Raw genomic sequence first — 144179 nt, 5'->3', positions numbered from 1 at the left:
CAGATCCTTCAGAAATGGGCTTGTGGTTTCATCCCATGAACAAAAATAAAAATAAATATTTTTATGCTGGAACAATGGTAGATGTTTTCACACACATTATCCCCTTTGGTTCTCACAACAAAACTGTGGGGTAGGTTGTGCATGTGCTTATAATGCCCGTTTCTTTACCTTCTTGTGATTTAACCCAGTTCTAACTAAACAGCCTGAAGTGGACCCTGGGGACACCCAATGTGTCATGAGGAAGAAGAATGCTTCACTTCAGTCGTGTCCAACTCTTTGACCCTGTGGACCGTAGCCCGCCAGTCTCCTCTGTCCATGGGATTCTCCAGGCAATAATACTGGAGTGGGTTGCTACTTCTTAATCAAGGGGATCTTCCCAACCCAGGGACTGAACCCACGTCACTCGCATCTCCTGCATTGGCAGGCAGGTTCTTTTCCACCAGCACCACCTGGTTACCTGCTAAATCCCTAGTAGTAGCCACAGTCCCTTGCACCACAATGAGTAATAAAGAGAGAGCTGGTGGATGAACAGATTGTGAATGAGGTTTTGTTTAATCAAGGAACTTTGACTGACATATTTAAAAGATACCAGAAGTCATTAGGACAGTAAAATTTGGCTGAAACCTGGAAGCCCCGGTGGCTCAGAGGTAAAAAATCCACCTGCCAATGCAGGAGGTACAGTTTGATCCCTGGGTCGTAAAGATCCCCTGAAGGAGGAAATGGCAACCCACTCCAGTATTCTTGCCTGGAGAATCCTACGGACAGAGGAGCCTGGCGGGCTACAGTCCATGGGGTCACAAAGAGTCGGACATGGCTTAGCGACTAAAACAACAACAGCAAGCAAACAACATACCCAGCCAATGAATGTGTATCAGTTAGGACTGCTTAATTTGCAGGTGACAGTCCTAGCTCATACTAAGTTAAAAACTAAAGCACAACGTTTTTCTTTTGCTCAACAGGGAAGCTAGTAAGGCAGCCAACTTAAGTCTTGCCTGGATTCAGGGACTCAAATAATACCATTCATGGTTCCATTCCTGTCATCTCTCTACTCTGCTGGTCTCTGCTTCTGAGTTTCTCAGTATAGCAGCCTCCTGTACCCCAGCCTTGCACCTTCTCAGCTTGGTCGCCAATGGGAGGAAAAAAATCATATTTCTAGTGCTATGGAACAAAACACCACAAAAATTGGTGACCTAAAGGAACAGCCATTCTTCTGCTCACGGTTGTGTGGGTCAGCAGGTCAGGTGGGGATCAGCTGGGTAGTTCTTTGAATCCATGTGGCATCTTCTGGAGCTGACCAGGCATTTGTAGTCAGAGGGTGTCAGCAGGAGGCTGGTTGGTCTCAGATGGGCTGATTCACGTGTCAGGGGCCTCAGCTGAGATAGCCAGAATATCTGGGATGTCTGGGCTTCTCTCTCCATCATCTCTGTCTGCATCAAGTGTTTTAATCTCAAAGCAGCTGCAGCCTGGCTTGCTCACCAGGCAACAGGATTCCAAGATTGAGAACAGAATCTGCAAAGCCTCTAGAGGCTGAGGTTCAGAACTCAAAAAGCATCTCTTTGACTGAGCAAAGCAACTCGTGGGACCAGCCCAAACTCAAGAGGAGGGGAACTAGACTCCACCTCTTCATGGGAGGTGGCTAAAGTCACATTGCAAAGGGGCAAAGGGGCACAGGGGATGGGAGGGGTTATTGTGGCCAGCTTTGCAAATAGTCTGCCGTTCCCCAGTGTCCAGATAGCAAACAAAAAGATTTTGATTGCGCTACTCAGCTACTCAGCTCACATTCATGTCCCTAGTCAACCACTATGGCCACGGATGATGAGTCGCTCAGATGCTCAACTCAGAAGTAGCAGGCAGCGAGTAGCGCAATCTAATTGACAACTTTCTCAGAGCTGTTTAGAATCGAGGAGGGAGACCCCAGCAAACCAGAAGATGGAAAAGTTTAAAAGATAAAACTAAAACTCGCAGAGTCCAAGGCAAGCTCTGTCTCTCATAAGGTGATGATGATCAGCTGTGAAAGCCTGAAAACAAAACTTGAATCATCACAGGGCAGAGACCATCAGTCTCCTCAAAGATAAGAATGCCCTGACTTATAGACCAGCCTGTCCAGTCCTCCTGATTTTGGAAATGAATACATAATTCTCAAAGCCAGATGCCAGAAATGACAAATATTTAGACCAATTGACTCATGCCCCCTTTTCTCATTCCATAATGCCCTGACAGGCTTCACATTATAATTTGACTTCCAGCAAAATGCTGAAACCAATTTGAACTCTGATTTTTCTCAGTAATTCTGTTTTTCATAACACAAATTAGTAAATCGCCATTCCTGGCTTATATATCAGTCTCTTGTGAGAATAGTAGGAATGAGTTATTCCTGGTCCAACTAAATCTCAGGTATAAGAAGATTTCATCTTTAAGGCTGAAAGTCAGACCATGGTGAGTCTTCAAAAACCTTACCCTTCAAGGCATCTCCTTGAGGCCTCCTTGGAGATGCCTGAAGTCAAGCTGGATCTCCAGGTATTATTGTCCTGACTTTAACCCAGAAGAAGCTAAGACTCAGACCATAGCAACTTGCCCAAGGTCACGAAACTGGCCACCATTGCCTATAAGATAGTGCCTCACCACTTTTAATACACAGGGCACTTACTCTGTCCTGCAGTGTCCCAGGTGCTGGGGATAATGAGGGTGCAGAAAACAATTTCCAACTATAATGAAACTGACATTCAAGTGGAAGGAGATATATGCCACAAAAACAAATCCAGGGGTGATACGTGTAGTGCAAACTCTTGGAACGTGAAGCCATGCCGGGAAGTGTTTGGGATGTGACTTTCAATCAGTGGCCAGAGAATGATAACATAAAAATAGCATCAGTATACTAACACATATATATGGAATTTAGAAAAATGGTAATGATAACCTTACATGCGAGACAGCAAAAGGGACACAGATGTACAGAACAGTCTTTTGGACTCTGGGAGAAGGCGAGGGTGGGGTGATTTGAGAGACTAGCATTGAAACATGTATATTATCATATGTGAAACAGATCACCAGTCCAGGTTCGATGCATGAGGCAGGGTGCTCAGGGCTGGTGCACTGGGATGACCCAGAGGGATGGGATGGGGAGGGAGGTGGGAGGGGGTTCGGGATGGGGAACACATGTAAACCCATGGCTGGTTCATGTCAATGTATGACAAAAACCACTATAATATTGTAAAGTAATAAGCCTTCAATTAAATAAATTTTAAAAAATAAAATAATTTTTAAAATAAAATAAATTAAAAAAAGAATAACATCAAACTGTTACTCATGGATCTGAAATGCCCACCTGTAGAATAGGTCAACTGGACCCAATTCCCTCTAGAGTACCATCATGCACAAATCTAGAAGGGGGAGAACTGGTTTAGCAACTCATCACATGGATAAAGGGCTTTGGAGGGTGGATAGAGTAGAATTGTATAGGTCAGAAGTGGTTAAAGCAATTAATACTAATAGAATATCTATAATTTATTGAGCCGTGCTGAATGACTAAGATGAATTCTTCTCTAACTCTCATGTCAACTCTGCCAGGGCAGGTATTTGTCTCATCATTTAGCCACTGGGTTCCCCAAGGTTGAATAACTGATCCCAAAAGAGGCTGGGAGAGGGCAGGATGTGGTGAGCCATGCAGGCCGTGCGGGATTGTTTGGGATCCGTCCCACACTGCTGCCTCTCTCCAGCCTTTCCCTGTGTTTCCTCTTCTGCCTTAACCTCTCTGCTGTCTTCTCTCTACCACAAAATGCCCAAGAGACCCTCCCTGAACCATCTCCCCCGTGGTGGTCAGCAGAGTGATTTATACTAGCATGGAGAAGTCATCTGACTACCCGCACCAACCCCCGCCCTCCAACCCCCACTAACCAGATGCTCCACAGCCTCTGAGCCCAACATCAGTGCCCCCAGGGACCTCAGCATCTGAGTCTGAGGCCGGACTGGGGACATGACCCCCAAGGACTTCTGACCCATTCACCCTGCCCCACCGCCTCATACCATTTGTATATGGTAAAAAAAAAAAAAATTAATCTGAAGGCTGGGGACCTGCCTAAGATATCCTAGATAATAAGTTATGAAGTTTATATTTGAGCCTAAATACTCTAAATCCTAGCCCAATGTTGATTTTACCATGCCACATCTTGTCACAAGATAAACTTATTGTTGTTTTCAGTCACTAAGTCATGTTCCAACTCCTTGCGACCCCATGGACTGCAGCACACCAGGCTTCCCTGTCTGTCACCACTTCCCAGAGCTTGCTCAAACTCATGTCCATTGAGTCAGTGAAGCTATCTAACTGTCTCATCCTCTGTCGCCCTCTTCTCCTATTGCCTTCAATCTCTCCCAGCATCAGGATCTTTTTCAATGAAAATGGATTTTTCCAAATTAGGGCAAATTATAATCATCTCCAAAACAAGGCATGTTGATCCTACCTCTTTCTACTCAGTTGCATCACAGGCCTCCCAAGGAAGGCCAGTTGACCAAAATGCAAATGTTTCCCACTTCCAGGGCTGCAGTGAAAGCCCAGTGTCTGAAACAAAGCCCAGTGTCTGATGCCTTCCAGGGAGGGTCCAAGCCAGGGCCATCCTGTTGCCCCTTCCTTTTCATGAATGGCGTCCCCCAGGGTTATGCAGGACAGCTCTGAGCACAAGACCAAATAAGACAGAGGGGAAAGATTCCTAGGCCAGAAGACAGTGTTCCTTCCAGGACTCACAGTGCTGCTCACCTTGCAAATGGGATGTAAAAGGGAGGACCAGCCTTTCTCAGAGACTGGGTTTATGAGGCTTCACCCCGTGTGTGGACAGTCTTCATCTGTGTATGCGAAGCACTGGCGGCAGCATGCCAAAATTTCTTTTTAAATTATAATCAAGTATGAAACTACACTTATCATCTTAGGAAGTGTGAGAGTTATGAGAAAATGTCTTTTCCACTGGACAGGTCTCTAGAATGTAAGGAAAGGCTGGTAGATTGGTAACAGTGGGCCAAAGAATATTGGCCCTGAAGACATTTTATACAACAATCTCTGTCTCTGCCTCTCTCCATCTTTCCATGAGCTCAAAACCATGATTAGAGGCTCTCAGTATATGGCCAACCCCAGGAATAAAGCAATGAATCCAGCCCAACCATGCCATCGAAGAGAGCAAAGTCCGATGAGAAAGGCAGCAGGTGCACGATTTCAGCACCACAGAAAGTGCTGCTATGGAGGGAGGCAAGCAAGGTGTATTACAGAATTAAGGCAAGGCACCTAACCCAACTGAGAGAATCAGAGAAGACTTCCTGGAGGAGGTGGGCTGTCACTGAAGGGAGCCCCAGGTAAGAGAAAGGGCCTTGCCCACAAAAGGGAAAAAGCTACTACTCAGAGATCCAACAACACATGCTGATATAGCACATGGGGAACACGCTAGTGGCTTGTGTGGCCAGAGCACAGGGGGTTCTAGGAGGGCCAGAAGATGTAGTGAGACTCTAGACTCAAGAAGCAAGCAAGAGACTTCCCTGGTGGTCCAATGGTTAAGAATCCACCTGCTAATGCAGAGGACACAGTTTCAAACCCTGGTCCGAAAAGATCCCACATGCTGCAAAGTATCTAAGCCCATGCACCACGACTACTGAGCCTGTGTGCTGCTGTTAGTGAAGCCCATGAGCCTAGAGCCTGTGCTCTGCAACACGGGAACCACCTCAGTGAGAAGCCTGCGACCACAGTGAAGAGTAGCCCGCACCCTCTGCAACTAGAGAAAGCCCGCGTGCAGCAACGAAGACCCAGCACGTCCAAAAATAAATTAATTTTTTTAACAAAAGAAGTAAACAGGACCTTGCATGCCATTTTGAGGAATAAGGACTCTGTGTTGAAGGCAAACAGTTCCAAAAGAGTGCTTTGTGAAATTCCAGACTCCAGGGGCCCCCAGGAAAGAGGGGTTCTGTGGTCACTGGGGTTTGGGAAATCCCTTCTACAATCCCCTTTCGAGGACGGTCACAGAGTGCACTGAAAGTTCTGAGAAGTCTGGAAGTACAGAAACCCGGTTAACTCTGTCTAACCCACTCTTTCCAAACATAGTTAACCAGGAGGGATGAAACAGCTATAACCATCGCCGGAACCCTCGGAGGGAAACCGGATAGAGCCTCTGGGGGCTTTGAACGTTTTTTGAAGCACAAGAATGACCTGGTGAGGTGGCTGTATTGGAAAGATACCCAGAGCCAAGGAATTGTTCCTTCATTAGCCTGCTTCTGGGTTTTGCCCAGAATGTCACCGATTAGTGTCATATGTTACCTCTCAGTGTGTCCTTAACTTCTTTGTCCTCCCCAGATCCCTCCTTCCTCACTAGCTGCAGTTACTTTTCAAGGCTCAAGTTCAGGGATCTCCTCCAGAACACTTCTGCTGACCCACCTGGGGAGAAGTGCTACAGGTTAGTGACCTGTAGCACACTGAATCCTTCGACAAGGGGTCACCTGGGCCGCCCTCTTCTCTGAGCATTCCCGCTCAGCTTTCCTTGCTGACTCACGCTCTTTCTATTGCTGAGGAACCACCTTCAGCCTTCATCCCATCTCACATTTAAATGCCATCCCTGGGCAGTATCTCTCACTTCTGTGGTTTCAACAACCCGTCCAGCTGAAGACTGCCAGATACCACCTCCTGCCAGAACCCCCTTCCCAGCAGCAGACCTGGTTCCAGTACCAGCTGGACAGCACCCTCTGGATGCTGTCGGGGGTGCTGCAAATCAGCGTGTCCACCCCTTCTGTGCCACACCCCTTGCTTCTTCCATTGCCCTGACTCAGGGAACAGCAGCATCCCTCACCTGCCCGAGGGCCACCAGCCTCTGCCTTCCTCTCCCCCCACACACAGTCAGCATCCAAGCCTTGATGATGCTAAAGGTGTGTTTCCCTTTCCTCTCCACCCTCCCCCTGTCCTGCCATCCAGAGCTTCATCATCACCCATCTGCATCGTTGCAATGGCTCCAGAACTGCTGTCCCTCACACCACTGTCCCTAGAGCAACAGACGGGTCATTCTAAAGCACAGATGTGTCATGTTACGTCCTTTTTAAAATTCTGCGACTCCGTATTACAGCCCCTTTGCACCACCCACAGGGCCCTTCACGCTGCAATCTGGATCTCCCCACCGTCTCCATGTACCTCCTTAAATCCTCTTCTCTGGTCCCATTTGCCATCCCTGCCTGAGCTTCATTCCTTTACCACTCTAAGATTTTGCATGTGCTGTTCCCTCTGCCTTGAATGCCTTTCCATCTCTTTTACCCTGGAAAACTCCTACCTATCCTCCAAGTCTCATCTCAAGGGCCACCTGTCCTTGGCTGGCCCCCCCAAGGAAGCTGTTTCTATCCAGTTCTTTAGCCCCATTGAGCCAGTTTCCTCCTGTGGAAAACCACAGTCCTTGCAACAACCAACTCATCATCTGGCTTAGGGGTAAAAGCATTATTCAGCTCCATTCCCCAGAGTACTACCATGACCCCCCCACACCTGAGACTGACCACACCCAGTCCCTCAGCAGGGTACCACTCACCACCCCAAAGGTTGACCAGCCCCTACTGTGTCTGATACAGGCAGAGCATCAGCAGAAGCCCCAAACCTGTGCTTTAAAGTTTCAATGTAAAAATAAATAAATAAATAAAAATAAAGTTTCAATGTGATCAAAGGCTCCTGAAAGATAGGTGTGTAATATGCCAACTTCCAAGGACACCAGGGTGGACCGATGCTGGCCCAGGGTGCCCAGAACCTCATCAAAATAGAAATAGGCTGTCTGAGAAAAGTCTGGCCTGCGATAAAGGGAAGCTGTGCACAGCTGCTACAAAGGAGTGAACACAAGCCTGAAAGTCCAGCCCAGGCACCGTGGCAGGCAGCTTCCACCTGGTCAAAGACAGAGCCGTGGAGTCAGGGCACCTCATTGGAAAGAGTGAACTTGATCCCTGGTTCCATCCTGCCTTTGAGTTGACCCAGCTGCCAGATGGCAGGGTGTGGTGGGACTGAAGACCTGAACAAAGCCTGGAGCAGACTAATGCAGGGGCTCACAGAGGCCCACAGCATTCAAACTTGCTCGAAAGGTAAGGATGCTCTGTTATGATTTCAGCCCAGAGCCTAGAGAGTAATAAGAAGCACACAGGTGACCAGCGTTTCTGCAGATGTTGGAGAACTGGCCCTGGCTGCTGGCACTGGCCAAGGATTTGGGTGACTGATCTTGGATTCTAGCCAAATCCTCCATCAAGACTAAGGCTGATTTGGGGCACCCTGGCCCTTATACCCCAGCAAGGTTGATATGATTCTTGAGATCAATGCTGGTTATTTGAGTTTATAGAGTCTTTGAACAATCAATCATTCCGTTGATAAGTATCCATCATGCAAAAATGCTGCACACTGGGAGTGAGCAGTGAATGAGGGAGCAGAATGAATGGTGCCTGCTTTTGAAGAGCTCAGTTCAGTGGGAAGAAGTCTGTGGCAAATGTCAAGAAGGGCTATGGATTCTAAGGAGAGCCAGCTGACCCACTCTTAGCAGGGAAGGTGATGGCAAGCAGGGATGGCTTCCTGGAGTAGAAGACACTTCAGTTCAACCTTGAAGGAGTGTAGGAATGCATAACACAGAAGGGAGAAAGAGCATTCTTGAAGAAATAGAATCAGTGGAAACATGGGAACGTGAAACAGCCTGGTGTGTTCCAGGGACGCAGCACTTGCATATGGTAGCAGCCCCGAGCCAGAGGAGGAGATGACGGGTGACCGAGGCCAGAGAGGACACAGGCAAGAGGGAGAGGACCTCACCTGAACTGTCCCTCATGAAGGAGCCACCTCCTCTATTCAAGAGTCATGACAGTTCTCCTCTGTCCACACGCCAAGAGGATGGATGCAACTTGGAGTTGGGGTTATTCTGTGAAACAGGGTTAATCTTTCTGTACTCAGACCCCAGCACTGAAGCCCGAACTGCACATAAACACCTGCCCACTCCAGGCAAGTCAAAGCATGGACTGAGAACGCAGCTCAGAAAAAAAAATCGGTGGATTTGGTCTCTTCCAGTCTTTAAGAGTCCTAAAAGCCCATCAGGTGCTTCTCTGGACAGTACCAGCGTCTCCCCAAAAGCTACTTTAAGTCAAGTACATCCTCTTCAGCGCCTCTCATCCGCCCTGAGCAGAGTGCTATTTCCCAAGCTTTTAAGAGAAGGACCATGTAGGGGTGAGAAAGCCCATTTTCCCAGATCACTGTGAAGCTAGACCAACTACATTATAACTTCCTCCAAGCTTTATCCCAATACGGAAGCAATCTACATTGGTGACTATTGTATCCAGAGGCTCTAATACATTCACTAGCACACAGGAGGTGTTTAATAAGTATACCATTCATTCATTGATCCAACAAATATTTATTGAGAGTCTACTATGTGTCAGCCGAGTTCTCAGTGCCAAGGACACCACAGTTAAAGAACACTGTCCTCCCACAATTTACCTTCCACGAGCCAGACAGATCATAGACATATAACTTAATATCAAATAATAATAAGTGTTACTAAGAATATTTGATCAGAATAAGGGTTCAGAGAGAGATGGAAAGTGTCTCTGTAAAGCAGGAAGTCAAAGATTTCCCCTGGTCTTTCTTGATGGACAGTGAATTACTCTTAGTGGTAATGAGATTTCAGGTGGGGATTGAACCCTGACTTTGCTGTTTACTGGCTTTGGGGTCTTGGGAAAGTAGCAAAAATTTCTTGAATTTTAGTTTTCTCATCTGTAAAATAGGAAGAATATTGCCTATTTTAATTGTTGTTTGAAAATTAAAACTAATAATGTAATGTGTAATGTAATAATGTAATGTGTAATGTAATAATGTAATGTTAATCCTAAAGGAAATTGACCTTAAATATTCATTGGAAGGACTGATACTGAAGCTCCCATACTTGGCCACTTGATGTGAAGAGCTGACTCATTGGAAAAGGCCCTGATGATGGGACAGATTGTGGGCAGGAGGAGAAGGGGGCAGCAGAGAATGAGATGATTGGCTGGCATTACTGACTCGATGGACATGAGTTTAAGCAGACTCTGGGAGACAGTGAAGGACAGGGAATCCTGGTGTGCTGCAGTTCATGGGGTCAAAAAGAGTTGATCATGACTTAGTGACTGAACAACAAAATGTGTAGAAAGAACTTAGTGTAGTTCATGGTAGAGACACAATCAATAAATGACAATATCACTAGGTGATGCAGTAAAATCATAAAAGCCCAGCTCATCATCATTATCATGTCATCATCACAGTAACAGCCTACAGGACATAGTATATGCCAGGCTGCTCAAAGCATTTTTCCATGAATTTATATTCAATCTTCAAACAACCCAGCTATTAGTAACCCTACCTTACAGATAAGAAAAACAGAAAGAGCTGGACATATTGAAACCTACAGAAGATAGGTAGTTTGTTCAGATCTAACAGCAAGGTAGTGCCAAGCCAGGTGCCAGCCCTTCTGATTCCCTCACCAGACCTCCTCCCATGATACACACTGAGCAAGTCTCACTCCCCCTGGGACCACCTACCTGTGAAGGAAGTGGGTTAATGACATGTTCACGAAGTCTGGTACCAACGGGTATTCCTGGAGAAGTTATTTGAGATCTGCCCCCAAAATGTTCATGTGATCAACTTCCTTTAGGAGCTCTGAGGGAGGCAAGATAATGAGGTGGATGAAACTGGAGCCTATTATACAGAGTGAAGTAAGCCAGAAGGAAAAACACCAATACAGTATACTAACGCATATATATGGAATTTAGAAAGATGGTAACGATAACCCTGTATACGAGATAGCAAAAGAGACACTGATGTATAGAACAGGCTTATGGACTCTGTGGGAGAGGGAGAGGGTGGGAAGATTTGGGAGAATGGCATTGAAACATGTGAAATGTCATGTATGAAACGAGACGCCAGTCCAGGTTCAATGCACGATGCTGGATGCTTGGGGCTGGTGCACTGGGACGACCCAGAGGGATGGTATGGGGAGGGAGGAGGGAGGAGGGTTCAGGATGGGGAACACATGAGAAATAAAGGTTTTAATAAATTAAAAAAAAAAAAAAGTAAAATAAAAAACAAAAAAAAGAAAAAGAAAAAAAAAAAAAAAGATTAGGGAGCCTGACTTCCTGCCCATCCTCTGGGGGAGATGAATTGCTAAAGAGAATATTCTGTCCCATCCTCCACATGCGTGCAGAGCCCATCTCTCCCATGGTGCTGACTGTCTCCTGAACACATCGGGGAAGTGTTGCCTGGGGAAGTGAAATGCCCATGCCCAGCATTTCATTTTTCACTCTCTATCAATATCCATGGATTGCCACTTCCTTGAAATTCATTTCTTTTCAAATTCTGGCTTTTAAAAAAAAAAAAGCACGTGTAGGAAACATTTCTCCCCAAACCGTTCATCTGTGAATCCCCCATCTCTAGTCAAACATACACACATGTTCCTCTTCCTTCACTGGAATGGCCATTGAACAGACTTAGTCCCTGAGTAAAGAAGCTTGGCTGCTGCTGCTGCTGCTAAGTCGCTTCAGTCGTGTCTGACTCTGTGAGACCCCATAGACGGCAGCCCACCAGGCTCCCCCGTCCCTGGGATTCTCCAGGCAAGAACACTGGAGTGGGTTGCCATTTCCTTCTCCAATGCATGAAAGTGAAAAGTGAAAGTGAAGTCACTCAGTCATGTCCATCTCTTAGCGACCCCATGGACTGCAGCCTACCAGGCTCTTCCATCCATGGGATTTTCCAGGCAAGAGTACTGGAGTGGGGTGCCATTGCCTTCTCCAAAGCTTGGCTAACAGGCACTTATTTTGTGCTCATAATCCCTGTCGTTACAGAAGCAGGAACATGGCCACACTTAGCAAAGCAGACAGCCTCCTCCAGTGAGCCGTTTGCATGGAATGGAGAAGAATTCTCCAGGTCTGCAGCCCCAGCACAGATTCCCCCACCAGGCTCCTGGGGGCCTGTGTCTACTCCCCCTTTGCTTGAAATGTTTATGGTCAAAGGTATCCCCCCACATATTAAGAATAACCATTGCAATTCATATATTCGGCAGTTTACAGAGCACTCTCAAACCCCTTCTCTGAAGGAAGTCTCCCTCCTTCCCTGGTTCCCTCCTTCCCCTCCTTCCCTCCTTCCCATCCATCCCTGAGACGCCCCATCTGTGGTAGATGGCATTAGCACTCACCCCACATCTTCTGGGCCCACCTCTGACTTCTGTGAAGTGTGAAGATGGACAGTTCCCGAGCACCCAGAAGGCTTTGCATCGCAAGGCTGTCTGATCTCCCAATTCTTCTACCTCAAGGCTTTCTCTGAAGCTATGGAAGCTGGCTCAGTCCCGTAGCTGGGAAGTTCAGGAGAGTTAATGCCCATGGGAACAGCTCTTTACATTCAGGAATGAAAACTGCTGAGTAAAAACCTCACTTCTTGTCCCTCGAGTTGTAATGTTGACCTTCAGTCTACACAGCTTCCTGCAGTGTCTCTGGTGGGGGGCGTTGAACCCACGGTGGACCACACCCTCAACTGTTTTTTGTTTTTCTTTTTTAGGTTATAGGTACTCTCAATTAGCTATAGCCACAGCTGTAGGAAATCTTGCCAGAAATGTGTTTAGCTCATGAGTGTCTGGGTCAGTGGGAGGGCCTTCTGGGTTGATCTTGGCTGGGTTTGCTCTTGCATCTGTGGTCAGATGGTGGATCAGCCAAGAAAGGTGGATAAAGGATGGCCTCTTTCATGTGCCAGGAGGTTGGCTGGCTATCAGCTGGAGCAGTAGGGGTGACTGAGCCATGCGTCCAACACACATGGCAGAAGAAAGGTCTGCAAAGGCAGCAAAAGAAGGCAGACCCCGATTGGCAAGTGACTTCCAAGCCTCTGACTGGCTCACGTCTGAGGAAGAACTCCCAGTGGCGCCCAATCCAGACACACTGACTGGTGTTCAGTAAGGTCCCGCTGTCCCCTAGTTCTGTCACTGATGTTGTTAGCTCCTCCTGTGTGGGTGTTTGTGTCACATCCAGAGGAGGAGCTGTGTTCTTTGTAAATGAAGGTAGGGGAAAGTTGTTGCTGTTAATGTAGCACCATGAGAATGAGCCTCGCTCATTCTCCAGCCACAGGGAGTGCAGCTGACCCCATTAGTTTTCTAGATGGGTGATGACAAAACACAGCAGACTGGGCAGCTTAAACAACAGAAGTTTGTCATCTCAGTTCTGGAGGCTGGAGGTCCAAGATCAAGGTGTCAGCCGGGTCGGTTTCTTCTTGAGTCCTCTCTCCTTGGCTTGTGGATGGCTATCTTTTGAGAGTTCACCAGAGCTGCTATTTAGAGGAACTGAGGAGACAGAGACCTCTGTGGGAGGGAGTCCTAAAATGCTCCTTTGCAGAGCAATTCACCAAACACTGAGAACACACCAAGGGACCGGGTTCTTGAAGATCATGGAGCAAGTCTAGCTTTCCTTCAGTCCCATGCTGAGCCCTCCTGCTGGTATTTACTGTCCATCTAGAGGAATAAGAACTTCCATGTGCTGCATGCTAAGGCGCTCAGCCATGTCTGACTCTTTGTGACCCTATAGACCATAGCCCACCAGGCTCCTCTGTCCATGGGATTCTCCAGGCAAGAATACTGGGGTGAGTAGCCATTCCCTCCTCCAGGGAATCTTCTCGACCAGGGATAGAACCCAGATCTCTTCTGTCTCTCCTGCATTGGCAGGTGAGTTCTTTACCACTAAAGCCACCCTGGGAAACCCCAAGAACTCTCATGGATCCTGCTTATTCTGTTTCCATGAAAAATCAAAATGAGTCACATTGAGAAGGCAGGGAACACAGAAGTCTGTTGTTCTGCAGCATGAAGCTGGTGGAAGCCATGTGCAGTGATGGGAAGAGAACAGTAATTCCAATACTAACTCTCTTCCTTTAGCATCACTGGAGCAACTCCCATAAGCCACCTACTTAGACATTCATCTCTAATCATCACAGAATAGATATTCCTCTCCCCAGCTGCCAGTAAAGAAAACTCAGAAACACTGAGTAACCAGCACTAAATCATTCATATTATGAATGATGAAACCTGAATTAGAACTGAAGATTCATATTTCCAAGTACCCACCCATTTCCTAACTCTCTAATTTAACTTCTTTGATCCTCCAGTTTTTCCGTCTGTGGCATGGGATAGCTAGACCAGAAAACCTCTACTTAATCTCTGGGGTTCTTTGTTTCTTAAAGATAAGGCTCCTTTGCCCTTAGCACTCTCCAATTCACAAGCCAATTCATTAAGTCTTATCACTGCAGCCCAGAAGCCTTACCTGAAATGGAGAGATTGACAGCCTTGGGGGAGGCGAGGAAAGCAGCTCTCTTTCCATAATGATCCCTGCTGTGATTTGGTTATAAATAACCCACAAAGAAAATCAGGCTTCTCTGGCAGGTTCTGATTAGAATGGACGTGGGGGTGCAGGTCTGTGACCACACAAATGCTCTAGACTGATGGAGGAGGTACCATTGCTGATTCGTCTGGACTATCTGCTTTTCATCAGGGGAGTATTTGGGTTAAGGGTTAATGTCAGCTTATGGAGCACCATGGACATCGAGGTTACTTCTCAGAAGATAAAAGACGAAGGCATCCCATGCCAATTTTATTGAGATGCCCAAGGGAGAGTCAATTCTTTGCTTCTGTGCCTGTGTCCCTGGGGGTCTCTGGTGTTCCCATGCTCCAGATCCATTCTGGTTATAATGCCTCCAGAGATTTGCGAGAGGACATAACAAAAAGAAATCTCACCTGCTCTCCTTCCAGGGGACTCAGCAGCCTCTAGTGATACAGGCATTCCTTCACTCACTCTACACTCTTTTTTTAAAAAATAATTTTATATTTATTTATTTTGTTTTGGGCTGCACTGGGTCTTCATTGCTGCTCCAGCTTTTCTCTAGTTGCGGAAAGTAGGGGCTACCCTCTGGTTACAATGAGAAGCTCGGGCTTCTCATTGCAGCGGCTTCTCTTGTTGCAGAGCGCAGGCTCTAGGGCGCAGGGACTTCAGTAGCTGCAGCCTAGGCTTTGGAGCACAGGCTCAGTAGTTGTGGCGCATGGGCTTGGCTGCTCCACAGCAAGTGGGATCTTCCCAGATCAGGGATGGAACCCGTGTCTCCTGCATTGGCAAGCAGATTCTTTACACTAAGCCCCCACGGAAGCCCTCCACACACTCTTATTCAGCCCCTGCTTGATGCCAGGCACTGGCTAGAGCTCTGGGAACTCTATCAATGAAAATGAAGAATATGGGCTTTCTGTAAGCAGTGATCAGCTAGGATAATACTTAAATAGGGAAGGTGCCCAGCACTGGGGACAAAGGAGGTGAAAACTCTAGGCAACCAGGAACACCAGGAAGGCACATTGGGATTGGGCTTGGGGACTTTGCATTGCAGGGCCGTGCAGAAAGCATCTTCTGGACAGTGCACTGGTTGGCAGTTGTTGAGTCTGCCCTTCGGATGGTTGAAGCCACTAGCCCAGCTGTAAAGATCTAGGCTTGCAGACGTCTCTGCCAGAGCTCGTGTTTATGGAGACCGAGGACCAGCCTCCTGCCAGGGTTGGGAGTCTTCATCAGTTCTCATCATGGCCCTCCTGACCTTGACTTGACACTTGAATCCGGCACAATGACTGGAGCCTTGGGACAATCAGGCCAGACTCTGGGTCCAGGCTCAGTTATTTCCTGGCTGTGGGACCAAAAGAAAGTGACTTAACCTCTCTGAGTCTCGGTCTCCTCATACGTAAAATGGAGATGTGATACCTGAAGTATGGAGCTTGTGAGAATTAAAATCATTCTCGCTGGACCCCTGGAGGGGTGAAGTTCTCCGGGGGGGGGGGGGGGGGGGTGCCCCCAGCTACTGCAGGGATCACATGGTGCTGAGAGTACCCTTGAGGGCTGAGTCACTGTCTGATTCTCCTCTGGATCCCTGTGCTCGGAACATTTCCTGGTAGCTATTAAGCACTCAAGAAACACTTGATAATGCTGTGGGAGGTTGTGTTATTATATATTTATTGTTCAGAAAACATTTGCTTCCCCTCCCTTCATGACCACCCCACCGATAGCAAGCCTGGCTATGCGACCTACTTTGGCCAATGGAATGTAAACAAACTTAGAGATGCCTCCATCCAGGAGAGGCATTAAGTGAGACATGCCTCAGAGAGCTGGGGCTCCTTTCCTGGACCCCCTAGGAAGAGCCAAATGAAGCAGACATGAACCCACCTCACAGCCTAGCCCTGGGACCATCTGAACCATAGAGTCCTGCAGAGCCATACCTTACCTATGAACATGAAAGGTAAATGTTTCTTGTTAGCACTGAGATGTTTGGGATTGTTTGTTAAGCAGCATTATCACAATAGAGCCTGACTATTCTATTATATGCGGCTTCCCAGGTGACACAGTGGTAAACAATCTACCTCCCAATGCAACAGACATGGGTTCCATCCCTGGGACAGGAAGATCCCCTGGAAGAGGAAATGGCAACCCACTCCAGTGTTCTTGCTGGCAAAATCCCATGGCCAGAGGAGCCCCGCAGGCTACAGTGCATGGGGTCATAAAGAGTCAAACATGGCTGAGCACACACACATTGCACTATATAAAGCTAATTCAGTACTAACGATGTGCCAGGCATTGTTCTAAGTGCTTTATATAAAGTATCCCTTCTAATACTACAGCATCCCCATTCAATAGGTTGGGAAACTGAGGCATAAGTTATCCCCAAGGCCATATAGCCAGTAGGTGCGACAGCTGGGATTCTAAACTAGCAACCTAACTCCTGAGCCTAAGTGTCATAAACCCTGCCATACTGCCTCTTGTAATGAGTCAGTCCAGGAATGAATAAATTAACCTATTTAGAGATCAGCCTGGACCTTAGCTATGCAATTGCAACTATACTACCCTTCCCAGACTATGCTGGTTAGACATCTCTTTCTCATGGGCCCCTTGCCCCAGTCCAGTGCCAAAGTTTTTGCCATATGAGAACAAAGTTCAGGGCCCTCACTAGACCCCCAAAAATAGATTCTGCTGCCTAGATTCTCAGACAATTTAGTGGTAAACCCTATTGCCAACTGCTGCATTGATGGCCACCAACCTTACCCCTCAGACTTCCAGAATTAGTCACTGAAATTGCTTGGTTTCCAAGGCCTCAGGTCCACTTAACAGCAAGTGAGAGACTGTAATAGTCAGGATTCACCAGATGGTAAAGAATCTGCCTACAATGCAGGAGACCTGGGTTTGATCCCTGGGTCGAGAAGATCCCCTGGAGGAGGCAATGGCAACCCACTCCAGTATTCTTGCCTGGAGAACCCCTGGACAGAGGAGTCTGGTGGGCTAGAGTTCACGGGGTCGCAAAGAGTCAGACACTACTGAGCAGCTAACACTTTCACTTTCTCCAGAAAAACAGAGCCAATAAGAGAAAGACAGAAAGAAAGAGGAGAAGGAGGAAGAGAAGGAGAAGAAGAGGAAGACAAGGAGAAGGAGGAAGGAGAGGGAGAAGGAGAGGGGGAAGGGAGGAGAAGACTCAACATGTCTGTAGTGCTTACGTGTAAGTGCTCTGAAGTTAGTTCACTAATTCCTGAAAACAAGACCCCAAACTATGGGACATGTACCTGGTGCCAAGAGCTGTGCTCAGCATCCCATGAGATAGGTATCATTGCTATTTTTCAGACCTAGAAGCAAATGCTCAGAGAGCAAAGACACTTGCCCAGGGTAACACAGGTAGTGAGCACTGAGCCAAAATTCCAACCCTACTCTTCTCCTACATCTAGCCACTATATTACACCAACTGCCTGCAATATAAGGGCTCTTAGCAATGACCTAAACTAATTCGTGAAGCTACAACAAGAAACCCTGGAGTGTTTGGTTCAGGCGTGCTATTAAGACCCAAGCATCCACCTGCCCACTGGTGACGAGTGTCATCAAGGATCACGGATCCCTGTACAAAGCACTGTGCTTTGCTCTTTGCAGTCTCTTGGGCTGAAATAAGGACTCACATCCTTTTACCCGGCCATCTTGACCCTATTCTTTCTCTCTGCTCTACAGTATAAACAATGAGCTACAATATTCAACCTAATGGGCAGTATCTAAAAAAATCAAATTAGTGGGATAATTTGTCAGTCCAAGACAAAACACCAGTCCTAGGACAACTGAGAAGATTTGCTCACAAATTTCTCATGGGTCAGCTAAATGATAAATCCAAATTATTAGTTTTTAATCTAATTCACAATGAATATTGCTGATGTAAATCATCAATAAAAAAATCAACCTGGCAGTGGCAAAATTAAATGATAACTTGCCTAAAGTAACTCCCTTCCCCCGCAAACAGAAGACACAATGGCAGAAGATATGCATGAAATTTGATGTGGGGAGAAAAGAAACTGATGAATCAAAATGTCACTGTGAGGTTTTCCAAGAAAGTAATTGATTCAATCAAAATAAATTTAGTAAGATTTGAAAAAAGAAAATGGAAAGTGATATTGTAAATCACTTAATTGCACCAAAGAGAAAAGGGATCAATGCATTTAATTTGTTCAGTGCATTTTATACTGGAAAACACTTGCTTGGGGAAGATTTGTCAGTGTTGATATACTTATGGTTAAAATGTTTGTTTTCAGAGCCAAAACATCTTCAGTTTCAGTTGGGAGGGATGAGACATCTGTTCACCTTCATTTGTTTGCTCATCCTGATCCTTCTTCCTGTATTGCTTTCTCCCATCCCTTTTCATCTGTTCTCATGTTACAAACCTTTTAAGGATCCATTTTAATGCTCTCTTAACTATAGAACGTTTCCTAATATTCCCTTCAGATAAGAAAGAGACTCAGGTTCAATCCCTGGGTGGAGAAAATCCCCTGGAGAAGGGCATGGCAGCCCGCTCCAGTATTCTTGCCTGGAGAATCCCATGGACAGAGGAGCCTGGTGGGCTACAGTCCATAGGGTCACAAAAACATGACTTAAGCATAATTAGCAACTTAATGGAAAAGGCAATGGCACCCTACTCCAGTACTCTTGCCTGGAGAATCCCATGGCCAGAGGAGCCTGGAAGGCTGCAGTCCATGGGGTCTCGAAGAGTCGGACATGACTGAGCGACTTCACTTTCACTTTTCATTCATGCATTGGATAAGGAAATGGCAACCCACTCCAGTGTTCTTGCCTGGAGAATCCCAGGGATGAGGGAGCCTGGTGGGCTGCCATCTATGGAGTCACACAGAGTCGGACATGACTGAAGTGACTTAGCAGCAGCAGCAGCAGCAACTTAATACATATAAGCATAATTTTATGCTTTACAACTTAGCATATATAAGCAACTTAGCATGCGTACACATCCTCTTTGAATTCCCTCTCTACATGTTCTTGCCTCTCTTGAGGCACCAAGGCCTTTCAACCCTGTTACAGTTCCTGGAATCAGTCAATCCTCCTTCCCCTGGGCCCACAGTCTCTATCCTGCTGCCTCTGCAACCCAGGGCCCAGTTCAGAACCCCAGCACATAGGAGCTGGTAAAAAAAAAAAAAATCCAGAAGAATGAGCAGGGTTGGACTTCCCTGGTGACACAGTGGGTAAGAATCTGCCTACCAACGCAGGGGACATGGGTTTGATCCCTAATCTGGGAAGATCCCACATGCTGCAGAACAACTAAACCCATGAGCCATAACCATTGAGCCTGTGCTTTTGATCCTGTGAGCCTCAACTACTGAAGGCCCATGTGCCTTCTCTGGCATAAGAGAAGCCACCGCAATGAGAAGCCCATGCACTGCAACCAGAGAAAGCCCACACAGAGCAACAAGGACCCAGCACAGTCAAAAATACATAAATCAAATTAAAAACCACAGTCCTTTGTTATTAAAAAAAAGAAAGAATGAGCAGGTGGATGAATGTGCTGGTGTTGATCAGTCGTGCACCACTGTGTGGGCTGGAGGCCGTGTGCCCTTTTCCTAGAGATCTGCTTCCACATGTGGAATGAAATCACTGATCCCCTGTCAGAGGATTCAAGCACGCTGAGAACAGAGGGGGCAGATGTCACTGGGGACTGAGTTCCACCTCAGGATGGAGCCCTCACCTCCAACGTGGCACACATTCCACTGAGACCGGGACTCCTGTTCACTTCCTGCCTTCAAGTGAACCCCTTAGGTTCATCAGAAACACAGGTCAAGTTCATTGGAGAAAGGATGGCTGTGGGAGTTGGGAATGGTCTGGGAACAGCTACACATGATCTTGTGAAGGTCAGAAAAACATCCTTAACAACCTCAAGGGGCTGTTGACAAGGGGCTGCTCGAGAAAACACCGGGATCCATCAGTGAAAAAATGTTGTTGCCATAGCAGAAAACAAAGGATGTTGCACCATCAGGCCCTCGCATTACAGCCTCCTCAACAGTGCACCCTGGGGGACTCAGGATGAGAAAGCACAGGACACCGGCCCGAGAGAGTTGCTGTTGTTGTTCAGTTGCTCAGTTGTGTCTGACTCTTTGCTCTGCTAGAAATCCTTGGGCACAAATTAAGCAGTCATCCATGTTGGCTATTATATCTGGCGGAAGTGATCCCAGACCCAAACCTCTACCCTGGTCCAAATCTCATCCACCCACATGGATGCCCATAGGCACCTTAAACACAAATCCAAAGCTAAATTCAAAAGCATCATCCCTCCTCCCCAAAACCACCAGACTCCTCTTCCTCCCCAGCCTCTGAGGGCTCCACAGAGCAGGATATCAGGTGCATGGAAGCAGAGCACATAATGTTAATCCATTTTAAATTCTGGGTTCCTAGCACAGGGATGAGGATGGACAAAATGGGCAATCACTATGTCTTTAGAGCTTGTGGGTTTTGTTTTGTTTTGCGATTTGTTATCATCACATTCTTACCATGTGTGACAGCAGCAAGTCAGACAGCAATGCATTGGAATCCCTAACTTATCACTTCTTAGCTGTGTGACCTGGGGCAAGGAGCGTGACCTCTCTGAACCTCAGCATCTTTTCCTACACAAGAGGAATGCCCGTGCGTGTGTGTTAAGTCACAACAGTCATGTTCAACTCTTTGCAACCCTATGGACTGGAGCCCTCCATGCTCCTCTGTCCATGGGATTGTCAGGCAAGAATACTGGAGTGGGTTGCCATGCCCTCCTCCAGGGAATCTTCCTGACCCAGGGATTGAACCTGCGTCTCTCATACCTCCCGCATTGGCAGGCAGGTTCTTGACCACTAGCACCACCTGGGAAGTTCACAAGAGGAATGCCCAGACCTACTCAAAGGGCTGCTGTGAAGGGTCAATGAAATCACCCTGCCCAAGTTCTAACAGGGCATCTGGTATGAAGGACATTCTAGCAAATGGGCATTTTGTACATTAATAATGAGCCTGTGATATAAACATGAAGATTTTCATTATCAGAGCTGAGGAGATCCAATTCAGAGAAGAGGCATCATTTACTTAAAATGACACAATTGGGACTTGAACCCAAATCTCTCGCTTCCAGGTCTGATGCTCATTCTTTGTTGCCTGATATCCAAATAATTTTACCAAATTAAGGGAGGAAGAAAGGGGATGAAAAGTTGTTTAAATTCTTTATTTCTCACCCAACAGGAGGAACTTATAATGAAGGTCCAGTGCCTTTGAATTTGTTTTCAATTCATTTTTAAAATCCTCTTTCCCCACTGAGCTCCTTGAAAACAGCTTCCTGACACTTTGCACAGAAAGGCCTGCTCTCTTTCATGAAATACCAAAAACAAACAAAAAACTGGCCTTTGAAATGCTGGTTTGTCCCCCTAAGTGCTAACATTTGTCATTTGTAAATGATCACTCTCCACACTTCTTTTGCTCAGAATTAATCAGGTCCTAAAAAATCCCTGGGCATCTGTTTTTAATCCACAAACAGGTGAACAATGTTCCTTCTTAACAGGAGATATTGTAGGGAAAGAATAAACGTCAACTTCTCTTACACACAAAGAACAATTGACTCTGAACAATTTTGCACATATAATCTCCTTTGGAAATGGATTTCCAAGGTCAAGGAGTGCCATCCACACCCCCACCAACCTTGCCATCTCCCCCATTCCCCATCCCCCCACCCATCAACCCCCCCATCTCCCCCAACCCCCAGCCTCTGGGACAGGTGCATATTGCCAGGGAAAGAACAGTGATCTGAGGTCAGAAGACCTGGACTCTAGTTGCTACAACCTTGCTGGGCTTCTTAGACAAGTCCCTCAAGTTCTCTGAGCCTCAGTTTCTGCACGTGCATGGTGAAGGGGGTGGACAAAATGATTTCCGAAGTCTCCAGTCAGATTTCAGATTTGCTTAAAGTATGTGGGATATTGCTAAAGAAAAAAATGGCAGTGGCCTTTTCTGCTCAGGCATGAAAACCATGTTGAATGTTTATTTAGGAAAGGACTATCGTAAAGTCTTAGAAGATGAAGGTGGAGATGGTGGATGTGAGGGCACATGTGCATGCCAGTTCACGCCTATGTGTACATACGTGAGCTAACATGCTTATAAATGTAGCTTGGGCACATGTGTATAACAGGGGCCTGAGCGTGCATGTGAGATGTGTGTGCCTAAGTGTCCTGGTGTGTGTTCAATGGGAGACACTCAGAGGGTCAGCAACAGCAGGTAGCTGAGTGTACAGACACTAGTAACGGCTCATTGTATGCACACCGTTCAGCACCAGCATTAGTCATTCTATTGATACCGCTGACTTTAGAAACAGGGAAAATGTGTCCGCGGTAGCATCCTGGACTTGAGAAATGAGCACAGGTTTTAGAATCAAAAGGATCTGACTTCACATCCTACCTCCAGCATTTGCCCAGCATCTTCTGCATCCAGGTTGACACAAGGAAGAAATGAGAAAAGGTCGATGATACCTGAGGATAGTGACCAGACAAACGTCCAGTCAAGCTATGGTTTTTCCAGTGGCTGGGTGTGGATATGAGAGCTGGACCATAAAGGAAGCTGAGCGCCGAAGAACTGATGCTTTTGAACTATGGTGTTGGAGAAGACTCTTGAGAGTCCCTTGGACTGCAAGGAGATCCAACCAGTCTATCCTAAAGGAAATCAGTCCTGAATATTCATTGGAAGGACTGATGCTGAAGCTGAAACTCCAGTACTTTGGCCACCTGATGCGAAGAGCTGACTTATTGGAAAAGACCCTGATGCTGGGAAAGATTGAGGGTGGGAGGAGAAGGGGACAACAGAGGATGAGATGGCTGGATGGCATCACCAACTCAATGAACATGAGGTTGAGTAAACTCCGGCAGTTGGTGATAGACAGGGAGGCCTGGCGTGCTGCAGTCCATGGGGTCGCAAAGGGCTGGACATGACTGAGCAACTGAACTGAACAACTGAGGATAGTAAAGGGCTTGGCAGATGCTATTCCCTCCCTGTTCTTCTTCTTGAGTTATCTCAGTTCAGTTCATTCGCTCAGTTGTGTCCAACTCTGCGATCCCATGAACCACAGCATACCAGGCCCCCCTGTCCATCACCAACTCCCAGAGTTCACTCAAACTCATGTCCATTGAGTGATGCCATCCAGCCATCTCATCCTCTGTCGTCCCCTTCTACTCCTGCCCCCAATCCCTCCCGGCATCAGGGTCTAAACATTAACTCAAAACTCAGCAGCTTCAAACAACAAGAATTCATTACCTTATTGTTTCCATGGGCGCAGAGCCCAGGCAGTGCTTTGCTGGGTCTTCTGGTTCAAGCCTCACAGGCTGCAATGGAGATGTAAGCCAGGGCTGAAGTCTCATGAGAGGGCTTAATTTAGGGAGTCTCCACTTCCCAGTCAGGCGGCTGCTGGCCGGCCTCAGGTCCCTGCTGGCTGTTAGCCAGTGGCCCCCACCAGTTTCTTGCCGTGGTCCTCCCTATAGGGTGCTCATGATATTGCAGCTGGCTTCCAGTAGAACAAGAGCGAGCGAGTGAGATGGAAGCGGCAATCTATTGTCATCTAATCTCAGAGGTGACATCCATCAGTTTTTTTTCCAGACTCTGTTCATTAGAAGCCAGTCATTAGGTTCAGTCCACACTCAAGGGGAGGGGATTTCACAGGATAAAATACAAGGATTGGGGGATCCTTGGAGGCTTTCTGAGAAGCTGCTACCTGTCTGTCCTCTAGCTTCCCTCAATGATTCACATTCTTCCCACAAGAAAAAATACATCTGCTCCCTTCCCAAGATTCCTGAAAGCCTCCTCCCACTTTGCATCCACTCAAATTTCAGAACCTCATCAAATCAGGCCCAGGGATTGCAGGAAGCTCCTTGGGACTAATTCCTTACACACAGCGCCTAGAATAGAATTCCCCAGAATCTATAGGCCTGTGAAGCGAAAGACATCCACTGTCTCTGGTATAAGAGGCTAAGCATACGTGGTGATGTCTTTCTCCTTGTTTTCAAGATTTTTAACAAATATTCTCATTTTGTGCTCCACTAATTCATTTAATCAGGCTTCCCTGGTGGCTCAGAGGTTAAAGCATCTGCCTGCAACGTGGGAGACCTGGGTTCAATCCCTGGGTCAGGAAGATCCCCTGGAGAAGGAAATGGCAACCCACTCCAGTATTCTTGCCTGGAGAATCCCATGGACAGAGGAGCCTGGTGGGCTACAGTCCATCAGCAAATATTTATTAGGCACTTACTAAATACTTCTCTTTTTCTTCATCCCATTTTACCAGTGAGGAGTCTGAGAATTAGAGGCAAAATATTACCTCTTGGCCCACTGGATTATTTTCCTTCAGTGAAAGGACCCCTAGGGTTCGCCTTCAATGAGAATGGTCTAACAACACCTGCAGTGAGGTTCGAGTTGGTTTAACTATTCAGATTATCTTCCACAAAGACTAGCCATTGAGATTGTGTGTGTGTGTGTGTGTGTGGCAGAAAATCTAAGACTGATGCAAGAGAATAAGAGACCTAGAGTACTGTCAGAAGTAGTCACTGCTAATAAGAACCAATCAAATATTGTAGTAAAAGTACAACTCGAGGAATTCAAGTCAGGATCAAGGCAGATAAATTTGAAACCTGCCTAATGGATCATACCAATCAGTGCTGTTTGTTAATTGTGTCTACACATTCAAACACAGTCAATTTTTTCATAATACCAGATCACAGTCCCTATTCCTCAGAAATTCAGATTCAACTGGTTTGGAGTGAGCGTCAGACACTAATATCGTAATCCTCAAGTGATTCTATGGGGCAGACAGGATTGAGAACCACTGGTAGAACCAGAATGTTGGAGAAGACTCTTGAAAGTCCCTCAAGAGGGATGGCAAGTGCTTACACTTAGCACATGTCCCCCATCTCCTAAGCCCCAGACAGACATCCTTAGTCACTCAGGCACCTCTTTTCCATTGAGTGGGATGAAGACTTCCAATCTTTCTCATCACAGGACTTCCGGCAGCCACTACCAAGGAACTGAAATTGACACGTGAGCTGGGCCATATTTACAGTTTCTGACAAGCAATATTAGACCTGCTTTCCCAATTCTTGAAATTATCAGGGGTGTGGAAAGCTAGAACCCTCTCGTTCTTAACAGACCAAATCTGATATAGACAACTGAGGCTTAATTGTCTGCCATTAAAGGGCATTGAAAGAGCATAGATGAGCGGCCAACATGCAGAGGAGAGGGACAACCACGTCTGGTGAGGATTGGTTTCAGAACCCAAGATGTTCAGCTCAGAGAAGACCCTGGAGTAATATGCATGAAGGAGTGACCCTCTTCTGAGTGTGTGAGGCCCAAAAGGAGGGCTCCAGGAGGAAGACTACGGTTCCATCTATGGAGAACTCTCTTCATGAGCTTCCTCTCTTCCCATCACACCTCTGACACTCACTAGTGTGAACTTACACAAATGACTAAATAGCTCTGAGCTTTCTTTTCCTCGTCTTCCAAATGATGATAATGGCACTTATTTTACAAGAATATTGCATGAAGAGAGGAAGATAGAGCACCTGGCCCAGAGTGTGCGGCCAGCAAATGCTAAGTGTCACCACTCTGGCACTCTCGGTGGAGTGCAGGCTCCCCAGAGATGGTCTCAGAATAGAAAACAATGCTTCTAAGTGCTTCCCCTGGGCCCAGCAATTTGTTAACATGCTATACATGGGACACATGCACCCCCGGGCCCCAAACTGGGAACGCCAAAACCGCACCTCTTTAACCGTGTCAAAGCAGAAGTCTGCTGGCTCTGCCCACTGGTGAAAAGGGGTAGGCGTGTTCCCTCTAAGTCCTTCCCCAAAGTGACCTGGAGCTCCAGGGGTTCCATATGAGCTCAAGAACACTCTCCTCTCAGATCTCCCCTGCCTCCTTATCAAGATCGACATCTTGTCCTGTTCCTCCTGTTCCAGGAATGGCCAAGTCTGGTGTGCTGTTCCATCCTATCCCTCTCCTAGATCGTGGCCCTGAGCTCTTGTTCCCCACACTACCCCTGGAATGGAGCACAGAGCTATGACCTGGACACGGAGGTCCTGCCCAGTGTTCTCAGGTGCTATAAACACAATCACAGAGCTGATGGTTCTCTAACTCTCCCTGTGTGTGTGGCTTTACACATTCCACCTGCACCACATCACACACCCCTGCTAATAAAGGCGAGTCCAGATAAAATCCTCAATTTAATAATAAAAAAAAACTTGGTGAGTAACAATCTTAGACTTCCAGGTCTATTTCTAAGGCATTAGAAAGTCAGGATTTGAAATCAGGGTGATGATAGTAAAATCCACAAATAATGGAATGAAACTATTGGACTTAATATATGTACATAGCTAGGTATAGAAATATATGAATCCTCATGGAAATGTGCATAAGTACACATGAATATGTATGTGTGTATATATATATATATATATATATATATATATTTATACCTGTATCTATTTCCCAGCTCTGTCCTTTGAGAGAAACTAGGAGCAGTATCCAGAGAAGGCAATAGCACTCCACTCCAGTACTCTTGCCTGGAAAATCCCATGGGCGGAGGAGCCTGGTAGGCTGTAGTCCATGGTGTCACTAGAGTCGGACACGACTGAGCAACTTCACTTTCACTTTTCACTTTCATGCATTGGAGAAGGAAATGGCAACCCACTCCAATGTTCTTGCCTAAAGAATCCCAGGGATAGGGGAGCCTGGTGGGCTGCCGTCTATGGGGTCTCACAGAGTCGGACACGACTGACGCGACTTAGCAGCAGCAGAAGCAGTATCAGGCTTCCCCGATGGCTCATCAGGTAAAGAATCTGCCTGCAATGCTGGAGACCCAAGCTTGATCTCTGGGTCAGGAAGATCCGCTGGAGGAGGGCATGGCAACTCACTCCAGTGTTCTTGCCTGGAAAATCCCATGGTTGGAGGAGCCTGGTGGGCTACAGTCCATGGGGTGGCACTACTGAGCGACTGGGGACACACACAGAGAACCAGCTACACAGATCTTGGCTTGTTTCATTATGAAAAAACATTATCATGAAATGAAATCTGATAAGGCATGTAGGTTAGATAAGAAAATTCCTTGTTTTTAGCAAATAAGCACAGAAAGGCTAAGTTGCTTCAGTCGTGTCTGACTCTTTGCAACCCACGTGGACTGTACCCCTCCAGGCTCCTCTGTCCATGGAATTCTCCAGGCAAGACTACTGGAGTGGGTTGCCATGCCCTCCTCCAGGGGATCTTCCCAACACCAGGAATCGGGCCCGTGTCTCCTATGGCTCCTGCACTGGCAGGCAGATTCTTTACCACTGAGCCACGGAGAAGCCCCAGGTTGAGGGGAGTGAAGATGCAAAGTTTAAGGACGTGCTCACCATGCACCTGTTGTCACGTGCTGCTTCCATGCAGTGCGGTGCAGAGGATGCCAGAATTAAGGCCACCTTTAAATTCAGCGTGGGTGCCTCTGGCTGGGTGACTGAGGGTGAGGCTCTGAACACCTCCCCAGGTCAACTGCCTCACCTCTTTCCCGGGCAGTCTGGAAGGACCTCACCGGAGGATTGGGAGGGTAACACTCTGCAGGCGCTTCACTAGTTATAAAGGGCATCCAGGTGTGCTGCACCATGATAACACTTCCCTGCAGGCCTTTGATAAGCCCCAGATGTGAGGGCCGCCACCTCCACAGACAACACAGCCTCAGACTCTCTGTGTAAACCCCTAGTTACTCACTCAGGGACATCACCTGAGCCTGGCCACTACTCCATGGCTTCCAGTGGTAAAGGATAGAGGAACCTGGCGGACTACAGCCTGTGGGGTCACAAAGAGTCAGACACAATGGAGCAGGCACCACCGCAGGACTCCAGGCCCAACATTGGTCTAAGCTGAGAAGGAGAACAAGCCTTTCGGGAACAAGATAAGACAAGTCTCAGCTCTTGGGACTGTTGACTTCCAGGATGATGTAGTTCTACCCAAGCCAGGAACCTCCAAGTCTTCTTAAAAGGTATCAAATCATAGAGTTCTTTAAAAGAGAGAAAAGAAGAGAAAAAAGAAAGACACCAAAATAACCTCAGTGTTACACAGACTCATTTAATCCTTGCCCAGACTTTTGGGGTTAAGGTACCCATATCTTAGACGGAAACTGAAGCTAGAAGACATGCCCAAATTCAGACAAGGGGAGCTAAATGTTGAACGTGGGGTTGTGGTACTTCAAAGCCTGGGCAGTGTGGCTTTTGGGCAGGTATCTGGCACCTGGACTCAGGAGCCATTCAGGGCCGAATAATTTGTTGTGGGAGGTCATCCTGTACACATAGGTTTAGCAGCATCTCTGGCCTCTACCCATTAGATGGCACCTCACACCCGATTGTGACAACCAAAACATGCTCCAGACACATGTCCCCTGAGATGAAAAGTGTCCCCACTGAGAACCACAGGCCTGAGTAAAATCCTGTCTCTACCACTGACTAGTCATATGACCTTGGACAACCAACTTAAGCTCTCTGTGCCTCAGAGTTCTCATCTGTAAAATGGAAAGATAATAGTATGTAAGGTTAGTGTGAGAATCAGCTAGGGATTAAGAAAGCACTTGGTCAAAATGCAGGCTCGTTTTTCCAGTGCTGCCTACCCTCCAAACACAAAATAGCACCCAGGGTATGGGTACAATATAACACAGGGGCCCAGCCTGGCACTCCATGACCACCTAGAGGGCTGGGATGGGAGTGGGGAGGGAGGCTTCAGAGGGAAGGGACATATATATGATTATAACTGATTCACGTTGCTATATGGCAGAAACCAAGACCACACTGTAAAACAATTATCCTCTAATTAAAAAAAATAAAAGGTGAAAATTAGTTTTAGAAATAAAAAGAAAATCAGCTTTACATGTGGATATAGGAGTGTTCAGTCAGTAAAGAATCTGCCTGCAGCGCAGGAGACCCAGGTTCAATCCCTAGGTCGGAAAGATCCCCTGGAGAAGGAAATGGCAAGCCACTCCAGTATTTCTGCCTGGAAAATACCGTAGACAGAGGAGCCTGGCGAGCTATAGTCCATGGGATTCCAAGACGCAGACTCGACTTAGCAACTAAACCACCACAGTGTTTCATAGGGGTGCATCCGTAAACCAGGTAATGAACAAATGAACGAGGAGTGTCCTGATCCAGGCATCAGTGCATGTGCTGAAGGAGATGCTTTGGCAGCTCCTCTCACCTCTGCAGGGCAGTTCAGGAAGACTCCACAGCCAGGCTCTCCAGTCCAACTCGGCCACTCATGAGCTGTGTGACCCAGGGCTAGTTCCTGAGCTTCCTAATGCCTTCATTTCCTCATCTGTAAAATGGGGGTAACAAAAGTGCCTCCCTTGTGGGGTTGCGAGGATTGAATGAATCTGCACATGTGCAGCCCGGGGACAGAATGAGCCTCTATTGTGCCTGCTGCTGCTGTGAGCGTAACTCTCTCCAGCCCTGCAGCCACCTGGGTGTGCTTCTCTCCCCTGATGGTGCCCCTCAGGACTGGCCACACACCCCCCATCCCCAGCACAGAGCACTCCTCCCCTGGACCTCATTGTCACCCTGAGCCTTCCTTCTCCATCCTCCCTTCATGCCTCCCTCTTGACCGCCCTAAACTAAACAGCAGCCACATCACTCGACTCATTCTGGTTTATTTCACATCTCTCAGTATCACTGCCTGACGTGACAGTTCAGAGTCTGGATGGCAGAACCCTGCGGTACAGTACAGTATTTTTTGTAGTAGTATCATCTGGAGAAGTGTTGTCTGCTGTCTCTCTCTCCCACTGAAATATGTTTCCTGACACCAGAGGAGTTACTTGGTGACTATATTTCTAGAAGAGTACCTAGCACATAGTAGGTATAAATGATTATAATGAATAATGAGTGGTATTTTGCAGAAGGCATTCCCAAAGTTCCCACATAATGCATCTCCTAATATAGAAATTATTTGAACTGGGGCCTAGAAAGATGTTTGGCAGCAATTAAAAATTTTTTCTTGTCACAACGGGTCCTTTAGAAGAGCTGCGTTTTTGAGATTTTCAGATCAATTAGAGTTTCTCAACCTGTGTTCCCTGCAACTGTGACCTCCAGCAAGAGAGCAAGAAGGAATTGCACCAAACAAGGATTCACAAGGCCAAAGATATTAGAAAACAATGCAGAATTCTCTCCTGCCTAGGGATTCACTGTCATTGACAGGTAAAGCTCTAAGAAGCCCCGTAGGAAACAAATATTGGACCTGGGTTTGCTGAATTTATTTCACCCTAGACTTTAGCTACTGATTTTTGCAGCATGGAACATGATTTGGAAAACTGTGCCTTAGTATAAGTCTTTCAATTTACCTAGGCAGACAGAACGTTAGGCCCAGAGAGGTTAGTTGACCCATTCCAGGTCACACAGCTATCTCCTGAATCTCCAAGCAGGATGCTTTTCCCTGTCCTTGATTTCCCTAATGGTCCCCTTAGCAATCAGCTCACGAGAGGTAACAAATGGAACACTAGACCTCAGATTCCCATATCAATTTGACTCAGTCATAAATGAAAAGTAATGTATCAAATAGGATTCACTTTCAGTCTCCTCATTCCAGAGAGAGTGTGTTATTCATTCAACAACTGTCTATTAAGCATTGCGTGCCAGGCACTGCACATTTTGCGGTGAGCAAGACCTGGTTGTTCAGGAGACTGACAATAAAATTATCCCTAAAGAGACCAAAGTTGATTGAACTGTCCTTGAAAAACCTGCTTCAATATAGAGACTTGTATGAAATTACATATTCACATTTCACTTGCTTCCATTAACAACGCTCACATTTAGATCTAAGGGTAATAATACGCTCTGGTCTGGGATGGCTCTGGAACTAAACAGTGCAGGTGGCAGAGAGGAAAAACTGAAAAACCAGAATTCACTGGGCTTTTTTGGTGAGCACCTCGACAGATTTCCCAATTTCAAGTTCACTCAAATACTATCTCTGGCTCCTACATTAATTAAAATGCATTCCCTCACTTCCTATTGTCCACAAATGAAAATGTCTATTTAAAAATTGGATTTGTTTTTTAAAGCATATCAACTCAAACATTTCAAAACTCCTTCAGAAAACACAGTAGATCAAAAGCCAGCTAACTTTAAAACGCTATAGATTTGAGTTTGAGAAAGACCTAGCGATTATTCTATATGATCTTTTCAGTGAACCGATAGCATCTGTCTAGGGATCAGGAGAAATGTTTTATGTTATGTAGTTTTGAAAAGAAGATTCCAACTAAGAAAAAAAAAAATTGGGATATCAGGTTTGAGAAGTACATATTTGATGCTGTGGCATGGAGCCAGATTTCAGCATAGACTTGAAATGTGTGTATCTAATTTTTTAAAAGTTGGAGATATCAGAAACTCTTGCCCCAGTGTGTAACTTTAAAGCCAAAGTGTCAGTAAAGAAGATAAATGCATGCTTCCAGACCCAGCCAAAATCCTCCCTGCTTTTAAGGATGCTATTGTAGCTTCTCCAGGAGCCATCCTGAAAACCAATCTGGCAAAGCAACAGTAATCACCCCATAGAACACATAATTTGTGTTTATTAGACATCAGAACAGATCAGGAAGAATTCCTCAGCTGGAGCAAAGACACACGGAAAGCAGAAACTACAGAAACACAGGCCACAGGAAGCAAGATACAGGAAAGACATACACGCACTCCCATCAGGCTACACACACATTGAACCTATTGCTTAAAAATGAACCCAAACACAAAGAAGTCACTTGTTCACAATGAACAATCTATTCACTTATAAGGGGAGGGGAGAGTATATTTTTTACAGACTAAGTACCACTTTTTTTGGGGGGGGATCTAATTACCATCTTATTTTCTCTAGCAGAACCGTGGGTCCATCTCTGCTAGGCTAGGATACATTTGACGGAGCTTTTTCCAACTGCTTTCTCCAAATATTTCCACAACAAATCAGTCCGCTGAGGTTTCTGAGCACATGGACTACTACACCGACACTGAAGGCCCGATAAACTTAGCAGCAGTGGAAATGTATTTGTGTGCATCCCGTGTGTATTCTGCATGCTTGTTAATGCCTGTGCAGTTATGTTGATCCGCGAAGAAGGGTGCTTAGGCAGTTTAATGGAATCCATTTGGGGTGAAAGGTGTGATTTTGCCCAGTGAAATTCCCCCCTCACAGTCCAGCTCCCAGACCGACTGGCCAGCAGGGTCACCCTCCGGGGACGTCTGAGAGATCCGGGACATTTGATCAAAAGGGCTTGCCTCCTCCTCCTCCTCCTTGTCCACCTCTGCGTCCCCCGGGGTCACCGCGTTGGGGATCCGATGGATGTAGGCAGCTGCGATCTCCCGGTGGAAGGCAGTGTCCTGGTTGTAGGAGATGAGCTCGTTGCTGATGTTCACCGTCTCCACCTGGGTGCGGGAGCACAGGTGACTGCACCCCAGCAGTTGGGCGAATACCTTGCGGAAGTCAGCGTTGAAGGCATAGATGATGGGGTTGAGCGAGGAGTTGGCCCAGCCAAACCAGACGAAGACATCAAAGGTGGTCTCGCTGACGCAGAAGAAGCTCTCGGGATGTCCACTGCAGAAGGGGACCATGCAGTTAAGGATGAAGAAGGGCAGCCAGCAGCACACAAAGACCCCCATGATCACCGATAGAGTTTTGAGGACCTTGGTCTCCTTCTTGATGGATGCCCGCAGGCCCGAGTCGGGCGCGCAGGCCTCGCGGCTGGGGCAGCTCTGCGCATGCTCCGCAGCCCTCTCCAGTGAGGAGATCCTACGGATCTGCACCTGGGCGATGCGGTAGATACGCGTGTAGGTCACGATCATGATGGCCACCGGGATGTAGAAGCTGATGAGTGAGGACGAGATGGCGTAAGTGCGGTTCAGGCTGGAGTCGCAGTTCTCTGCACTCCTATCTGACTCCCCGGCTTCCTCCCAAGGCGTCCCGTTGGCCAGGTTGGATGGAGGGTCCAGCCCATCCCTGGAGCCCACCTTGTCCCTGTGCCAATGGAGCTGGACTGGGATGAAGGAGATGAGGATGGACAAGGTCCACGCCAGGCCAACCATGACCAAGGCCACACGCTGGGTCATCTTGCGCTCGTAGCAGAAGGGCCTGGAAATGGCCCAGTAGCGGTCCACGCTGATGATGCATAGGTTCAGGATGGAGGCGGTGGAACACATGATGTCGAAGGCCACCCAGATGTCGCAGAAGGCCCCAAAAGGCCAGTAACCCGCCACCTCGGCCACCGCCTTCCAGGGCATGACCAGCAGCGCCACGAAGAGGTCGGACACCGCGAGGGATACGATGAACACGTTGGTGGTCATCTTGGCGCGCAGGTGGCGGCTGCGCACGACGGCTGCGCACACCAGCACGTTGCCCAGCAGGGTCCAGACGATGAGCAGGGTCAGGAGGCCGGCGGTGACCACCTGCGCGGGCCCCAGCAGCGTCGCCCCCTCCGAGTCCCCCACGGCGCCCCCCTGCGCCAGCTGCTGCTGCCCCGACCGCGCCCGGTGCGAGGTGCCGTTGCGCCCAGGGGGCAACATATCGGGTTCGGCTGCAAAGGCGGGCTGCGCGCGGTCCCGGCTTCTACCCTGCGCCCCCCGGGCGGCCCCATCAGGTACCCGGGGGGTGGCACCCCGGGACCCGCAGCTTAAGGGATCACCGAGCCCCGGGGGGCGCTCACCGTGTGCTGCGCTGGGGGGTCCCCGGAGCGTGCCGGGACCCCTCTAGCATCCTCGAGTGCCACCGGCTTGGTGACCGCGTTGCGCCCCTCTGGTGCCGGGAAGCGGCGGGTGCTCGCGGGGCTGTTCCCGGCCGCCGGCAGCGCACCAGCCGGTGGCGGCAGCGGCGGCGGCTGTGTCTGGTTCGGAGCCGGAGAAGCAGAGAGCGAGCCGCCACCGAGGGGGCGGGGGCGCCGGGCGAGCGCTGCCTGCTCCGTCCCCCGCAGCTCCCGGGGCCCGCTCTCCCGCCCCAGCGCCTCGGCGCTCCAATCTCCGGCGCGCCCGCCCCACCTATGCCTTGGCGCCCTTACTCTGCACGCTGCGCCCGCCGGAGTCTGGCGACCAAACCCGCAGGTTTGGGAAGCGCCCTAGTACCAAATCCTGGCCCTGGGAAGACCCAGACCCGCGTCCCCAGGAAACTGGAGAGGTGCCAGCCCAGCCCTGGTGCCCTGGCCCTGACCACGTTTGGAATCACTGGCTTCTAGACCAGAAAAGAGTGTTTCAAGAGGAGGGCTTGGGATTTCTCATAGACCGAAGCCCTACTTAGGACTCTTTTCCTCACTGTGTGACCATAAAGTCTTCTTTAACTTCCCTGGGCCTTGGTTTCCTCATCCACAAAATGGAAGGGGTGGAGGGCGCGGGGGGAGGGGTGCGATTCCTTCCCCATCTGGTGGTGTAGGGTTCAATGAAGCCAGGAGGCAGTTTGTCCAGGGAACATCTCCTCTCAACTTCCCCCAGCATCCATCCTAAGACTGACCTCTTGGGAAAGCCCTTTCCCCTCCCCCACCCCCAATCCTTACATGGCTTTCCCTTTGGGGAATAATTCGGATGAACCCAGCAGGCAAGGAGGAGGGAGGGACCTCCAGCCAGTCTGGGGTTTCCCCCTGCAGGGCACTTTCAGTCCTTCCTTTGGAGGGATGGATTGGTTCCTGTCTCATTTTTAACAGAAGAGGAACCTGAGACTTGAATAAGTGGCCCAAAGCCCAGACTCTTAAAACAAATGGTGAGGAAACACTGGAGAGGGTGGGCGGTGTGCCTGGATCTCACCGCCCTCCCAGTTGATCAGCTCCAGTTGTGAGTTGTCAGGTCTGGTGTAAAGCTCAGCTGGAAGCAGCTGCAGAGAGAAATGGAGGAGGCAGCAGGGTTCTGCCCAGTCTCGTCTGAGACCCGCTGATCCACACACCTATACTGCACTGAGGCTAGAAACAGGGGCTGAACTCTCTCATCCCTTCCCTAGTCTCTCTCCACCCTGACCCACCTGCCCCATTCACACTGGCCCCCACCTGCACCCTGGTCCAATAGCCAGACTGCTCGTCCTTACACAGCCTCTCCCCGCTCGAAGCATCTCCCGTCTTCAGTGCTTTCTGCTCCCATAAATGACAAGACAATCTGTCCAGGGGTCTATGCCTAACACTAGAGACGCACACTTACTACTTCCCCTCCCCATCTCCTAGGTGCTGGACCACCCCTGTCTCTACTGACGTCCCTGCCTGGGACGTTCCTCCTCCAAGCTGTTTTATGATGACATGATCCTAGCCTCCGGTTCTGTCCACTCTCCACTAGATGCCAGGCAGAATGATCTTTCTCAAATATAACTATGAGCCTCTCCCCTGATGAAAAACCCTCTGTAGCTCCCTGTGATCCTTGATCCTTTGAAGTCTTGTAAGCATTGTGTCCTTGCCCAGTGCCCCAACTTCTGCCCCTCCTCCACACACAGGCTGAATTCAAGCCACTACCAACACACACACACACACACACACACACACACACACACACACACCCCACAAACTGTAATTTCTCCAATGAGTTGTACTGTAATTCCGTACCCTGAAATGACCTCCATCCCATCTTGTCCTCCTGGGCAGCACCAACATGTGATTTTAGAAAAGAACTTGGACTTTAGAGAAACGGGGTTGAATTTCAGTTCTTTATTCACTTATCCAACAAATATTTATTGAGCACCTATTATGTCCCAGATGCTGTTTTATTTGCTGAGAATACAAAGGTAGACCTATGTCAAAGTGTTAGTCACTCAGTTGTGTCAGACTCTTTGCAACTGCATGGACTGTAGCCAGCTAGGCTTCTCTGTCCATGGGATTTCCCAGACATGAATACTAGAGTGGGTTGCCATTCCCTCCTCCAGGCTTCCCTGGTGGCTCAGATGGTAAAGCATCTGTCTGCAATGCAGGAGACCTGGGTTCGATCCCTGGGTTGGGAAGATGCCCTGGAGAAGAAAATGGCAGCCCACTCCAGTACGCTTGCCTGGAAAATCCCATGGATGGAGGAACCTGGTAGGCTACAGTCCATGGGGTCGCAAAGAGTCAGACACGACTGAGAGACTTCACTTCACTTCCTCCAGGGGATCTTCCCAACTCAGGGATCGAACCCAGGTCTCTCACATGGCAGGCAGATTCTTTACCTCCTGAGCCACCAGGAAGGCCAATATATATGCATTGCCCTTTCCCTCCACAAGATTATGTCTAGTAGTGGGTATAGGCTTTAACCGGAGTCATCCAGAGAAATGTACAATTACAACTGTTGCAAGTGCTACACAGAAAGAGCACATGGCCTTATGAAAGTGTATAATAGGTGGAATTGACCAAGACAAAATGTTTAGGGAAGGCTTCCCCGAGGAAGTCTCGCTTTGTGTTGAAATCTCATTGAAGAAGGCAAAAGGGAAAAGAGAGAACAGCAGGGCAGGCCAGAACAGGTATTAACTAACTGTGGGATTTGGGTAAGCTTACTTGATTTCTCTGAGCCTCAGTTTCCTCATCAAAACTCATCAAAACAAGTTGATCATAGTAGTTTAAGAGATAAATGTGATGATGCCAGAATCATTCCAGCATGAGTGATGAACTGCCCATCTGGGCAGGCAGCCGAGGGAAGGGCAACATGGAAGAGAAGATGTTCAAGCTGGAGCATGAAACAGAGTTCACCAGCATTCTGGGGTTGGAAGGGCATTCTTAGCTGTTCCCTCTTTGCATGTGCAAAGGCATGAAGCTTCGTGTGTGAAAGGACAGACTTCAGAACTCCAGGACTTTTCCCTCTGTTATCCCAAGGACCAGGTATCTCATTATTTTGGGAAATTGAGATTTTCCTCTCTATCCTCAAGACTCTAATGCAAGCAAAGTAAATTAATATGCTGCCAGAGAGGTTCAGCTCATGTATCTCCCATCCTTACCAGGAGCAGTTTGCCTGCCGGGGATGATGGTTTTGTGTAAGCAGTGTCTGCCCTCACTCATCCAAGCTCTACATTTTTTCAAAAGAACTGGGCATACAAAGTACCCAGGGAGTCTGGGCAAGGAGTCTCCTGGTCAGCCTCAGAACTCAGCCTCATCGGCACAGATTCTAAACAACAAGGCAGCTAAATAAACTCCTTCTCTTATTTTATCCAAGCCAGAGCCCTGCGCTCAGAGGATGACAGTGACCAAATGATCCTCTCACAAGTTTGGCTCCTGCAAAATTGTACTAAGAGGATTTTTCTTAGAATATTTTAGGACAAAGGGAGTTTTCCTAATCCGGCCAGCTAATAGTCTTCCATTTCAACTCACCGGTCCTTCTTATTCTGAAGATATATTTTAAATTGGATTTGCTTCTCTGAGACATCCAGCTAAATCAATAGGCCAACAGCCAGGATTTTGCTACTGCTACTGCCATTGCTGGTATCAAGAGTCAACTCTCTTTTATACCAGGGCAGGCTTAGTTTCTTGCCTATGGGATACACACAGGCTGGCAACACACTCAGCTTGGCTCAGCAGAGCCCGGGCAGGTAGGTAGAGGTGAAATATCAGCCTCCATCTTGGAGGCTGGAGAAACCCTCTCAAGCACACATCCACTGATGATGACCTGGGGGTCTCTTCAAATCCAAGGGCTGGTCCCGTGGCCCCCATTCCTTCCCAACTCAGAAACACAGAAAGCTGAAAGTGGCTATTTCTGGCAGGTAAAAATAGCGATCCCAGAAGCTAGCATATTCATGTAGCTATCCCAGAAGATAGCATATTCACGTAGGATGGGAGAGGGCTTTGCAAGTCAGACAGTCCTAGGTTCAAATCCCTCTTCTCTGATGTACTAGCACTGGAACCTTGAGCGAGTTACTTAATCTCTCTGAGCCTCAGTTTCCTTGTCCTTAAAATGGTAACACACATACTTGGAGCCTGGGGTAAGATGGAGCATGCGGTCACTCATGCACCCTTGACCAAAGCCAAGTCACATGGGCAAGTGAGAACTATGCCCTGTCGACTGAGAAGTCACAGCAAGATGGGGAGGCCAGGAGCAATTGTGAGCGAATAAAATCAGCCACATCGTCTGCAGTAAATGAAGCCATTATGGCTTCATTGTTCCCCAATGGCTCCAACAGCCAACTCCTTCTCTCTGTCCCCTCTGCCACCCCCAATTCAGGTCCTCATCACCTGCTGCCCGTATGGTAACCAGAGCCTCCCAACAGGTCCCTGTGTCTTGGTGTCTTCTCTCCTCTCCATCTGATGCTCAACCGTCAAGAAGATCCTCCTAACACACAGATGGGATGCCCTTCATCAGCTTAAACACATTTTCACTATGCCTTATGACCCACATTATTAATTATTCACCCAACTAACAAAAATTTGTTAATCCCAAACGCCTTAGCACAGTCTGGTCACCACCTATGTACTTGTTTATCCACCTGTTATCAGCCTCCTCCCTCGCCTTCCAAGTCTTCCCCAGTAGACCCCATCTCCCACCCACCCCAAATGCCTCCCTTGTCTCCCAGCCCGCCTAGTTCTTCCAGGTCTTCTGTCCTTGCCCTAGATCTCTCCTGCACCTGAGATGTTCCAACCTCTCTTCTGAGTGGGGGTTAACTCCCATTCACCTTTCAAACCTAATGCAAGTGGACCGCCCTGATGGGTCTTCCTCAAGACTCCAGGGAGGTGACCATTCAGTGTTGCTGCAGCACACGGCACCGACCTCTGTTACAGCTCACAAGCCTGCTGTCATGGCTGTTCACTTACTGTTTACCTATCTTTCTGCCCAGAGCTTCCCAGGTGGCTCTGCTGCTGCTGCTGCTGCTAAGTCGCTTCAGTCATGTCCGACTCTGTGCGACCCCATAGACGGCAGCCCACTAGGCTCCTCTGTCCCTGGGATTCTCCAGGCAAGAATACTGGAGTGGGTTGCCATTTGCTTCTCCAATGCATGAAAGTGAAAAGTGAATGTGAAGTTGCTCAGTCGTGTCAGACTCTTAGCGACCCCATGGACTGCAGCCTACCAGGCTCCTCCAACCATGGGATTTTCCAAGCAAGACTACTGGAGTGGGTTGCCATTGCCTTCTCAGCAGGTGGAGCTAGTGCTAAAGAATTCTCCTGCCAATGAAGAAGACATAAGTGAAAGTGAAAGTTGCTCAGTCGTGTATGATTCTTTGCAACTCCATGGACTATACAGTCCATGGAATCTTCAGGCCAGAATACTGGAGTGAGTAACTTTTCCCTTCTCCAGGGGATCCTCCCAACCAAGAGATCGAACCCAGGTCTCCCACATTGCAGGTGGATTCCTTACCTGCTGAGCCACCAGGGAAGCCCAAGAATACTGGAACTGGGGTCTCCTGCCTTACAGGCGGATTCTTTACCAACTGAGCTATCAGGGAAGCCCCAGAAGACAGAAGAAACATGGATTTGATCCCTCAGTTGGGAAGATCCCCTAGAGTAGGAAACAGCAACCCACTCCAGTATTCTAGTCTGGAAAAATCCATGGACAGAGGAGCCTGGCAGACTACAGTCCATGGGGTAGCAAAGGGTCAGACTTGACTTACTGTTCACTTACCTTTCTCCCAGGGGCTTCCCAGATGGCGCTAGTGGTACTCTCCTGCCAATGCGGAAGACGTCAGTGAAAAGTGAAAGTGAAAGTCGCTCAGTTGTGTTCGACTCTTTGCAACCCCACGTGTGCACGCACACGCACGCACACAGACACCTTTCTCCCCTGCTGTAAACCACCTGAGATGAAGTTGTCTCAGCCTCTTGGAGTCAGCTTGGCTACAAGGAACAGAGCTGGTATTTGTTGAATGAATAAAAGCATTGTGGCAGAAAGGGGGGAGTGCACCAACTACCCATTTGTTCTCTGTGCCGCCCAGACTACCTTGTGCTTCTGGCAACTGAAAACACGAGCAAAAAGGATGGTCCTTGTCGGAAGCACCTTGAGAACTGTCTTGACTCCTTGGCCATCTCTTCAGCAATGACCTTGTGCAGGGATATGATGGCTGCAAAGATGGAATCTCCCAGGATCCACTGGCCTGCATCAGACTCTCCATGAGGGAGACATCTGCTTCTTTCTCGAGGTCACTTTGGTTAGCATGACTAATACACCGATGAGTAAGCATTGTTCCATTTCTGATAGCTTCAAAAGCAATGTTGCTCAGTATCCACAGGGCACTGAGATCTTGGTTTATAAATACCAGCCATCACCAAGAGGACTCAGAGTGTCTCAGAGAAATGACTGAGGCCAGAGCTGGGTGGAGACGGTACCACACAAGTGTGGGACATCTCGTGCTGCCAGAAGACAAGAAAGTGCTCAAAGAATGATAGAAACATGTCAAAAGGACATGACAACCAAGTCAAAGGGGCTCCCACTTGCCACATCTGGGATAATGTGAGCATCAGAACTAATCATCATAATAATGGATTATAATCTACTGAATAAAATGAAACTCCATGAATTCCTTGTGAAAAAAGAAAAATAAAAAAACAAGGAAGGGAGGGAGGAAGGAAAGAAGGGAGGGAAAGAAAGTAGAGGAGGGATAAATTTGAGAATTGGGGGTTAACATACACAGTATTACATATAAAGTAGAATAAAAACAAGGACCTATTGTGTAGCACAGGAAACTATACTCAATATCTTGTAATAACCTACAATAGAAAAGAGTCTGAAAAAGAATATATATGTATGCTTATATATGTATGGTCATGGTGGAGAGGTCTGACAGAATGTGGTCCACTGGAGAAGGGAATGGCAAACCAATTCAGTATTCTTCCCTTGAGATCCCCATGAACAGTATGAAAAGCGAAAAAAAATAGGACACTGAAAGATGAACTCCCCAGGTCAGTAGGTGCCCAATATGCTACTGGCGATCAGTGGAGAAATAAATTCATAAAGAATGAAGAGATAGAGCCAAAGCAAAAACAACACCCAGTTGTAGATGTGACTGGTGATGGAAGCAAGGTCCGATGCTATAAAGAGCAATATTGCATAGGAACCTGGAATGTTAGGTCCATGAATCAAGGCAAATTGGAGATGGCAAGAGTGAATGTCAACATTTTAGGAATCAGCAAACTAAAATGACTGGAATGGGTGAATTTAACTTAGATGACCATTATGTCTACTACTGTGGGCAAGAATCCCTGAGAAGAAATGGAATAGCCATCATAGTCAACAGAAGAGTCCAAAATGCCGTACTTGGATGCAATCTCAAAAACGACAGAATGATCTCTGTTTGTTTCCAAGGCAAACCATTCAATATCACAGTAATGCAAGTCTATGCCCCAACCAGTAACGCTGAAGAAGCTGAAGTTGAACGGTTCTATGAAGACCTACAAGACCTTCTAGAACTAACACCCAAAAAACATATCCTTGCACTATAGGGAACTGGAATTCAAAAGTAGGAAGTCAATAAACACCTGGAGTAACAGGCAAATTCAGCCTTGGAGTACAGAATGAAGCAGGGCAAAGGCTAATAGAGTTTTGTCAAGAGAACGCACTGGTCATAGCAAACACCCTCTTCCAAAAACATAAGAGAAGACTCTACACATGGACATCATCAGATGGTCAACACCGAAATCAGATTGATTATATTCTTTGCAGCCAAAGATGGAGAAACTCTATATAGTCAGCAAAAGCAAGACCAGGAGCTGACTGTGGCTCAGATCATGAACTCCTTATTGCCAAACTCAGACTTAAATGAAGAAAGTAGGGAAAACCACTAGACCATTCAGGTATGGCCTAAATCAAATCCTTTATGACCATACAGTGGAAATTACAAATAGATTCAAGGGACTAGATCTGATAGACAGAGTGCCTGATGAACTATGGACAGAGGTTCATGACATTGTACAGGAGGCAAGGATCAAGACCATCCCCAAGAAAAAGAAATGCAAAAATGCAAAATGGCTGTCTGAGGAGGCCTCACACATAGCTGTGAAAAGAAGAGAAGCCAAAAGCAAAGGAAAAAAGGAAAGATATACCCATCTGAATGCAGAGTTCCAAAGAACAGCAAGGAGAGATAAGAAAGCCTTCCTCAGTGATCAGTACAAAAAAATAGAGGAAAACAAGAGAATGGAAAAGACTAGAGATCTCTTCAAGAAAATTAGAGATACCAAGGGAACATTTCATGCAAAGACGGGCTTGATAAAGGACAGAAATGGTATGGACCTAACAGAAGCAGAAAATATTAAGAAGAGGTGGCAAGAATACACAGAAGAACTGTACAAAAAAAGATCTTCATGACCCAGATAATCACGATGGTGTGATCACTGACCTAGAGCCAGACATCCTGGAATGTGAAGTCAAGTGGGCCTTAGGAAGCATCACTATGAACAAAGCTAGTGGAGGTGATGGAATTCCAGGTGAGCTATTTCAAACCCTAAAGATGTTGCTGTGAATGTGCTGCACTCAATATGCCAGCAAATTTGGAAAACTCAGCAGTGGCCACAGGACTGGAAAAGGTCAGCTTTCATTCCAATCCCAAAAAAAGGCAATGCCAAAGAATACTCAAACTACTGCACAATTGCACTCATCTGACATGCTGGTAAAGTAATGCTCAAAATTCTCCAAGGCAGGCTTCAGCAATACGTGAACCGTGAACTTCCAGATGTTCAAGCTGGTTTTTGAAAAGGCAGAGGAACCAAAGATCAAAATGCAAACACCTGCTGGATCATCAAAAGAGCAACAGAGTTCCAGAAAAACATCTATATCTGCTTTATTGACTACGCCAAAGCCTTTGACTAGACTATGTGGATCACAATAAACTGTGGAAATTCTGAAAGAGATGGGAATACCAGACCACCTGACCTGCCTCTTGAGAAACTTATATGCAGGTCAGGAAGCAACAGTTAGAACTGGACAACAGACTGGTTCCGAATAGGAAAAGGAGTATGTCAAGGCTGTATATTGTCACCCTGCTTATATAACTTCTATGCAGAGTACATCATGAGAAACCCTGGGCTGGAGGAAGCACAAGCTGGAATCAAGATTGCCGGGAGAAATATCAATAACCTCAGATATGCAGATGACACCACCCTTATGGCAGAAAGTGAAGAACTAAAGAGCCTCTTGATGAAAGTGAAAGAGGAGAGTGAAAAAGTTAGCTTAAAGCTCAACATTCAGAAAACCAAGATCATGGCATCCGGTCCCATCACTTCATGGGAAATAGATGGGGAAACAGTGGAAACAGTGAGAGACTTTATTTTTCTGGGCTCCAAAATCACTGCAGATGGTGACTGCAGCCATGAAATTAAAAGTCGCTTGCTTATTGGAAGGAAAGTTATGACCAACCTAGATAGCATATTGAAAAGCAGAGACATTACTTTGCCAACAAAGGTCCGTCTAGTCAAGGCTATGACTTTTCCAGTAGTCATGTACGGATGAAAGAGTTGGACTATAAAGAAAGCTGAGCACTAAAGAATTGATGCTTTTGAACTGTGATGTTGGAGAAGACTCTTGAGAGTCCCTTGGACTGCAAGGAGATCCCACCAGAACATCCTAAAGGATATCAGTCCTGGGTTTCATTGGAAGGACTGATGTTGAAGCTGAAACTCCAATATTTTGGCCACCTGATGTGAAGAGATGATTCATTTGAAAAGACCCTGATGCTGGGAAAGATTGAAGGCAGGAAGAGAAGGGGACGACAGAGAATGAGATGGTTGGATGGCATCACCGACTCAATGGACATGGGTTTGGGTGAACTCTGGGAGTTGGTGATGGACAGGGATGCCTGGTATGCTGTGGTCCATGGGGTCACAAAGAGTCGAGCACGACTGAGCAACTGAACTGAACTGAACTGATTTATGTATAATTGAATCACTTGGCTGTACACCTGAAACATTGTAAATCAACTTCAATTCAAAACATTAAAAAATTAATTTTTTAAAGAAACTTTAAATAAATATACTGATTAAGAGTGCTTTCAGCTGTACATAATGGAAAGCCTGACCATTCATGGTTTAAGCACTGAAGATATACGTACTGGAAAAGAATCTGCCTGCCAATGCAGGGGACATAAGAGATGTGGGTTCAGTCCCTGGGTCAGCATTATCCCCTGGAGAAGGAAATGGCAACCCCATCCAGTATTCTTGCCTGGAGAATCCCATGAACAGAGGTTCCTGATGGACTATAGTTCATAGGGTCGCAAAGAGTCAGACACGTCTAAAGCGACTGAGCCCAGCACAACAGGAAATTCAGAGGGAGCCAGCAAGGGCTGGTGCAGAAGCTCACGGATCCAACTATGGACCCAGATTCTTTCCATCTTTTCATTCAGATGCTTCACCTTCTCAACACAGTGCCCTTGTGTCCTTGGAGCCTCAGGGTCACAGCATGACTGTTATGGCTTCTGGCATCATGACCAAGTTCAAACTCCAGGTGCAAAATGGGGGCAGGCTGTGTCAGGGGGACTTTTCTTGATGTGTCTCTCACTTGCCACCAGTGAAGAAAATCTTATTAGAAAGACCTTCTGTCTCATTCAGTTCAGTTCAGTTCAGTCGCTCAGTCGTGTCCGACTCTTTGCAACCCCATGAATCGCAGCACGCCAGGCCTCCCTGTCCATCACCAACTCCCGGAGTTCACTCAGACTCACGTCCATCGAGTCGGCGATGCCATCCAGCCATCTCATCCTCTGTCGTCCCCTTCTCCTCCTGCCCCCAATCCCTCCCAGCATCAGAGTCTTTTCCAATGAGTCAACTCTTCATATGAGGTGGCCAAAGTACTGGAGTTTCAGCTTTAGCATCATTCCTTCCAAAGAAATCCCAGGGCTGATCTCCTTCAGAATGGACTGGTTGGATCTCCTTGCAGTCCAAGGGATTCTCAAGAGTCTTCTCCAACACCACAGTTCAAAAGCATCAATTCTTCTGCATTCAGCTTTCTTCACAGTCCAACTCTCACATCCACACATGACCACTGGAAAAATCATAGCCTTGACTAGACGGACCTTTTTTGGCAAAGTAATATCTCTGCTTTTCAATATGCTATCTAGGTTGGTCATAACTTTCCTTCCAAGGAGTAAGCGTCTTTTAATTTCATGGCTGCAGTCACCATCTGCAGTGATTTTGGAGCCCAGAAAAATAAAGTCTGACACTGTTTCCACTGTTTCCCCATCTATTTCCCATGAAGTGATGGGACCAGATGCCATGATCTTAGTTTTCTGAATGTTGAGTTTTAAGCCAACTTTTCCACTCTCCTCTTTCACCTTCATCAAGAGGCTTTTTAGTTCCTCTTCACTTTCTGGTATAAGGGTGGTTAGCCAGAGGGAACTAACTTAACTACCAGAACAAGCCTCAAGAAGGAGAAACAGTGTTTCCAGCCACTCTTGACCCGCACCCCCTCCGCCCTCCGCCAACTGTGTTCCCAACTGGGAGAGGAGGAACTCTGATGAATGAACAAATAAATGAATGAATGCTTAAAGATCTTTTAAGACAAAAATGGGCAACTAGAAGATAGTGTCAATACTATGGAAAGCTCAGTAAGAAAGTGTGCACTTATTTGATATTTGGCTATGAAGTTTAAAAAGTTATGGCAGGGGGAATGAGTTGGGAAGTTGGGATTGACATATATACACTTATTGATGCTTTGTATAAGATAGATAACTAATGAGAAAATATTGTATAGCTCAGGGAACCCTACTCCATGCTCTGTGGTGACTTAAACAGGCAGAAAATCCAGAAAAGAGGGGCTGTATGTATATGCATAGCTGATACACTCTGTTGCGTAGCAGAAACTAACACAACATTGCAAAGCAACTATATTCCGATAAGGCCTTCCCCGATGGCTCAGTGGTGAAGAATGTGCCTACATTGCAGCAGACACAGGAGTCATGGGTCTTCCCTGGGTCGGGAAGATCCCTTGGAGGAGGAAATGGCAACCAACTCCAGTAGTCTTTCTGGAAAATTTCACAGAGGAGCCTGATGGGCTTATCCATAGGGTCGCAAAGAGTCAGACATCGCTGAGCACACATGCATGTACTCTAACAAAAGTTAATGTAAATGTTGTTTATTTGCTATTGGAGAAACTCAGATAAACTTGGTGAGGTCACCACTTCCTGATTAAGCTGTGTAGGGGCCTCCATGCTCCAGATGGAGAGGTGTGATGGAGCCTCTTAACTATCAGTAGCTAAAGAAAAGGACCACCATTAAAACAATCTGATACCTAAATGTAGGATTAAAAGATACAATAGACATAGGAAGGAAAGCTAAATGTTGTGAAAGTTCATAATAGGGACACCAGACCCGGTCCAGGGCTAGTGGAGACTTCCCTGAGAAACCACAGTTTGGATGGAGATCTAAAAGACGAGGAGGAATTAAGTAACTGAAAGGAAGAGAAAATAGCAGGTGCAAAGGTCCTGGGGCAGGAGGAAACATAGCACCTTCAAAAACCCAAAGAAGCTGGTCAGTGTGATGGAGCACAGAGGAAAAGGGAAGCAGAAGCACAATGCAAGCAATATGAGATCAGGCTAAAGAGCAGGGCAAGACAGACCATGCCGGACTCAGGGCCATATTAAGGTTCTCTGTCTCAATATCAAGGAGAGGTCATGGGAGCATGTTGGGCAGGGGAGGGATAGGAGCATGTTGGCCTTTTTCAAATTCCACTCCAGCCTCAGCATGAAGGACAGACCAACAGAGGCGACGATGAACTGGGGAAATAAGTGAGGAAGCTACTTCAGAAGACCGAAATGGAGATGATGGTGGCTTGCAGTAGGTAGTGGTGTTGGAAGTGGGAAGGATGGATGGAACCGAAGTATTTGGGGTTAGGAGTGACAGGTGTGGCCATGGGTTAGAAATGAGGCATACAGGTAGTGTAAAGGCAGCTCTTGTATGTCTGACTTGGTAAGAGACAGGCTGGTACAATCCATAGGGATGGAAAATATGAAGGGACACCTGGCCAGAGGAGGAAATCTTGAGCTTGGTATTGGATGCAATCAGTCTAAAGTGCCTTTGAAACATCCAAATAGGCTGCTGGAGATAACCAGCCTGCAGTTCAGAGGTCAGGCTGACAATGCAAATTTCAGAGCCAATAGTATCTAAAAAGTAGCTAAGCCCTTGGCCATGAACTAAACCACCAAGGAGAGCAGTGAGAAGCCAAGTGGATCCTGTATAGCTCCCTGCCAGAAATTCCAACACCAAATAGCCAAGAAGAGGGCCATGAGCCTGCCAACAGCCCCGAGAAGGAAGCAACTCAGAGGGAGGGTGTCATCGAAGCCAAGACCCAATTCATGCTGCTCACCTGCTCCATCTGCACTCAGGGAAACCGAAACAGAGACAGCTTGGTATTGCCCTGGACCACCCAGCTTTTTCTAGGGTAAAGGGAAAAAGCATTTCCTATGGATGCTGTAACAAACTGCCACGAACTTGGTGGCTTAAAACAACACAGATTTATTATGCTACCATTCTGGACATCAGAAGTCCAAAATGAGTCTTATTGGACTGAAATGAAGGTATTGGAAGAGCCATCAGTGGAGACCCTGGAGGAGAATCCCATTCCTGCCTCTTTCAGCTTCTGGCATTCCTTGGCTTGTGGCCACATCACTTTGGTCTCTGCCTCTGTAATCACACTGCCTCCTCCTCACACATGTCAAATCTTCCTTGTGATTGAGGCCCCATCCAGATATTCCAGGAGAACCTCCCACCTTACAATCCTTGACTTGGGACTTCCCTGATGGTCCAGTGATTGGAACTTCACTTTCCAGTACAGAGGGATGCAGATTCCATCTCTCGTTGGGGAACTAAGATCCCACATACCGCCTAAACATAAAACAGAAGCAATATTGTAACACATTCAATAAAGTCTTTAAAAAAAAGATGCTTGACTTAACAGCATTTGCAAAGTCCCTTTTGCTTCTGAGTGACCTATTCACAGGTTCCAGGGATTGGAAAATGTGGACATCTTTAGGGAGCACTGTTTGCCCTCTCATGGGCTCTCTGGGCCCTGTAAAGCACCAGTGATCTGAGAATTTTTGGTGCCGCTCTTCTGGGCAAAGAGAGACGTCTGGTCCACACCCAACAGCACCCCTGGAGGCAGAGACCTGAAATGGTCCATGTAGCCTTGATAAGCGCTTGCTGCCTGCCAGGTGCTGTGGCTCCAACTTTACACGCAGCATCTCAGTTCATGCTTTCAGTGACTCCTTAAGGTCCCCACTATCTTACAGAGGAGAAAACCAAGGCGCAGGGAGAGGAAGGCAACTTGCAGTGGAGGAGACCTGAACCTGGACTCAAAGCCTGTCCGTCTCCCCAAACCACACTTCTGCCAGGGAAGCGCCAATCCTCAGGGACCTGTTACAGGGCAGCTCCAGCTCTGCATGCACCTGGGCTGGTAGACTCGGTGCCCCTTCCCAGAAGGCTCCACCTCTAGACACTCACTGAGATCTTGACCTTTCTTCAGGGTCCAGCGTAGTACCCAAGGAACACCCAGATTCTAGCATCAGGGACAGAGCCCTCACCTGCTTCTGCAGTTCACCCACAGCCACGGTGACGGCCATGGTCTTAAACACCACAGTGTCATCATGCCTGTGCATGCTAAGTTGCTTCAGTCGTGTCTGACTCTGTGTGACCCCATGGACTGTAGCCCATGGGGCTCCTCTATCCCTGGGATTCTCCAGGCAAGAACACTGAAAGGGGTTGCCAGGCCCACCTTTAAACTGTGGGAGAAATTGCACTTTGGGGGAAGTGCTCTGTGCAGGAAGGTGACCTGCCCTGTTCCCCCTCTGGCCACTCTCTGGTTTTGTGACCCGACGGACACAGCTGGGAGGCTCAGTTCTGCCCAGTGAGCAGGCCACATCATCCCTGTCCAGGTTGGGTGGGTAAAGGGCTGACTGCAGCCAGACTGGAGCATTGAGGGGAAGAAGAAACGCCTGCCATTCCCTAGATCGCATTCCTGGAAAAGGTGAAACCATTTTTGTCAAGTCAGGTGCTCACGAGACAGTTGTTAGGCCTGTAAGAAGATATTGGAGGAAGCGGTGGGCAGCATGCTATGGACACAGAGGAAAGGATGTGTCAGTGGGTGGGTTCTATGTGCTAATTCCCCACCACCAACCAGTGCTGCAGATCCCACCCACTCTCAGGCTTATCCTTCCATGCTAGAGCTGAGGCCAACTTCAGGGAGTGCTAGTCAGGATGCAAGTAACAAAGTACCCGATGCACAGAAAGCTCCCAAGGCCAGATCCAGCACGCTCCCTATTGGATCAATAAAGTTTTATTGGCACATCCGCATGCCTCAGGGGCAAAGGTGAGTAGTTGCAACAGAGAACTAAAATATGTTCTACTTGACCCTCTACAGAAAATGTTTGCCCACTCTTTGCTTACATAACAATAATGTTTATCTCCCATAAGCAGTCCAGATAGCCACTGAGAGGGAACTCTACCCAATACTCTGTAATTGTCTATATGGGGGAAAAAAATCTTAAAAAGAGTGAGTCTAGGTATCTGTATAACTGATTCACTTTGCTGTACATCTGAAACTAACACAACATTGTGAATCAGCTATATTTCAATAAATATTTTCCATTGTCAAAAAAAGTTCAAATTTCCTATCAAAACAAGGAGTCCAGAGGAAGACAGCTCCAGGATCAGACAGGAGTACAGCAAGGACCCAACCTCCTTCCATCTCCTTCTTCTGTACCTTGGCCTCTCTTTCTTGGGCTTGTTGCTTCATGGTCACAAACTGGCTGCCATAGCTCCAGGCTTGATGACTTCCTCCTACAGTCACATTTAGGCAGGAAGAGGGGCAGACTTTCTCCTCATCTCTTTCTTATTAGGGAAATAAATCCTTCCAGGGCTATCCAGCAGAGGCCTCTTACCTCTCATGGTTAAGACCAGGGGTCAGCAAACATTTTCTGTAAAGATCCAGATAGTAAATATGGCAGGTTTTATGGATCATGTATGGTCTCTGCATCAAATTCATTTTTTAAACTGTTTTTTAAAAAATCTTTAAAAAATGTGAAAACCATTCTAGCTCACAGGTGTAGGTTACCCACACATGGTCTAGAGCTATTCACATGCCCACTTCCATACTGATGCCCAGCAAAGGGGCAGGGGGTTCACTATATTTTGACCAACCACCCAAAAGTGAGTGTTCTAGAAACATCGCCAAGACAGGTAGGCAGCCCTGGTGGCTGTCAGGGAGACAGTGGGATCAATTCCTGTCCTAGGGTGAAGAAGCGATTGGCTGCTGGTTTTTCCCTACGGAGGGGGAGAGCAGACCCCACCTGGAGACCTCCTTCGAGCTGGGTCCCCTGCTTGGCTCCTGATCCAGACGAGGCAGAGTGCGGCACATCCTAATGGACAGTCTCCTGCACTCTGTATTAACAACCAGGCTTAAAGCGCCCTCTTGTGCCTTAAACGTGAACGACGGCCCGGAGGTGTAGACTAGAAGCGCGCAGAGCAGCTCTACCAATTGTACAGCTCACACCAATTGTACAGTTCCCAGCGCCTGCTGTAAGAACTGACTCACTGGAAAAGACCCTGATGCTGGGAAAGATTGAAGGCAGGAGGAGAAGGGGACGACAGAGGATGAAATGGTTGGATGGCATTACCGACTGGATGGACATGAGTTTGAGTGAGTTCCGGGAGTTGATGAGGAACAGGGAAGCCTGGCGAGCTGCAGTCCATAGGGTTGCAAAGAACTGGACACGACTGAGCGACTGAACTGAACTGAACTGAGCGCCTGCTCACGTTCTGCAATAGTCTGGAGTCCAGAGGGCAGCACACCTGGTCATGCAACCCGTGTGGTGAGGCCCTGGGGCAGAAAGAGGCAGAGCCCCGCCCTCCCAAGAGAGACCGCTAGCAACTAGTGGCAAAGGGCGCCAAGGTGAAGCGTCACAGCGAGTCTACTTAGACTGATGTCAGTGGAAAGGGAAGAGACAGCGAAAGAAGGAAGGAGGGAGGGGAGGGGAAGGGAGGGGAGGGAAGCAGAGAGAAATAAAGTGCAGGTAGGGGTGCCTGGGGGAGAGGGAGGCACCAGCACAAGAGGCTGGAGCCGCAGAGGCCAGATCCTGAAGACCCCAACAGACCACCGTTAGGAGTTTGTGAAAAGTGAAAGTTACCCAATCATGTCCGACTCTCTGCAGCCCTGTGGACTGTAGCCCGCCAGGTTCCTCTGTCCATGGGATTCTCTAGGCAAGAATACTGGAGTGGGCTGCCATTCCCTTCTCCAGGGGATCTTCCCGATCCAGGGATCGAACCCAGGTCTCCTGCAGTACTTTCTTTTAAAAGCAACCGGAAGCCACCGAAGGGTTTTAGCGGGTGACTTAATTTGATCTACTTTTTTTTTAGACAACTAAAGTGCCTATTCCCCGTGGTGCTTCATATGTTATTAGGGCAGAGGAAACAGCACACCAGAAGTACCACCCCTTTGAGCATCAACACACTACATTCACGCTTCTCCTGCCCTTCCCCAGCGTTCGCTTGGGGTCTGCTCACTAGACCACAAGAGCACCCTCCCCACCAGCTGCCCTGACAGGTCCCACCCCAGCCTCATGCTGGGGACTCTCCTCTTGTGGGAATCCGCAGCAAAACACCCTGATCCTCCAGACCTCTCGATGGATCAAGGATGCCCCACCCCCGCCCCGAGGAGTGAGAGGTGGTGGGGGCACATGGGGGAAGCATCCTTCTTAAAACTAAATAACTCTCTCAGCTTCCCTCAAACTCAAAATCTTCCCGGTCCTCCCCTGGGACGCTGACAGCCACCTCTGACACATCGCGGGAACCCAGAGCCGTGGACAGAGTCCAATCAGGGCACCTGTTACCCTAGAGGCTGGTCCCACCCCCTCACTTTGGCTTCAAAGTGCAAGTGAACTCAGAACAAAAGGCACCAGCGCCCCCTGCTGGCCGTGCTCTTCTATGGCAACGTCCACAATCCCACTGAAGAACCAGCTGTTTCCAGCAGCGTCCCCTTCACCGCTTCACCGTTTGAACTTGTGACCAAACTAGACAACATATTAAAAAGCAGAGACATTACTTTGCCAACAAAGGTCAGTCTCGTCAAAGCTATGGTTTTTCCAGTAGTCATGTGATGTGAGAGGTGGACTATAAAGAAAGCTGAGCGCCCAAGAATGGATGCTTTTGAACTGTGGTGTTGGAGAAGACTCTTGAGAGTTCCTTGGACTGCAAGGAGATCAACCAGTCCATCCTAAAGGAAATCAGTCCTGAATGTTCATTGGAAGGACTGATGCTGAAGCTGAAACTCCAATACTTTGGCCACCTGATTCGAAGAACTGACTCATTGGAAAAGACCCTGATGCTGGGAAAGATAAAAGGCAGGAGGAGAAGGGGACAACGGAGGATGAGATGGTTGGATGGCATCACCAACTCAATGGACATAAGTTTGATTAAACCCCAGGAGTTGGTGATGGACAGGGAGGCCTGGCGTGCTGCAGTCCATGCGGTCGCAGAGTCAGACATGACTGAGCGACTGAACTGAACTGTAGCAATTTACAACTGGGCGAAAAGGGAGACATTCTTCCGTGAATGTAGCAGTCTGTACACACATCCCCAAGCAATTGTTTCATGGTTATATTCACTGAATTGCATTTCTTCGTGAGATGATATGTCTAATAGAGAGGGAAATGCAACAGGGTTTTTTAAAAAGGTTTATTGGTCCTGATGCTACAACTTCCTCATGATGCAGCTGTGATCAAAGTTTCCCTCCTTTCTAATAGAGTAGGAATTCTTATCCAGCGAGGTTAGGGAGCTTCTGAGACTTCGTAGGCAGACCCTGGAGGTGTTTGGTAAACTTGAAGGGTTATACAGTTAGGGACGTTCGAGTAGTAATTATTCCAGCTGGACTTCATGATGATATTCACCCTGGGGAGATATAAGAGGCTAATGTGACCTCCAGATACAGACGTATAGACAGATGCTGGTGGAAGCGATGTCTTTTGTAAGGCACACCCACGTGCCACAGGGCTAGTTGTGATCCTGGGAGTCCAACTCCAAAGTTTTTGCTCTCCCACTTGGCCTTACCAACAGCTGTGATACCCAAAAATCACACGTTCAAATCGTCACTTGATGGATGAGCTCAAGCTGCCAAATGCACAGGCTCCTCCCCAGTCTGGTTGCAACAAGTGAGAACAGGTGAGTAAGAGGTTTTTCTGGTAACTTGACTGCCCAAGACATCAGTCCTCACAGTAAAGAACCACGTGGGAAAACAAACCCATCTCAGGTTTCTGATGGACATGGAATCATCCCTGGGGAGCGAGCTGGGTGATGTTTACAAGCTGATGGCATTGAGCTACCCCACGTCTGGGATCTACCTGCTGCCAAGGAGAGCACACAGTGGTGACCTTGACAAGGTTGATACACATTCTGGCTCATTCATTTTTCACTCCTGTATAATATTCCATTGCTGGATTAATCCATAATTTATTTATTCATACTCCTAACCGATGGCCACTTAGGCTGTTTTCAGTTTTTCCCAATGACAAGGGCTATTGCTGTGGACATTTCTGAACACATCTCCTATGTGTGACGAATACATGTGAGTGAGGGTACCTCTGGGGTACATACCCACAGAGGAGTGGTATTGCTAGATCTCAAGGAATGTGCACCTTCAGCCCTAATCAACATTACCAATTGTTCTTCAGTCTGGTGTTACCAATTTGCTCTCCTACCACCCATGTCCGTGAGTTCCCTTTCTTTCACCTCTTGCTGACAACCTTTGCCAATCTGATGAATGGGAAATGCTATCTCGTTATTATTTTAATTTGTATTGTTCTCATTCTAGCCCTGAGATTTGGACATTTGTTAACTGCACACTCTGCTTCCTATTCTGGAAATTGCATTAATATCAAGATAATGAATTTTCCTTGGTGCCTAAGCTGGTTGAGTCAGGATGCTTGACTACTCATGGGTTGAAGCTGCCTGGCTAGAATAGCCACCCCTGATGCTGTGGGCTCTTCCTGTTTAGGGGAAAGAGATGACCCATTTTTTAAGAACACTCCCAAATGCCCTGAGACCCAGAAGACTGTGCTGACTTTTCTGAGCTCTAATGGTGCTCAGAAGAGGTGCTTTGAAGGAGGTCACCTTTATCTTCATCACCTCCACCATAGTTTGGCCCCAGGTAAATAACAGGACAGGTACACAGCTCCACCCATCAACAGAAAATTGGATTAAAGATTTACTGAGCATGGCCCTGCCCATCAGAACAAGACCCAGTTTCCCCCTCAGTCAGTCTCTCCCATCAGGAAGCTTCCATAAGCCTCTTATCCTTCTCCATCAGAGGACATACAGACTGAAAACCACAATCATAGAAGACTAACCCATCTAATCAATGGGCCACAGTCTTGTCTAACTCAAGGAAACTATGGGCCATGCCATGTAGGGCCACCCAAGACAGACGGGTCATGGTGGAGAGATCTGACAAAATGTGGTCCTCTAGAGAAGAGAATGGCAAACCACTTCAGTATTCTTGCCTTGAGAACCCCATGAACAGTATGAAAAGGCAAAAAGATAGAACACTGAAAGATGAACTCTCCAGGTCAATAGGTGCCCAATATGCTACTGGAGATCAGTGGAGAAATAACTCCAGAAAAAAATGAAGAGATGGAGCCAAAGCAAAAAAAAAAAAAAAACACCCAGTTGTGGATGTGACTGGTGATGGAAGCAAGGTCCGATGCTGTAAAGAGCAATATTGCATAGGAACCTGGAATGTTAGGTCCATGAATCAAAGCAAATTGGAAGTGGTCAAACAGGAGATGGCAAGAGTGAACATCAATATTTTAGGAATCAGCGAACTAATCTGGACTGGAATGGGTGAATTTAATTCAGATGACCGTTATATCTGCTACTGTGGGCAAGAATCCCTTAGAAGAAATGGAGTAGCCATCATAGTCAACAGAAGAGTCCAAAATGCAGTACTTGGATGCAATCTCAAAAATGACAGAATAAACTCTGTTCATTTCAAAGGCAAACCACTCAGTATCACAGTAATCCAAGACTATGCCCCAACCAGTAATGCTGAAGAAGCTGAAGTTGAACGGTTCTACGAAGACCTACAAGACCTTCTAGAACTAACACCCAAAAAAGATATCCTTTTCACTATAGGGAACTGGAATGCAAAAGTAGGAAGTCAGGAAACACCTGGAGTAACAGGCAAATTTGGCCTTGGAGTACAGAATGAAGCAGGGCAAAGGCTAATAGAGTTTTGTCAAGAGAACACACTGGTCATAGCAAACACCCTCTTCCAACAACATAAGAGAAGACCCTACACATGGACATCATCAGATGGTCAACACCAAAATCAGTTTGATTATATTCTTTTCAGCCAAAGATGGAGAAGCTCTATACAGTGAGCAAAAACAAGACTGGGGGCTGACTGTGGCTCAGATCATGAACTCCTTATTGCCAAATTCAGACTTAAATTGAAGAAAGTAGGGAAAGCCACTAGACCATTCAGGTATGACCTAAACCAAATCCCTTACGATTATACAGTGGAAGTGACATAGATTCAAGGGATTAGATCTGATAGACAGAGTGCCTGAAGAACTATGGACTGAGGTTCATGATATTGTACAGGAGGCAGGGATCAAGACCAAGATCAAGATCCAAGAATAAGAAATGCAAAAAGGCAAAATGGCTGTCTGAGGATGCCTTACAAATAGCTGTGAATAGAAGAGAAGCAAAAGGCAAAGGACAAAAGGAAAGATATACTCATCTGAATGCAGAGTTCCAAAGAACAGCAAAGAGATAAGAAAGCCTTCCTCAGTGATCAGTGCAAAGAAATAGAGGAAAACAATAGAATGGGAAAGACTAGAGATCTCTTCAAGAAAATTAGAGATACCAAGGGAATATTTCATTCAAAGATGGGCTCAATAAAGGACAGATTATATGGACCTAACAGAAGCAAAAGACATTAAGAAGAGGTGGCAAGCATACACAGAAGAATTTTACAAAAAAATCATCATTACCCAGATAATCACAATGGTGTGATCACTCACCTAGAGCCAGACATTCTGGAATGTGAAGTCAAGTGGGCCTTAGGAAGCATCACTAGGTACAAAGCTAGTGGAGGGGATGGAATTCCAGTTGAGCTATTTCAAATCCTGAAAGATGACGCTGTGAAAGTGCTGCACTCAATGTGTCAGCAAATTTGGAAAACTCAGCAGTGGCCTCAGGACTGAAAAAGGTCAGTTTTCATTCCAATCCCAAAGAAAGGCAATGCCAAAGAATGCTCAAACTACCACACAATTGCACTCATCTCACACACTAGTAAAGTAATGCTCAAAATTCTCCAAGTCAGTGTTCAACAGTACATTGCTGGGAGCGAGCTCCGCCTGTGGCAAAGGTCATGAGGAAGGAGGCTTGGCATATGCAAAGGCGGGATCGAGCCTCAGGAGTCTCCCTGGAAATTCTCGAGCATCTACCCCCAAAACCAGAGTCTGCCTACTTTCTGCTTTGTGCTTTCACCTACACCTCTGACTTTAGACTTTACGGGGGGCTGTCCCCCACTACCTCTCTCTGAAAAAAGAGTTAGCTTACAGCTCCAGTTAATAATTCCTGGGTGTGACAGTGTTTCAACCTACAAACTTCTTTGGAAATCCTCTAGCCTGCCTAAATAGGTTTTTCCAGCCACGTGTGATTGTTCGGAGCCTCCCAACTGTGAGAGGCAGGAGATGTTCTAAACTGTCTAAACACAGATTCCTTTGAGTAGTTAAAAGATTGATTAGAAATTGTATTGGTGAAAGGTTTTTCACTTGTTGGGCCAATGTTTGCTGCTAAGTCTCCATATCCCTTACCTACTGTGTCCTTGGCAGTGTATTGATTGATATAATGGGTGTATAGAAATGTAAGTAGTAGCCTCAATGTTTGTAACCTTGGACCCTTAATTCTTTTCTTGATTGAGCCCACCTCACCTTTGCCCTATAGGAATGCAACTTTATCCAATGCTTTTTGGAGGCTGGCGCCTGACTTTAGAATAATCACCTTTAGAGAAAAATAAGTTTCTTAAAATGTTAACAGGCCTCCTGGCCAGAAGATGATGTAAATCACCTAAACTTTTGCATATGATAAGTTTGAAAGCCTGGCTTCGATTAGGATCAGGAACTGCTCTCCTTACATGACTCTACCCCTTCCCCCATTATCCTCTATGCACAACTTACGGCATAAAAACTACTTTGGAAAATAAAGTGCGGGCCTTGTTCACCGAAACTTGGTCTCCCCATGTCATTCTTTCTTTCTCCTTCTGGCTGAATTTTTCCTCTGAGGCGGGGAAGCTCATCAAGCCTACTAATTTTGCCTGGGCTTCTAAGATCTGACCGGGGAGGCCTTAGCGTCTCCTCTCCTTTGGGAGAACGGCAGGACGCCTGCGGCCTTCATAGATGACGTTAATTCCCTGCTTTGGAATTTTATTCAGCCTCTTTTCTTCACTGAATTTCTTCGCTGAGCTATCCTTATTTCACCACTCTTTATATCCTTAATTAAAGTTTAATTAAGCAGTTGTTTCCTGATCCCTGCCGACGCCGTCTCTCCTTCGAATACCCTGGATCAGCCGGGGCTGGACCCCAGCAGTACATGAACTGTGAACTTCCAGATGTTTGAGCTGGATTTACAAAAGGCAGGGGAACCAGAGATCAAATTGCCAACATCCGTTGGATCGTCGAAAAAGCAAGAGCGTTCCAGAAAAACATCTACTTCTGCTTTATTAACTATGCTAAAGACTTCGACTGTGTGGATTACAACAAACTGTGGAAAATTTTGAAAGAGACGGGAATACCAGACCACTTGACCTGCCTCTTGAGAAATCTGTATGCAGATCAGGAAGCAGCGGTTAGAACTGGACACGGAGCAACAGACTGGTTCCAAATCGGGAGAGGAGTATGTCAAGGCTGTATATTGTCACCCTGCTTATTTAACTTCTATGCAGAGTACATCATGAGAAACGTTGGACTGGAAGAAACACAAGCTGGAATCAAGACTGCCGAGAGAAATATCAATAACCTCAGATATGCAGATGACAGCAGTCTTATGGCAGAAAGTGAAGAGGAACTAAAGAGCATCTTGATGAAGGTGAAAGAGGAGGGTGAAAAAGCTGGCTTTTCAGAAAACTAAAATCATGGTATCGAATCCCATCACTTTATGGCAAATAGATGGGGAAACAATGGAAACAGTGACAGACTTTATTTTCTTGGCTCCAAAATCTTTGCCGATGGTGACTGCAGCCATAAAATTAAAAGATGCTTGCTCCTTGGAAGGAAAGTTATGACCAACCTAGACAGCGTATTAAAATCAGAGACGTTACTTTGCCAACAAGGTCTGTGTTGTCAAAGCTATGGTTTTTCCAGTAGTCATGTATGGATGTGAGAGATGGACCATAAAGAAAGCTGAGTGCTGAAGAACTGATACTTTTGAACTGTGGTGTTGGAAAAGACTCTTGAGAGTCCCTTGGACAGCAAGGAGATCCAACCACTCCATCCTAAAGGAAATCAGTCCTGAATATTCATTTGAAGGACTGATGCTGAAGCTGAAACTCCAATACTTTAGCCACCTGATGCGAAGAATTGACTCATTGGAAAAGACCCTGATGCTGGGAAAGATTGAAGGCGGGAGGAGAAGGGGATGACAGAGGATGAGATGGCTGGATGGCATCACCGACTCAATGGACATGAGTTTGAGTAAACTCCGGAAGTTGGTGATGGACAGTGAGGCCTGGTGTGCTACAATCCATGGGGTCGCAAACAGTCGGACACGACTGAGCAACTGAACTGAACTGAGCTGAACTAATAGTATTCTGTGTCTACCTCAAAACCACCAAGCCTGGACCAGTTGTTCCCAGCACTACTGTGATTCCCTGTATCTCTTGGCAGGGCTTAAAACCCACAGGCTGGGGCCCTAGGGCTGTACTGGTGGATACTGATAGAACAGGGAGAAATCAATGTCAACCGAAATGGGATCCCTTGGAGAAACCAGCATTCACATAGGGTCATCTCACATAGGATCATTTACCAATATGCCCAGAGACTCAGGAGAAGATGCTTGCCAAGGTGTCATTTATAAAAGCAAAGAAACAAGCAAGCAAACCACATAAATGTCTCTAAGTGTCCAACATCAGGGTTTGACTAAATCAGCTATGGCACAGCCCTCCAAGGAATGTACTTTGAAGCTGTCTAAAGTTATGTTACAGAAGAGAACACAGTGTCTAGGAATGCCCTTCAGGAGTGTCTATGTGAGGTCCATGGGCTCCTAAGATGCTTCTGGAAAATGATCGGCATCACCTGAGATGTTTATTTAAGCATCCAGGACCGAACCCCAGCCCAGTGGAAGCTGACCTTTCACTGAGGAGGCAGGATTCCTAATAGACGCCCTAAATGACTCTAATGCACTCAACCGTGTGAGAATATGTGCCATGGGAACCCTGAAATACCCTGGTGTCTTAAGATTTAAAAAGCAAGTCACATGCAAATACAACACGTATAAAAACAGTACTGTTTGCACTTGTGTGAGTGCATATGTGAGTCTATGTGCAATAATGGGTACCCAGGTACCAAAAATTAACAGCAATTACCTCTAGATCGCAAATTCTCAACCCAGGGACTATTAACAATTGGAGCCAGACAATTCTTTGTGATGGAGGCAGTCGGGTGCGAACCTCTTTCCCGGCCTCTACCCATGAGTTGCCAGTAACGCCCCCTGTTGCTGAATGCAAAAGCAAGTGCAGAACGAGAAGTACCGTTTATGCTGTGGCTCTTTGTTCACAAGTTTGTCTCCCGCACCAGTCTCTTGAGATTGAAATAGAATATCTAGACATTTCTCTGCTTGAGTCGGTTTTATAATTTCTGTAGCACTAGAAATTTACCACTCAAGACGTCCCCTAGTCACTTATGCTGTTTATCTGACTTTGTTGTTGCTCAGTTGCTAAATCGTGTCTGGCTCCTTTGCGACGCCATGGACTGTATCCCACCAGGCTCCTCTGTCCATGCGATTTCCTAGACAAGAATACTGGAGTGGGTTGAAGAATACTGGAGCTCTCCTCCAGGGGATCTGCCCAACCCAGGGATTGAACCCAAGTTGCTTACATCTCTTGCATTGGCAGGTGGGTTCTTTACCACTGAGCCACCTGGGACATGCCAGGGTACACACCAGTATACTAAAGAGGAAGACATAACGCCCCCTAGTGGTTAACAAAAATGTCTCTAGACGTTGCCCAAATTGCCTTGGAAGGCAAGATCATCCACAGTTGAGAATCACCACTGTAGATGGAAATTATAACAGATAATGTTTTACTTTGTTTTTTAGTATCTCTGCCCATTACTTCGTTTTTTCTAAAATTAATATAAAGTATTTCAGTCATGTAAAAATTTGAGTGTTTCTTAATGTCCCACACTCTGTGCTGTCAAAAAAGAAAAAAACACTCAGATGAAAAGATGTTCACATTAGTATTTACAGTAAGTAGACTGATTTTATTATGATTTTAAAAGACTTAAGAAAAAGCATATACAAATCCATCCCAAATGTCACTATTCCTTCAGAGGCTTTAAACTATTTATAACCTTTAGATAAGCATCTCCATTTTAAGAATATATCTTAAAGAAGCAATCCTAAATATAAAAACTGTTTTATATACATGGTTGATTTTTGCAGAGTCACTTATAAAAACAAAAAGTTATAAACACTCTAAAACCAATAGTAAGGAAAATGAAATTAATTACAGTGCTTGATAGACTAAAACATGAAAATGATATTTACAAAGAGTTTATAACAATGAGGGGAGAAGGTTAAAGCCATATTGTTAAGTGAGGGGAAACGCATACAAAATTGAATATGTTGCATATCACTAGCAAGTATAACAAAACAGCAATAAAAAGAATCCTTTGCTTTCAAACAACTAAAAGAAACACATCAATCAAGTTGTTAGAAAAACGACTGTCAAGATCTTTGTCTTTAATTTTCTATCTACATGAGATGGCAGGTGTTCACTAAACTTATTGTGATAAGCATTTTATAGTGTATGTAAGTCAAATAATTAATGTATACCTTAATACAGTACTGTATGTCAATCACATCTCAATAAAACTGGGGAAAATGTCTATTAAACATTTAAAATGATTGTCAATTTTAAAAATTATTATTAATTAAACATCCTAGGTGATTTTTCTCTCTCTATTCTTCTGAAATATCCACATTTTCTAAAATAGGCCTATATATCTTTATAGTGAGAGGAAGACAGTAAAGATGTATTTTTTTAAAAACTTCAGAACAATTACAATGAAAATGTGCCAAACTTTCAGGTGAGAAATATGTCTTTATATTGATTTATACACAGTTTTCCATCCAGATGATAAAATAACTTTGTTCAAAAAATTAGACATAAAATATTTAAAAATTAAAAATCTTCAAAAGTACAATATAAAATAAGTGGAATTGTAGCTGCATTCACAGTTCTGAGAAGGGTAAAATTTAAGGGTGATTAGACTATCCAGATGGTCAGAAAAAGACTGTATATTGTAACACGATAACAGAAAGCAATTTTAATGAAAAACAAACTGGATATATATTTTTTCAACCTGCAACCACATTCTTTGGAAACAAAGGATCTCATTTTGAAGGAGATCAAATTTGGGTTTGATTAGAATTAACTAACCAAGGGCAGATTTCAGCCACCTCATCGATTTTGATCTAACTCGTTTACACTCATCCAGGGTGACGGGCAATTCCAGCTCACGGGAAAAGCAATTATCACAGACAAAAGGGGCCCTTCTCTCATCTGTAAGGCAATATTTGCCCGACCTTGCCATTCCCAGGTGGCTCCACCGAATTCTCTTGTTAGCGCTCCCCTCCGTCTCTGATGTGGACACAGATTATATCTTACAATAGACCTCGAAAAGGGAGGCAGCTGCGTGCATTCGGTAGAAAATAGAAAAGGGCATGGCCAGGTTGACCACAATTATCCAGGGTTCAAAGCCAAAGACAATTTCCTCCAATCCATTGTCATACTCAGGGCGGCAGCCAAAGGCGGGAGGGATCCAGAGCTGCAAAAGAAGAGGAGACGGTCCCAGAGGCTGCCAGGGGTCCCACACGAACCCTGGTGCTGACCTGGACTCAGGGAAACCAAATCACACACGACAGAGCCAAACAGCCCCCACCCATTGTCTCCCATCTCCATGCAGCCTGCCAGTGCATTGAGCCCCAATTCTGCATGAACACTCTTCAAACTCACCTGCTTCTCTCCATCCTCATAGCCCTCACCTTGGTCTAGTCCCTGGTCCTTGGTCTCCCCACCTGGACTGCTGCAAAGCCTCCCAAGACCCCCCACTCCAGGGGGCACCTTCAATCCATCTCCCTGCGACCCCCACAATGTGTCTGCAGGGATGATCTTTATAAAGCACACATCTGACCTTGTCACTCCTCTGCGGGTCACTCACCAAGGCTCCGTATGCCTTCAGGAGAAAGTCCAAATCTCCTCAATAACTAGACACCTGTCCACGTCTTCATGTCCTTTATCACTCATTTCATTCTGCCCCACCAGACTGTGCACAGCCCCCAAATATGCCTTTTTTTCCCCAGTCTTCAGGGCTTTGCTCCTGCCTCTTCCTCTATCAGGGACTCCTTCTTCTGCTAAGTCCTACCTTCTTCCAAGTCTGGAGACACCTCCCCTTGCAGGAAGCCCTCCTCGATCTAACCTGTCAGGCAGGAACTTCCTCTGTCTCCCCACAGCCCCACCGTGTTTTCCCACAGTGGTGCTCCCTATTTTTCCACACCCATCTGTACATATCACCATTGGTGCTTGCAGATCCTGGGCCCACAGGTCTGGGCTGATGGTCTTTTTTTCTGGCTTGTCCTTGGCTTAGAAAGACAGCCTAGGCCCTGCCCACATCCTCCTGACCAGGGGGAGAAGCACTGCCTTGGAGCCAGCCATGGGTTTCTGCCACATACAGACTATGATTTAACCTCTCCAAGCCTTGGTTTCCTCATCTGTAAAATGGGTATACTAACACCTGTATCAGGGGGCTCAGATGAGAATAAGATGGCACCTAAATCTGCAAAACATAGAGCAATAACCTGTTATATTTGTTGCTCATGGAACCTATACCTTGGTTCCCCCTTCTCAGCCTTCCTGTTCCAGCTTCTCCTCCACCTCCCCTTAAATTCTCAGGCTCCTAGACCTGCTTCTCTCTCACACCGACACTTCTGCAACTTCCTCCATCCCCACACTGTGGCAGGCAGCCTCTCAGGTGACCCCCTGCAAAGGTCCCACCTCCTGGGATTCATGTTCCGTGGAGCCCCCTCCAAAGCTGTGAGTTGGACTCATCCAAAAGAATATGACACCAGTCATGGGATGTCACTACTGAGGTTAGGTTACAAAAGGACTCTGGAGTCCATCTTGCTCACCCCCTCCCACAAGAATGGAAGCCAGCTGCCACGTGAGCCACCAGAGGAAACTGGCTGCCATGTGAGCCACAAGAGGAAGCCAGATTCCACGTGAGCCACCCTATGGAGAGGCCACGTAGCCAGGAACTGTGGGCAGGTGAGTCTCAGGCTCGCAGCCAGCAAGGATCTCAAACCCTCAGCCCAACAACTCACCAGGAACTGAGTCCACATATATGAGCCACATAAACTCACAGCTGCATACATGAATTTAGAAACAGACCCCTTTCTCCCAAAAAACCAAGCCAGGAAATGACTGCAGCCCCAGCAGACAGTTTGACTACAGCCTGTGAGGGACCCAGAGTAGAGTCACCCAGCTAAGCCACGCTCAGCTTCCTGACCCAGAACAGCTGTGCAATGATAAACGTCTGTTGTGTTAAGTTGCTGAGTTGGGGGTCATTTCTTACCCAGCAGTGGGTAACTGATACAAGTGACTTTCATTCACATCTCCACACAGAAACCTCTCAGGCTTCTATCTCTAGCCCTGGGTTCTGGGTTCTGGGTCCTTAGAAGTATTCCTCCCACGCTAGCTGGTTCTTCTCGCCTCCTTGGCTGGCTCCTCTTCCTTTGCTGTCTCTCAGTGTTGGCTGGTCCCAGGGCTCATTCATTCCCGGGTCCTCTCTTCGCTATACCCGTGACCCCAGTGATCTCACCCAGTCCAGGTTGTAAACACCAGCTGTTGGCCCACAACTTCCCAATCCAAATCACCAGCCTGGTCCACCCTCGGAATTCCAGGCTCATATATCTCACAGGCTACTCAGCTGTCTACAACATATCTCAAACTCAACATTACAGTCCCATTTCTCCCCATCTCCTCGGCAACACCTTCTTCCCAAGGGCTCAACAAAACTCCAGTGTCATCCTGGTATTCTGATTCGCTCTCATAACCACCCGCCTACCATCTGATCCATCAGTAAATCTTGACGACTCTGCCTCCAAAACAGCACCCTCAATCCACTGCCGGGAGCCAGCGTGAGGAACTCTGCCCGTGGCAAAGGTCATGAGGAAGGAGGCTCGGCATACGCAAAGGCGGGATCGAGCCTCAGGAGTCTCCCTGGAAATTCTCAAGCATCTACCCCCAAAACCAGAGTCTGCCTACTTTCTGCTTTGTGCTCTCACCTACACCTCTGACTTTACGGGGGCTGTCCCCCACTACCTCTCTCTGAAAAAAGAGTTAACTTACAGCTCCAGTTAATAATTCCTGGGTGTGATAGTGTTTCAACCTACAAACTCCTTTGGAAGTCCTCTAGCCTGCCTGAAAAGGTTTTTCCGGCCACATGTGATTGTTCAGAGCCTCCCAACTATGAGAGGCATGAGATGTTCTAAAATGTCTAAATACAGATTCCTTTGAGCAGTTAAAAGATTGATTAGAAATTGTATTGGTGAAGGGTTTTTCACTTGTTGGGCCAATGTTTGCTGCTAAGTCTCCATATCCCTTACCTGCTGTGTCCCTGGCAGTGTACTGATTAATATAATTGGTGTATAGGAATGTAAGTAGTAGCTTTAATGTTTGTAACCTTGGACCCTTGAGTTAATTCTTTTTCTTGTTATAGCCCACCACACCTTTGCCCTGTAGGAATGCAACTTTATCTAGTGCTTCTGGAGGGTGGCGCCTGACTAATCATCTTTAGAGAAAAATAAGTTTTCTGAAGAAAGAGTCTTAAAATGTTAACAGGCCTCCGGGCCAGAAGATGATGTAAATCACCTAAACTTTGGCATATGACGGCAATGCCAAAGAATGCTCAAACTACCACACAATTGCACTCACCTCATACGCTAGTAAAGTAATGCTCAAAATTCTCCAAGCCAGGCTTCAGCAATACGTGAACTGTGAACTTCCAGGTGTTCAAGCTGGTTTTAGAAAAGGCAGAGGAACCAGAGACCAAATTGCCACCATCCGCTGGATCATGGAAAAAGCAAGAGAGTTCCAGAAAAACATCTATTTCTGCTTTATTGACTATGCCAAAGCCTTTGACTGTGTGGATCACAATAAACTGTGGGAAATTCTGAAAGAGATGGGACTACCAGACCACCTGACCTGCCACTTGAGAAACCTGTATGAAGGTCAGGAAGCAACAGTTAGAACTGGACATGGAACAACAGACTGGTTCCAAATAGGAAAAGGAGTTCGTCAAGGCTGTATATTGTCACCCTGCTTATTTAACTTCTATGCAGAGTACATCATGAGAAATGCTGGGCTGGAAGAAGCCCAAGCTGGAATCAAGATTGCCGGGAGAAATATCAATAACCTCAGATATGCAGATGACACCACCCTTATGGCAGAAAGTGAAGAGGAACTCAAAAGCCTCTTGATGAAAGTGAAAGTGGAGAGTGAAAAAGTAGGCTTAAAGGTCAACATTCAGAAAACGAAGATCATGGCATCCGGTCCCACCACTTCATGGGAAATAGATGGGGAAACAGTGGAAACAGTGTCAGACTTTATTTTTCTGGGCTCCAAAATCACTGCAGATGGTGACTACAGCCATGAAATTAAAAGACGCTTACTCCTTGGAAGGAAAGTTATGACCAACCTAGATAGCATATTCAAAAGCAGAGACATTACTTTGCCAACAAAGGTTCGTCTAGTCAAGGCTATGGTTTTTCCTGTGGTCATGTATGGATGTGAGAGTTGGGCTGTGAAGAAGGCTGAGAGCCGAAGAATTGATGCTTTTGAAGTGTGATGTTGGAGAAGACTCTTGAGAGTCCCTTGGACTGCAAGGAGATCCAACCAGTCCATCCTGAAGGAGATCAGCCCTGGGATTTCTTTGGAAGGAATGATGCTAAAGCTGAAACTCCAGTACTTTGGCCACCTCATGCGAAGAGCTGACTCATTGGAAAAGACTCTGATGCTGGGAGGGATTGGGGGCAGGAGGAGAAGGGGACGACAGAGGATGAGATGGCTGGATGGCATCACCGACTCGACGTGAGTCTCAGTGAACTCCGGGAGTTGGTGATGGACAGGGAGGCCTGGCGTGCTGCGATTCATGGGGTTGCAAAGAGTTGGACACGACTGAGCGACTGATCTGATGTGATCTGATCTGAAGTTTGCAGGAAGAAAGCCTGGCTCACTGCTGACTCTACCCCTTCTCCCATTATCCCCTATGCACAACTTAAGGTATAAAAACTACTTTGGAAAATAAAGTGTGGGCCTTGTTCACTGAAACTTGGTCTCCCCATGTCATTCTTTCTCTCAACCTCTGGCTGAGTTTTCATCTAGAGCGCGGAGGTCCTCTGAGACCACATATTTGCATGGGCCTCTAAGACCCACTCAAGAAGGTGCCTAAGGTGGGGCACCTTCTGCTATTCGAGAGGGCGTCTGCAGCTTCCGTGGTCAGAGCTAACCTGATGTCACAGGTTATATTGATTTTCTGCATAAACCAAGCTACTCGGCCTCTTTTCTCCACTGAATTTCCTCACTGAGCTATCCTTATTTAACCACTCTTTATATATTTAATTAACATTTAAATAAGCTGTTGTTTCCTGATCGCCGAAGCCGTCTCCCCTTCGAAACCCCTGACTCCACCGGGGCTGGACCCCGGCAATCTACCCACCTTTCTCCACTCCACCCGCCAGGCCGCCACCCCCACCTCTCACCTGGACCATCAGTGGCCCCCCGCCCCGCTTATGCTCCCAGCCCACAGTCTGTTCACCACTCCGCACCAGATTATTTATGTAAGATGGTGTCCCTTTCCTGGTTAAACTCCCAAAGGCTTCACAGCATATTTTTTAAAAATAATCTACCCTTAAACAGAATGGCAGAGCCCTCTGTTAGATGATTCTTTACCAGCCCCCAACCCTGCTGCCCAACTTGCCCCCAGCCACCCACATGGTCACATGCACTTCCTCCTCTTCTGGAAGGAGGCAAGCTCTCCCACCCAGGATTTTGCTTGGCTCTCTCCTCTACCTGGAGTGCCCATGGCTCCTTCTCTGTTCAGCCCTGGGCTCTAATCCCATCTCCTGAGAGAGCCTTTCCCACCAGCCCGGCCTTCTGATCAACCTCAGGCATCCAAGCACCACCGCACACACCCTCCCTTGTAGTTCTCTGCAGGGTATGCGTCACTATGGGCGTTTTTCCTAATTGACTCTTGTTGCTAGTCCTGCCATCTTGTTTGTAAGCCCCATAGGAGGAAGACAAACATGCTGGGGCACGTGGTACCCTTGTGACTCACAGTAGTGCTGGCCCTCAGTAGGCAACCACAGCTCTGTTTTCAGGAAGGGAGGAAGAAAAGGAAGGAGGGTGGGAAGGAAAATGAGAAGAAGAGATTATAAGCCTCTTTCCTGAAATCCAGACCTTTCCGTCTGCTGTGACGTTGGCTACAATTCTTGCTACTCATCCCCTTGGGAGGCAGACCTCTGCCCCCTTGCCTTGAGTCCGGATAGATGCTGTCACTGCCGGATCCATAAAATCCGGTAGAAATGGTGCCATGCAACGTCTACACCTGGCCTTAAAAGACTGATCGTCAGTCCAGGTTTCATGCTAGAGACGGGATACTCAGGGCCGGTGCACCGGGATGACCCTGAGGGATGGGATGGGGAGGAAGGTGGGAGTGGGGGTCAGGATGGGGGACACATGTACACCCATGGCTGATTCATGTGACTGTATGGCAAAACCACTACAATATTGTAAAGTAATTAGCCTCCAATTAAAATTAATCAATTAATTTCCAAAAAAAGATAAAAAGACTGGCACTTCCAATCCCCTGGAAGCTTGGCTCTGGGGTACTGAGCCACCATCTAAGAAGCCCACCTCCCCCAAGACCACTGTGCTGGAGAACCCCCATGCAGATGCTGCAACCAGAATCCCAGCTGAATCCAGCCTTTCGGCCTCCCCCACCCAAGGTGCCAGATTGTGGACTTTCCAACCCTACCACCAGCTTCAGTTGATACGGTGAGGAACAGAAAAGTCCTGCCAAGCCCTGCCAGCTTTCCTAGCCCACAGAGTCATCAGATATAATAAAATGGTTGTTGCTTTTGTCATGCATTTGGGGTCACTGATTACACAGCAACAGAAAGCCAAAAAAAAAAAAAAAATCTGCCTGTTGGTGATATCCAGAGAGACCTTACCATTGAATTTGTTCAGTACTAAACTCGCCCTCCCCGTGAGCCCCCTCCAAAGCCTCCTCCCCATCCAGAGACCCTTAACCTCCATAAATAGCATCACCATGAACCCAGGAACTCAAGTCAGATGAACCTGAGGGTCCTCACACCAAGTGAGATAAATTCTATACAATTCTCCCCACCCCCACTGGCACTGCCCTGGTTCAAGTTCCCATCATTTCCTCTCTGGGCAGCTGTGGGGGCTTCTGTACCAGCTTCCCTGATCTTTGATCTTATCTCTCTCCATCCTTCCTGCACATTGCTACAAGGACATCATTCCAAAACACAAAGGTCTGAGAAGGTCCTCTACCACCCTCAGCATGAAGACCGGACTCAGGCAGGCTTATGAAGCTCTGCTTAAGCCAGATCCATCTAACCACACACTCCATCCTCTTTCCTGCTCTGTTTCACATGGATGGAATTCATGCTAAGCTGCTGCTGCTGCTGCTGCTAAGTCACTTCAGTCATGTCCGACTCTGTGTGACCCCATAAATGGTAGCCCACCAGGCTCCCCCGCCCCTGGGATTCTCCAGGCAAGAACACTGGAGTGGGTTGCCATTTCCTTCTCCAATGCATGAAAGTGAAAAGTGAAAGTAAAGTCGCTCAGTCATGTCTGACTCTTAGTGACCCCATGGACTGCAGCCTACCAGGCTCTTCCATCCATGGGATTTTCCAGGCAAGAGTACTGAAGTGGGGTGCCATGCTAAACTGCTAGTGCTCCCCAAATAGGCCATGGTATCCTATGTCTCTGTGCCTTTGCAGATCATGTGCCCTCTGCCCCAAGGCTTTTCCTTGCCTTGACTACAGTTGGCAGACTTCCAACCATTCATAGAGGCTGAGACAGGCAGTACTGAGTGGCCGTCAGTACATCTTCATCTTCCTTTTCACCTTCCATCATAGGGGCTAGAAAGCAAAGCATCCACTTCCCCATCCTCCCTGGTAGTTAGGGGTGTTCACATCAATCACAGACATTGCCTGGCACCAGTCCTTCCCTCTGTCTTCCTGTCTTGAACACAGGCATGATGACTGGTGCTACTGCAGCCATCCTATGACCATGTGGCAACAAGCACTACACCAGCAACAGTCAGGCAGAAAGGTGAACAGAGCCTGGATCCTTGATGATAGGGTTCAGCTGCCAGGCCAACCCTGAGCAGCCAACTTCCAGAATTCTTAAGACTGAAAATACTACTTATCAAGCTTCCTACTACTTACAGCCAAAAGCACTCCTCATTGAGACTACGTCTCACCTTAAGCACCCCTTGCTCATTCAAGTCCCTGCCTGAATCCACACTCCCCTTCTCCCTTGCACATAGTCCTGTCCCAGCCTTTGCCGTCTTCACTACATTGTATTTTTTTCCTTGTCTCCTTCTCCCACAAATACTATGACCTTTGTGAGGAAAGAGATTGAGTTTTCTCACTTTTAATTAATTCTTAGTTCCCACCCCAGCCCCTGGCACACAGATACTCAGTACATGGATTTATATTGACAGAATATAAGCCTATGTTCCGGCCTAATATTTTAACCTTACACTTAAATTATTTTGATTATAAGCTGCCTTCACTCCTCATTCAAAAACAGCAGGGAAAATAGATTTATCAATTTTTTTAAAATAAAGAAATAATGATGCAGATTACCGAAATATTGCAGAGGAACAAAAAAGCTGCAATATTCCTCAAGACTCTTCTCTGGGCATTGTCCTGAAGGAAACAGGAGTGGCAGGCTGAGCCCTGGGCCCTTTCCCAGCTCTTATCCTCTTTCTCTCTGCCACCGACTTCTCTCAGACATGTATTTCCATTGGCCGCAGGCGGCATCTCAAGGGCCTGGGGAGCCATGTCCCCGGCCATAGGTCCGTTCTTGAGGCAGGAAGAAGGGAGAGACATGGCATTGCCATTGTAGACTGTGACCACCCGCAGGGTTCTAATGTCATCGGAGAGCTTCCCTGGCTCTCGGTGAATGGACTCAATGATGAAGAGGTTCTGGATGTATTTCTCGACAACAGCCAGGATGGAGTAGGGCAGGTTGTACCAGGTGTATGGAGGGCGGGACTCAGCGCAAAGTATGGCCAGGATGGAACCCCAGGAGATGAACCAGGAGCCAGAGGCAGTGCCCACCAGCAGGTCCGCATCCAGTTTGCGGGCCGGGTTTTTGGACTCGTCTAGTGACTGCTCATCTAGCCTATAAATCCGGATCCCAACCAGCCCTGCTGCCCCCATAAGCATCAGCAAGATGCTGGCATACAGGTAGAACATGATGAGTGCCGCCTCGCTCTTGGTTTTGGAACGGCCGATCTGGATCAGATACACCACCACGACCCCGATGGTGGTGGCCAGCACGGTCAGGCCCAGGACCGAGCCCAGCAGGACCCCGTGCGACCTGAACTGCATCTTCTGATGCTGGTGACTGTCGACCTTGCGCCCGATGTTTTTCCACAGGACGTAGAGCATCGTGGAGGCCAGGATCTGATACTCTATGTTGAAAGGATAGAGGTAGTACATCCCGTGGGAGATGGCCAGGCAGAGGGTCGGGGGTGTGCAGTTACACGGAGGCGTGTGGTCATCTAAAACTAGGGGAGGCAGATCACAGGGGAGGGTGATTAGCATGTTCATGTGATGACATGGAAAACCACAAAGAAATATTGTTACTATGGATGCATGCTTGGGTTTGCCCATTGAATGAAAAGCTTTGTGTCATGGCTTATTGTCATGCTGAATATCCTGTCTAACTTGACAGCCGTGAATGTCCCCCAGAGAGTACTGATTACGTGAATTAGATCTTCTCCAGACATCAGAATGTTGTCCAACCATTGGAAATGATATTGTAGAAATCTATTTACCAACATACAAAGATGTTCAGAAGATACTGGTGAACAAAAGCAGCTTGCCAAAGAGGCTAGAGCATGAATCTCTTTTTATAAGTTACAGATATAAAGGTGACATAGACAGGGAGATAGACAGACATAGAAGAAGTCTGGAAGGCCACAGACTAAAATGTTAACAATGGTTATCGCTGGGTGGAAAAACAGCAGGTGATTTTTCTTTGGTTTGCTTTTCTATTTTCTTTCTTTCAGTAAAAGAAACATCTCAAAGTATCTTTTTTGCAGTTTTATTGAGATATAATCGACATATTTGTGTAATTTTTCCTTTAGGTTTTGCTTCACTGTATTTTCCAAGCTTTCTATATGAATATGATTGACATGTATTATTTTAAAATTACTTTTTTAAAAACAACCTTGTGAGGGAAAATGCCTCTTATTAGGAAAGATTTTCCTCTTGAGAATATCTGAAGCCAGCAAGTGTGGCAAGAGACAAGTCCCATCTTCTGGAAGAAACTTGTTGATTGTATAAAGGACCATTTCATAACAAGGAGGGGAAATGCTGTAAGTAAATAATTAAATATGCAGCAAAAGCCTTAAAGTTGGTGTAAAGACTATGGCCTATAATTCCAATCTATTGCAGGGGACAAGTCAAAAATATAATCAAAGCATTAGGTAAAATTTTGTTGTGTGTTTCTGAGAAAGAAACAGAAGCACTCAATGTGGCACAATTTAGAAAGCATTAGATGGATTTTATGGCACCCCACTCCAGTACTCTTGCCTGGAAAGTCCCATGGACGGAGGAGCCTGGAAGGCTGCAGTCCATGGGGTCTCTGAGGGTCTGACATGACTGAGCGACTTCACTTTCACTTTTCATTTTCATGCATTGGAAAAGGAAATGGCAACCCACCCACTCCAGTGTTCTTGCCTGGAGAATCCCAGGGATGGGGGAGCCTGGTGAGCTGTCGTCTATGAGGTCGCACAGAGTCGGACATGACTGAAGTGACTTAGCAGCAGCAGCAGCAGATGGATTTTATAATGGGTTAATTAGATGAATTTACAGAATTAGATGAATGCTATAATACATCTTTATAATGGAATAGTAGTGGTGGTTTAGTCGCTAAGTCGTTTCCAACTCTTGCAATGCCATGGACTGTAGCCTGTCAGGCTCCTCTGCCCAAAGGATTCTCCAGGCAAGAATACTGGAGTGGGTTGCCATTTCCTTCTCCAGGGGATCTTCCCAATCCAGGAATCAAACCTGCAATGCAGGAGACCGGGGTTTGATTCCTGGGTTGGGAAGATCCCCAGGAGAAGGAAATGGAATAGTATAATGGAATAGTAGGCAGACATTAAAAATATAATTGTGTCTGTGACAACCTAGAGGAGTGGGATGGGGTGGAAGGTGAGAGGGGTTCAAGAGGGAGGGGACATACGTATACCTGTGGCTGATTTATGCTGATGTATTGCAGAAAGCAACACAAATTGTAAAGCAATTATCCCTCAATTAAAAATAAATTTAAAAATTTTTAAAGATTAAAAAACAACAATTCTGTGTTTTAATGATGTAAGAAAATAATTATGCTACAATAACAATGAGGGAAAAAGTAAGAACAAATTGTATATCCAGTATTTTTAAATGCGTACCACAACCTGGAATACAGTTGTGAGCTCAGTTTAAAGGACAGCAGCCAATATTTTTTAATGGAATTGCAATGGAATAAAATAGGATTGACTGAATGGAATCAAACACAATAGAAATTTGAGTATCTTTGATATAGTATGATTATTATTTCATGGGAATATACATGTAGACATAGGGCATTTGGATTGCAATGTAAAATCTATTTCTTACTGTAGGTGGTAGAAAAAAATGATTGAATATATACCATATGATCTCAACTACAAATACACAGCACACTACCAAAAACTAACCAGATGTTAACAGCATTTAGCTGCACTCCTCAGTAGGTGTTATTGTGGATTTTTTTCTTTACATTTTGCCATTGCTTTAATTTATGATATGCATATACTACTTATAAAATCAGGCAAAAAAGGCTTTATGGTAGCACTAGTTACCCTCACTTGTTTTTTTATCTGCCAATTCCAAACTCGCAGTCCTTCCCTCCCCTGTTCCCCTCCCCACTGGCAACAAGAAGCCTGTTCTCTATGTCTGTGAATCTGTTCCTGTTTAGTTGATAAGTTTGTTTGTGTCATATTTTAGATTCCACATACAAGTGATATATATTCATCTTTCTCTGGCTGACTTACTTCACTTAGTGTGATAATCTCTAGGTCCATCCACGTTTCTATAAATGGCATTGTTTCATTCTTTTTATGGCTGAGTAATATTCCATTGTATATATGTACCACAGCTTCTTTATCCATTCATCTGTCAATGGACATTTAGGTTGCTTCTATGTCTTGGCTATTGTAAATAGCACTGCTATGAACATAGGGCTGCATGTATCTTTTTGAATTATAGCTTTGTCTGAGTGTGTATGTATATATGTATATAATGTGTGTATATATATATATATATGCCCAGGAGTAATCTGCCTTACTTTTGCAGAGCACTGCAATTTTCAATACATAAGGAGTTTCCCTACCACTTGTAACCTAACCATACATCATAAGACTTGTATGATGCAAAAGACAAGGAGAACTCAGAAGAAAAAGGTTCGGATTAATAGAATGTTAGAGTTGACAAAGTTTCCTTTTTTATAAATTAATCTAATCCCACCTTCACCAAGGTCTCTGGAGCCACATTGCTATGATTCAAATCCTGGCTGAATCGTCTACTCACTGTGTGATCTTGGGTTAGTCACTTAACTTCTCTGAGGCCCAGTCGTTTCATCCATATAATAAGGTCAGTGTTGCCTACCTCCAAGTGTTGGGACAAGAGTTTAATGTGCCAGCCACTCAGAGAATGCTTAACAAAACATGTTGTTATTGTTGTCATTGCTGTTACTGTTACTGATTCCAATGAGGAAATGAGGCTCAAGGAGCATGACCTTCCCAAGAGTAGGCTGCTGGTTGGGGGTGGTGAAGAAATATAGTGTGTACCCTGATTTTGTCATCCTCACCCCACTGGTGAGGAAACAGGTTTAAAGTTCTCCTTGTGACTGATCTGCGTTTGTACAGAGAGGACAGATATGCAGTACATTAACGCTGGAGGTACTCATGGGAAGTACGTGGTTCAAGCCCCCTCACGTTATGAATGAGAAAAGAGAGGCTCGGAGTGGTTGAATGGTGTCCAAAAGTCACACAGCCAAAACATGATAGGCATAGGCCCCCAACCTGAGGCATCAGTCACCTGGGCATTGCACCGTCCTCTACCCCACACTCTTCTCAACTCCAGTGCTCTAAGATCAAATCGACAGATAGATTCCAAAAGAGAACTTTGGAAGAAAACGAAAAGATTCACACTACAGGCACTCAAATAGGTACAAGGGGGAATAAAGATGGGCCAAAATTATAAACCAAGTAGAGTTAAATAAAAACTTCAAATGAGCAAAAACTGATTAACCACAACATACCATTAGACATCTATGGATTTTTAAATGTTATACTTGTAGTAGAAAGAACTGGTCATAGAGGTTTAATTAAAAACACAAACAGGAACAACCACCAATCTTCTGCAGTTGTAAATAAAGACATTCACCTCCATACCAAACTGAACCATGAGAAACCATGATCAAAATGATGACCCTTGGGTCTGACGAGTCACTAAAGAACCCTTTAATTATGCTCAGCACACCCTACTTATGGAGGCAGGATGAAAGACTTAGGAGGTTTTGAAAGATTTTCAACAACAGGGGATTGTCTGGACGATGTTCAGTTGGGTGGACCCTGCAGGTCTTTGAAACCCATCCCTCTGTCTCTGAGGTTTCCCAGCTGTTCCAACATGACAGCCAGGCATCTCTTATCACTCACCTATAGTTATGTTCCCAAAGCCCAGGGTGATGAGTCGTTCCTTGTGTTCGTTAAGTTGGTGCTTTGACTCATTCAGGACGCTGTTAGCCCACAGAAGCAGGTTGGTGAACACTGAGTGGATCACCCCAAACCTGGAAAACACAAGGACTCACTGCTTGAGCAGCCCTGGGAAACTCTGAGCCCAAGAGATGAGGTGGAGACTTTCTATGCATGCACACACGTGCACACATATACACATGACTCTTTCTTTGCAGTGATTGTGGTTTCATCTGGCAACTCAAGCTCTGGGTGGGTCCTGTGTCTGGCTAGGAGAAGCAGTTGCATGGAACCTTCCCAAACCACAGTCTTGGCACTCTGCCTTAATCTTGAACCTGCCAGGACTCAATTCATTGTCTACAGGACAAAAGGAAAAAAAAAAAAAGCCCTGGGTCTTGAAAGCAGGGACACAAGGATGGAAATTTACTAAAAGCAGGCAACCAACCCCACCATACCCCAAACCCTTTCTTCCAGAAAGGAAGAGGACAGTTAAGAAAAGATAAAAGGGCTACATTGGACATCTGGAGAGTTCGGTATGTCCTTACTGTTGGGTTGCCAAACCAATGGTCATTATCAATCCTCTCTGTCTTACCATTTACTTCAAAGACACCAAAACAAACCACAGACTTGATATCTGGCCTTCCTTGCAATTAGGCATGGCCATTCTGGCCAGTAGGAAGTGAGGTGAAGTCTACTGGCACTACGGAAAAGCTTCCAGTTTCTTGATGGAAGACAACAGAATGAGAAAAGCCTCTTTAGCCTCCTTCTCCCCCTTTTTCCCGGCCTTGAATGTAGACATGAAAACTGGAGTTGTGGCAGCTATCTTGTAACTATGAAGCAACCAACACTAGATGAAACCCTCACCCACTGAGGGAGGCAGAGTGGAAACATTCAGAAAGCCTATTCTGTGATAACACTGTTTAGCAGCTGGAGTTTCAGACAGGTTTAGGAAAGTTGCTGTGTTCTTTACCAGTTGCTCATTCTTTACCAGATGAGCCACCAGGGAAGCCCAGGTTTAGGAATTAGGCCATATTATTCAAATGGTAAAGAATCCGCCTGCAATACGAGAGACCCAGGTTCAATCTCTGGGTCATGGAGATCCCCTGAAGGAGGGCATGGCAGCCCACTCCAGTATTCTTGCCTGGAGAATCCCATGGACAGAGGAGCCTGGTGGGCTACAGTGCATGGGGTCGCAAAGAGCCAGACACGACTGAGAAACTAACACTATACTACTATTTCACAAATAGAGTAAATAGCCACATTTGGAGTTTAAAAATTAGTAAGCACAAGGCTATTCTAGTCTGAGCAGAGTTCTATCCCTGCCTCTGACCACCCTGCCTCCTAAGGAAGAAGAAAAGGGATGACTCTGGACTCTGGAGGACAGGGAGGGAACTAGGGCAGTATGGTTCCAATGGAGTCATGGTCTGTTTCAGAGCCTCCAGAGTCTCTGCATGGCTGCCAGCTTAACATGTGTTCACACTGGTCGCTTCTAGGGTGCTTAACAATGGGCCTTGCATGAAGCAGGTGCAGCAAATACAGGTGATTTGAGGAGATTCCTTGAAACTTCTAACTGATCACTTCCCAGTGGCAGAGCAGAGGCCCAGAGGATGCAAGCCCCCTTTAACCAAGAGCACGCTTGTCCATGATCTGCCTACAGAAAAAACGGTACAGTTGGGTCCTCATCCCTGACCTTGCTTCTCCTCTGAGTTTTAACCCAGATGACTCCTCTGGGGCTCCCACGAACACTCGCAAGGCAAGTCTTTCCTTTTTTGAACTGTAGCTTCCTTTGGCCGCTTCCCAATGTCCAGGCGCAAGTGGAGAAGGCAGCAGCGACAGAGGGGTGAGGGTGGGCAGTCTGAGTCAGGTGTTTGCCCATCTGCCTGCCCCTTGTACTCATCCATTTGCTCCAGATTGTGGCCAGCCTTCCCCAGGGCACCTGGGAGGCACTGTATGTACAGAGCCTTTGACAAATGCAGACAATACTGTTTGCCTCCGGCTGGCTGTCTGGCTTTTCTTTTACTTATAATGCACACAGCTCCCCTTTCTTCTCCTCTTTCCTGGTCCAAATGACGTTGCCTAATCCCTGTTCCACAGAATCCAAGCAGGTAAGACCACTGCCACCCATGGCTGCAGGCGTTTTTCTGTCACGCATGTTCCCCAGGAGCTGACAACCTCCGGTTGGTTGATCTGGAAACTGTCCTATAAACTAACGGCAAACATTTCCTCATGCCAGGCTGCCTTGCTCATACTGGGATCGAGTAACCCCAGACCACAAGAAAGAGAAAGATTCCATGAGCCATTTTTTGACCTCAGTTTATCTTTCCAGCTCTGATTTCAGAAGTGCTATTTTTCTAAACTTCCCTCTTGAGAAAAGAAAAGCTCTCAAATCTGTAAGAATTATCAAATCAGGAGAAAAGTCCCTGTATGTACTAAAAGCATGGATAGTGGAGTATTGGCTCAAAAGACCAGAAGAAAAGGGTAAGTCCAAGAGTGGGAAGTTCTGAAACCTCCAGGGCGTGGCAGGAAGTGTCCATGAATAAAGCAGGCCTGGGACACATTAGGCAGTGGTGGGTGATAGGGTCTATATGGGGGCTCATGGTTGAAATGGCTCATTATGTTGACCTCACAAAGAATAAAATCACAAGGACCCTTGAGACTGACCAAATTGCCCAAACGAAGTTCTGTTTTCCCCGCTGGTGCCTACCTTCTCAAAGCTACGAGACCCCCAGATTCCAGACCTCTGGCTATGTGACCACAGGACTCAGCAATAGGTTAAAAATTAACCATCCCTTCAGAGAATTTTCCATTGGTGGTATATAAGAAAGACCCCATCAGAAAGGGAGGACGCTCGTTCTCCGTAAGGGCCAGTCACCCTCTCGTTTCCCTCTAATAAATTTCCCTTTTCTTGCCTGACTGCCCGGGTCGCTCTCTTTTTCTCTGCACTCCGTCTTAAGTGGGGACTGTAGCTAAATGAGTGGCCAGCTCCCATCTGGAGGGAATGATCCCAGCTCAGCCCTAGCTCTTTGCTGCCATGCACATTCTGGATTATCAAACCTTCCAATTTTTCTGGAGACATTTAACTCTGGGGACTTCCCTGGCTGTCCAGTGCTTAAGACTCCACATTTCCACTGTAGAGGGCACCAGTTTGATACCTAATCAAGGAACTAATATTCCATGTGCCACCCAGCATGACAACAAGTTTTTATAAAAATGTTTTTAAAAATCTAAAACCAAAAAAAAAAAAAAAAAAATCTAAAACCAAAAGGTGATGAGTAACTCAAAAATGGTTAACGCTTTGCCCTATTTAAAAAAAATAACAGGCTAAATCAAGCTATGAGAATATTTAGTTCAAACTACATACTATCCAATTTAGGAAAGAGGCCCAAGACAGGGAGACTTGTCTCCAATCGCTCAACGAACAAGGTCAAGGCAGGACCATGTTCCAGTCCTTTGGAATTCCTTTAGATGAAAAACTTCAGTGGGAAATATCTGGGTACATGGCCTAGAGCAGCATTATCCCAAAGAAGATAATATAAGACACTGAGGTAATTTTTAATTTAAATTTAAAAAAATTTTTAATTAATATTTAGTTTAAATTTAAATTTAATTTTTAATTAAAAAGACACTTTTTAATTTCCCAGTAGTCACATTTAAAGAACAGTAAAAAGAAACATGTGAAAATAATTTTAATAATATTTTTTTTGTTAACCCCAGTATATCTAATATACTATGATGTCAACTAATCAAAAAGAAAGATTTCACCCAGTAAACCCAGATGGCCACTGAGCCACTGTGATGCCGCAGAAATCGCATTGGATTTAAAGTCTGCATCCAGGTCCCGCCCAGCTATGCACAGGTGAGCTGCCTGACCTTGGAGATTCACTTCCTTTCTTGGCCTCCTCCCCTGCTAAGTAGGATCATGATTGTAGCTACTGTCCCTAACCGCCAGGGCCATCATGAGACACTCTCATAAGTAACACATGTAAATGAAAGTGCTTTATGAATGGGAAAGCCCATTTTATTCAGCCAGGAATTCCTGGTAGGACAAGTGGCCCAATAATCATTTGTTGAGAACATCTCACCCTTTATCCCAACAATTCTACTTCCAGGAATTTAACTCAAGAAAATAATCAGAGGATAAGCAACAAGGTCCTACTATATAGCACAGGAAACTATGTTCAATATCCTGTGATAAACTGTTGTGGAAAAGAATATGAAGAAGAATGTATCCATAAGTGTAATGAATCATTGTGCTGTACAGCAGAAATCAACATGACACTGGAAATCAACTGTGTGGGAGCAAGTCACGCAGTCGTGTCCAACTCTTTGCGACCCTATGAACTGTAGCCCACCAGGCTCCTCTGTCCATGGGATTCTCCAGGCAAGAATACTGGAGTGGGTTGCCACACCCTCCTCCAGGGGATCTTCCCAACCCAGGGATTGAGCCTGAGTCTGTTATATCTCCTGCATTGGCAGGTGGGTTCCTTAATGCTAGCACCACCTGGGAAGCCCCTAAATCAACTATACCTTAATAATATACATTTTTTAAAAAGAATGAGAGATGTTCAAAAGTATTTTTAACTGAAGATGTTCATCACAGTACTATTCATAATAACGACAAAAACTTCCAAATTCGATGTCCAGTGAGAGGTGTTATGGACTGGATTGGGTCCCTTCAGAATTTATATGTAGAAGCCCTAACTCTTAATGTGACTGTACTTGGTGATGGTGTACAAGGAGGTGTGTGTCAGTCGCTCAGCTGTGTCTGACTCTTTGCGACCCCATGGACTGTAGCCCACTCCTCTGTCCATGGAATTCTCCAGGCAAGAATACTGGATTGCGTAACAATTCCCTTGTCCAGGGGATCGTCTGGATCCAGGAATTTATCCTGGCTCTCTGGCATTGCAGGCAGATTCTTTACTGTCTGAGACACCTGGGAAGCCCATATAAGGAGGTAATTAAGGTTAAATGAGGTCATAAGAATGGGGGCCAGATCCAATAGGACTGGTATTCTTATAAGAAGAGGAAGAGACACCAGAGAGCTCTCTCCCCATGCCCAGAGGAAAGGCCAGGTGAAGACATAGCGAAAAGGCAATGCCTGCAAGTCAGGGAGAGAGCCTCACCAGAAACCAACCTGCTGGTACCTTGACCTTGGATTTGGAGCCTCCAGAACTGTGAGAAGATACGTTTCTGTTGTTTACACCCCTCCTCCCCTGCCCAGCATGTGGTACTTTACCAAGGCAGCCCGAGACGAATACAACAGGGCTGTATAATTTGATCAACTATAGCAATGGCACTTTATGCAATTGGTAAAGATAATGGAGTAGAAAAGGTCAGGGGAAATGTTAATGACAAAATGAAAAGAAAAGCCAAGAAGAGCAGGACCACAATTGTAAAAAGAAAGAAATTTCCTATCTATTCACTGAAAAAACAACTGGAAGGAAACCAAAATATGAATAGTAGTTACCTCTGGGTAGCAGCTGTCTGAGGAATCTCTGGCTGCTATAACAAAACAAAAGACATTTATTTCTCACAGTTCTAGAGGCTCAACGTCCAAGATCAAGGTGCCAGCAGACTTGGTTTCTGGTGAAGCCTCTCTTCCTGGCTTGCAGATGGCTACCTGTCACTGTGTCCTCACGGGTACACTCAGGGCAGGGGGTGCGAATCATGTGTCTCTTTTCTGTGTGGATACTAATCCCATAAGGAGGACCGTACCCTCATGAACTCATGACCTAATTACTCCCCAAAGGCACCACCATCAAATACCCATCACCTTGGGGGTTAGGGCTCCAACACATGAATTTGAAGGAGACACAGACGTTCAGTCCATAATGGTGGCATCATGGTGATTTTTAACTTCCACTGTGTCCTTACAAGTTTTATCAGGAAACAAACTACATTTTTTAAGAAGAATGTTATGGAGTAGACACAGTGAAACTCACACTCCAGAACAAAATCAGCAAGCATTCTCCTCAAGCTGCAAGCCGAACCCAGCCTCAGTGATGGAAAAAGGAGCAGGTGACACACACACCCGTCACTGCCCAGCACATGAAACAGGAGACACTGGATGGAAATCCCTGGCTTGTCACTTGCACTCTGGAGACCCAGGGAAGTCCCCTAACCTGCTAGAACCTGCTGCCACATCCATGTAATGCAGAGAAGAATCGTTACCATAGTTACCCTGACAGAGTCCAGAGGAAACACGAGGATGGATGGGGAAGTCTTTGTCCTGCCCTAAGGGACAATTTGCTTTTGGCTAAGATCAAGTGTAGTCTGGGGGCTTCCCTGGGGGCTCAGTGGTAAAGAATCCACCTGCCACTGCAGGAGACGCAAGAGACGTAGGTGGGTTACAGTACACGGGGTCGTGAAAAGTCAGACACGACAGAGCAGCTGAACACAAGGGACAATTAAGATGGCAGTTAAAGGTCACTGCCAAGGCCACTGCTCGGGGCTGCACAGGGGAGCAGCCAGTCCACACGCTCCTGCAATGGTGCTCAGACGCCTGGGTACCTTGACCCATTACCTCTGCATATCACCACTAGTGCCTGGCATCAGGCTCAGCACACAGTAGGAGCACAATATATGCCTCACTGCTGGATGAGCAGATCCTTTTTGCATAATGAGGTTGGTGACAGTTATTTCTAGTCCATGGAAGTCTCCAGGCCAGAATACTAGAGTGGATAGCTTTCCCTTCTCCAGGGGATCTTCCCAACCCAGGGATCGAACCCAGGTCTCCTGCATTGCAGATGGATTCTTTACCAGCTGAGCCACAAGGGAAGCCCAAGAATACTGGAGTGGGTAGATCTTCCCAACCCAGGAATCAAACCAGGGTCCCCTGCATTGCAGGTGGATTCTTTACCAGCTGAGCTATCAGGAAAGCCCTCTACTTCAATAAAATAGTTCCAACCAGTGCTCATATGTAAGTCACTTTCTTAAATAGCAGTTTTCATTTCAAATGATACTGGGGGACTTTTTTGTGCCTTATGGATAGTTTATATGATGAGGGATCATTCCAGAAAGCAAACAGTGATCCCTTGATGCCTCTATATGTGTGCACAGAGGCTTTCTTACCTGATAATCATAGTTTGCATGAAGGTAATTCACCTCATTAGCCTACAGATTCTCTCCCTTGATCCTCACAATCATCTCAAGAGAAAGACGGGCAGACATAATAATAGACCCAACACTCAGGGTCCTTATTCTGTGCCAGGAACAAGCTCTACATCAATTACTGCATTCAGTACCCAGAGGCTGGCTATGCTGTTATCTGCATTTTATGGATGAGGAAAACTGAGGCTCACAAAGGGGAAGTTTCTAAGAAAACAGAGGCAAAATTCAACTCACATCACCATATTTTTAGGGCTGTCCCAGAAGAGGCCAAAGGCAGAGGGTCCCCTCTCCAGGCCACAACTGAAGGCTTTGCTTGTCAGAATGGAGAAGAGAGTGGTTCTCATATTTTAAATCCAAGTAAGATGGCAGGGATTAGCTTTGTTTGCTCTAAACGAACATTAAATCCAGCATGTAAGTGATTACCCACAATGTTTACCTTTCCAGTGTTTTGAAAGACTGGATGATATCCTTTGAGTGCCCCCAAAGAAAGTATACCTAAATGGAAACAAAGAAAATAAAGATATATCAATGGGAAAGCCATCACTATATCTGCACAATGAGAAGTTATAAAACCTAAGGGAAGGATGTGGAAAGTGTTGGGCACGTTAGTGACCACCCCATCCAAAAATGACAAGTCATTTCTGGTGATGGTGGCATTCTCATGGGAGACAGTGCTCCAGGGGCACTGCCATGAGAATCAGAGGGAGGCCTCCAGGTTTAGGAGAAAATGGTACCCTGCGTGCTGTGGGGTAAGCCTTGGGGAGCAGCAGCCTGCCTGCCATGATGCCTGTTCACCTGCTTATACCATCTTTATAGGGCTTCATTCAAGAAAATATCCACTGAACTGTTCCTACATCAGTGGCTGGAAACCAAATTTTGAGTGCTTTAAATGAAGGCCAGAAGTGATTCAGGGTGGTCTTTTATTTCACTCTACAGTAAGTCCACTATATACAAACCCTCAAGTTGTGAACTTTCAGAGATGTAAGCATGCATTCTTTCAACCTCAGTCAGTCAGTTTAGTCGCTCAGTCATGTCCGACTCTTTGCGACCCCATGGATGCAACACATCAGGCCTCCCTGTCCATCAGCAACTCCTGGAGCTTGCTTAAACTCATGTCCATCGAGTCGGTGATGCCATCCAACTATCTCATCCTCTGTCATCCCCTTCTCCTGCCTTCAATCTTTCCCAGCATCAGGGTCTTTTCCAAGGACTCAGGCATGAGTGAAATCATAGCTTCCCCTCCGACTCCTATTGCTGACAATACTCCAGTCAGTAACTCTTCTCACCTGTCTGCTCAATGCCAGCCCCTGTATGCCAGCTACACTGGAATACTTTACTTTTCAAGGTGTGTGTGCTATACGGTCAGTTGCTCAGTTGTGTCTGACTCTTCGTGACCCCGTGGACGGTAGACTGCCAGGTTTCTCTATGGGATTTTCCAGGCAAGAATACTGGAATGGGTTGCCATCTCCTCCTCCAGGGGATCGTCCTGACCCAGGGATCAAACGTGCATCTCTTATGTCTCTTGCACTGGCGGGTAGATTCTTTATCACTAGCGCCACCTGGGAAGCTCCCCCACCCTCCAAGGTACTGTCCTGTAAGATTTTAAATGTTTTACTTTTGTGTTTGTTTTTTTATGTATTATTTATGTAAAAAGTATTATGAATCTATTACAGTACAGTACTATATAGCTGGACTTTCCTAGTGGCTCAGTCGGTAAAGAATCCACCTGCAATGTGGGAGATTTGGGTTCAATCCCTGGGTTGGGAAGATTCCCTGGAGGAGAGCATGGCAACCCACTTCAGTATTCTTGCCCGCGAAAGCCCATGGACAGAGAAGCCTGGCAGGCTGCAGTCCATGGGGTCGCAAAGAGTTGGACATGAATGATCGACTAAAGCACAGCACTACATATCTAACTGTGATAGGTGGGTGATTAGGCTAACTTTGTTGGACTTACAAAAAAAATTGAATTACATATGGGCTGTCAGAACAGAACTCATTCTTATGTAGGTGATTATATACGTATTTGTACTGTATTATATCTGTTTCCCACGTCCCTGGCCATGCAGCCACTAGAAGCAACTCAGGATGCAGGCTAAATGTGGGGAGGCTGTACTGGACCCATGAGCAAATCTCAGTCCCTTGGCCTTGGGCAAGTCTCTTTTCCCATCTGTGAAATGGGGATGATAATGAAACTTACCTTGGTGGATATTGTGAGCAGTGAAATAAGATAATCCATGTCTACTTAGAACAGAGCCTGCAGTAGGTACGTTTTCAGTAAAAGCTCTCTGTTGTCAACTTACTCCTCTGTCTTATGCATAATCTGAGTTCCTAAAGCATTTGGAGCCTAATTAGATGGTAAAGAATCTGCCTGAAGTGCGGAAGACACGGGTTCGATCGCTGGGTCGAGAAGATCCCCCAGAGAAGGGAATGGCAACCCACTCCAGTATTCTTGCCTGGAGAATTTCATGGACAGAGGAGCCTGGCGGGCTACAGTCCATGGGGTCACAAAGAGTCAGACACGATGGAATGACTATACACTTTAGACACAAACACACGTTGAGCACCTACTACTTGTCAAACACAGCCAGGCACTTCATAAATTTGTCTCAGCTTTCATTTGGCAAATGCGTGCTATAAAAAAAATAATCAGACAACACATACTCAAAAATACACCACACATACTCTCTCATCCACATCATTTCACCTAAGATTTACTATCCTGCTCTGGAAAACACTGTCAGGCATGATTCATGAAACATCTAACAACTTAAAAAACAGAGAAACAGAGGGCATTGACTCCTGGTAAAGATGACACTCAGCCCAACAATAAGGAAGCGCTAAAGTGAATTAGTTTTTGTCTATGAATTCTAAGTTAGATGGCTACTTAGCTGATGCTTTGATAAAGATTACATAGCAGGGGCTTCCCTGGTGGCTCAGTGGTGGAAACTCCGCCTATCAATGCAGGTGACCCAGGCTTGATCCCTGGTCCGAGAAGATCCCACATGCCAAGGAGCAACTAAGCCCATGCACTGCAACTACTGAGCTTGTGCTTTAGAGCCTGGGAACCGAAGCTACTGAGCCCGCATGCCACAACTACTGAAGCCCGTGTGCCTAGGACCCGTGCTCCGCAAAAAGAGAAACCACTGCAGTGAGAAGCCTGAGTAGTCCAACTACAGAGTAGCCCCTGCTCGCCACAACTAGAGAGGAGCCTTGCAGCAACTAAGACCCAGCACAGCCAATAAATAGATAAATATCTTAACAAGAATACTTTTAAAAAAAAAGGCTATATAGAAAAATAAAGAAGTTTATGATTTAAGTGAAAAATTGTACACAGAAAATCTGCCCCTTATATATAAAACTTTGATAAGAGTATATACTTGAGTACAAGGAGAGGGAACACATAAAAACAGCAACAAATATTTCAGTTGAGGACTTACAGGTGTATTTTTAGACTCTTTTTCAATTTTTTTCAGTAATGTTACATTTTTTAAATAAATATTTTTAAATCACCATACAATCCAGCAGTTTGACTTCTAGGTACATATCCAAATGAATTGAAAGCAGAGTCTTAGGACTTCTCTAGCACTCCAGTGGTTAGAAATCCACCTGCCTAATGCAAGTGACACAGGTTGGATCCCTGGTCTGGGAGGATGCCACCTGCTGTGGAGCAACTAAACACCATAACGGCATTCTAGCCCACATTCTAGAGCCCACAAGCCTAGAACTACTGAAGCCTGCATACCCTAGGGCCGTACTCTGCAAGAAGAGAAGCCCGCACCCTGCAAGGAAAGAGTAGCCTCCACTTGCCACCATTAGAGAAAGCCCACGCAGTGCCGCCAATAAATGAATATTTTTTTAAAAGCAGGGTCTCAAAAATATATTTGCACACATACGTTCACAGCAGCATTACTCACAATGGCCAAAAGGTGGAAGCAATGCCAGGGTCTATCAATGAATGAACAGATAAGAAATGTGGTCCATCCATAGAATGGAATAGTTTTCAGCCTCAAAAAGGAAGGAAATTCTGACACATCTACAACATGGATAAATCCATGCTAAGCAAAATGAGCCAGTCACAAAAGGACAAACCCTCTATGTTTCTACTTGTCTGATTCAAAGAGACAGAAAGCTGAATGATTTGGAAAGTTGAATGGCAGTTCCCCAGTGCTGGGAGTGGTAGAAATCGGGAGTTAGTATCTAACGGGGACAGAATTTCATTTTTGCAAGATGAAAGAGTTGTGCTGATTAGTTGCATGACAATGTGAATACATTTAACACTGCTGAACCAAATAGCTCCTCTTGGCCCTCCTGTGCCCACACAGCCACCACTCCTTGGATGTGGTGTTGCTCCTCTCGGCTGCCACCCCTGACCTCAGACGTGGGGTAGCTCCTCTGGAGCAGGAGCTTTGCTGGAGCAGCCATGAAGAGATACCTCACGTCCAAGGTAAGAGAAACCCAAGTAAGACGGTAGGTGTTGTGAGAGGGCATCAGAGGGCAGACACACTGAAACCATATCACAGAACACTAGCCAATCTAATCACACGGACCACAGCCTTGTCTAATTCAATGAAACTAAGCCATGCCGTGTGGGGCCACCCAAGATGGACGGGTCATGGTAGAGAGGTCTGAGAGAATATGGTCCACTGGAGAAGGGAATGGCAAATCACTTCAGTATTCTTGCCTTGAGAACCCCATGAGCAGTATGAAAAGGCAAAATGATAGGATACTGAAAGAGAAACTCCCCAGGTCAGTAGGTGCCCAATATGCTACTGGAGATCAGTGGAGAAATAACTCCAGAAAGAATGAAGGGATGGAGCCAAAGCAAAAACAACACCCAGTTGTGGATGTGACTGGTGATAGAAGCAAGGTCTGATGCTGTAAAGAGCAATATTGCATAGGAACCTGGAATGTTAGGTCCATGAATTAAGGTAAATTGGAAGTGGTCAAACAGGAGATGGTAATCAGCGAACTAAAATGGACTGGAATGGGTGAATTTAACTCAGATGACCATTATATCTAACACTGCGGGCAGGAATCCCTTAGAAAAAATGGAGTAGCCATCATGGTCAACAAAAGAGTCCGAAATGCAGTACTTGGATGCAATCTCAAAAACGACAGAATGATCTCTGTTCATTCCCAAGGCAAACCATTCAATATCACGGTGATCCAAGCCTATGCCGCAACCAGTAATGCTGAAGAAGCTGAAGTTGAATGGTTCTATGAAGACCTACAAGACCTTTTAGAAACTGAAAATGAAAGTGAAGTCACTCAGTCGTGTGTGACTCTTCGCGAGCCTGTGGACTGTACCTACCAGGCTTCCTCTGTCCACGGGATTCTCCAGGCAAAAATACTGGAGTGGGTCACCATTTCCTTCTCCAGGGGATCTTCCCGACCCAGGGGTTGAACCCAGGTCTCCCTCATGGGAGGCAGATGCTTTAACCTCTGAGCCACCAGGGAAGATGTCCTTTTCATTATAGGGACTGGAATGCAAAAATAGGAAGTCAAGTAACACCTGGAGTAACAGGCAAATTTGGCCTTGGAATACAGAATGAAGCAGGGCAAAGGCTAATAGAGCTCTGCCAAGAGAACGCACTGGTCATAGCAAACACCCTCTTCCAACAACACAAGAGAAGACTCTACACATGGACATCACCAGATGGTTAAACCAAAATCAGGTTGATTATATTCTTTGCAGCCAAAGATGGAGAAGCTCTATACAGTCAGCAAAAACAAGACCAGGAGCTGACTGTGGCTCAGATCATGAACTCCTTATTGCCAAATTCAGACTGAAATGGAAGCAAGTAGGGAAAACCACTAGACCATTCAGGTATGACCTAAATCAAATGCCTTATGATTATACAGTGGAAGTGAGAAATAGATTTAAGGGACTAGATCTGATAGACAGAGTGCCTGATGAACTATGGACAGAGGTTCTTGACACTGTATAGGAGGCAGGGATCAAGACCATCCCCAAGAAAAAGAAATGCAAGAAGTAAAATGGCTGTCTGAGGAGGTCTTACAAATAGCTGTGAAAAGAAGAGAAGCGAAAAGCAAAGGAGAAAAGGAAAGATATTCCCATTTGAATGCAGAGTTCCAAAGAATAGCAAGGAGAGATAAGAAAGCCTTCCTCAGCGATCAATGCAAAGAAATGGAGGAAAACAACAGAATGGGAAAGACTAGAGGTCTCTTAGAAAGTTAGAGATACCAAGGGAACATTTCAGGCAAAGATGGGCTCGATAAAGGACAGAAATGGTATGGACCTAACAGAAGAAGAAGATATTAAGAAGAGGTGGCAAGAATATACAGAACTGTGCAAAAAAGATCTTCACAACCAAGATAATCACAATGGTGTGATCACTCACCTAGAGCCAGACATTCTGGAATGTGAAGTCAAGTGGGCCTTAGAAAGCATCACTATGAAAAAAGCTAGTGGAGGAGATGGAATTCCAGTTGAGCTGTTTCAAATCCTGAAAGATGATGCTGTGAAAGTGTTGCACTCAATATGCCAGCAAATTTGGAAAACTCAGCAGTGGCCACAGGACTGGAAAAGGTCAGTTTTCATTCCAAACCCAAAGAAAGGCAATGCCAAAGAAAGCTCAAACTACTGCACAATTGCACTCATCTCACATGCTAGTAAAGTAATGCTCAAAATTCTCCAAGCCAGGCTTCAGCAATATGTGAACCGTGAACTTCCAGATGTTCAAGCTGGTTTTAGGAAAGGCATAGGAACCAGAGATCAAATTGCCAACATCTGCTGGATCATGGAAAACGCAAGAGAGTTCCAGAAAACCATCTATTTCTGCTTTATTGACTATGCCAAAGTCTTTGTGTGCATCACAATAAACTGTGGAAAATTCTGAAAGAGATGGGAATACCAGACCACCTGAACTGCCTCTTGAGAAACCTGTATGCAGGTCAGGAAGCAACAGTTAGAACTGGACATGGAACAACAGACTGGTTCCAAATAGGAAAAGGAGTATGTCAAGGCTGTATATTGTCACCCTGTTTATTTAACTTATATGCAGAGTACATCATGAGAAACACTGGACTGGAAGAAGCACAAGCTGGAATCAAGATTGCTGGGAGAAATATCAATAACCTCAGATATGCAGATGACACCACCCTTATGGCAGAAAGTGAAGAGGAACAAAAAAGCCTCATGATGAAAGTGAAAGAAGAGAGTGAAAAAGTTGGCTTAAAGCTCAACATTCAGAAAACGAAGATAATGGCATCTGGTCCCATCACTTCATGGGAAATAGATGGGGAAACATTGGAAACAGTGTCAGGCTTTATTTTGGGGGGCTCCAAAATCACTGCAGATGGTGACTGTAGCCATGAAATTAAAAGACGCTCACTCCTTGGAAGGAAAGTTATGACCAACCTACATCGCATATTGAAAAGCAGAGACATTACTTTGCCAACAAAGTCCATCTAGTCAAGGCTATGGTTTTTCCAGTGGTCATGTATGGATGTGGGAGTTGGACTGTGAAGAAAGCTGAGCACCAAAGAATGGATGTTTTTGAACTGTGGTGCTGGAGAAGACTCTTGAGAGTCCCTTGGACTTCAAAGGAAATCCAACCAGTCCATCCTCAAGGAGATCAGTCCTGGGTGTTCATTGGAAGGACTGATGCTGAGGCTGAAACTCCAATACTTTGGCCACTTCATGCGAAGAGTTGACTCATTGGAAAAGACCCTGATGCTGGGAGGGTTGGGGCAGAAGAAGAAGGGGACGACAGAGGATGAGATGGCTGGATGGCATCACTGACTTGATGGACATGAGTTTGAGTGAAATCTGAGAGTTGGTGATGGACAGGGAGGTCTGGTGTGCGGCAATTCATGGGGTTGCAAAGAATCAGACATGACTGAGCGGCTGAACTGAACTGAACTGAACTGAACCGAATAGGTAAAAATGGCTAAGGCAGCAAATGTTATGGTTACATGTACTTTACCACAATTTAAAAACAAAAAGTCTGTTTTAAAAAGTAATGTTTTTTATTCTTCCATCATCTAATGTAGCAAATGCACACAGTCAGAATCCAGTAAGGATAGAAAAATTGATTAATTGACTGACTGACAAAATGTCTTAAATTATGAAGGAAGAGATCTCCAAGCCACCAAGTGACAGAGTGATATTTTGAAAACCACATCTGCCCAGGTCTTTCCTCTGCCCAGAACCTTTGATGGCTCCCCACTGCCCTTGTGGGAAAGTCTTCCCAGGTCTTTCCTCTGTCCAGAGTCTTCAATGGCTCCCCACTGCCCTTGTGGGAAAGTCTGCCCAGGTCTTTCCTCTGCCCAGAACTTTCAATGGCTCCCCATTGCCCTTGTGGGAAAGTCAAAGCTCCTACAGCGGGCATCAGCCTTGACCAAGCACTCACTGCAATGTGCTAGGTATACACACCACACCTTTAATTTTCACAACAACCCCATAAAGGAGGCGTTTCACAGATGAGACCATGAGGCCCAGAGAAGTTAAGACATTTGCTCAGAGTCACACTGCTGGTGTGAGCCAAAGCCAGAGTCCGTGCCTATAAGGCCTACACCAAATCACAGCTCAGTCTGGGCCCATCACCCTAGCTCGCCTCCCCCTACAGCCCACACATCTCCTTCCCATCATGTGGAGGGGCTGCACACCCCCAAATGTCCTCTGTTATGGTGTCTGACATGCCACACCCCTCTTTCCTTGACAAACACCCCTCACCTCAAAACTAGTGAGAGGCCTTCCTGGCTCTCCCTCATCCCTGGGTGACTTCATCTAAGCATTGAGTTGTGGTGCCAGCAGTGTCTCTTTTGTTGATTGTCTCCCCCTTGACTGACTCCTCCACAGAGAACAGACCATGGCTAGACTCAAGAGTACTGAACACAGGGCTTGTCATTTGGGGGAAGAAGGAAGGAAGGAGGGGGGGAGGAAGGGAAGGTGGGAGGGCAGAAGGAAGTTCTCCTGGTCCCCTAAGGCTTTCCACATTGTCACTGGAATCTCTAGAAGATTGTTCCTCATGGGATGGGATGAGTTGCATGCCCCTGGAATGAACTGCATTCATTTGCTGGCACTTCCAGAACAAACTACCACAGGTTAGATGGCTTAAAACAGCCAAAACTAATTTTCCCCCAGTTCTAGAAGCCAGAAGTCTGAGATCAAGGTACTGGCAGGTTGGTTCTCTCCTTCCCTGCAGATGGCAACCTCCCTTCAATGCTCTCACACTGCGAGTCTGTGTTCTCCTCTCCTCTTCTCATAAGGACACCGGTCCTGTAAGATTAGGGCCCACCCTAGTGACATCCAAGACAGACCATAAAGAAGACAGAGCACCGAAGAATTGGTGCTGTCAAACTGGTGCTGGAGAAGACTCTTGAGAGTCCCTTGGGCAGCAACAAGATCAAACCAGTCAATCCTAAAGGAAATAAACCCTGAACATTCATTGAAAGGACTGAAGCTGAAGCTGAAGCTCCAGTACTTTGGCCACTTGATGCGAAGAGCTGACTCATTGGAAAAGACCCTGATGCTGGGAAAGATTGAGGGCAAGAGGCAAGGGGGAACAACAAAGGAGGAGATGGTTGGATGGCATCACCCATTCACTGGACATGAACTTGGGCAAAGTCCAGGAGATGGTGAGGGACAGGGAAGCCTGGCGGGCTGCAGTCCATGGGGTTGCAAAGAGCTGGACATGACTTGGCGACTGAACAACAGCAAAGTGACCTCATTCGGCCTTGATTACCTCTGCCAAGATTCTGTCTCCGAACAATCACCTTCTGAGGTCCTGGACTTTAGGGCTTCAACACGTGAATGTGAGGGACACAATTCAGCCCACAATAATTCTCAAAAGTCAAGGTGACCCTTTTGCACAAATCACCCTGGGAGCGCCTGCCCAGTTCCAGAGCTCCCACAAAGACAAACTTCTGCTAAGCTCTCCAGGCACATCCTCTCAAAGAGCTTCACTTGTGAGAATGTGTTCCATCTCAAGAAATATTATAAGGTCACCAAGAGCTGGCTGGCAGTCACCTGGATGCAGGTGGAGGCTGCTGCTGCTGCTGCTGCTAAGTCGCTTCAGTCGTGTCCGACTCTGTGCGACCCCATAGACGGCAGCCCACCAGGCTCCTCTGTCCCTGGGATTCTCCAGGCAAGAACACTGGAGTGGGTTGCCATTTCCTTCTCCAATGCATGAAAGTGAAAAGTGAAAGCGAAGTCGCTCAGTCGTGCCCGACTCTTAGTGACCCCATGGACTGGAGCCCACCAGGCTCCTCCGTCCATGGGATCCTCCAGGCAAGAGCACTGGAGTGGGGTGCCAAGATTAAAAAATGGTATCATTGGCCTTCAGAAGTGAGAAATTTGTCCTAAAGAACATTCCTCAATGGGGGAATACAGAAACATTTTCAGCAATAGCAGTATCGCTGAATCAAGCTCATGGCTTTTCAGGGTGACTTCTGTGGAGGCAAACCAGCAAGAATGTTTATGTATGTATAAAGAATGTACACATGTATAAGAATGTGAAGTCGAAGCTCCAATACTTTGGCCACCTGATGCAAAGAGCCGACTCATTTGAAAAGATCCTAACGCTGGGAAAGATGGAGGGCAGGAGGAGAAGGGGGCGACAGAGGATGAGAAGGTTGGATGGCATCACCAACTCAACTGACATGAGTTTGAGCAACTCCGGGAGAGAGTAAAGGACAGGGAAGCCTGGCACACTGCAGGGCAGGGGTCACACATAGTTGGACCTGACTCAGCGGCTGAACAACAACATAAGAATGAGTGTGTGTATGTATACAGAATGAATGTATATATAAATAACTGAATCATTTTTCTGTACAGCAGAAATGAACACAATGTTTTAAGTCAACTACACTGCAATTAAAAAAAAGAATCACGGCATCTTGGTTGTGACTTTGGGCAAGTCATTTGTCCTCTGTCTTTAGTGTGACGATCCAAGAGCTGTGCTTGTGGAGGTGTTGAAAGCACTACACAAAGTGAAATGCAAAAGTCCAACAGAAACACTACTTGTTACTTTTGCAGTTATGTCAACTCTGACAGCCTTCACCAGGGACTTCGGCCAAGAATGGAAGCTATGCTGGAGACCCATCTCGGGTCTTCTTCAAAATGAGGTTTTTCTGATTCTAAGCTACAGATTTAAATTACATATCAAGTCCTTCCTTCTTAGCCACACCAAGTTGACCAAGGTTGAGAAAGAAATTCTCATACATTTCTAAAGATTTTAATCCACAAGTAAGCAAACAAATCAAAAAAAAAAAAAAAAGCGTCTCAGTGACTCAGAGCAGAGACTGTAATGGCATGAAGTTTTTGGGGGGATGATGAAAATGTTCTAAAATGGATATAGGCATGGTTGCACAACCCTATGAATATACCAAGCCACCAAACTGTACACTTTAAATCAGTGTGTTGTGTGGGATGTGAATTATACCTCAACAAAACTGTTAATTAAAATTCCCCAAGCCTTTTCTCATGGGCTCCAGCCTGGCTGAATTTCCTGACTCCTCATCAGTGTAAGTTTTGCCCCTTAAGATTCCCACAAAAGTGGCCACGGGGACACAGTCCCACTGCACAGAGGAGGTGGCCAAGAGACCATCTTAGACACCCTGGGATACACTTGACAGATATCAAAGCAGCCTAAGCAAACATCATGTGGTTTACCTGCAACAGAGTATGCACCGCATGGGTGACAGGGAAAACTCCTTCAGTGGCTGATAAACATCCAGAAAATCCAATGAAGTACCCGATTTTAAGGCATCCCAGGATGATGGTAATGACTGCAAACAATGTGATACTACCTGAATGGGGTGGAGAGGCGGTAGAAACACACACATATAAGTGTTGGTATGCACTGATATCATTTCAAAACAAATTATATTAAACCCTCATATATAAACTCAAATGATTTTTGACAAGGGTGCCAAGATGGCTCAACTGGGAAATGGCATTTGTTTCAAAAACTGAATCTGAGAAACTGAGTATCCACATGCAAAAGAATGAAGCTGGGGACTTCCCTGGTGATCCAGTGGCTAAGACTCTGTGTTCCTAAAGCAGGGGGCCTGGGTTTGATTCCTGATCAGGGAACTAGATCCCTTCTATCGCATCTAATAAGACCCATGGCAGCCAAATAAATGTGTGTGTTTGTGTGTCTATGCATGTGTGTGTTAGTTCAATTGTTCAGTCCGACTCTGCAACTCCATGGGTTGTAGCCCACCAGGCTCCTTGTCCATGGAATTCTCCAGGCAAGAATACTGAAGTGGGTAGCCATTCCCTTCTCTAGGGGATCTTCCCAACCCAGGGATCAAACCTGGGTCTCCCGCATTGCAGGCAGATTCTTTACCATCTGAGCCACCATGGAAGCCCAAATAAATAAATTTTTTTTTAAATGAAGCTGGATGCTCACCTTACAGCATATATAAAAATTAACTCAAAATGAAAAATGTTAATCTTTCAGTCATGAAAGATGTAGGAACCCAGGTTTCCTACATTGTAGGCAGAGTCTTTGCCATCTGAGCCACCAGGGAATGAATCAAAGACTTATTCTAAAACCTAAAACTATAAAATCTTAGAAGAAAACATAAGAAAAAATCCTTATAATGTTGGGTTTGGCAATAATTTATTGGATATGACACCAAAAGCACAAGCCACAAAAATAAAAAATAGTTACATTAGTTGCTCAGTTATGTCTGACTCTTTGCAACCCTATGGACTATAGAGTCCATGGAATTCTCCAGGCCAGAATACTGGAGTGGGTAGTCTTTCCCTTCTCCAGGGGATCTTCCCAACCCAGGGATCAAACCCAGGTCTCCAGCATTGCAGGTGGATTCTTTACCAGGTGAGCCACAGAGGAAGCCCACATTAAAATGAAAAAAAAAATTAGGCATCAGAGGACACTATCAACCCACAGAATGAAAGATAATATTCACAAATCACATATCTGATAAGGTGAGAGTATCCAGATTCTATGAAGAACTACAATATAACCATTTTATTAAAAAAAGCAATTTAAAAAAATAAGCACAGGACTAGAATAGACATTTCTCCAAAGAACATATGTAAATGAATATTTAACACATGAAAAAACACTCAACAGCACTAGCTATTAGGGAAAGGAAAATGAAAATCACTATGAAATGCCATCTCACATGCATTAGGATGGCCACTACCCAAAAAAGAAGAGAGAGGAAAAGGATGGCGGGGGGAAGGAGAGGGGAAGGGGAAGGGGAGAGAAGGGGAGGAGGGAAGGAAGGAAGACAGGAAAGGAGGGAGCAAGGGAAGAAAGATGGAAAATAATAACAAAGATGTGGAGAAACCGGAGTCCTTATACACTGGTGATGGGAACATGAAATGGTGTAGCCCCTGTGGAAAACGGTATGGCAGTTGCTCAGAAAATCAAAAACAATAACTCCACATGGTCTGGCAATTCCACTTCTGGGTTTCTACCAAAGGATCAAAGGCAGGGGCACAAAGGGATACGTGGACACCCACGTTCATGGCAGCATCATTCACAAGTGCCTAAAGGAGGAAGCGACCCAAGCGTCTATCATTGGATGAGTGGATAAAAATGCAGCATGTCCATTCAGTGGAATATGATTCAGCTTTAAAAAGGAAGGGCGTTGTGACACGTGATACCACCTGGACGAACCGTGAGGGCATCATGGAGCTCAAGGTCCATAAGTGAAATAAGCCAGTCACAAAAAGACAAATGCTGGATGATTCCACTTATTCCTTGGAGTAGTTGCATTCACAGGAACAGAAAGTAAAACAGTGCCTGCCGGGGGCTGGTGGAGGAGAAAATCGGGAGTTATTTAATGATACAGACGTCTAGCTTTACAAGATGGAAGAGTATTGAACATTAACTGTAATTAATTCACAAAAAAGAATGTACTTAACAGCACTGAACTGTACCTTTAAATGATTAAGCTGGTAAACTGTATGCTATGTTTATTTTATCACAATTTTAAAAAATTTTAATATATATAAAGCAAATTCTACTATTGGCCTCAGGAGCTAAAACTAGAAGAAAACATTATGACTTGTTTACCATTGTACAGGCCTCAGGCATATTCTGGGGTCTGACAAATGATGTACATTCAACAGAATTTGGGCAAAACAAAAGAAGTCCTCTGGAAGATTTTCCCATGCAAAATGATCAATCTAAGAGTGTCATTGTTCTGCTCAAAATATCTCAGTTCTTTGATCCTAAAAGCCCGCTCGTTAAAGAATAAAAGTAAGGGGGATAAGGTATACAGGAACTTTCTGTACTATCTTTGCAACTCTTCTTTACAATAGAAAGTTTACTTTTTAAGAATGACAGGGACCTGTCTATAGTCGTGGCATGTACAATGCTGTGCTGGTGACATGGAGAAAGGAAACACTCTTTAATGGTACATCCGCCATGGTTGACAGCAAATGAAAACTAACAAAAACAGGCATATGAATAAGACTGGAAAGGAGTATGCAAAATACATTAAAAAAGGAACTTGTAGCCAAATGAAGAAAGTAGCAAGAAAAGCATAACTGTGGAGATTTGATCAAGGCCAAAGTCCCCAGTCCCTCTTCTGGCCCAACATCAACCACCATTCATACCTTCTCTCCCACGAAAGCAGGAAACCAGATCGTGTGTGACATGCATTATGGCAAGAGAGAGAGGAGGGCCTGGGCCATCACAGGGAGCTCTAATGTTACAGCTCCGGCCTAAGAAGCCTCCAGTGAGGAGTAATGCAATCGCCTGGCTCCTTTCCACTGCTCAAAGCCTTAGAGAAACAACTCTAAGTCACATTTTTTTTTTCCAAATTCTGGAAAAACCCCCAGTGAAATCAGAAACTTCACAGGAGTGGAGATTCAATCCCAGGGCTTTGAAACAGTTTGACAAATGCATGGTTCCTTTTGATGACAAAGAGAAATGGCCAGATGAAGTGAGGCAGGCTGGTTGGGTGGCAAGGGCAGCGGCTGTAACTCTGGAGACCCGGCTGTGTCACGGACAGAATGTGTGAGTTCAGACAGGTCAATCCCAAGCTCCTAGTCTTGGTTTTGCCATCTATAAAATGAGACTAGTCCACAGCCGTGGTTCTCAAACTTGAACCTGGGTCGGAATCACCTGGAGGACTTGTTAAAGCAAGGAGTACTGGGTCCCACCCCCAGAGTTTCTGATTCAATAGGTCTGGGGCAGGGTGTCCAAATTTGCATCTCTAACAAGTTCTCAGGTAGAGCGTATGCTGTTGGCCTGGGACCCCACCTGGAGAATCACTGATTTGGGACATCTCTGTCACTGACATTTCAAGAGTTGTGATAAGAACATCACATGCCTTCTCACATTCCTGCAGCCCTTCCTTCCTTCATCCATCCTCCCATCCATTTCTTTCTACAACAAATGTTTTAGGGACTCCTACTATACATAAGGGCCTTCCCAATTTGCCCAGTGGTAAAGAATCTGCCTGCCAATGCAGGAGACGCAGGTAGACATGAGTTCAAGCCCTGGGTGGGGAAGGTCCCCTGGAGGAGGAAATGGCACCCCACTCCACTATTGTTGCCTAGGCAATTCCATGGACAGAGAAGCCTGATGGGGTCAGGGGGTCCATGAGGTCAAAAAGAATCAGACAGGACTGTGCAACAGAGCACACACACACTATGCATGAGGCATTTTGCCAGGCACTCAAAGGTAAACAAATAAGATCGCTGGAGAAACAAAAATACACACACATAACATTGCATGAATTGGGGTGTGCAGAAGATACAGAGAAGTGAGCTGGCACCAAACTTCTCATCTGCATCGTGCAAAATCCAAAGCCAGTGGGAGAGTAGCTAGAGTCCACTGCAAGGAAAGGACTGCAGTTGAGAAACCCTATTCCCAGGCAAGATGGTGCCCACGGGTCAGGGCAAAAGACAGAAAGATGTTTGAAGATATGCTGAATATAATTGTTTGACACCTCTTTGTTGTTCAAATAAGATCCAGGCACTTGGGATATAAAAATATCAATAAAGTATATGTCCTTGGTGAGTTTAACCTGCTAGGGGGGAAGACAGGAAAATAAGCAAATAAGTGATAAACACAGAAGAAATGTCAGAAAGTGCCAAGTGCATGAGGTTGACGACGGGGGTCAGAAAAGGATTCTCTGAGAAGGTAACAGCTGAATTGACAAAAAATGTTGGGAGAAAAATATCCACAGAACTCACCTGACAAAGGGCTTTAACCAAACAATCAGGAGCCCTCTTAGCGAGGGAAGATGAAGAGGAAAGGGAGAAACAGTGAGTGATAAACTGTGCAACAGACTGAAGAGGTGGATGGATGTATAATGGAAGGAAGGAGAGAAGGAAGGGAGGGAGGGTGTGAATGGGTGGATGATGGATGATGGATGATGGATGATGGAAGGAGGGATGGATGGATGTATAATGGAAGGAAGGAGAGAAGGAAGGGAGGGAGGTGTAAATGGGTGGATGATGGATGGATGGATGGATGGATGGATGATGGAAGGAGGGATGGATGGATGTATAATGGAAGAAAGGAGAGAAGGAAGGGAGGGAGGGTGTAAATGGGTGGATGATGGATGGATGGATAGTGGATGATGGATGATGGAAGGAGGGATGGATGGATTATGGATGGATGCATGAGTGAATGGATGAATAGTCCAGTTTAATAGAAATAAGAAGAAGATGATAGAAGTTATATCCAAATGGATGAAGATAAACTGTCTGGAAATGTGTAATTTACATGCTCTTTAAAGATTTGTGATACAGACTAAAGCTGGGGATGGACTGAGTGAGGAGCAGAACAACTTTTCAAAGTTCTCATGGTAAAATGATGGGTACTAGGGGAAACGAGGGAAACAAATGCATTCTAAAGGTCTAATCTCTTTGGAATAGAGAAGAATGGGAGGATCTTGGAGTGAGAAGCAATGTGGTGAGAATGAAGTAATATGTACCTGATTATGAGAATGAGGAAAGGTAAGCTAGTCATTAATAGAGTAGAAAAACATAGTAGAATGTTCAAGTTCTCCAAAGAGCAAACACTGGAAAAGGCAAATGAGTCAACAATATGTAACATAAATCATTATAATCATCCTAAAGAAAAAAAGAAACAACAAAATCCAGAATATAAATCATTACAATTAGAATGATCTAAGTCTCCCATTAATTAGTAAACAAAGATGGGAATTCTGAATTAAAACCAAAACCTAACTATACGATCTTTACATGAAACACACTTTTAACTGAGTGACAACAATGAAAAGAGGGAGGTGGACAAAGTGGAAGTAGGCAATACAAACTAAAAGAAATGAGGTAGAGAAGTGTTACTATCAGACCACACGGGATTTAAGATTCACTGTAATTCTCAGGACAGAGAATTCTCCCATCTTCATCATCACATGTGAAGAAAGACATCGTGTATGAGGAAGACATAATAATCAAACAACCCAAATAAAATCCCTTTTGTTTTGTGTATTTAACTGCTACTTAAAAAAAAAAAAATTGAGTGAAAGATTTCAGAACCAGACAGATCCAGCAGACATAGACAGGACATAGAGGAACTGAACTGCACAACTGACAAGCTTGGTTTTATAACATCACCTTGCATGTTGATAAAAATCCACTATGTCATAAAAGCACAGAACATAGAGTGCCATGGTAGGTGCTAAATCCCTGGCTTCAATCCATTTTCTACCACTTTATTATTGTTGATGACCTTGAGCAACTTCCTAACTTCTCTGTGCCTCCATTTCCTCATCTGTAAAATGTGGATTATAAGATTGACTATCTCCTAGGGATGTTCAGTTCAGTTCAATCGCTCAGTCGTGTCCAACTCTTTGTGACCCCATGCACTGCAGCATGCCAGGCCTCCCTGGCCATCACCAGCTCCCAGAGGTTGCTCAAACTCATGCCCATTGAGTTGGTGACACCATCTGTCATCCCCTTTCCTCCCACCTTCAATCTCTCCCAGCAGCAGGGTCTTTGCCAATGAGCTGGCTCTTCCCATCAGGTGGCCAAAGTTTGGGAACTTCAGCTTCAGTCCTTCCAATGAATATTCAGGACTGATTTCCTTTAGGATTGACTGGTTGGATCTCCTTGCACTCCAAGGGACTCTCAAGAGTCTTCTCCAACACCACAGTTCAAAAGCATCCATTTTTCAGCACTCGGCTTTCTTTATAGTCCAACTCTCACATACATATGTGACTACTGGAAAAACCACAGCTTTGACTAGATGGATCTTTGTCGGCAAAGTAATGTCTCTGCTTTTTAATATGCTGTCTAGGTTGGTTATAGCTTTTCTTCCAAGGAGCAAACATCTTTTCATTTCATGGCTACAGTCACCATCTGCAGTGATTTTGGAGGCCAAAAAAATAAAGCCTCTCATTGCTTCCATTGTTTCCCCATCTATTTGCTATGAAGTGATGGAACCGGATGGAATGATCTTAGTTTTCTGAATGTTGAGTTTTAAGCCAACTTTTTCACTCTCCTCTTTCACTTTCCTCAACAGGCTCTTTAGTTCTTCCTTGCTTTCTGCCATAAGGGTGGTATCATCTACATATCTGAGGTTATTGATCTTTCTCCTGGCAATCTTGATTCCAGCTCATGCTTCCTCCAGCCCAGCATTTTGCATGTTGTACTCTGCATATAAGTTAAATAAGCAGGGTGACAGTATACAGTCTTGATGTACTCCTTTCCTGATTTGGAACCAATCCTTTGTTCCATGTCCGGTTCTAACTGTTGCCTCCTGACCTGCATACAGGCTTCTCAGGAGGCAGGTAAGATGGTCTGGTATTCCCATCTCTTGAAGAATTTTCCACAGTTTGTTGTGATGCACACAGTCAAAGGCTTTGGCATAGTCAATAAAGCAGAAGTAGATGTTTTTATGGAACTCTCTTGCTTTTTCAACGATCCAATGGATGTTGGCAATTTGATCTCTGGTTCCTCTGCCTTTTCTAAATACATCTTGAATATCTGGAAGTTCTCAGTTCATGTACTGTTGAAGCCTAACTTCAAGGATTTTGAGCATTACCTTGCTAGCATCTGAAATGAGTGCAATTGTGCAGTAGTTTGAACATTCTTTGGCATTGCCTTTCTTTGGTATTGGAATGAAAACTGACCTTTTCCAGTCCTGTGGCCACTGTTGAGTTTTCCAAATTTTCTGGCATTTTGAGTATAGCACTTTAACAGCATCATCTTTTAGGATTTGAAATAGCTCAGCTGGAATCCATCACCTCCACTAGCTTTGTTCATAGTGATGCTTCCTAAGGCCCATTTGACTTCGAATTCCAGGATGTTTGGTTCTAGGTGAGTGATGACACCATTGTCATTATCTGGGTCATGAAGATCTTTTCTGTATAGTTCTTCTGTGTAGTCTTGCCACCTCTTCTTAATATCTTCTGCTTCTATCAGGTCCATACTGTTTCTGTCCTTTATTGTGATCATCTTTGCATGAAATGCTCCCTTGGTATCTCTAATTTTCTTGAAGATATGGCTAGTCTTTCCCATTCTATTGTTTTCTTCTATTTCTTTGCACTGATCACTGGGGAAGGCTTTTTTATCTCTTATCTCACCTAGGGGTGTAGAGGAGATTAATAAGGTCAACTGTCTCCTAGGGGTGTGGAGGAGATTAAATGAGGCCTGACATGGAAAGCACCCAGAACAGTGTCCCACAAATAAAAAACTTCTACAAGGATTCAAAGCAGAGACCCTGTTTGAATGCTTATTATCATCACTTAACTAGGTAGAGCCAATTAGAAGGTTCTGTAGCCACATTACTTGAGAATAATCCTAAAATATTTAGTGTTGGCAGAGGGGAGACCCCCTCCACTGTGTTAGTTGCCCAGAGCCCTCCTAGGGGTCTAGAATCTTGAACTGTAGACTCTTGGAGGTTGAAGGTGCCACAGAGTTAGTCTACATCCCCCATCTCATGCAAGGATGCTTCCCACTGCATCATGACCGGCACCTGTCTGGTCTCCACCTGAACATGCCCAGGGCTGGGAGGCTCACCCCTTGCATCACCAGCTTCTGCTTAGATTAGAATGCTCTTCCCCACATGGAACTTACGACAGCACCCCAGAACTACCATTCTCTTTCCTGGCAATTCTGCCATCATTCACTCATTCCTTCATCCATCCATTCAACTATCCATTCATCCATTTGATGATTTAGTAAATACCAACGGGCACTCACTGCATGTTAGGCAGTGTGCCAGGAGCTCAGGTTATAATGGGAAGTGCATTCAAACAGGGTCTCTGCTTTGAAGAGCTCACCATCTGGTTAGATCAACAAACTGAATGACACAACCTCCTGCTTGAGAAGTGCTAGGAAGAAAGTGAACAGGATGTTATAAGAACATACAACCCAGAAGACCCACCTGGTCTGAAGGCAACATGAAAGGCTTCCCTGAAAAAATGACTCTCATTTCCTAGGAAACCCCCTACCATCTCCACATCCTCTCTCTCCTGGACTGTCTGTACACCCCTTTCACTCCTCCTGGGGCCACCCCCTAGCAGCACCCACATGATGCTCAATGGGGGACACTCCACTTGCAGCTGACTTCCTTTCCAATCAGTGCCCAATCAGCATCAGCTTTTTAGGCAGCTGCATTGTAAGGCTGAAATCCTGAGAGGAGGTTTGTATTTTCTACTAGAGCAGAAATCCCATCCAAAGAACAAAGCAAAAAAACACATGTGAGAGAATGCGTGCAATTAGGCAAGACTCTGTCACAGTGAGCCCAGGCTGAGCCTAGGAGATAGTCGCTCACTTTCCTGGGGAAATCGCTCAAAAACCCCTGCATCTTCACCTGCTCCAGAATTTTGCTGGGTGTCACTGTCATGCTGTTTTTTATATTCTGTGTATTCTTTTATCCTTTTTTAAATTCAAGGTAGCCTCCTAAGACCCTACATATTCTCCCTATATATACACGCGTGCTCAGTTGCTCAGTCATGTCTGATTCTTTGCAACTCCATGGACTGTAGCCCTCCAGGTGTCTCTATCCAGGGGATGGGATTCTCCAGGCAATAACACTGGAGTGGGTTGCCCTGCTCTCTTCCAGGGGGTCAAACCTGAATCTCCTGCATTGCAGCAGATTCTTTACTGCTGAGCCACCAGGGAAGCACCTCCGCACACACATTGGGGTATCATCCTCCCCATTTTACAAATGAGGAAATTGAGGCAGAAAAGTGAGGCTACATGCAGGGGGGTGGGGCGGGGAGCTCTTAGCCCTCGTGCTCTGATACCCCTCACTGTCTGCACCATCCTCGCCCCCTCTTGCAGCTCTCTATACAGGGGCCACACCCGAGCATCCTGTCCCCAGAACCCAACCAGTGCCCCAGAGCTCGGTCCAGGCTGTTGAACCAAACTGGATCAATGTTTCTGCCCAGCCACCACAAAAGGTGTCCCCATGCTGTGGGCTCTGTTATTCTCTGCATGTTCCAAAGATCCCTCTGCTGGGTGGAGAGGACAGAAGTTACATGGAAGTGAGGGATTTTGCCCCTCTGTCGCCCTCTAATATCACAAGGAACTCAGCCCTCTTCTCTTTCTCACTCTGTCTGAATGTTTCCGTTGACAGGGGCTCAACCCTCCCCCTGATGCCCTTTTAGCTTCTTGGTCCAGGAGATGAAGGTGATAACATCCATCTCAAGAACCGCTGTGAGATTGGAAATACTACACTAAGTGAAAGAAGCTGATCACGAACATGACATATTAGGTGATTCCATTCACTAAAATGTCCAAGCCAGGCAAATCTAGAGATAGAAAGTAGATTCACGGTTATCTGTTCCTGGGGTGGATATGGGGTAAGGGCTCTCAGGGGGTAAGAGGTATCAGGGGATAAGAGCTAAAGGGCACACGCTTCTATTTGAGATGATAAAACGTTCTAAAAACTGACTGTGGTGATAGTTGCACATATCTGTGAATCGCCCACAACCCATCAGCTTGTGCACTTTGTGTGTGTGTGTATGTGTGTGTGTGTGTCAGTAGCTCAGTTGTGTCCAACTCTTTGAGACCCCATGGACTATAGCCTGCCAGGCTCCTCTGTCTATGGAATTCTCCAGACAATAATACTGGAGTGGGTTGCCATTCCCTTCTCCAGGGAATCTTCCCAGCCCAGGGATCAAACCCACGTCTCCTGCATTGCAGGCAGATTCTTTAAGTGGGTAAATTGTAGATTATGTGGACTATGTCTCAAGAGGACTATTGTTTAAGAAACAGGAGAAGAATTGCTGGGCCCACTGACACGTGCTCACTATACCCGCAGCAGGAACAGAGGCCCAGGAAAACAAGGGGGGTCTGGAGGGTCTGTGCCTGCAGAGGCCTGAGGTGATCAGATTGAAATGAATATGCATCCTGAGGAGGGAACCAACCTGAAGCCCAGTGCCACATTCATGAACTTGCTGAATCCGCCCTGAAATCAGCAGGGTGGACTGGAATCCCATGGGGACCCACCCTGACCGCTCCCTCCTTAGCCGCAACAGACACTGCTGCAGGGCTGCACGCTGGGTTTTGCAATCCTGCCAAGCATCCTCCAGGAGTTTCTGGCTGCATTGCCAGACTGTGGGCTCCCTGTGTTCAGAGACTGTTGCATCCTTGGGTCCTATAGCCTTCATCCCTTGCCTCTCTCTCCTCCTCTGCTCCCTGCCACCATCCCCGATGGGCCGCGCTTCTCTTCACACAGGTGCTTGGAACCATCTGTTTTTGCAACCTTCAATTTCTCACACATGGAGACGGCCTCTTTCTTAACTCCATCACTGCATCCCAACCTTTATCTCTACAGCCACCTGTCCTGGGCATGTCTTCCAGATGCACCTTGCCCCTAACAGATAAGAACCACAGTACTCAGAGCAGACTGAGAGGCAATGTGCTATGTACACAGATGCACCTCATTCTAAGTAAAAAAAGCACTTTGTAAGAATGTCTATATGTGTATAACTGGGTCACTTTGCTGTACAGCAGAGATTGGTGCAACACTGTAAATCAACTATCCTTCAGTTTTAAAAAAGAAAGAGAAAAAAAGAAGTAATGATAAGAGCTAATCAATTATTGTTCAGGAGAGGGCAGAGAAGCAACCAATGAATCTTTTCCTAAGCCCTCTTTGCTAAAAAAAAAAAAAAAAAGAAATGAAAGAAAGAAAAAAAGGGGGGGGGCACTCCGTAAAAATCTGATCTCATTTTAAAAGGATTAGATTTGGGAGTGATTATTCACACACACAAAGAAAGCATCACCGTGACAAACGACTGGGACAATACCTCTAACCAGCATTCCAAACACACTCAATAAACGTGGCTATTAGTCCTATTGTCGTCATTGCCATGATTTTGTGTTAATAACACTTCTCTGGGCTTGAGACAGGTCAGAAACCAATAAAAAAAGAAACCTTACTTCACCACTGCAGTCCTTCAAGAGACCAGAAACAGAAACAAGACCTTGGTAATTAGGATGAAACAGCTGCTCGGGGGGTTTTCCTGTCACTGCGCACCGGGGTTGGCATGAGATGTCCTGCTGCTGACACTTCTTCCAGAAGAAATCAGTCTCTTTACTCAGCAAATAGAGGAGCTGGATGGATAATTCATCCTTCCTGCTGATTTTTTATGACAGCCAATGACTTTTGTTCCCAAAAAAGTCTTCACTTTCTCATATGCGGTAGGTGAGACAGAATGTCTTCTGCTCAAAGAAATGTTTCACAGCTCTTACCAAGACCCAAAAACTTTCTCTGGAAAACCTCAGGGTCCAGAATTCCACAGGCTGGCTTTTTGTCAGAGCTGCAGACTTCCAAGACCAACACAGAAGCCAGGGCAGAGCTAAGTCAAACCTGTCTTTCCAGCTGGGATTCCAAGGAAAACCTCAGTGCCTTCTTGGGCTGAAGGCACTCCCTTTGGCACTGTGGACTCCTAGAGTACTTTTGGGGCAATTAGGCTCTTGCTTCTCTGATAAACCACAGCTCATTTACAGGGGTGGACAGTGCTTTGCAAACCCCTTTCAGGCAACTTCTCCCAGCTCCTTCCCTGAGAGGCAGCCATGCTTCTTACTTTACTGATGAGGAAACTGGGACTCAGAAAGGTAAGGGTAACAGAGCTGAGTTATGGCGCCATGCCTTCAGAGTCAGCACCACTCCATCATCCACATGCCTCACCTGAAGAGTTCTGTTACTACGGAACAACTTGGTGAGTGTCTAAACAGCCACACCATTTACTGAACACCTACTAGGTGCTCTCTCGGCATTGCCTCTTTTATTCCATCTCTGCCTGATGTCTAATGGACATCTCAGATGTAACACATCCACAGGAGGAGCCCTGATTCTGCATTCCCACCCTACTCCTCCTTCTGTCTTCCTAGTCTTGGAACATGGCAGCGCCACCGATGCATTGACTGGGGCCGCAATGCTCAGAGTCTTCCTGGAAGGAGGAAAAGAGAGAGGAGGGAAGAGAGAGGAAGAGCAGAGCGGGGGAGTGAGAGAAGAAGGAAGGAGGAGGGGAGAGTGGGAGAAAGAAAAGACGGAAGGAGAGAGAGTGGGGGAGGAAGAGAGAAAGGAAAGAAGGAAGGAGGGTGGATGGAAAAGGGAGGCATGGAGGAGAAGGGAAGGGTTGGATGAGGGGAGAAGAAGAAGGGAAGAAAGAAGAACAGAGGATGGAGGAGGAAGGAAGTGAAGGAAAGACCAAGGGAAGATTCTGCCACTACAGAGAAGTGACGGTCCAAAGCCTGTGTATGATATTTTTGAGCCTAAGTCAACAGCCTCAAAGCAACATTCCATTCTTTTTGCGTGTTTGTTTGCTATGGCGCTGGATTCACTGCCATTTATAGGATCTCAAAACCATGAACCTCTCTGAAACAACCACTTTCAGAGCAGGAATTTGGGCCACCCTGGAGTTGTATGTAGTTTTTCCAAAGGCAAGATGATCTAGACACAGTCCCTGAGCCTAAGAAACCTCAAATCTCATCTGGATGACCAGGCTCATATCCAACTAGTCATAAGACAAGGCAGAAATTCACAAAGGCCAAAAGGGCTCTACATAGAGCCATGGTGACCCATGGGCTGCTGCTGCTGCTAAGTCGCTTCAGTCATGTCCGACTCTGTGCGACCCCATAGATGGCAGCCCACCAGGCTCCCCCGTCCCTGGGATTCTCCAGGCAAGAACACTGGAGTGGGTTGCCATTTCCTTCTCCAGTGCATGAAAGTGAAAAGTGAAAGTGAAGTCGCTCAGTCGTGTCCGACTCTTAGCGACCGCGTGGACTGCAGCCTACCAGGCTCCTCCGTCCATGGCCCATGGGAGTGAGGAGTAATTCCTGCCAAGTGTGTGGAGAAGGTGGCGTTGGGGCCAGATCTTTGGAGGAATGAGACACTGTGACGGGAACTTAAAGCCTTTGAGCCTGGAGCACAGAATGAGGACAAAGAAGATAAAACTGAAGAGTCACCTGGGACCCGATCAGAGAGAGCCTTGAACGCCAGGATAGGGAGTGTGGCCTCTGTCACGGGGTCAGTGGAACCATGGCAGGGCTTTAAATAAGGAAAGAAAGATGTGAATAGGTTTCTGTAACCGTAGCTCCAACGTCGGAATATAAGGCAAGAGCCTGAAAGCGGAGGGAGAGAGAAGAGAAGTGAAGGTGTGGGGAGGGGGGCACAGAAAAGATGGACAGGAAGACGGAGGCAGAGAAGACTACAGGAGAGAGGTGGAAGGGAGCGAGGGCGCAGATACCGCGGGGCTGCAGCTAGCGGGCGAGCAGGCTGGTTTCGCTGTGCGCTCGGCCGCCCGCCCGCTGGTTTGCTGCGTCGGGGACTCACCGCGGAGCCAGCGCGCGCCGGCGTACGTGTCCTTGAGGCGGATGAGGCGGCGGTGCGCGGAGCTGCGGCGCACATACCACAGCATCCAGAGCAGCTGCAGCAGCATGAGCGCCGTGAGGAAGCACAGCAGGTCCCTCTTACCCACGCCCGAGGCGTGCACGGCCCAGGCCAACAGGAACAGCAGCCCCGCCACGAACACGTTCAGCGCGTACTGGCTGCTCAGGGCCTCGGCCAGCTTCTGCGGGAAGCTCTCGCGGACGGCGCCCCGCCGAGGCGCCGGGGAACCCGGGGATCCCCGGAACCCCGGAGCCAAGAACAGGGGCGGCGGGCGGGCCGCTGGCCAGGAGGAGCCCCTCTCCGAGTCGCTCGGAGCCTTCAGGGGAGCGGCAGGCGCCCCTTTACCCTCGGGCATCATTGAGTGACCCTCACCTAGTCTAGCCTTGGGGACTGCTGCGACCTGCGCCCCACCCGCTGCTCCCGTCCTCCCCTGCCCTAGCCCCGAGGGGCCTCGGCCGATCAGCCCCCCTGTCCTGATCACCTGCGGACACCTGCTCTCCCGCCTTCTGCCCCCTGCCCTCGGTCAAGGCGCTCACCCAATCCACTTACCACGTCCCCACCCCGCTGACCCCAGCTTCTTCGCGCTCCCCTATGCACACTGCCCACTTCCCCTCCCTCCGCAAGGTCTGGGGCAACCCTTCCCAGCACCCTGGACCCACGCAGGGCCCCCGATGCCTTGGTTGGGCACCAGCCCTGCCCCGATGGCCGCGCGTCCTCCCGCTCCCCAGCCCAGCGCGTCCGAACCCGCCCGCCGTCCGCTGCTCTGTTGTCCCCTGAGCCGACGCCGGCTGACCCAGCCCTGCCCGGGCGACAGGTGGCTCCCGGAGTTGGCGTGCGGGGGAGCGAGGGGTTGTCCACAGCTGGCCGAAGAGGGTAGGCACGGGGGCGTGGTAGCGAGGGAACCGCGAGCCCCGAGGGTGCGTGCGCGGCTCCGGTGCCTCAGCGTCTGCGTGGCAGCCCGCGGAAGCCCAGGTGAGCCAGAAGGTGTCCGTGCGCGTGAGTCTGCCTGTCCTCGTCCCTGCGTGTCTCTGTGGTCTGTTTGCTCTGTGCGGGGTCTCTGTCTGGCCCGTCAGTCTTTGGGTGTGCCTGCTTGGGGCGGGAAGGATGGGACAGAGTGGCAGCGCCCGTCCCTAGATCTATGACTATGGAGATGGCGTGTCTTTTTTGCTCGTGTCTCTGTTCGCCCGTCTGCCTGGTGTCCCTGTGTGTCTGCCTGAAGATGCCCAGAAACGGATAAAGACGGGAGCCACTTCCCAAGAAAAGATCATCTCTCTCCCTCCTGCAGGAGCATGGGGAGCTGCTTCTGGACTGAGCCGAGCTGGGGCTGGGGGCTGCCCACGGGTCCTCCCTGGAACGCGAGGCCCAGGGCCCCTCCCTCAGCTCCCTCCGCCCCCCACCCCCAACCACCACCGCCCGACCTTGTCCGACAGGTGTCCCTCTCCGGAAGTCTTCAGGCAAGCCTGAGATCTCGGCTAGAGCAAGGAGCTGGGAAGCACCGCTGGCGGGGAGATGGAGCCTGGGGAGGGTGGGCAGGGCTCACAGCAAGCCACAGTGCAGTAACAGAGGGCCCAGCGCCCCGGAGACATCCTCTTCCCCTTGGTTTAACACCCTGTTGTTTGCCATTCTAAAGTTCTTAATTTTGAACCAGGGGACCTACATTTTCCTTTTGCAGTGGATCCAGAAAATTGTATGGCTGGTTCCGACTGCCAGAGGGTCCTGGCTGCAGGGAGCCCCAGGCTGGGAGTCAACCTGAGGACTCCGCCATCGTTCACGTTTTCACTTTGTTCATTCACTTAGGTGACCGATACTCATTTATCCTACATTGAATTAGTTGCAGGACTCTGCTCTAAGTGTGGGGGATTCAGCTCTGAAAGAGTATCGTTATGGAGCTCACCTTCTAGTGAGACACCCTCGTGGGACAAGTACTTAACTGTCTGGAAAGGGGGAGAGAATCACACATGAGACTCAGCTCTGTCTTGCAGGAGCCCATGACCCAGGGCTGTCTGGATGGGGAGGGCTGGAGGAGCCCTGAGTCTGCCAAGCAAGGCGAGAGGTTCCCAGAGGAGGCAGCACCTGAACAGTCTTGGGAGAAGTAGGAGTTGGCCAGGAGATGTGGGAGGGCAAGTGAGGGGGTTCCAGAGACAGGATGGAGCACATGCACAGAAAGAGTGCAAAAAGGTCAGTCCCTTTGGACCGTGTCCATCCGTCCAAAGCTTAGAGTGTGCCCTTCACCTGGGTGTCACCAGAGCTAAGCCAGGTGGCTGTCAGTAAATAAACCAAGGAGTTAGTGAATGCACACGTGGATGGAGGCCGTATGAATGAATAAGTAAGCCAAGCGTCATCGTCTCATCAGACTAATGGGGGGAGTGGGATCCAATGAGTCCTCCCCACTGTGCTCCAGCCCCTGACCTTGCTTTGTTTTCCTTCTTTGCATAGTGTTACCCAGACTGTGTGTATTTCTGGGGCCTCTCTCTCCCATTGTAATGAAAGCTCTATGAGAAGGGCATGGCCTGTCTCATCTGCTGCTGTATCTCCATCACATAGAACAGTGGTACCCAGCACATGGTAGGTACTCAATCAATACCTATTGAATTGTGTCTCCCTACAAAAGATGTTGAAGTACCATGGACGGTAGCCCACCCAACTCCTCTGTCCATGGAATTCTCCAGGCAAGAATACTGGAGTGGGTAGCCATTCCCTTCTCCAGAGGATCTTCCCAACCCCGGGATCGAACCTGCATTGCAGATGGATTCTTTACCATCTGAGACACCAGAGGAGCCCTGAAGTACCTGTGAATGGAAACTTGTTTAGAAATAAAAGTTTTGCAAATGATCAAGTTAAGGTAATAGGGTCCCATTCAGTATGACTGCCTCTTTCTTTAAAAAAAGGAAACTTTGAAGATGGACACATATGGAGGGAGGAGGGTGTGAGTATACAGAAAGAATGCCACCTACAAGTCAAGGGTTATCTGAGACTACCAGAAACTAGGAGGGGCCTGAAACAGATTTTTCCCTCTCAGCCCTCAGAGGGAACCAACTCTGTGGACACCTTGATCTTGGACTTCTAGTCTTGAGAATTGTGGACTATAAATTTCTGTTGTTTAAGCCATCCAATGTGGTCTTTGTTAGAACAATCGCAGGAAACTAAGACATCCAGCTTATTCCTTCTGTGGTCCCCTGGGACCTATCTACTGCTCCATTCCACTCTTTGACACATGGCATAATCTATCTTTTAACTGTCTTTCCTGTTCTGAACTCCTAAAGGCAAGAACTGGGCTTCCCTGATGGCCTAGTGTGTAAAGAATCAGCCTGCAATGCAGGAGATACAGAAGAGACAGGTTCAGTCCCTGGGTTGGGAAGATCCCCTGGAGGAGGAAATGGCCCCCCACGCCAGTATTCTTGCCTGGGAAATCCCATGGACAGAGGAGCCTGGCAGACTACAGTCCAGAGGGTTGCAGAGTCAGACACGACCAAGTGACTAAACCCACAACACACACACACACACACACACACACACACACACACACACACACACACAAAGGCAAGATCTACATTTGGTTGATTCAGCTTTCTTTATAGTCCCAACTCTCACATCCATACATGACTACCAGAAAAACCATAGCTTTGACTATACAGACCTTTGTTGGCAAAGTGATGTCTCTCCTTTTTAATATGCTATCTAGGTTTGTCAAAGCTTTTCTTCCAAAGAGCAAGTGTCTTTTAATTTCATGGTTGCAGTCACCATCTGCAATGATTTTGGAGCCCAAGAGAATAAAGTCTGTCACTGTTTCCATTATTTCCCCATCTATTTGCCATGAAGTGATGAGATCCAATGCCATGATCTTAGTTTTCTGAATGTTCAGTTTTAAGCCAGCTTTTCATTCTCCTCTTTCACCTTCATCAAGAGGCTCTTTAGTTTCTTTTCACTTTCAGCCATTAGAGTGGTGTTATCTGCATTATCTGAGGTTATTGATATTTCCCCCAGCAATCTTGATGCCAGCTTGTGCTTCATCCAGCCTGACATTTCGAATGATGTACTCTGCATATAAGTTAAATAAGCAGGGTGACAATATACAGCCTCAATGTACTCCTTTCCTGATTTGGAATGTCTGTTGTTCTATGTCTGCTTCTAACTGTTGCTTCTTGACTTGCATACAGGTTTCTCAGGACGTAGGTAAGGTGGCTTTATAGTCCCATCTCTTTAAGAATTTTCCAGTTTGTTGTGATCCACACAGTCAAAGGCATTAGCATAGTCAATAAAGCAGAAGTAGGTATTTTTCTGGCATTCCCTTGCTTTTTCTGTGATCCAATGGATATTGGCAATTTGATCGCTATTTCCTCTGCCTTTTCTAAATCCAGCTTGTATATCTGGAAGTTCTTGGTTCATGTACTGTTGAAGCCTAACTTGAAGTACTTTGAGCATTACCTTGCTAGCATGTGAAATGAATGCAATTGTATGGTAGTTTAAACATTCTTTGGCATTGCCCTTCTTTGGGGTTGGAATGAAAACTGACTTTTCCAGTCCTGTGGCCACTGTTGAGTTTTCCAAATTTGCTGGAATATTGAGTGCAGCACTTTAACAGCATCATCTTTTAGGATTTGAAATAGCTCCCTTATCCACTTTTAATCCAGCACCACCAGGATCAAACACTCCTGATATTTATCATAAGTTATTCAGGTCCTGAAGCAACTTTGCTATGTATGGATCCCTCTCTCTTAGTGGGCCAGCGCATCCCCAGTAAGGCTAGTTTAGTATTTGATCCAGGATAATAACCTCAGATATGCAGATGACACCACCCTTATGGCAGAAAGTGAAGAGGAACTAAAAAGCCTCTTGATGAAAGTGAAAGTGGAGAGTGAAAAAGTTGGCTTAAAGCTCAACATTCAGAAAACAAAGATCATGGCATCCGGTCCCATCACTTCATGGGAAATAGATGGGGAAATAGTGGAAACAGTGTCAGACTTTATTTTTTTAGGCTCCAAAATCACTGCAGATGGTAACTGCAGCCATGAAATTAAAAGATGCTTACTCCTTGGAAGGAAAGTTATGACCAACCTAGATAGCATATTGAAAAGCAGAGACATTACTTTGCCAACAAAGGTCCGTCTAGTCAAGGCTATGGTTTTTCCTGTGGTCGTGTATGGATGTGAGAGTTGGACTGTGAAGAAGGCTGAGAGCTGAAGAATTGATGCTTTTGTAGTGTGGTGTTGGAGAAGACTCTTGAGAGTCCCTTGGACTGCAAGGAGATCCAACTAGTCCATTCTGAAGGAGATCAGCCCTGGGATTTCTTTGGAGGGAATGATGCTGAAGCTGAAACTCCAATACTTTGGCCACCTCATGTGAAGAGTTGACTCATTGGAAAAGATTCGGATACTGGGAGGGATTGGGGGCAGGAGGAGAACGGGACGACAGAGGATGAGATGGCTGGATGGCATCACTGACTCGATGGATGTGAGTCTCAGTGAACTCCGGGAGTTGGTGATGGACAGGGAGGCCTGGCGTGCTGCGATTCATGGGGTCGCAAAGAGTCGGACACGACTGAGCGACTGAACTGAACTGAACTGAACTGAATGGTTGAGTGGCCAGGAAGGACATGGGGCAAATCCTGAAGAGAGTAAGCATTGCTTTGAGATCCCTACCTCCTCTGGAACTCTCCTAGGGCCTTGGGCTTCCCTCGTAGCTCAGTTGGTAAAGAGTCTGCCTGCAATGCAGGAGACCCAGGTTCGATTCCTTGGTCGGGAAGATCCCTTGAGCAGGAAATGGCAACCCACTCCAGTATCCTTGCCTGGAGAATCCCATGGACAGAGGAGCCTCTACAGTCTATGGGGTTGCAAGAGTCGGGCGCAACTGAGCGACTAAACACATACATACCTCCTCTGGGGCCCCCACACGGTCCTCAAGCAAGGAACGGCTCTGTTACCCAGGAAGGAGAGGTGGGCCTTCTGTTGGTCCAGAAGGTTCTGAGGAATCTAGGAGTGCAAGGTTCTCAAGTGCATTTTACCAAGATCCCCATCTCAGTTCTCAAAGTCCTGCTCCTTCCCTATCTGGGTTCTGACCTTGGTGGAAGATATTTTCCTAGACGGAGAGTTCAGCCTTCTCTGCCCCTCTGCCCCTCTCACAATTCAGTTCTGTGCTGACCCTTAGCTGTGTCTATCCTTCAGCTCCAGAAGGTAAAGATTTCTTTAAATGCTACCAAGAAGCTATTCTATTTCTCACTTTTTGAGAACTGTCCTAGTGGAAGCACTACTGGATTCCACTAGAAGATGACACAGAGGGTGGAATAGAGCCCAGAGAGTAGAGCCTAAAGCTTTGCACATCCTAACAAGCAGCACTGGCCCCTAATCAATGAAAGAGGACTTGTGCCCAGGTGGCATTCGGGATTTTTAGGGACCAGAGGCCGCATGCCTTGTTTATCTCTTTCTGAATGGGAATGTTATTGTGAGTACCCTACGGCCACCTCATCCCTTTATGTTTGGTGTATAATTGGCAGGTAACTTATCCTCAAAGAGGCTTCCCTGGTGGTTCAAATGGTAAAGAAACTGCCTGCCAATGCAGGAGACACAGAAGACGGTGCTTTGATCCCTGGGTTGGGAAGATCCCCTGGAGAAGGGAACAGCAACCCACTTCAGTATTCTGGCCTGGAGAATCCCATGACAGAGGAGCCTGGAGGGCTACAGTCCATGGGGTCACATAGAGTCGGACACCACTCAGCACCTAACAGTTTCACTTTTACCTTTAAAGGTGTGCAGATCAAGAGGACCATGCCTCTGATGAGGCACCCTTTATTGATTTACGACTATGAGATCAGGGAGCTAAAGCCTAAACCTGATGCTATAAGTGGGATCCCTGGAAGGCAAGTGACTCTTGCAAGTGGAAGGAATCTAGATAATTTGTGAACAGAGATTACACTGTAGCAATTTCCCTTTTTTAAAATTGGGAAGTATAGTTGATTTACAATGTTGTGTTAGTTTCTGGTATATGTGTATATATATATGTATATATAAAAAAAGAATATGTATATATTCAGTAGGATCTTGTTATCTATTTTATATATAGTAGGATCTGCTAATCCTAATTTATCCTAATTTATCCCTCCCCAATCCTCTGGGAACATTTGGTCATCATAAGTTTGTTTTCTTTTTTTTTTTTAACTTTTCCCAGCTCATTTATTTAGTGACAGAATTAGGATGAGAGCTCAGGTTTTCTGGCCCCTAAGACACTTTCTTCCTACAATTGCACATTGCCTTTCTCCTTAATTTATCCCTCCCCAATCCTCTGGGAACATTTGGTCATCATAAGTTTGTTTTTTTTTTTAACTTTTCCCAGCTCATTTATTTAGTGACAGAATTAGGATGAGAGCTCAGGTTTTCTGGCCCCTAAGACACTTTCTTCCTACAATTGCACATTGCCTTTCTCCAAGACAGTACACACAATGAATTCTACATTTTTTTCACACACCAAAATTAGCAAGATAAGTTTGTTTTCTATGTCTAGGAATCATGAAGTAAGTTCATTTGTATCATACTTTAAATTCCATATATAAGTAGTATCGTACATTTGTCTTTCTTGGTCTGACAGACTTTAGTATGATAATCTCTAGGGTTCATCCATGTTGCTGCAAATGACATCATTTCATTCTTTATTATGGCTGAGTAGTATTCCACTGTGTGTGTGTCATACCCTTTTCACCCATTCATTTGCTGGTGGACATTTATGTTGCTTCCATCACCTGGCTATTGTGAACAGTGCTATAAGCACCGGAGTGCATGCATCTTCTAGAATCTGAATTTTCTCTGGATATATGCCCAGGAGTGGGATTGCTGGATCACATGGCAACTCTATCTTGTTTTTTTAAGGAAACTCCATACTGCTCTCCCAGAGAAGGTGATGGCACCCCACTCCAGTACTCTTGCCTGGAAAATCCTATGGACAGAGGAGCCTGGTAGGCTGCAGTCCATGAGGTCGTGGAGTCCGATACAACTGAGCGACTTCACTTTCACTTTTCACTTTCATGCATTGGAGAAGGAAATGGCAACCCACTCCAGTGTTCTTGCCTGGAGAATCCCAGGGACGAGGGAGCCTGGTGGGCTGCCATCTCTGGGGTTGCACAGAGTTGGACACGACTGAAGTGACTTAGCAGCAGCAGCAGCAGCATACTGCTCTCCACAGTGTCTGCTAGACTGTGGCCATTTTAAACCACGACCTCCAAATTCTTTGGCACTCCTTTAGGGTGTGTGGAAGCCACATCTCCTCCCCTTGAGTCTGGAATCTGTGAGTGCTTGACCGATAGCATAGGATGGAAGTGACATGCTCAGCTTCTGAGTTTACGCTTTAAACAGTAGCTTCCATGCCCTGTCTTTGGAAACAGAGTAATGGCAGAGTAATGGCCCCAAAGACGTCCACACCCTCGTCCCTGGAACCTACGAAAACATTGTGTTACCTGGCAAAAGGAACACTGAAATGAAGTAAGGGTTTTAAAACAGGATGATCCTGGGTAACCCAGGTGGGTGGGCCCAGTGTATCCACACAGGCCCTTAGGAATGAAGGAGGCAGGTGGAAGAGGGGGGTCAGACCCAATGTGACCGTGGAAGAAGAGGCAGGAGAACTTCCAAGTATAAGAGGGATTCATGGGACGTCCCTGGTGGTCCAGTGGATAAGACTCCACGCTCCCAATGTACGGGGCCCAGGTTCCATCCCTGGTCAGGGAACTATTGCTAGATCCCACATGCCACGACTAACTATGACTGACCACGACTGACCACGACTGACCACGACTAACCATCCTGCAGTTACACACTGAAACTAAGACCTGGTGCAGCCAAATAAAAAAAATTTTTTTAAGTGAAGTAAGCCAGAAAGAAAAACACCAATACAATATACTAACGCATATATATGGAATTTAGAAAGATGGAAACAATAACCCTGTGTACGAGACAGCAAAAGAGACACCAATGTATAGATCAGTCTTATGGACTCTGTGGGAGAGGGAGAGGGTGGGGAGATTTGGGAAAATAGCATTGAAACATGTATAATATCATGTTTGAAACGAGTCGCCAGTCCAGGTTCAATGCATGGTACTGGATGCTTGGGGCTGGTGCACTGGGACGACCCAGAGGGAGGGGAGGGGAGGGAGGAGGGTGGAGGGTTCAGGATGGGGAACGCGGGTATACCTGTGGCGGATTCATTTTGATATTTGGCAAAACTAATACAATTATGTAAAGTTTAAAAATAAAATAAAATTTAAAAAAAAAGAATTATTTAGTGGAAATATTATTAAATATAAATAAAAGAATTATTTTGCTGGAAAGAAGACCCAAAAAGGGGCTAATAACTGGAGAAGCATGAGGAAGCCCTGTTTGGGGTGTGTTTGTTTGAAGATGGGAAACAGTACAACCCACTGGTGCGCAGACATAAGCGATGCATCTCAAGACATCGTGAATACACCCAAAGTGAGGCATGAAAAGGCTTGGAGACGCTACAGCTCTGCTAAAAGCTAGTCGCTCACATGGCTTTTGAAACAAAAGAGCTACTCATGACATTTCTGCATAATTGGAAAAGCCCTCTTCCTCAACCTCAAGAACTGAATCTGTCACTTAGATGACATCTTTGTGGCCCTCTGGAGAATACTTTTCTCTTCTGTTAACTCCCAATCTTCCCTTGACCCAGAGCCTGCAGTTCAGTGTTGTTGGGTTTTTGTTGTTGTTGTTGTTACTTTACATTGTTTTTTTATTTAATTGAAGGATAGTTGCTTTACAGAATTTTGTTGTTTTCTGTCAAACCTCAACATGAATCAGCCATAGGTATACATATATCCCCTCCCTTTTGAACCTCCCTCCCCATCCCACCCCTCTAGGTTGATACAGAGCCCCTGCTAGAGTTTCCTGAGCCATACAGTGCATTCCCACTGGTTATCTATTTTACATACAGTAATGTAAGTTTCCATGTTACTCTTTAAAATTAGTCCTTGGGTTTCCTTGGTAGTGACCCAGCGGTTAAGAATCCACCTGCCCATGCGGAGAACACGAGTTCGATCCCTGCTCTGGGAAGATCCTATATGCCGCGGGGCAACTGAGCCCCCATGGGCCACAACTACTGAGCCTGCGCTCTAGAGCCCGTGAGCTGCGAACTACCGAGTCCCTGCCCTGCGACAAGGAGTAGCCCCCACTCACCGCAACTAGAGAAGGCCCATGTGCAGCACCGAAGGCCCAGTGCAGCCAAAAATAAAGAAGTAAATCTTTTTAAAAATTAGTCCTTAGTGTATACACACTATTCCTGACTATGTTTCTTACAAGTTCCATGTAAACCTTTCCTAAAATCTGCCAAACTCTTCCCCACCTCGACTCACTGAGCTGAATCAAAGACTTCGTGATATTTTTATTTATTTTTGGCTGTGCTGGGTCTCCGTTGCTGCATGGGCTCTTCTCTAGTTAAGGCGAGTTGCGGCGCACAGGCTTCCTATCTCGGTGTCTTCTCCTGTTGCCGAGCACAGGCTCTAGGGCACGCGGGCTTCCGTAGGTGCAGTTCGCCCGGCTCTGTAGTTGTGGCACATGTTTAAGTGAAGGGTAGTTCTCCTAACTGTGGCCACAAAAGAGGGCATCTAATAACCTCTACTCCCCAGACCCATTCCCCTTCCCCAAACAACCCTACTTATAAAGATGTGGCTCTTAGCTTTTCCTTCCCAAGGCATCTCTCTTTTGCTTAAGGATAGCCAGAGACCTTTTTTTGTTGTTGCGTAAAACCAAAGAACCCTGATACAGCCAGGACTCTAAATCCTGTTTAAAAGTCTCTTTTAAGTCTCCAAGAAAGACCGCTGCCTCCCAAGCTAGGTCCCAGACACAGATCCGGGGAGAGGTTTGATCTGATTTTTACTGTAGTGAGCTCAGTTCGATTCCACTACCTCTTGGTTTCCGTACAATTAAAACATTCTACCTTCTGCAGAGACATCTCTGCCCAAAGTGATTATTAGAACACCATAGTTTTGGACTGAGGCTGCAGGGCAGAATCACCTGGAGAACTCTTCACAAGACAGCCTTGTCACCAGTTGCATGGCAGCAGCAGGCCTGGATGAACAGTGTGTAACCCGGGTTGAAGACTTGGTCTTGACACTTGGGACTGTCAGGGACATTTTTAAAGGCACATCCTTGCTTCTATCATATCCTTGCCTCTCACGATAAACATTCACAACTGTTAATTCTATTATTCACTACTATTCTGAGTAGACGCTCCCCCCACAGGCTTATTTAGCAGCAGTAACAACACTGCTTGACACAATTTTTATTTATTTAGAAGAACTCGCCTGCCAATGCAGGAGGCCCAGTTTCAAACCCTAAGTGGGGAAAATCCCTGGGAGAAGGAAATGGCAACCCACTCCAGTATTCTTGCCTGGAGAATCCCATGGTCAGAGGAGCCTGGTGGGCTACAGTCCATGGGGTTGTGAAGAGTTGGACACAACTTAGTGACTAAAACAACAATAGGAAAAGACCCATAATCAGTCTGCATAGCACTTCTTTTACAGAAACAGGGACAGGGCGTAATCTCTTTTAAGCAAATTTATTCGAACGTCTCTTTATAAGTAACACAGTCATCTCCTTACCACCCTAGTTGGCCACAGTATCAGCGCTGGCTAGCTGGGTTATAACAAACTGGATTAAACAGAAACTCTCAGCCTTAGGTTTCTATCCAAGTAGTTAAACTTCACAAGATAAGAGGGAAGGAAGAAAGGGGTTTCTTGCAGAATCTGCCCAAAGACTCTGTGGGAGTGGTCACTGGGGCGCTGTCCCTTGGCTCCACCCAGGTTCTCTCGGGAGAGTCTGAACCCACGTTCTCTAATCCCACTTCCTGGGTCTGCACCCTCAGCTTTGCACTGGAGCCGCCCATCACTGACTGACTCAGCCTCCTGATTCTGACCTTTGCCTAACTTTGCAGCTTAACTGAAATGACTCTACAAACTCTCCCACATATGTGTACACAAACTGGGCTTGATTCTGTTTACTGATTGTGCCTGCCCATTCCACTCCTGCCCTTAAGTCACTTTTGTCTTCCAATCCCTCTCCATTACCATTTATTGGGTGAGCGCCTGCTGTGTGCCGGCCACTGTAACAGCTGTTTCATAAACATTATTCCCATCGCCCACAACTCAAATATTGTGCCTGCCTCCAGCTGGAGAAAGGTTCACTGCTACGCAAGGTCAAGATTAACCTCTACTGCAGGGTAGGTCCAGGGTGTGAGCCCAGCCAGACACAAGTGGTGGCTGAAACGCCATCTCTGCAACCCCCAGGGTTGGGACAGGGGGGCAGAAACCAATGCAGGGTACTTAAGATGTCACAATGCTTATGATGTTTCAGGTTTAACGTAAACATACTTGCATTTGAAAGTGTGGATCCTGTCTTCCACTGGTCTTGGAAAGGCCAAGTAGCCTTCTCTGAAAAGAACCCTTATTTCTATAGTCAACTCAAAGTACTAATAGCTGAAAACAGAAACTATTCCAAAGTTTATATTAACAAAGCCCATAAGAAAGCTATAAAAATATTTTATTTAAATATTAAGACAAAAATTACACATACTTAAAATGATTAAAAGTTCCTATGTTAAACAAACACTAAAAACCCAGTAATTTACACAGTGATAAAATCCCAAGTTGGCAAAACACAAATCCTTTTGATTGGTCCTCCCCCTAACAAAACTATTATCAAAATGAAATTTTATAGGAATTGCTGAAGTTGGGTTAAAGGCACATGACACTATCACACCTTTAAATACACAGCCAGTCACTTCATACAATGAATTGTTACCCCTTAAATGCTCTATAATACTGGAGTACAGTATGCATCTCTATGAAAATTTGTTTAAATTTTTACACCAACAGTTTCTCCAATGATCCAAACAGATTAACAGTGCAAATTAAGTTATTCCTGTCTTGAATAGAATACTTTTATTTGAGTCTGAAAAATTTGCTAATCACTTGAGTTTAGAAATATGCAAATGAAATATAATTTGTTCTGATTTCAGCTATAGAGTTATAAAGTTAAAATTCTTCCAAGGAAACCATTCACTTTGTAGATGCAAAAACACACTGTGTTCACCACTGCATCTGCAGTGCTTTTAGCTGGCAGGATGTTAACCACCGACACACCCTTCCACCTGGAAGAAAATCCAAATGAGACAATCTATCTTAGACTGCTGGATTTAATATTTCAAAGCACAGTTCAATCTCCCCGTCTCCCCTCTGTGGCTCTGTTACCAGGTATAATTTGATGTCGGCAGTAAATCAAAAGCATAGAATTAGCACTTCTTGCATACGTTTTTGGTAAATGAGGAAGTACAGTCTTCTGTTACTAGATTCACAATCTAGTGTTTCTTCTAAACTATATTCACACTTCCCGAAAACGTGGAAAAAGTCAATACTGAACAGTCAAAGAGTCAAAGGAGAGAGGCTCAGAGGAGGGAACGTTTTTGTGGCAACAGGTCAACAGGGACAGAAGCCGGACTGTGAAAGTCCAAACGTTCCCAGACACAGCACAACGTGTGGAGGGGACTCCGCACAGCGGCATGTGTGTGCGAGCAACTGTTTTCAGACAGATGACCAACGAGAGGACAGCCATTTCTCCTTTACCTGGTTACACGGACTCTCCTTACAAACTCCAAAGGGAGAGCACTCTGTGAGCTGAAATGTCAGTCATTTGCACCCCAATAACTGAGCGTATTAACTTTTACTTCTCTGGGCCCCAGTTTTCATACTTGTAAACAGACACATGGAATAGATTTCCTCCGAGTTCTGACATCAGCAACATGAAAAGAGGACTGCCTTTTTTATCAAGCCCCTAAGCGTGCAGAGTGAGGGCTCTCAGGAAATTCTTATTTAGTAAATGAGTTATCTGACAATCAGCAAATAGACCCCACTGTGAGGTGGCAGGCCCAGGGATGCAGTGGTCTGCGGGGAGGCAGAAATTCTATAACCTGGAAGGAAAAGGCTGATGTGCCAGCCATCAAACTTTTATGCAGCAGTCAGGACAATTAGAAAACAGACTTTTTTCCTCAATTGGGTAAAACTGCCCATTAATCCTATATTTCCATTAACTAAGAATAATCCAGGCTTCCCAGATGGCGCAGTGGTAAAGAATCCATCTGCCAATGCAGGAGATGTAGGTTTGATCCCTGGGTCAAGAAGATCCCCTGGAGTAGGAAACAGCAACCCACTCCAGGATTCTTGCCTGAAAAATTCCATGGACAGAGAAGCCTGTTGGGTTACAGTCCATGGGGTCACAAAGGGTCAGACACAACTGAGCTACTGAAGATGCACAGAAGAATGATCTAGCTAATAGTTATCTGCATAGAAGCTGATGGAAGTCGACTACAATAGAAAATGGACTAATGTGTGAACTTATCTATAGTGCAAGATACCCTCTTCATGAAATCTTGGACGGGCAGGGTGACTTCTCTAAGAAGCAGCCACTTAGAACTAAATAATGCAAAAGGGAAGGGATCACAGTCCCTTTCATCCCAGAGTTCCATGGATGACAGCCTGGTGTAAACACGGCTGAAATAATTCACTAGTCTGTTACTGCTATGTCTACTTGTGGTTCATCTGGTAAAGAATCCGCCTGCAATGCAGGACACCTGGGTTCGATCCCTTGGTTTGGAAGAGCCCCTGGAGAAGGGAAAGGCTACCCACTCCAGTATTCTGGTCTGGAGAATTCCATGGACTGTGTAGCCCATGGGGTCATGAAGAGTCGGACATGACCGAGCAACTTTCACTTTCACTGAACACTGTCATGAGAGACTATTTCCTTATTAGAATTAAAATTCCAGAAATCTTACCTTGAGAAGTCATCCAAGGAGTGAGGTCAACATTACAACCCCCATAAACTGGGTAAACAGCAGCACTGGAGTGAAAAATGACCATACGTGCCACAAAGCAACATTAAAGCTGAAAAGGACAAAAAACCCACACTGTTGACAACTGCAGCTGTCCTCTATACAAATTTACTGTACTGGAGAATCTAGATTTAGAAGACTCACTTCCTACCCAGGCTGGGAAAGTTCATTCAGCCAGTAACTTTACTTATATATATACAGTTTCTCAGATATGTGACGTAGCCAATATTGGAAATATCACAACCTGTTCACATAGTACTTGGAAGTGGAATCACTAAAGCTCGTCTAATGAGCGCTGGGCTGGCTCAACAGAGACATCAGTCTCTTAAAGTGTCTGTGAAGGAACATGAAATAAAATGACCATAGACTGGTTTTACAATCTCACACATAACCAAAATATCACGAGAAAAAAAAAAAAAAGATGGTTAAAGTATTTTCCCATTAGAAACAGACTGAAAAACATCATTTATAAGCTGCTATTAAATTTTTCATTGAGAAAAACACTATTCCTGTCACCAAGTTAAGAATAAAACATTTTCTAAAGTGCAAGTGATTTTTATAGACCGCATTTTTTAAGAGTTGAAGCTAATAAAGGAAAATTATAGTCAGTTAAGTGTTTCAGAGAGTTGATGATTAATATATAACACTTTGACAAGTAGAAATTAGGATACCTATAATCCTACTGTGCTAAAAATAAAGTAACATTCTTGGGGGTGATGTTAGCCTTCTTAAGAAAATGTTGAATAACACACCTGTCTACACTTGTTCCTGAAGAGTTAATAATAACTACATAACAATGTAACATGTCAAAAATCCATACTTCAACTACAGAAAATACATCACAGAAAAAATACATTTACACTGAATACTGGAAAAGACCCTGAAGCTAAGAAAGACTGAAGGCAAAAGGAGATGGGGGCGGCAGAGGATGAGATGGTTAGATAGCATCAGTGACTCAATGGACATCAGTTATGAGCAAACTCTGGGAGACAGTGAAGTACAGGGAAGCCTGGAGTGCTGCAGTCTACACGGTCACAAAGAGTTGGACACCACTGAGTGAGTGAATAACAACAAATGTACAAAGATGTGTGGTTTTCCCCAAACTACAATTCCATTAATATAAAGGGAGGAAAAAACCCTAAAAGGCCACACACCATGTTCAATATAGTTTTCTCACTGGCTGGCAGGAACCATGGGATTTACTTCCTTGTGTTTTTCTGTAATTTACAGATCTTTCTTTAGTGAGAAAGTTATAAAATACTTTCATAAACATAAAAAAAAACATCTTTTTCATTGACAACCTATTAGTTTATGAAAAGGGATATTCAGTTCAGTTACTCCTGTCCGACTCTTTGCAACCCCATGAATTGCAGCACGCCAGGCCTCCCTGTCCATCACCAACTCCCGGAGTTCACTCAGACTCATGTCCATCGAGTCGCTGATGCCATCCAGCCATCTCATCCTCTGTCATCCCCTTCTCCTCCTGCCCCCAATCACTCCCAGCATCAGAGTCTTTTCCAATGAATCAACTCTTCGCATGAGGTGGCCAAAGTATTGGAGTTTCAGCTTTAGCATCAGTCCTTCCAAAGAACACCCAGGACTGATCTCCTTTAGAAAGGATGGACTGGTTGAATCTCCTTGCAGTCCAAGGGACTCTCAAGAGTCTTCTCCAACACCACACTTCAAAAGCATCAATTCTTCAGCGCTCAGCTTTCTTCACAGTCCAACTCTCACATCCATACATGACCACTGGAAAAACCATAGCCTTGACTAGGCGGACCTTTGTTGGCAAAGTAATGTCTCTGCTTTTTAATAAGCTGTCTAGGTTTGTCATAACTTTCCTTCCAAGGAGTAAGCGTCTTTTAATTTCATGACCGCAGTCACCATCTGCAGTGATTTTGGAGCCTAAAAAAATAAAGTCTGACACTGTTTCCCCATCTATTTCCCATGAAGTGATGGGACCAGATGCCATGATCTTCGTTTTCTGAATGTTGAGCTTTAAGCCAACTTTTTCACTCTCGTCTTTCACTTTCATCAAGAGGCTTTTTAGTTCCTCTTCACTTTCTGCCATAAGGGTGGTGTCATCTGCATATCTGAGGTGATTGATATTTCTTCCGGCAATCTTGATTCCAGCTTGTGCTTCTTCCAGCCCAGCATTTCTCATGATGTACTTTGCATAGAAGTTAAATAAGCAGGGTGACAATATGCAGCCTTGACGTACTCCTTTTCCTATTTGGAACCAGTCTGTTGTTCCATGTCCAGTTCTAACTGTTGCTTCCTGACCTGCATATAGGTTTCTCAAGAGGCAGGTCAGGTGGTCTGGTATTCCCACCTCTTTCAGAATTTTCCAGTTTATTGTGATCCACACAAAGACTTTGGCGAAGTCAATAAAGCAGAAATAGATGTTTTTTTGGAACTCTCTTGCTTTTTCCATGATCCAGCAGATGTTGGCAATTTGATCTCTGGTTCCTCTGGTTTTTCTAAAACCAGCTTGAACATCTGGAAGTTCACGGTTCACGTATTGCTGAAGCATGGCTTGGAGAATTTTGAGCATTACTTTACTAGCGTGTGAGATGAGTGCAATTGTGCGGTAGTTTGAGCATTCTTTGGCATTGCCTTTCTTTGGGATTGGAATGAAAACTGACCTTTTCCAGTCCTATGGCCACTGCTGTTTTCCAAATTTGCTGGCATATTGAGTGCAGCACTTTCACAGCATCATCTTTCAGGATTTGAAATACCTCAACTGGAATTCCATCCCCTCCACTAACTTTGTTCGTAGTGATGCCTTCTAAGGCCCACTTGACTTCACATTCCAGGATGTCTGGCTCTAGGTGACTGATCACACCATTGTGATTATCTGGGTCATGAAGATCTTTTTTGTACAATTCTTCTGTGTATTCTTGCCACCTCTTAATATCTTATGCTTCTGTTAGGTCCATACCATTTCTGTCCTTTATTGTGACCATCTTTGCATGAAATGTTCCCTTGGTATCTCTAATTTTCTTGATGAGATCTCTAGTCTTTCCCATTCTGTTATTTTCCTCTATTTCTTTGCATTGATTGCTGAGGAAGGCTTTCTTATCTCTCCTTGCTATTCTTTGGAACTCTGCATTCAGATGCTTATATCTTTCCTTTTCTCCTTTGCTTTTCACTTCTCTTCTTTTCACAGCTATTTGTAAGGCCTCCTCAGACAGCCATTTTGCTTTTTTGCATTTCTTTTCCATGGGGATGGTCTTGATCCCTGTCTCCTGTACAATGTCAAGAACCTCTGTCCATAGTTCATCAGGCACTCTATCAGATCTAGTCCCTTAAATCTATTTCTCACTTCCACTGTATAATCGTAAGGGATTTGATTTAGGTCTTACCTGAATGGTCTAGTGGTTTTCCCTACTTTCTTCAATTTCAGTCTGAATTTGGCAATAAGGAGTTCATGATCTGAGCCACAGTCAGCTCCTGGTCTTGTTTTTGCTGACTGTATAGAGCTTCTCCATCTTTGGCTGCAAAGAATATAATCAATCTGATTTCAGTGTTGACCATCTGGTGATGTCTATGTGTAGAGTCTTCTCTTGTGTTGTTGGAAGAGGGTGTTTGCTATGACCAGTGTGTTCTCTTGACAAAACTCTATTAGCCTTTACCCTGCTTCATTCCATATTCCAAGTCCAAATTTGCCTGTTACCCCAGGTGTTTCTTGACTTCCTACTTTTGCACTCTGAGAGGAGCTACCCCATGCCTGTGGACAGGGGCGGCGGCCAAGAGGAGCAACCCCACATCCAAGGAGCGGCAGCTGTGCAGGTACAGGAGGGCCAAGAGGAGCTACTCCATGTTCAAGGTCAGGAGGGGTGGCCATGAGGAGATACCCCTCGCTCAAGGTAAGGAGCAGCGGCTGCGCTTTGCTGGAGCAGCCATGAAGAGATACCCCACGTCCAAGGTAAGAGAAACCCAAGTAAAACAGTAGGTGTTGCGAGACGCCATCAGAGGGCAGACACACTGAAATCATAATCACAGAAAACTAGTCAATCTTGCCGGGAGCCATCTCCCAGCATATTGCATATTGAGCGCATATTGCATATTGCACATTGAGTGCAGCACTTTCACAGCATAATCTTTCAGGATGTGCAATAGCTCAACTGGAAGTCTATCACTGCCAGGAGCCAGCGTGAGGAACTCCGCCCGTGGCAAAGGTCATGAGGAAGGAGGCTCGGCATACGCAAAGGCGGGATCGAGCCTCAGGAGTCCCCCTGGAAATTCTCGAGCATCTACCCCCAAAACCAGAGTCTGCCAACTTTCTGCTTTGTGCTCTCACCTACACCTCTGACTTTACGGGGGCACAGGGGGCTGTCCCCCACTACCTCTCTCTGAAAAAAGAGTTAACTTATAGCTCCAGTTAATCAAGTTCCTGGGTGTGATAGTGTTTCAACCTACAAACTCCTTTGGAAGTCCTCTAGCCTACCTGAATAGGTTTTTCCGGCCACATGTGATTGCTCAGAGCCTCCCAACTGTGAGAGGCATGAGATGTTCTAAACTGTCTAAATACAGAGTCCTTTGAGCAGTTAAAAGATTGATTAGAAATTGTATTGGTGAAGGGTTTTTCACTTGTTGGGCCAATGTTTGCTGCTAAGTCTCCATATCCCTTACCTGCTGTGTCCCTGGCAGTGTACTGATTAATATAATTGGTGTAAGTAGTAGCTTTAATGTTTGTAACCTTGGACCCTTGAGTTAATTCTTTTTTGTTGTAGCCCACCACACCTTTGCCCTATAGGAATGCAACTTTAATGCTTTTGGAGGGTGGCGCCTGCCTAATCACCTTTAGAGAAAAATAAGTTTTCTGAAGAAAGGGTCTTAAAATGTTAACAGGCCTCCGGGCCAGAAGATGATGCAAATCACCTAAACTTTTGCATATGATAAGTTTGCAGGAAGAAAGCCTGGCTTACTGCATGACTCTACCCCTTCCCCCATTATCCTCTATGCATAACTTAAGGTATAAAAACTACTTTGAAAAATAAAGTGCGGGCCTTGTTCACCGAAACTTGGTCTCCCCATGTCGTTCTTTCTCTCACCTTCTGGTTGAATTATTTAGCCTCTTTTCTCCACTGAATTTCCTCACTGAGCTATCCTTATTTCAGCCTCTTTTCTCCACTGAATTTCCTCACTGAGCTATCCTCATTCTATTACTCTTTATATCGTTGATGAATATTTAAATAAATAGGTCGCCAATGCCGTCTCTCCTTCGAATACCCTGGATCATCGCAGGCTGGACCCCGGCACAATCTGATCACAGGGACCACAGCCTTGTCTAACTCAATGAAACTTAGCCATGCCGTGTGGGGCCACCCAAGACGGGCGGGTCATGGTGGAGAGGTCTGTCAGAATGTGGTCCACTGGAGAAGGGAATGGCAAATCACTTCATTATTCTTGCCTTGAGAACCCCATGAACAGTATGAAAAGGGATATTAATTGTGGCATTTTTTATAACTGCAAAAGAATTTTTTAAAGAAATCAAGCTGGTTAAATAAATCATGATATGTCCATGCAGTGATAACCATGTAACCATTAAAAATAATGAAGCACATCTACGTGCATGAATACAGAAGAAATACAAACTCAGTGTAAAAAAAAGATCACTTTGGAAAACAGTTTGGCACTATTTACTGAAGTTGGAGGCGTGCATACCCAATAGGTCAACGATTTCCCTGCTAGAGAGACCTATATTTACATATGTATGGATGTGCACAGACACCCAACAGAATCATGCAGAGGCACGTGTACAAGAATGTCTTGTATATGTCTCGAATGTCTTACCTAACAGCATCACACATGATAACTTCAAACTGGAAACAATCCAAATTCTATCAAGAGCTGCTGCTGCTGCTACTAAGTCGCTTCAGTCGTGTCCGACTCTGTGCGACCCCAGAGACGGCAGCCCACCAGGCTCCCCCGTCCCTGGGATTCTCCAGGCAAGAACACTGGAGTGGGTTGCCATTTCCTTCTCCAATGCATGAAAGTGAAAGTGAAGTCACTCAGTCGTGTCCGACTCTGTGCAACCCCATGGACTGCAGCCCACCAGGCTCCTCCATCCATGGGATTTTCCAGGCAAGAGTACTGGAATGGGGTGCCATTGCCTTCTCCATCTATCAAGAGCAGAACGGATAAACTGGAATTCAGTTATAGGATGGAATGCTGAACAGCAATGAAAATGCGCTACCGTTACGCACAACAACACGGAGGAATCATACTTCGTGTTGCATGTAACAGCCAAGGATAAAGGAACACATACCACAGCAACATGTCTCTATAGAGTTCAAACACAGACAACAACAACAACAAAAACAGTGTTTAAGAGATACAAAAGAAAGGAACGGCCAGGAAGGTGGGGACAGCGTCTTCCTGTGGGCAGGAAGGAAGAGGGAATGACTGGGGCAGGGGGGCAGAGGAGGGGTTACAGGGGGCTGGCACTGTTCTCCTCCTGCCCTCCTTAGGGTTTACACAAAGGCTCACTGCGTGATAATTCTCTCAGCCATACAATTTAGATTCTTCCACTTTTCTGTATTAAACTTCACAATGAAAATGATTTAAAAAGCAAAATGCAAAATATATATATCATGTTACCATATGTATTTTAAATTGCTATATAAGTAAAGAAAGACAGTACTAAAAAGAGAATCAGAGACTACTTTTTCATTATTCCTTGTTTTCCCCCTGTTGAATTCTGTACCATGTATATCACTACCTGATCAAACAATCTTCATTCTTATTAGTCATTCCAAAGGTAACTCACCAAATTCCTGCTACAATAAAAGTAGCGGTTGTAATAGGTATCAATGCTGGATACTTGATATCATAATCTTCAATTCCACGATACCACTCCAGATAGACGATACAGTAAAATGCAATCGACACACTAACGAGCAACAAGGCACTGCCGAAGAGAAACCAACTGTAGAGACAGAAGAATACCCTTCCGTTATCCTCTCACACATCGTCTCTGAGGCCCAAGGGCAGATAGTCTTTTCTGACACATCTCCAGTGTGACACAGGACAGCTGCTGGCTAACCATACCAATGGGAGCAATCCCATTCGTAACAGTGTATGTACCTGACAAAGTTTTCATAAGTATCTCTGAATACAGGCAGTCAGAACTGGGAGACCTGTACCATCCGCAGGGCGGGCAGCTTGGTTTTTGGTGCTCTGCACCCTGTTTTCTTGGCTGTACCTGTGTCTGGTGTCCCACCAGCCAGGTGTGACTCAGCCCTGCTACTAGAGCAAGGAAGTGTCTTTATGATTCTTCGGATCAGAACTTCCAAGCCCATTCTGCAATTTTGCTTCCAACTGTGCACATATAACTTGGGTGTAGACAATATAAACTACTTATAAAGGCTCTTCAGTTCCCTGAAGCTGGCCTAGGCATTCAGTGACTGTTAAGCAAATATGGACACAAAATTAAAATGATTTATTTTTAAAAGTGCTGAATGACAGCACTTAACACATCAGGGATCTTAAGAGTTTTCATTAACAGACAAGATACCTATTTCTAAGAAGAGTGTCAACTGGAGAAGGGGCACAGAGGGAACCCGTTACTCAATCCCAGCTTTCAGAAGGTCTAGATCTAGTAGGAAATGGGTAAGAAATATGGGAGTGAGACTCATGAAAGGATGAAAAAGGAAGACTTTAAACACACACACATTCTTTCATAAACTAACCAACCAAAAAAGAACCCTCGTTACACTAGTGCATTTTCTTTAAAAATACAGGAAAAATAGCAGCTTTCTGGTTGTTTCTGAAGCTTTGACTGTGAGATTAATAAAGATTTCAACAGATACCATCAACTTCTCCAAGTCAGGCAGGGTTTCTTGGAATACTGACAATCAGTTTGGAAGGAATTAAACTGCCTGTCATAAAAGATTTCTAAATGAAACCCTCCCATTCCTAGACTATCTCCCAGTACTCCCCCAAGGGGTAATGGCTTTTTTCTTCTTCCAACTCCATCCAAGACCTGGCTCAGTGTATGTGAGGAACCCTCATCAGCCTCGGCCAGTCACGGGGATGCGGCCAGATCTGGAAAATCAGAGGAAAGAACCCTTTTTGAGGAAGCAGAAGGCAGCCTGCACGGACCACCTCTGGGCAGCACTCTCATGCCTTGGCTGCTCCAACTCCCCGCAAACTGAGGCCTCAGCAAGAACACAATGCTGCTCAAAGTTCTCAGCCTCTGAGTGGGTGTTTCTGTCTCTTTTCCTCTAAGATGACACTTATTCGAGGACAGACCTATGACTTCCACTTCCTTTTTGTGCCCCACTACCCTGGTCTGGTGGTTGAGTCAGGCTCTGCCACACACCTGGGCATGCCTCTTACTCCTGCAGGCGCCCACAAACATTTCACAGTGGAAGGAGCTATTCCTCACCTCCCATCTCCCTTAACTGTTAATACTTAGTATTCTCTTATGTAAGGATATAGAAGGACACAAATGGGTAAATACTCTCACCTCTCCTAAAACCTCAAAGACGCCCACCTCACAAGCTTGGCGCATGGTTGTGAGAGCTGGATGGTAAAGAAGGTAGAGCAGGGAAGAACTGATGCCTTTGAACTGTGGTGCTGGAGAAGACTCCTGAGAGGCCCTTAGACGGCAAGGAGCTCAAACCAGTTGATCTTAAGGGAAATCAACCCTAAATACTCCTTGGAAGGACTGATGCTGAAACTCCAGGATTTTGGTCATCTGATGCAAACAGTTGACTCACTGAAAAAGTCCCTGATGCTGGGAAAGACTGAGGCCAGAAGGAGAAGAGGGTGTCAGAGGATGAGATGGCTGGATGGCATCACAGATGCAATGGACATGAACTAGGACAAACTCCGGGAGATGGTGAGGGACAGAGGCCTAGTGTGCTGCAGTCCATGGGGTCACAAAGAGTTGGACATGACTGAGTAACTCAACAACAACCCGAGGTTGGGCAAGACCAGGTGCCCCTTCAAGGCACTCCTACGTCATCCCATACACACTCATACACTAACACAGTACATACCGCGTGACCTGTTCATCTATCACAGCCTAAAATGAACTGGTGGAGGGAGAGAAACATGCCTTGTTCATCACTGGCACCAAAACTGGACACACTTCAGGTTCTCGTTAAATATTCAGTGAACGAAGGGGCAGCTGATACGAGTTTGAAGTGAATGTTCCCTCTTTTCCCAGCCAACTGAGAGAGACAAAGGAGCCAGGCTGATGAAGATCAAGTCAGCTTTTTTTTCACTAATGGAGCTATGGAAAGAAGATGGCTTTGGTGAACAGTCACAGAGTGCTTCCTCACACTGAAACCCAGGAATAGACAGACTTAGCCACTGGCTTCAAGACACAGTGAAAACCTAGAGACCTTCTCATCTTAGGGTTGCCCCAAGAAACGATGGTGCAGGGACTTCGCTGGTGGTCCAGTGGTTAGGAATCCTTCCAATGCAGGAGACACGGGTTCAATCCCTGGTCGGGGGACTAAGATCAAACATGCCTCAGGGCAACTGAGCTGCTGCACCACAACTACTCAGCTCAAGTGCTCTAGAGCCTGTGCTCGCCAACGAGAGAGGCCCTTGTGCCACAACCAGAGAGAAGCCCCACGCACTGAAACTGGAGAAAGCCGTGCACCACACCGCAACGAAACCTCAGGGCAGCCAAAATAAAAAACAATTAAAACTGAAATTTAAAAAAGTTTTTTAAGAAAAAGAGCTCCAAAAATACAAAAACAAACAACAACAAAAATTATGGCACAGACAAGCATCCCAGAATCTGTGCTTCCTGTGAGCAGCTGGCTCCGAAGAGAAAGAAGGTGCTGAGTTACAAGTCTGGTTCTTCATCCCAAACCCCATCAGGAGGTCCAGCACCTCCCAGAGAAGGAGCAGTGATGGGGAAGGATGGGGAAGCAGTGATGGGCAGTGCCTAGGGAAAGCTCCTGCTTGTGGAGATAAGGAAAGTGAACAAGCTCTCTCCCTCCCATAGTTTACATCAACTCCCCCACCCCTGCTGTCCCCTGGCTGCCTGCTCCCTCACTCTCCTCAGGCGCCCCTCCAGCAGTCACCGCCCCTCCTGAAGGCCTTGACAGAGAAAAACTGTATGCCCCCATCCCCAGCAAAAACACCTGATCAGCAGTCCTGTCTGCACCTTTCTAGCCTCACTGATATGTGTGTGTGCCAGTCGCTTAGCTGTGTCTGACTCTTTGGGACCCATGGACTGTAGCCCAACAGGCTCCTCTGCCCATGGAGTTCTCCAGGCAAGAACACTGAAGTGGGTTGCCATTCCCTTCTCCAGGGGTTATTCCCAACCCAGGAGTTGAACCCAGGTCTCCCCATTGCAGGCAGATTCTTTACCATCTGAGCCACCAGGGAAGTCTTACTTGATACTTCCAGACAATTACACTTGCTCTCTAAGAGAACCACCCCTCCCGATGCCAGCTCTAATGCTCACCAACACCTCCCCATCTTTTTCTGTTTTCTAGGGACCTCCAGAACACTCTCTAACATTCAGTGAAGACTCAAGAGAGTGAACCTTCCCCTCAACCCCCCACACCTGCCGTCAGCTCCTGAAAGAGATCTCAATTCACATGAATGATGGACTATTTGACATCCTGCCACAAAGCTCCTGACTTCTCGCACCAGTGAACTCAACTCTAGTTCAATCACAGCCTGTACATGTAGCTCACTGGCCATTAACTACTCTCTAAAAATGAGCTCTGAGACCTGATTCTCACCTACCACAGTTCTCATTCCTTCCTCCCAGGGCTTGTGGATCTGATCTCCTAAAGACCTTTAGTCATTGTCTCTCCATGTTTTACAAATGATTAGGTCCTTAAATTCACTGCCTTCCTCATCCTACAAAACATCTAGGCTGAAAAGGCCCACTGAAATAATGTCCACTCTGTTGCACATGCCCAGGACGTGCACTCTTTTTCAACTTTGTATCACCAGCACCTCCAACTTGCTGGCTGGCAGAAAGCAGGTACTTACTAAGAGTCTAACAAAACATAATGTGAAAAAATAAGAGCCATCAAGTTTTCTTACCTACTGGTGTGGAAGTTTTCTTTAACAGTTTGAAAGAAGTCAACATAATAGGTAACAACAATGGATGCCAAAATCCAGAACCCAGAATGGATATTAAGTCTTGGAAGAGGTTTCTCCTTTTTCTCAACAGCTGTAGAGGTTTCTGCAAATAAGGGAGATTTCAACTGATCAAGTAACCATTAGCTCCACAGGAAAAATTACACCTATTTCAAGTCAAATAAAATAATTTCCTAGAGCTTTCTAACAGCCCGATTCTCTCCTATTAGAGTACCAATTTCTTCTGTAAAACCACCAAAATGAGTTTATATTTTTAGAAATAATAGGAGCTGCTATAAAACTTGTTCAGTATTGTCAACTTTTTTCCGCCAAATGAATTTTGGGACTAAATTTACTTATAGTCTTTTGGGAAGAATAATGCCATCCGGTAGTGTAGAAATTTTCATGTTGTGCTTCATATATCGCCTAGGAAAGTGATTATTCCTGTTAATTCAGAAATATGCAAGTGACAAACATTAGAACACAAAATGGACTTGTGATTTTCCAAAAACACTACTTACCAACACTACATATTTACTTGTTTTAAACAAACACAACCTTTTGAGGCACCTCAGAAGTGGAAAGGTCACACTGGAGGCACAGTTCCAACACCGTACTGTCTAGACTAGTGATGGATAAGTCAAATTCCTTCCACCTGGGACCCAATCTGAAAGAACAACTGGCTGGCTCTGGGTCAAATGGGGTCTAACAAGTTCCCCAGGTGACTGACATACCCGCTCTCCCAGTTCATGCGAGAACCACTGGTATGCATCCGAGGTTCCTGACTTCAGCTGACCATCAGAATTCCTGGTCACCTTACTCATAATACAAATTGTGGGAGATATCCACAAAATGTATAACCAGAAAACCTCATGAAGTCTTCTGTGTTTGTTTATTAAAGGTAATAAATACACAACGTTTTAACATCATACAGGACAAAAACACCTAAGATGAAATCTCTTTCGATCCTTAACCCCAGTTCCCCAGCGCAAAGCAACTACCAGTATCAAGGTCTATTGAGTTCCTGCACATTCTATGCATCTACAGGTGAGCATACACTGCATGTTACCTGGGTTGAACCCGAACCGTGGTATATCATACTTTGTTCTGCGCCTCCCTTTGAAAATTACCCACACTGGTAAAGTCGGCCTGCTGTGTGGCATACGGATATCCAAGAGTATTTAACCAGCTCCCTGCTGATGGACGATGCTATACGCCTCCTCTTGAAAATTACCCACACTTGTACATAAAGTCGGCCTGCTGTGTGACATACGGATATCCAAGAGTATTTAACCAGCTCCCTGCTGACGACAATTAGATGCTTCCAGTCGTTCGCTATTACTAGCAATAGCAATGCTGAGATGAAACACTTTGCACATGCACATACGTCCTTGTGTACTGCTACAAATATGCTTCTTTTCTTAGGGACACAACCAGTGGAAATTTTATTTTAATGGATACTGCCAAATAGGTGTTAAACCAGCTCTCCAGGGAATCCTGAAGCGCAGCTGAGATGAAGATGCGGAAGGCTACCTGATCTCTAACGCTTTTTTACGATACTTAAATACCTAACGTGCAAAACTACTTGGTAAGCCTTGATAAAAACAAATCCCAGTCCCTCCGGAATGGGTGGGCCTGCGGGAGGTCGGGTCGCCGTTTCCGGGCGCCTTGCCTACGGGAACCTCGAGGCGGCTCGAAGCGTGTCCGGGGGAAGCGCCTCACCCGGCCTGGGGTAGCCCTCGTGTTCCAGTGGGACCTCCGCGTCCTGCGGGAACAGGTACCGCCGCCGGAGCTGCTCCCGAGCCCGTAGAACATCCATCTTGGCACCACCCAGAAACGGGGCGGAAGTGACGTTAACCTCGCCGGAACTTCCTGTAGGGACATCCGGGCGGAAGGAGGGGTTCCCGTTTATGAAAAGTGGAGACTATGTTGTCTTCTAGGTTTTAGTTGGTAAGAACGTAGGGTAGCGTTGGCTTAGCTGTCTCCGTGCTCAAATTTGCAAACAGGATTTGAATTTCGAAATGTTGACCTTTCCCAAACGAAAGACGCTCCGTTTATTCCGAGCTACGGAAGCCCAGAGGATCAAACTTACAGTTGCCGGCGGATGCGCGCGGGCAGGGCTGTAGGTCCCTGCCTTGGTACTCGGCTTCTTCCCGCTCTCTGCATCCGGGACCCTCCGTGGCTCCCCTGTGCCCATAGTGTCTCAGCCCGTCAGCTTCTTTCCTCCTCCTCAGGAATCGCCCAGCTAGACTTAAAAGGGTTGGAGGACTCCCAGGAGGAGGGACGGATCGCTGGGCCGGGTCCGGGAGCCTGCGGTGGAGCCTGGGCCTGGCACTGACCGCTTGGACAGACTCCGGGCAAGAAATAAAAACCGTTCTGAGCCTGTTTGTTCTTCTGTACCATGGGGATTATGCCTGCTTTATGGATGTTTGGCGGTTTAAATGTGAAGCACCTGTGTGTGGTTTGTGTTAGCTCCCTTCTTACGACTTTTGTGAGAAATTGCCCCCAGCCAGGATCGTGGGAGCTAAACCGGTTGTTGTTCAGTCGCTATGTCGTGTCTGACTCCTTGCGACCCCACGGATTGCAGTACATCAGGCTCCTCTGTCCTTCACTGTCTCCCGGAGTTTGCTCAAACTCATGTACACGGTATTTGGCCAGGAACCCACCACGAATGGGTGCTCTTGCCACGAATTCACAAGTTTTACTCCATCAATAATCCTGTTTACAGGACTTCCCTAGCAGTCCAGTGGTTAAGACTCTGCCTTCCAATGCCAGGGGCATGGGGTTCCATTCCTGGTCAGGGAACTGAGATCCTACATGCCCCAGCAGTATGGCCAATAAATAAAATTTTAAAAAAGATTTCAAAGGCAAATACATAAAGTTATAGTTATGTAGTTGTAAAAAAAAAAAAAAAAAAAAACAGGCAAAAGAATTAGTCCTGTTTACTATTCTCCTGCCTCCTTCCTACCGTGTCATTTGTTGAGAAATTTTGTTCTTAACCCTTCCAACCTTTGCTGAGCACCTACTATCTGTTGCTGCTAAGTCACTTCAGTCGTGTCCGACTCTGTGTGACCCCATGGACTGCAGCCGATCAGGCTCCTCTGCCCATGGGATTTTCCAGGCAAGAGTACTGGAGTGGGGTGTCACTGCCTTCTCCGTTAGGAACTCTTAGGCACCTTGCTAGACAATGGAGATAAGATGGATGAGACGTGAGGTTGCACTTGAGGAGCTCCTGGGCTAAAAATGACCATAGAGACTTACTACAGTAGAGAACAGTTTATATAAATTTGTGGAAGCATTTCATTCATTCAGTCAACAAATGTTTTCTGAGCAGCTACATCTGCTAAAATGCTGAGGACAGAGGTAAGTTAGATCTAGTGGAGAAGACAATTTCCATCCAAGGCCATGACAGAGATACTGTATACGGGTTGAATAAAGGGCTTCCCTAGTGGCTCAGATGGTAAAGAATCTGCCTGCAATGTGGGAGACCCGGGTTTGATTCCTGGGTCGGGAAGATTCCCTGGAGAAGGAACTGGCAACCCACTCCCCTATTCTTGCCTGAAGAATCCCATGGACAGAGAAGCCTCGTGGGCTACAGCTCATGGGGTCGCAAAGAGTCAGACACGACTAAGTGACTCAATGCATAAAGGGCAGCCCTTCATTCTGCTGGGCTGTGTGGAGATCACAGAGTGGCTTGAGGTGGGTTATATACAGGGATGGATAGTCCAAAAAGTCACCCCAGAAGTAAAATTTGAATTAGTGGTCACTTTTTAATACCTTCTATATGTCCTGAGAATTTGCATAAGAAATGTAATAAATATTCAAGAAAAGAATGTCAAGTTTCTACAGGTTTATTAGTATCATTTCCTCAGCCTTTCTAGCAAATGCTTCAGCGCATAGTATTTAACAGCTGGGTGGATCATATGGCTTTTCTACACAATACCTTCTTTTTCCTGTCTTGCTTCCCGCCCCCCCCCCCACCCTTTTTTCTTTTCAGACTCGTAAATAACCAGAGTTCACCTCTTCAAAGCCACCTGGGGTCTTCACCCTCCCTTCTCTTCTCTCTGGTACAGAGTTAGAAGTCTTGTTAACAGGAAGCAAATTCCTCATCAAATGCAGTCTTCTGTTGATTGTCTCCTTGCAAAAAGGTCAGTGCTGGGTCTCCCTTGTAATTGAATATTCCCAAGAGCATCTCAGGCATTCCAGGGTTTCCATATGTAGTGTGTTCAGGTCAGATCAGTTTCCCCTTTGGTGGTTTCAGAGTCTTTGTATTTGGATCTGAACTCTTTTCAGCCTTTTTTTCCCCCTAATATTTTAAATGCACAACTCACAGACCACGTTGATGATACTTAAAAGCAGGTTGGAAAAAATCCAGTGTTTAATGACATCTTCATTGCTGGGGCCCATTAAGTAAGTTCTTCAATGTGTGTACTGAGCACCATAATGATGGATACATGATATCAGATTGCTGCCAACCAAGAAATTCCATTTTCAATGTGGATTACTTGTGGGGGGGAAATAAATTTGACTGTGATCTTTGCTGGCCTCCCCTTAGCAATGTGGTTAGGTCCAAGGTGTTTACAGACTATTGAATCCTGGCTCCATCATTCTGGATCCCTTGGGCAAGTTGTTTCATTGTCCTAGGTATCAGTTTCCTCATCAGTGATGCCGGGGGTACCAGAGTGAAGATAAATGCATGCTGACTGTTTAGCCTGATGCTTCCCATGGTCAAGCAGGGTTATGGTCAGGTTAAGTCATTGTTCACTACTTGATTGGGCTTGCCAGGTCTTCTGGATCTGGTTCCTGCTTAGCTCCTTATCAGTTCTTCCTTTCTCCTTGGGCTCCAGTTTCTCTTTGTGGCAGTTTCCTTTTGCTTGGGCTCTCCAAGTTGACTGGGGACTACAGTCACATCTTAGCAGTGCCTTGCAAACACCTGGCATGTAGCAAGGATTCTATTACCTGGTTTTCAGTTTGACCCTTGTCACAATTAACTCTGGTCTTTGATATAGACATCAATGTGTCTTCCTCTGAGAAACCACCTTTTCTCCCTCCTGTAATAGCCCTGTAATAGTCTCAGTAGACTGATTCTGTCCTTGGGGAGGGCTCAGGACCTAGACCAGACCTGTCAGCCCCCAGGACTCAGGCTGGGGCTGTTGGGAAGATTGTTCCGAGGTCAGTGTGGGCTTGGGGATGCCACCCACTGTGGAGACACACAGAGGAGCCCACCCAGGAAGGAAGCTCAGATGCAAGCTAAGCTAAGAAGTCTCATAGCACTGTTTCAGCTTCCAAATCCAGCCAAGACCTAGCTGACGTAGTTAAGAATAAGAACTCTGGAACCAGCTGCCGGGCCAGCTGTCATAACTTGTTTTGTCATTACTAGCTGTTTCAGCCTTGGGCAAGCCGTGGATCTTCTCCATTGCCTACAAGATTGGATAAAGATTAAAAGTATTAATATATGCAAACCTCTTAGCACAGTGCCTAGCCCGTAGAAAGCTCTTGATATGCCCTTCTTTTTTTTAGTTGAAATACAGTTGATTTACCATGCTGTGTTAGTTTCTGCTGTATAGTATAGTGATTTAGTTATACAGATATATACATATATACACACATATATATGTGTGTGTCTATATATATATGTATATATTCTTTTTCATGTTCTTTTCCATTATGGTTTATTACAGGATATTTGGGCTTCCCTAGTGGCTCAGATGTTAAAGAATCTGCCCACAATGCAGGAGACCCAGGTTTGATCCCTGGGTCAGGAAGATCCCCTGGAGAAGGAAATGGCAACCCACTCCAGTATTCTTGCCTGGAGAATTCCATGGACAGAGGAGCCTGGCGGGCTATAGTCCATGGGATCACAAAGAGTCAGGCACAACTGAGTGACTAACACATACACAGGATATTAACTATCGTTCAGTAAGTCTTACCTGTTCTTATCCATTGTTGACATTTCACAGATTTCTGAGCCAAAAGTAAAAGAAGGATTTTTTTCAAACTAATGCTAATTTGAGTGGTTTTCTGATACTCGCAATCGTGAGGCCGTACCAATACCACCCTCTCCTGTACAATGTCCTCTCATTGTACCCCGTACCTGCCCCCTTGGTCTTTCACTGGACTGCAAATACCTCCAGGAGTGGGTTCATATATGTAAAGCTCTTAGAAAAGCACCTGACATGTGGAAAATGCTCAGTAAATGATAATATCTATCATTTGGAATGCAACCCTTTATTCCAAAAAGAAAGGCAGTTTTTTTTAAAGTCTCCCTTTTATTATATAAATAATTCAATGAAATATGTCTCTCTGCATGTCTGTTTCTCTGATAAAAGCAATAGAACTGGAAACACTCAGTCGAAAGAAAGATCTACATTTTAAAACTAGCTTCATTCAGAAAGTGCAGACTGCACTACTTAACTCCTAGCAGCAGTGGGCAGGAGCAACCATCTTCATCATTTACTCCAACCACTGGCTTTATCATTTTGGTAAAATTTTCCCAATTGATAGTTGGAGGGAAAAATCTATCATTTCAATTTTTTATTAGCAATTCTTTTCACACACTAATTGGCCATTTGTACATCACTTTTCTTTGGGGATTTTCATCCCTTATTTTTTTTTTATAGATCAAGGATATCATTGTATATTTTTCCAGTTTATTACCTTTTGAGGGTGATCATGCTCATACCTCTATTTCGTTTTGTTTTTCTTCACTCTCCATAGCCTGTGATGAAGAGTTTGGATGAATTTGCCCAGTGGGGGTCTGAATGGATGATCCAGGCCGGTGGAAAGTGCCCAGGCAGTGCTCGTGTATATTCACTCCACAGTGACTATAACTTGAACCCTTTTTAAGTGGACCTAGTTATTCCCTGCCCATTTGTTACTCAACTAACTACTGGGAGAAGTTATTTTAGTTAACCACAACTGAAAATAACTAAGCAACAATAATGACAGCCATAATGATAGTCCTTACAAAATACATGTACAATTAAAAAAAAAAAAAAAGGAAAAAGAAAAGAACCTTGGGACTTCCCTGGTGGTCCAGTGTTTAAGACTGTGCTCCCAATGCAGGGGGTATGGGTTCAATCCCTGGCCAGGGAACTAAGATCCCACATGGCCAGAAAAAAAGAAACTTATTGGAATTCCTCTGAAGTATTTCACAAGACTGACAGACAAATAGGATTTCAACCAGGTCTGGGTGAGGGTGACACCCGGGATGGCTCTGGGAAAGCAAACAAGAATAAGTCTGTAGCAGATGGCAGTGAGCCTGCCCCGTTCCTCTGGCCCTTAGCATGTCTATGCATGCCAGCCTGCTGCTGACTCAGCTCAGATGTCACTCTGCCTGGGGTTCTCTCCGGTCCATCCTTTTTAGCGGTGAGAGAGAGAAAGGGAATTCTCGCAGAAGGGAAATCAACATGAACCAAACAGATGTCTACTAAACTAGCAAAAGAAGCCCCCAGGCACCCTTTAAGGCCATGCAGCATGCTGTTTTCTTGGACAGGGTGCTGGGAAGAAGAGTGGAGAAACTTCCCTGTGGCTGCCAGCTCATCCGGCAGAAGAGAGACAGGTGCTGGTCTCAACCAAAAGATCAGGACACAGAAAAGGATTGTTCCTAAACAAGAAAGAAGAAGAGGTTGGTAGGCGGGGACTGGCCTAACACTGAGAGGCTAGGTAGGCAGGAATCCTAGTCGGTGTGTGTCCCCAAACACTTCTGACATTTCTGGCTGTGTGGCCAATTTGGGAACTACATTTGAGTCCACCGGGTTCTGTGAGAGGACTGTCCCTCGTATTAAATTGCTGTTGAAACCTGCTATCAGGCTTACAAACCCAGAGCAGGATGAAGGTGTGTCCTGGCTGCCTCTGCTCCCCAGGTGCCCAGAATCTTCCAGGCCGTTAATGCTGGTCGACCAGTGACACGAGCTAAACTGTTCAGAGCCTAGAACTTGGCCTGTTACTAATGTCATCAAATAAAACAATTTTTTCCTTTCATACAACTCCTATATTTTTAATAATATATTTTACTGTTGTAGCCACGCATTCCAGGAAACAAACTCACTCAAAAGGACAATGCAGACAGTGGAGTGCAGTTTATTACACCAGAAGGCCCAAGGCAGAGTCTCCTCTTAGCCAAGGAACCCCAACTGACTTTGGTGAAAACCTGATATACCTTAAGTGTACTGCTCAAGCCCACATCCCCAAATTCCTTAAACCTAGCCTGAAAAGTGTTAAAGGGAGATACAAGCAGGTTGCAGCCATGATTCATAATCAGAAGGGTCAGCTGGGTATGCATGGTAGCCTACACTAATGGCTGCCATAAAGATTACAAAGGTAATTGAATACACAGGGGATTATTACATTCTTTTTTGCGTCGGGAAATCTTGGTGTGGAATCTGGTGTTTATCAGTCCCAGAGGCCAGTTTGGCCGTAGGTATGTTATCCTCATGGCTACCAGGCATATAGTCCAAAGCTCACTGAAAGTGCGAGATGGAATTGCCTTCTTTTTCAAGATGGAGTCAGTTTGGCCTGTTCCTTTTCTACCTCACTACCTCACACTGTCATCCATTTCCACTAAATATACAAATTTAGAAGACCTATTTTAGCCATTTCTTGAAAGTTTTAATTGGTAGAGGGGATAAATACAATACATTCTGAGATTCAGTCACCACAAAGTATCTTGAATTAGATAAAACCATGAAAAGGGCTTTCTGATCTCATGACCCATTACGGAAACCACTTGGAAATCCTTGGCCTGAACATTTTTTTTTTTTTCCAAAAAAAGCTCTACCTGGAGTTTATAACAATGATCTAAATCATCAGTGCTAAGAAAATAAAAATGCAAGCAAAGATGGGATCCTGACCAAAGGGGAAAAAAATCTAAGTTATCAGAGAAACACCTGAGTTTGAATTGATTCTGCTACCTACAGTGTGACCTGGGGCAAGTCACTTAAACTCCCTGTAACTCATCATCCGTGACATGGATATGGTAATATCACCCACCCAGAGCTGTTGAAAGATTTAATTATATGTATACACATGCATATGCTGCTGCTGCTGCTAAGTCACTTTAGTCGTGTCCGACTCTGTGCGACCCCATAGAGGGCAGCCCACCAGGCTCCCCCGTCCCTGGGATTCTCCAGGCAAGAACACTGGAGTGGGGTGCCACTGCCTTCTCCACGCATGCATATACATATACACAAAAGGCTTAGGACAATGCCCGAGCCTGCTACCATAACAGTGCTTCGGAACCACTCCCTCTTTTTCCAGACCCAGTGTTCTCAAACATCCTCAAATAGTAGAGTACCAAGCACTTTGGGGGGACCTCATGAAATATGGATAAATGAGGCAAAAAATTTTGTTGTTCAGTAGCAAAGTCATTTCCTACTCTTTGCAACCCCATAGACTATAGCACACCAAGCTTCCCTGTCCTTCACTATCTCTTGGAGTCTACTCAAATTCATGTCCATTGAGTCAGTGATGCCATCCAACCATCTCATCCTCTGTTATCCCCTTCTCCTTTTGCCTTCAATCTTTCCCAACGTCAGGGTCTTTTCTAATCAATTGGTTCTCATTAGAAAGCAAAAAATAAAAAATAAAAATAGCCATGCCCTATAAAAATTTATGTCAATTCTCACAGCATCTGAACTAGAATGGAGGGTGATATGGGCCAAGAGGCTGAAGAAATTCTAGGCAGGGACAGCTTAACAATGAGAAAATTCTATTACCTTAACCTTTCTCTAAAACTGAGAAGTATCATTCCAATTTTAACTATAAAGTCTCCCTCTGTTCAGGATAAAATTGGATGGAGCAGGGCAATCCTATAATGTTACCATTAGTATCTGATGTCAA

At 46.0% G+C, this 144179-nt stretch overlaps 4 protein-coding genes across 7 annotated transcripts in view; 1 reads left to right on the top strand and 3 right to left on the bottom strand.

Moving 5' to 3' along the window:
* Positions 1-12428, top strand: part of SLC2A9 (solute carrier family 2 member 9) — a 242496-nt gene extending 230068 nt beyond the window's left edge. Inside the window, exon 12 of the mRNA XM_070791806.1 lies at positions 11836-12428. Coding sequence (XP_070647907.1) covers positions 11836-11859 — 24 coding nt within the window. The 3' untranslated portion in view covers positions 11860-12428. The remainder of the gene's footprint in view (positions 1-11835) is intronic.
* A 19463-nt stretch (positions 12429-31891) lies between these two features.
* On the bottom strand, positions 31892-34746 carry DRD5 (dopamine receptor D5). The gene has a single exon (XM_070791802.1). It carries the CDS (start codon positions 33879-33881, stop codon positions 32457-32459), a length of 1425 nt encoding a protein of 474 aa, XP_070647903.1. The 5' UTR covers positions 33882-34746; the 3' UTR covers positions 31892-32456.
* A 25905-nt stretch (positions 34747-60651) lies between these two features.
* On the bottom strand, positions 60652-108783 carry OTOP1 (otopetrin 1). Of its 2 annotated transcripts, none has more exons than XM_070791801.1 (6): positions 108342-108783; positions 94259-94395; positions 83057-83115; positions 75475-75605; positions 70364-71292; positions 60652-62235 (listed from the first exon to the last, which is right to left on the bottom strand). In XM_070791801.1, exons 1-6 carry the CDS (start codon positions 108754-108756, stop codon positions 62065-62067), a joined length of 1842 nt encoding a protein of 613 aa, XP_070647902.1. In that variant the 5' UTR covers positions 108757-108783; the 3' UTR covers positions 60652-62064. The 2 variants fall into 2 exon arrangements, with proteins under 2 accessions (XP_070647902.1, XP_070647901.1); XM_070791800.1 differs by lacking the exon at positions 108342-108783 and adding an exon at positions 96233-98899.
* A 12128-nt stretch (positions 108784-120911) lies between these two features.
* On the bottom strand, positions 120912-136220 carry TMEM128 (transmembrane protein 128). Of its 3 annotated transcripts, XM_019963093.2 has the most exons (6): positions 136062-136220; positions 134304-134445; positions 130048-130206; positions 126638-126769; positions 123216-123324; positions 120912-121538 (listed from the first exon to the last, which is right to left on the bottom strand). In XM_019963093.2, the coding sequence occupies exons 1-5, from the start codon at positions 136156-136158 to the stop codon at positions 123225-123227; spliced, it is 630 nt and encodes a 209-aa protein (XP_019818652.1). In that variant the 5' UTR covers positions 136159-136220; the 3' UTR covers positions 120912-121538; positions 123216-123224. The 3 variants fall into 3 exon arrangements, with proteins under 3 accessions (XP_019818652.1, XP_019818654.1, XP_070647900.1); XM_019963095.2 differs by lacking the exon at positions 126638-126769; XM_070791799.1 differs by lacking the exon at positions 130048-130206.
* Positions 136221-144179: the final 7959 nt, after the last annotated feature.

Source organism: Bos indicus, chromosome 6 (genome assembly GCF_029378745.1).
Source record: "Bos indicus isolate NIAB-ARS_2022 breed Sahiwal x Tharparkar chromosome 6, NIAB-ARS_B.indTharparkar_mat_pri_1.0, whole genome shotgun sequence".
In the NCBI taxonomy this organism is placed as follows: Eukaryota; Metazoa; Chordata; class Mammalia; order Artiodactyla; family Bovidae; genus Bos; species Bos indicus.
This window is presented reverse-complemented; position numbering and strand designations above follow the sequence as displayed.

What these genes read in the sequence shown, in the direction of transcription:
- TMEM128 (XM_019963093.2), bottom strand. Translation starts at nt 136,158, where the DNA reads ATGGATGTTCTACGGGCTCGGGAGCAGCTCCGGCGGCGGTACCTGTTC. An exon ending in CGAGGGCTACCCCAGGCCGG is followed by an intron (nt 134,446 to 136,061) that starts GTGAGGCGCTTC and finishes CCTTATTTGCAG; the next exon opens with AAACCTCTACAGCTGTTGAG. An exon ending in TTTATTGTAGCAGGAATTTG is followed by an intron (nt 126,770 to 130,047) that starts GTGAGTTACCTT and finishes TATTCTTTGCAG; the next exon opens with CCAAAGATGGAGAAGCTCTA.
- OTOP1 (XM_070791801.1), bottom strand. Translation starts at nt 108,756, where the DNA reads ATGATGCCCGAGGGTAAAGGGGCGCCTGCCGCTCCCCTGAAGGCTCCG. An exon ending in CGGCGCGCGCTGGCTCCGCG is followed by an intron (nt 94,396 to 108,341) that starts GTGAGTCCCCGA and finishes CACCCCATTCAG; the next exon opens with GTAGTATCACATTGTTTGCA. An exon ending in CGGTGCATACTCTGTTGCAG is followed by an intron (nt 83,116 to 94,258) that starts GTAAACCACATG and finishes GTTTCCATTTAG; the next exon opens with GTATACTTTCTTTGGGGGCA.
- DRD5 (XM_070791802.1), bottom strand. Translation starts at nt 33,881, where the DNA reads ATGTTGCCCCCTGGGCGCAACGGCACCTCGCACCGGGCGCGGTCGGGG.